General features: G+C 39.5%; 2 protein-coding genes across 6 annotated transcripts in view; one reads left to right on the top strand and one right to left on the bottom strand.

Annotated features, from left to right (window-relative positions):
- The window catches only part of st14 (ST14 transmembrane serine protease matriptase), a 66,877-nt gene extending 7,804 nt beyond the window's left edge, over positions 1–59,073 (bottom strand). Inside the window, exons 1-16 of one of the 3 annotated variants that reach the window (XR_008398189.1) lie at positions 58,774–59,073; positions 41,283–41,436; positions 39,649–39,821; positions 29,375–29,445; positions 27,381–27,550; positions 24,901–24,936; positions 22,141–22,372; positions 20,100–20,239; positions 18,581–18,684; positions 15,083–15,192; positions 13,911–14,041; positions 13,573–13,677; positions 11,542–11,649; positions 8,149–8,262; positions 3,788–3,907; positions 3,104–3,284 (exon numbers count right to left, since the gene is read on the bottom strand). Coding sequence is in view for 2 of the 3 variants with exons in the window: in XM_017491289.3 (XP_017346778.1) it covers positions 3,104–3,284; positions 3,788–3,907; positions 8,149–8,262; positions 11,542–11,649; positions 13,573–13,677; positions 13,911–14,041; positions 15,083–15,192; positions 18,581–18,684; positions 20,100–20,239; positions 22,141–22,372; positions 24,901–24,936; positions 27,381–27,550; positions 29,375–29,445; positions 39,649–39,821; positions 41,283–41,436; positions 58,774–58,797 (1,973 nt within the window). In the remaining variant the exon portion in view is untranslated. The remainder of the gene's footprint in view (positions 1–3,103; positions 3,285–3,787; positions 3,908–8,148; positions 8,263–11,541; positions 11,650–13,572; positions 13,678–13,910; positions 14,042–15,082; positions 15,193–18,580; positions 18,685–20,099; positions 20,240–22,140; positions 22,373–24,900; positions 24,937–27,380; positions 27,551–29,374; positions 29,446–39,648; positions 39,822–41,282; positions 41,437–58,773) is intronic. The other 2 variants (XM_017491289.3, XM_017491290.3) reach the window with 2 other exon arrangements.
- A 3,873-nt stretch (positions 59,074–62,946) lies between these two features.
- Positions 62,947–130,451, top strand: aplp1 (amyloid beta (A4) precursor-like protein 1). Of its 3 annotated transcripts, none has more exons than XM_047161481.2 (17): positions 62,948–63,253; positions 105,146–105,331; positions 112,013–112,142; positions 113,994–114,103; positions 116,496–116,692; positions 117,889–118,166; positions 120,179–120,306; positions 120,407–120,481; positions 121,642–121,800; positions 122,503–122,631; positions 124,172–124,271; positions 124,419–124,586; positions 125,503–125,526; positions 125,605–125,672; positions 125,934–125,999; positions 126,688–126,831; positions 127,134–130,451. In XM_047161481.2, the coding sequence occupies exons 1-17, from the start codon at positions 63,188–63,190 to the stop codon at positions 127,230–127,232; spliced, it is 2,127 nt and encodes a 708-aa protein (XP_047017437.1). In that variant the 5' UTR covers positions 62,948–63,187; the 3' UTR covers positions 127,233–130,451. The 3 variants fall into 3 exon arrangements, with proteins under 3 accessions (XP_053543229.1, XP_047017437.1, XP_017346784.1); XM_017491295.2 differs by having other exon boundaries at positions 113,991–114,103; XM_053687254.1 differs by lacking the exon at positions 122,503–122,631 and having other exon boundaries at positions 62,947–63,253; positions 113,991–114,103.
- The last annotated feature ends 13,728 nt before the right edge of the window (positions 130,452–144,179 follow it).

The following is a 144,179-nucleotide window of genomic DNA, read 5'->3' as shown; positions in this document are numbered from 1 at the left end:
GTACATTTCACATGAAATTCAAGACTGGAATCAGCAAATGCTAATGTTTAGGGGTGGGCGATATGACTACGATCTTATTTCACAATAATGAAACGTTTTCTCAGGTAGATCTACCAGTAATCAAGTAAGAAATACTACAGAAACTGAATAAAGCAATTAAATGTAAAATAAAACAGACTTCACTGTATGACATATACAGCGATTCTTATTAAATTTACTGAAGTTATTCAGTCAAAGGAGTGAGCGAGTGATTTGATCTTTGTTTTTTGCTGTTTGATGAACATTAATGAAACACAGCAGAAGATTGATTAGACTGCTGTGACTTTAAAACCTAATGCACAGATCCATTATGCTGTATCGACACCCCCCCCCCCCCCGATTTTTTCCTGTTTACATTCACTTAAGACAAAACCAACCGTGTTTGCATGAATACTCGGCCAGACCTGCATTTTGACATGATGTGTGTGTATTTATTTGACCGTCCAAGCCGCAGTGAGACATTCATTAATTTCTTGTTATCTTAATTTTATGCTGACATCCCACCCTGCAAAAACTCATTTGAACACACAGGCATACATTTTATATATAAACACACTCATTTTTAGGCATTCTGTTGGTAGTCTCAATGCTAATAGCTAAATGCTAAATGTGACATTAAAATGTGTTATATTATATTATATTCGACTTGTTTAGTTTTTTTTTTTTTTTTAATATTCTATTACAACTTTAAGCAAGTCTACAGGGAGTTTGGCCTCATCATGCAGGACATCAATAGAGTAGCTCCTTAGCAGCTGGGCAGCTAAATGGTATGCACTGCTTTACACTGTGTCTCATTCACCCATTCACACACACACACACCAATGGTAGCAGAGCTGCATGCAAGGTGCTGTCTTGCCCAAGGACACTTCAGCATGTTGAGTCACGTGGGCCGGGAATCGAACCGCCAACCCTACGATTAGTGGACAACCCGCTCAACCAACTGAGCCACAGCCGCCCACAGTTTAGGCAGCTAGTTTAAATAACCTTAGCTATGAACAAATGACGCCTGTTGAACTCAGCGCAACATGTCTTTTACAGTCACGGGCAATCGAAAAGTCGCTGTTGAAAACTTGCAAAACTGTCATTATTTTTGACTCCTATTAAGCAGGGTACACTTTAGTGTAGTCTGGGGTGAAGTGCGTTTTGTATTTCCTTTTTTTTTTTTTTGGGACAGTCTGCCATGACGCTGCATAACAGTGATACTGAACTATACCAGTACACTGAACTGATGGATGAACTGAAAACGGGGAGAGAGAGAGAGAGAGAGAGAGAGAGAGAAGTCCATTTTAAAGTCCGCCCACAGAGATAACTGATACTGTAGGTCTAGCTAGCAGAAAGAGAGACCAATCAGGATACGCTCTCAGTTTAGCCACTCGCTCGATGCCCCTACTATTAGAAATTTTCTGGTCTCTCGCTTGCTCTAAAAAAAAAAAAAAAAAGATTTCCAGGACGTTGTATATAATTTGCGGCCGCCAGTGAGCCGCTACCAGTATATGGGAGACTCCGGGAACTTCCAGGAGAGGTGGGATGTCTGTTTATGTTGTTATTGTTATATACTCTGGGATCGAGAACCCCAACTCTACTAAGAGCTCTTCAAAATCCAAATCTAAATGTTTTCTTGGGCTAATTTGAAACTTTTGCTGCTAAAATCCCTTGAGTCCTTTTTTTTCCAGGAGATTGTAGCATGGCATTTTTTCTCTCCAAGGCCCATGAAGGAACAAAGTGAAACACTTTAGTGCATTTCACACTTTAGCACACCGCTTCACACTGTCACACTTTAGCGCATTGTTTTCCCCATCCTGGTTTTTTGAGTCCCCTTACACCGCATATTTCTGTATTTCTCTGCTCTAAAACTCACGTGACACTGCGTGGTAATGAGCTGAAAAGCAGCACAACGACAGTGAAGGAAATCTGAAGTCCTGGGCAAAAACAGCTTTAGTGCTCCACCTGCTGGAGAGGCTTCTGAAGTACAAGCTGCACGATGATTTCAGTATGGGATGATTTGCAGCATTCTTACTCACAGGGACTTAAAGAGTGTTGAGATAGGGGGTGCTGTTCCAATTTGATACGGACAGCTACAGGAAGCCAGTGGAGGGAGGTGAAGAGGGGTGTGACATGGGTCGTTTTGGGCTGGGTGAAGACAAGGCGTGCTGCTGCATTCTGAATCATCTGAAGGGGTTTGATGGAGCTGGCTGGGAGACCCAGGAGTAGTGCGTTACAGTAGTCCAGTTCTGATACAAGATCCTGGACTAGTAGACTTGTAAGTTGACACCACATAGTCTAAGCCAGTTAATTAACAGTCTAAAATTCACTGGTATTTAACAAAGAAAAACCTAGAACTATGAATACGCTGATGCTGTGAGGAAATGTTTATTTAACATTTTACGTGGAAGGAGTCTCCAGTTTCAGCACTTTTTAACACCATAAAAACATAATGGTCAAGTTTTCCTCCACGGGAAAGATCTACCCTTGAGATCAATCTTTCTGCAGGTTTCATCTCCAACCAAAATCTAACACACGTTTTAGTTGATAACTTCTCGAGGCTTCTAATTAGACGGTTAGGTGGACATGATTTCGGTTGGAGCGAAAGTCTTCAGGAAGGTAGATCTCCAGGAACAGGGTTGGTGACCATTGTGTTACATGTTGCAGCTTCTCTGTAAGGTGGATTATTTGTCTTATTAGTGTCTTAGAAATTCAAGAGAGGAAATGACTATTTATTGCCGTTTTAAGATTGACCTGTTAAAGGAACCTGTTAGAATGGATAAAAGGCACAATGTTTCATTCTTTAATAAATCCAAAAAAAAAGAAAAGGAATTGCGCTGTTATTAGAAAATGATCCTCGGGGCACTTTGAGAAACTCTCTATCGAACTTTCCCATAACAGGATGCACCCAAGTATGTTATACCATACGGTACAGTAAAGGTATGAACATTTCTGCACTCAAGCAAAGATTAGATTTTTTTTAATAGACATAAACCTCCATCATATCAGACACCACATGTTTTGTTTAACCGACCGCCTTTGGGCATAGACTCTGAAATATAGATTTTTCTTTTCGACTTACGAAGGATCTCCAGTCATAAAGCAATGAGCGGCACTGAGCAGCCATTTTTCGGAGATAATGGAGGCGCCACAGACGTGCCCACTGGTTCCGTAGTGTAGGCTGACCTGCCATGGCCATTCACCCACATCAGCATTCTGCCCCCCAACAATCCGGTTGTGTTTGTATGGTCGCACCCCACAACCTGAAACAAACAATCAAACAAAAATAAACAAACAAACAACAAATATTATATATATATATATATATATATATATATATATATATATATATATATATATATATATATATATAAAATAATGAGCTCATTCTTTGCCCCACTCTTTCAGTACTGTTGCTGTTGTTGTAGCTGTTATTTCCTTTAAACTATGTACAAGGACTTGCTAATTGGCTAGCACAACTAGCTGGCTTGTTGGCAACAAATAACGTTAATTAGCTACCAGAATAAACTGTAGTCAGGTCATCTGTGAAAATACTCCATTGTTGTCCAACCTCTAGAATAAGTGGTTATAATATTCAATACGTGTTTTAACAGCTCAATACTAGGGCTAAATGCACTAAAGCACCTGAATCAAACCATCAGCTCATTACTGATCAGTGTGAGGTCAGTGTGAAAATTAGAGCGGAAGACATCATTAAAAAATGATGCTGAGGCTAACAGGGAAGCAGTGATGGACACTGACTCACCACAGCCCTGCTCATCAGAACCATCTGAGCAGTCGCTGACTTTATCACACTCAGCGTTGAGCTTGTTCACACACTGGCCGTCTGCACAATGGAAGGTGAAATCTGTGCAAATTCCAGCAGCTGGAGGAGGAAAAAAAAAAAAAAAAGAGAGAGAGAGAGGTGATGATAAATGTGGAGGAAGAAAATAAAATCTACCTCCAGTATACTGCAATTCCTTGCTTTCGTTTTCCCTTGTCCTTCGTTTCAGTCTTCCTTCCTTTCCTTCCTTCATTTCTGCCTTTTCATTCCTTCATACCCATCTTTCTGCTTTCACTCCTTCCTTTCTACCATGCGTTCCTTGCTTCTTTCTTTTCTTCCTTTCTGTCCTTTTCATTCCTTCATTTCTTCCTTCCTACCAATCTTTCTGCCTTTCATTCCCATCCTTCCTTCATTTCTACCATGCCTTCCTTGCTTCTTTCCTTTCTACCATGCCTTCCTTGTTTCTTTCTTTTCCTTCCTTCCTTTCTGTCCTTTTCATTCCTTCATTTCTTCCTTCCTACCCATCTTTCTGCCTTTCATTCCCATCCTTCCTTCATTTCTACCATGCCTTCCTTGCTTCTTTCCTTTCTACCATGCCTTCCTTGCTTCTTTCCTTTCTACCATGCCTTCCTTGTTTCTTTCCTTTCTACCATGCCTTCCTTGTTTCTTTCCTTTCTACCATGCCTTCCTTGTTTCTTTCTTTTCTACCATGCCTTCCTTGCTTCTTTCCTTTCTACCATGCCTTCCTTGTTTCTTTCTTTTCCTTCCTTCCTTTCTGTCCTTTTCATTCCTTCATTTCTTCGTTCCTACCCATCTTTCTGCCTTCCTTCCTTCCTCCATTTCTGCCCTTCCTACCTTTCTACCATGCCTTCCTCACTCCCTCCTTTTCTTACCTTCCTGTCGGTCCTTTTCATTCCTTTCCTTCCTACCTTTTAACTCCTTCATTTCTACCTTTTCTTCCTTCCAACCCATCTTTCTGCTTTTCCTTCCTTCCTTCCTTTCTTCCCTTCCTTTCCAAAAATCTCGAGTTCTCCCTTCCTTCTGACCATGTCTTCGAATATTTCTTTTGCCATTTAAATAACCCAATCAAGTACTATCAAACCTTACCCAACAGGACTGAGGAAAAACAGAGCGGCGATTCAAATATCTACTTTTAATACTTTTTAATTCAATTTTAATGGTCAAAGCAGAAGTGACATCATTTCCTGTTTGCTGGTACAGATTTTAGAAACCCTGTGCTAATTATCCATCAGATACAGGCAACTTAAAACATTGTAAAGAGCCACATTTGTCCCAAAGACCACCTGTTAAAATAAAACGCTGGCTTCTCTTTAACAGCACAGCCAGAGACACGTGATCCATCGGAACTGCTGATTATATATATATATATATATATATATATATATATATATATATATATATATATATATATATATATATATATATATATGACACAAACTGAAGGATGATTCGATGTGATGATTCAACTCCGTAAACACCAAGCAAGTCATAAACTTTTACCACTTGTCTGTTCGTTCTGTACATAACTGAGTCAAAACTGGCAGCAGGTGTACGCCTACCAGCAGCTCATGAGATCATTCTGAAATGAGCAACATACAGCCATCTGGACACTAGTGCGTCCTGTTTGTGCTTTAAAATGAATAGCAGCCGTTAAAAATTTTTTTTTTTAAATAAATAAATAACTAAACTTATTCAGAACAAAGCAGATGCATCAAAAACATTCATCCACCCAAAATGGCTCGACGATTCATATGAAAATGAGTGACTCGGTTATGCTGTGGGAGAATTTTACTGGCGTGTTCTGAGGTCCAAAGTTGGCATGGTTTAATGTGGATGAATATGATGTGAATCACAGGATATGGCCTTCACAATCACCACGTCTCAACGACTCAACCCAACAGAACTTCTACGGGGGATTTTGGAACGATGTGTTAAGCCGGGTGCACACGGTGCGATTGTTAATAGTGTGTGTGTGTTGAATTTTAATAGTGTGCGTTTTGATTTTGAATAGTGAGTGTGTGTGTGGATTTTTAATAGTGTGTTGATTTTGAAGTGTGTGTTGATTTTGAAGTGTGTGTGTGTTGATTTTTCACAGTGTGTATTGATTCTGAATAGTGTGTGTGTATTGATTTTGAATAGTGTGTGTATGGATTTTGAATAGTGTGTGTGTTGATTCTGAATAGTGTGTGTGTGGATTTTGAATAGTGTGTGTATGGATTTTGAATAGTGTGTGTGTGTGGATTCTGAATAGTGTGTGTGTGGATTTTGAATAGTGTGTGTATGGATTTTGAATAGTGTGTGTGTGTGGATTCTGAATAGTGTGCGTGTGGATTCTGAATAGTGTGCGTGTGGATTTTGAATAGTGTGTGTATGGATTTTGAATAGTGTGTGTGTGGATTTTGAATAGTGTGTGTGTATTGATTTTGAATAGTGTGTGTGTATTGATTTTGAATAGTGTGCGTGTATTGATTTTGAATAGTGTGCGTGTATTGATTTTGAATAGTGTGCGTGTATTGATTTTGAATAGTGTGTGTGTTGATTCTGAATAGTGTGTGTGGATTTTGAATAGTGTGTGTATGGATTTTGAATAGTGTGTGTGTTGATTCTGAATAGTGTGTGTGTGGATTTTGAATAGTGTGTGTATGGATTTTGAATAGTGTGTGTGTGTGGATTCTGAATAGTGTGCGTGTGGATTTTGAATAGTGTGTGTATGGATTCTGAATAGTGTGTGTGTGGATTTTGAATAGTGTGTGTGTATTGATTTTGAATAGTGTGCGTGTATTGATTTTGAATAGTGTGTGTGTGGATTTTGAATAGTGTGTGTATGGATTCTGAATAGTGTGTGTGTGGATTTTGAATAGTGTGTGTATTGATTTTGAATAGTGTGCGTGTGGATTTTGAATAGTGTGTGTATGGATTCTGAATAGTGTGCGTGTATTGATTTTGAATAGTGTGTGTATGGATTTTGAATAGTGTGTGTGTTGATTCTGAATAGTGTGTGTGTGGATTTTGAATAGTGTGTGTATGGATTTTGAATAGTGTGTGTGTGGATTCTGAATAGTGTGTGTGTGGATTTTGAATAGTGTGCGTGTATTGATTCTGAATAGTGTGCGTGTATTGATTTTGAATAGTGTGCGTGTATTGATTCTGAATAGTGTGTGTGTGGATTTTGAATAGTGTGTGTGTATTGATTCTGAATAGTGTGCGTGTGGATTTTGAATAGTGTGTGTATGGATTCTGAATAGTGTGCGTGTATTGATTTTGAATAGTGTGTGTATGGATTTTGAATAGTGTGTGTGTGTGGATTCTGAATAGTGTGCGTGTATTGATTTTGAATAGTGTGCGTGTATTGATTTTGAATAGTGTGTGTATGGATTCTGAATAGTGTGCGTGTATTGATTTTGAATAGTGTGTGTATGGATTCTGAATAGTGTGTGTATGGATTCTGAATAGTGTGTGTGTATTGATTTTGAATAGTGTGTGTGTGGATTTTGAATAGAGTGTGTATTGATTCTGAATAGTGTGTGTGTATTGATTTTGAATAGTGTGTGTGTATTGATTTTGAATAGTGTGCGTGTATTGATTTTGAATAGAGTGTGTCTTGATTTTGAATAGTGTGTGTGTGGATTTTGAATAGAGTGTGTATTGATTCTGAATAGTGTGCGTGTATTGATTTTGAATAGTGTGTGTGTGGATTTTGAATAGTGTGTGTGTGGATTTTGAATAGTCCTTTGTGACTGTTGCTTATCAGACTGTACGAACTCAATCCCCACTGTAAGCCATGTCACACTGTAGGATCTCAGTTGTTATTGATATCGGACTGTACGACGGTCAAGACGTGAAAAACGGACGCACACGAGAAGACTCGCACGGAGTAGGACTCCGTCTCAAATCTTCTGATTCTGCCAGAATTTAATCGGAGGAACAATTTGATCGTGATGGCCATTAATCGGTTATCGGGGAACACGTCGAACTAGCGATCAATGACGACAGATTTTGCTCTAGGATTATAGGAATCTTTTAGGATTCTCAAAATTAATACAGTGTTATACAGTCATACAGTGTTAATGCACGTATCTATGAGTACATCAGGGCGTCGAAAACAGACCCTTGTTGGAAAACTGAAGTCTTCATGCCATCAAGTCTGTCCTGTCTTCAGCAAAGATGATGGAAAACAGAACTTTGCAGAACTTCTCCTACTGTGAAACGTGTTCTGAGCACTCTAGGTGCACTGAAGTGAATATTCTGATAGTCATGTTGAAGCATTGAAAAGCATCGCAATGATGTTAAATAAACAGATGGGTGTGTGGAAATTCACTTACACTCTTTACAGGAGGCCTCATCGCTGCCATCTGCACAGTCTTTCTTCCCGTTACACATTACAGTCTGAGGCAAACAAGTGCCATCTCCACAACGGAACTGACTCCTCCCACAGGCTACAGAGAGAGAGAGAGGGATAGATAGGGAGACAGAGATAGATAGATGGATAGATATGGATAGCGAGAGATTGAGAGATAGATTGGGCAAGACAGAGAGAGATAGATAGATAGATAAGGAGGGAGAGAGAGCGATAGTGAGAGAGATAGATAGATAGAGGGATAGATAGGGAGACAGAGATAGATAGATGGATAGATATGGATAGCGAGAGATTGAGAGATAGATTGGGCAAGACAGAGAGAGATAGATAGATAGATAAGGAGGGAGAGAGAGCGATAGTGAGAGAGATAGATAGATAGAGAGAGAGAGAGAGAGATTGATAGGGAGAGACAGAGAAGGAGTGAGAGAGAGAGAGAGAGAGAGAGAGATTGATAGGGAGAGAGAGAAGGAGTGAGAGAGAGAGAGAGATAGATAGATAGATAGATAGAGATAAGGAGGGAGGGACAGAGATAGCGAGAGAGATAGATAGGGAGAGAGAGAGATAGATAGATAGATAGATAGATAGAGGGATAGATAGGGAGACAGAGATAGATAGATGGATAGATATGGAGAGCGAGAGATAGAGAGATAGATTGGGCAAGAGAGAGAGAGATAGATAGATAGATAGATAGATAAGGAGGGAGAGAGAGCGATAGTGAGAGAGAGAGAGATAGATAGATAGATAGATAGATAGATAGATAGATAGATAGAGAGAGAGATAGAGAGAGATTGATAGGGAGAGAGAGAGGAGTGAGAGAGAGATAGATAGATAGATAGATAGGGAGAGAGAGACAGAGAGAGATAAGGAGTGAGAGAGAGAGAGAGAGAGATAGATAGATAGATAGGGAGAGAGAGAGAGAGAGATAAGGAGTGAGAGAGAGATAGAGCGAGAGAGATAGATAGATAGGGAGAGAGAGACAGAGAGAAATAGGGAGAGAGAGAGATAAGAAGTGAGAGAGATAGATAGATAGATAGATAGAGAGAGCGAGCGATAGGGAGTGAGAGAGATAAGGAGTGAGAGAGAGATAGGGCGAGAGAGATAGATAGATAGGGAGAGAGAGACAGAGAGAAATAAGGAGTGAGAGAGATGAGAGATAGATAGATAGATAGATAGATAGATAGATAGATAGATAGATAGATAGGGAGAGAGAGAAATAAGAAGTGAGATAGATAGATAGATAGATAGAGAGAGAGCGATAGGGAGTGAGAGAGAGAAAGATAGATAGATAGATTGATAGGGAGAGAGAGAGAGAGAGAGAGAGATAAGGAGTGAGAGAGAGAGATGAGAGATAGATAGATAGATAGATAGATAGATAGATAGATAGGGAGAGAGAGAGATAAGGAGTGAGAGAGAGATAGGGCGAGAGAGATAGATAGATAGGGAGAGAGAGACAGAGAGAAATAAGGAGTGAGAGAGATGAGAGATAGATAGATAGATAGATAGATAGATAGATAGATAGATAGATAGGGAGAGAGAGAAATAAGAAGTGAGATAGATAGATAGATAGATAGAGAGAGAGCGATAGGGAGTGAGAGAGAGAAAGATAGATAGATAGATTGATAGGGAGAGAGAGAGAGAGAGAGAGAGAGATAAGGAGTGAGAGAGAGAGATGAGAGATAGATAGATAGATAGATAGATAGATAGATAGATAGATAGGGAGAGAGAGAGATAAGAAGTGAGAGAGAGAGATAGATAGATAGAGAGAGAGCGATAGGGAGTGAGAGAGAGAAAGATAGATAGATAGATAGATTGATAGGGAGAGAGAGAGAGAGAGAGATAAGGAGTGAGAGAGAGAGATAGATAGATAGATAGATAGATTGATAGGGAGAGAGAGAGAGAGAGATAAGGAGTGAGAGAGAGATGAGATAGATAGATAGATAGGGAGAGAGAGAGAGATAGGGAGTGAGAGAGAGAGAGAGAGAGATAGATAGATAGATAGATAGATAGATAGGGAGAGAGAGAGAGAGAGAGAGAGAGAGAGAGAGGGAGAGAGAGAGAGATAAGGAGTGAGAGAGAGATGAGATAGATAGATAGAGAGAGAGAGAGAGAGAGAGAGAGAGAGAGAGAGAGAGAGATTGTTTAAATAGTTAATCATCCATCGATGGTAACCACTGTGGATCCAGAGCCGTGGTAACAGTAAGTATAAGGTGGGAGAATTTGCCATGGAAGGGACACCAGTCCATCTCAGAGCACCACACAGACACACCTAGGGCTCATTTAGCGTAGTTAGACAATCTACCTGTTAGACAATTGGAGGAAACTGGAGAACCTGGAGGAAACCTGTGCGAACACATTTTTTAACCTATAATGTTTTTTTCAAATAAATGATCAATACAATATGCACATCTACTGTATATCGATTATATACCACGGTCATCAACAAAAGGCATATTGTAAGCTGACGTTCAACTCATTCCTTCTGCACTGTATCCTGACTTCCTAGGAATTCAGGATACAGAGCGCGATCCTCAGAGGTTGCAGAATTTGAAATCTTGGATGGGTCCATCTCAGAGAACGCAAGTTCACAATTCTGCTTCCTGAGTTCCAATTACACGCTTTGATACTGTTATGTACCCCAAAACAGCAATAATCAAATAATCAGTCCCTCCACGATTTCACGATCACAGAAATGAACACAAAACCGGGCATACTCCGCAATATTCGGAGGAGTTTGCAATTATTTATTTATTTTTTAAATTTATTCACCGTGGATTTTCCTCAGATTTGGACCAAGACGCGTCATGTGACGTCATGACGATGCATATTCAGTCCAAGCCCTCTTTGAGTCACATGCATAGACCACGAATAACACTAAAAGGTCTCATTTACCAGCAAACATCACTATGAAAAACCGTGAAAAACTATTTCTTGCAATAGCAATTTCGTCAATTCAAGTAGTTTTCTGCAAAATAAATAAAATGAATAAATAAATAAAATCACAAATTTTTGAAAAAAGCCACAACAAAATCAAGCACAGGAGTTGCTCTGAAATCCTGTATGGACTGAATAATGTTTACATTTGCATCTCCCATGTTTTTTTTTTTTTAAATGGACCGAATCGTGCAGAACAGTTAGCAGAGTTAAAACTGCTGCCCGAGGAATGTATGGAAGACGGGCTATGGGGAAAGGGCTCAATACCACTAACTGGATCCAGTCAGAGGATTGCGACAGTTATCAAGGTCAATAATGGGCATACTGGTTACAGGACAATACTTCCATCCTGTTCAGAAAGGAAATGAAATATGGAATACAATAGTAGTTGAATATTTTTTGATGAGGTGAAAAAGAAAATACTCACCGCAGTCTCGTTCATCACTGTTGTCTCCGCAGTCGTTCACTTGGTCACACAGCCAGTACTTAGGTTTACACATGCCATTGTCACATATAAAATGGTCTTCCTCACATTCTATTGGGGGGGAGGGGGGGGACACAGACGTATCAACTCAGATTCTTAATACAGAAAGACATTGAGTGAACACGTCACCTTGAAATAAATGTCACTATTTCTCAGCCTAGAGACCAGAATGTTGAAATGTTTGCACTATCAGTGTGCTAAAATACTTCTATTAGACATCCTAAACTACAGCACACTACGACATTAGTGTAGACAAAAACAGTCTTTATACCCGTTTCGACGGTTACCCAAGTTAGCAGAATTTTTATACTGTTTATGCCTGTTCCATGGCAGTTTCCTTTATTTCTACTTTATCTACCTTCTTTCCTGCCTTTTCCTTCCTCCCCTCCTTCATTCCTGCTTTTCCTTCATTTCTTCCTTCCTGCCTTTTCCTTCCCTCCTTCCTTCCTGCCTTTTCCTTCGTTCCTGCTTTCTCCTTCCTCCCCACCTTCCTTCCTGCTTTTCCTTCCTTCCCTCCTGCCTTTCCTTCCTTCCTTCTTGCCTTTTCATTCCTTCCTTTCTGCCTTTCTTACCTTCCAGCATGTCATGCCTTTCCTTCCCTCCCTCTTTCCTTCCTTCTTTCCTGCCTTTCCTTCCTTTCCTCATTCTTTCCTTCCCTCCTTCTTGCCTTTCCTTCCTTCCCTCATTCTTTCCTTCCCTCATTCTTTCCTGCCTTTTCCTTCCCTCCCTCCTTACTTCCTACTTTTCCTTCCCTCCTTACTTCCTACTTTTCCTTCCCTCCTCCCTTCCTGCCTTTCCTTCCTTCCTTCCTTCCTTCCTTCCTTTCCTTCCTTCCTTCCTGCCTTTCCTTCCTTCCTTCCCTCATTCTTTCCTTCCTTCCCTCATTCTTTCCTTCCCTCATTCTTTCCTGCCTTTTCCTTCCTTCCCTCCTCCCTTCCTGCCTTTCCTTCCCTCCTGCCTTCCTGCCTTTCCTTCCCTCCTGCCTTTCCTTCCTTCCTTTCCTTCCCTCTTGCCTTTTCATTCCTTCCTTTCTGCCTTTCTTACCTTCCAGCATTTTGTGCCTTTCCTTCCCTCCTTCTTTCCTGCCTTTTCCTTCCTTCCCTCCTTTTCCTTCGTTCCTGCTTTCTCCTTCCTCCCCGCTTTTCCTTCCTTCCTTCCTTCCTGCCTTTTCCTTCCTTCCCTCTTCCCTTCCTGCCTTTTCCTTCCTTCCCTCTTCCCTTCCTGCCTTTCCTTCCCTCCTGCCTTTCCTTCCTTCCTGCCTTTCTTACCTTCCAGCATTTCATGCCTTTCCTTCCCTCCTTCTTTCCTGCCTTTCCTTCCTTCCCTCATTCTTTCCTGCCTTTTCCTTCCCTCAATTCTATTCAAACACGTCTGTGCTGCTGTCCACCAAGAAATAAAGTGTGGACAGTACACTTTAGACTGGGTTTTTTTTTTTCCTCTTTCAGCCGAAAACCGAAGGTGCCATTTTTAATCCATTTTTGACTGAAAATGTCCGGTGGCACCTGTAATAAATATAGCTACCCGATATATATTGAACTATACTTGTCCAATGTTAGCCGAGCCGAACATTCTCCATTTAGCATGACAGAAAGCAAGGGTACAGTGTCGATGCATCCTTCCAGTGGCAAAATCAAAAGCGTTGGTCAAAATATTACTAAATCGAGATGGGGGAAAGGGACAGGGCTTTCAGTGCGTCAAGTAATATCGGAGAGTTCAAAACACCTGCATAATTCTCAACCATTCCAGATTCATTTGTTGCTTGGCTCATCTGCCTTTTAAATGAGGAGGAATAAAGAAGTCTGCTATTCCCAAGATGCGTACACTGCGAAATCCGTAAACATCGGCAGGTCTGCTATCGCTTTAATACTGCCACATGCATAACTGATCACATCTGAACGTTGACAAAAACAAATGCGTTCGTGTGATTCTGAGAACCGGGACCGAGTGTTGCTGCTCCGTTCGTCTAGCACTTACGGCACTTTTTCTCGTCGCTCATGTCTCCACAGTCGTTCCAGCCATCACACTGCAGCTCTTTGGAAATGCAGTATCCTGTAGCGCAGGTGAACTTACCCGGACAAGCTTCACACCGAGAGACAGACAGACACACAGACAAAGAGCACACAAAGGAACATGGACATTAAATGAAACCATTCAGCATTTCTAACACATAAGCAGAACCAACCACTTAAAATCTTCAACTGTTCACTCATAAAGGTTTGTGCACCTGCTGAATGTAATATAGAAATAATAATAATAATAATAATAATAATAATAATAATAATACTAGAGCAGGATTATCTAGAGCGGCTTACGGTTCTGTGGGTCGTATGCATTGTATTGGGCGCTGAAGCCTTTATCCGTGTACGAGCTGTCCGAATGGAAGCTTACCAGCATGGCATTGGTGTTGCTGTTCAGAGTCAGTGTGGATCTTTCGCCACAGTACCTTACAGACAAGCAGAAAGGAACACCACCTTCTTTATTAGGATTTGCAGTAGGCAAATTTAGCTGTATGGACACGCGTACACTATTACACACGTACACATGGACATAAATAATAATAGAAAAAATAATAATAAATGACAACCCATCGCACCAAAGCCACCACATATTATGGCCTTCAAAACATGTTTAGGGCGACTTCAACAACTCAGCTCACACTGACCCCGTCTGTTCGGTGTTACGATTATCCAGTCAACAGGAACGCATATTTATTGGACTCGGGGAATTGTGGTTGAAAAATATCAACTAAATTCCATCCATCTTCAACCACTTACTCCTTTCCAGGGTGACGGGGGGAAGCCAGTGGAGGGAGATGAAGAGGGGTGTTCAACAGTATAACAGTTTTAATTTAAATCAGTGCTAGCGCTTGCTGCGCATCTTAAATTGAAGTGCACACTTTTTGCATTGGAATGTGCACTTTTATCTTAAATTTGACGAATATTTCAGTTCGAATTTTAATTTGGCAGCCCTAGAGCAGACGAGAGGACAGAAGCAGTGCGAATGGCTAAAATGTTGGCGACATTCATTCTTATGTAAACCAACACGCACGTGAACACATTGGGCGATATCGAGGTCTGCGAAAATGAATGCGGTCGTGTCCATATATCGTACGATAAGCAGATAACAAACACTTATACTCGAGTAGAAATATTCCCAAAACTATCTTAACTTAAGCACAGTGAGGGAATAGATGTACATCATTACAATGCTGTTGGTATTGGACTGAAAATTAGGACGAGCCGATAAATAGTTCACCGATGTTGGAATAAAACGTGGTTGAAAATCTCAGCTGTCACTGTAGATATATTCTAAAAAAAAACAAAAAAAAAAAACACGTTTTTCAAAATGGAGTCTGTCTGCCTATAACATACACCATTACATCTCTACTGTAAGAAACCATAAAAAATTTCATGTAAAATAAAATGGCATGTTTAACAGAAAGGGTTGTGTATCATAATGAAAAGACATGACGTGTAAATCTTACTTTGTGCCGTTGATCTGCACATAGTCTTTGTTGCAGACGCGGATGTTCACGCCCGGTTCCTTCAGACGGAACATGGTGAACTTCACACGGATTTTCATGCCTTCAGGGACCTGAGCACATCACAAGCACAGCGTCAGCACTGAAGGTGTAGTAAAGGACAGATTCAACCTCTTTTCTGTGCTACAGCTTAACTGAATCTTTAAAAGAAGAATTGAACAATAAAACAAAACAAAACAAAACAAAAAAACAACTATATCCAATACCTCAAATGTACTGAAGCAAATGCGGCTAACGAGTAAGGTACGCTTGTAGCTACTAGTTTAGCACTGTATTTATTTATTTATGGTTCTTTTAATGCCATGCCAGCATCAGTGACTACTTTCATGGCAAGATCAAGGTAAGTAAAGCAGGGCATCCCAGCAATCCTTACAACATTGCAACAATACAATCTTAAACCATTTCAGCAGCATCCATATGAAGTCCTTCACTTTAATATTCAATAAAAACGCCAGGATTATTCCTGGTGAGACATTTTGGAAGACGTCTAAATACGTATTTTCTGAGAAAAAAAGCGTTGTCTAGTATTGTTAAGAGCAGGACCGTCCATTAGTTCATGTTTAACGTGTTATTCTTGTTTTACAGGAATCACATGTTGGAGGTTCTTCACCGTTCAGTAGGAAAGCATGTGTAAGTCCTGAGTGTCCAATACAGCATCTTGTGTATATGGTCTGATCGTGTCTGGATTCAAAGGGGAAATGAAGTTAGCACTGTATCTAATCAAAAAGAAATCTTCTGGCTCAGTAACTCCAATTAGTAATAAACCGATTTTTATAAGTAGTAGAATATACAGTGAGGGGAAAAAAGTATTTGATCCCCTGCTGATTTTGTACGTTTGCCCACTGACAAAGAAATGATCAGTCTATAATTTTAATGGTAGATTTATTTGAACAGTGAGAGACAGAATAACAAGAAAATCCAGAAAAACGCACGTCAAAAATGTTATAAATTGATTTGCATTTTAATGAGGGAAATAAGTATTTGACCCCTCTGCAAAACATGACTTAGTACTTGGTGGCAAAACCCTTGTTGGCAATCACAGAGGTCAGACATTTCTTGTAGTTGGCCACCGGGTTTGCACACATCTCAGGAGGGATTTTGTCCCACTCCTCTTTGCAGATCTTCTCCAAGTCATTAAGGTTTCGAGCCTGACGTTTGGCAACTCGAACCTTCGGCTCCCTCCACAGATTTTCTATGGGATTTAGGTCTGGAGACTGGCTAGGCCACTCCAGGACCTTAATGAGCTTCTTCTTGAGCCACTCCTTTGTTGCCTTGGCTGTGTGTTTTCGGTCATTGTCATGCTGGAATACCCATGATGGCCCCGTCCATCGTCCCTTTGATGCGGTGAAGTTGTCCTGTCCCCTTAGCAGAAAAACAACCCCAAAGCATAATGTTTCCACCTCCATGTTTGACGGTGAGGATGGTGTTCCAGGGGTCATAGGCAGCATTCCTCCTCCTCCAAACACGGTGAGTTGAGTTGATGCCAAAGAGTTCCATTTTGGTCTCATCTGACCACAACACTTTCACCCAGTTGTCCTCTGAATCATTCAGATGTTCAGTGGCAAACTTCAGACGGGCATGTATATGTGCTTTCTTGAGCAGCGGACCTTGCGCGCGCTGCAGGATTTCAGTCCTTCACGGCGTAGTGTGTTACCAGTTGTTTTCTTGGTGACTATGGTCCCAGCTGTCTTGAGATCATTGACAAGATCCTCCCGTGTAGTTCTGGGCTGATTCCTCACTGTTCTCATGATCATTGCAACTCCACGAGGTCAGGTCTTGCATGGAGCCCCAGGCCGAGGGAGATCGACAGTTCTTTTGTGCTTCTTCCATTTGCGAATAACCGCACCAACTGTTGTCACCTTCTCACCAAGCTGCTTGGCAATGGTCTTGTAGCCCATTCCAGACTTGTGTAGGTCTACAATCTTGTCCCTGACATCCTTGGAGAGCTCTTTGGTCTTGGCCATGGTGGAGAGTTTGGAATCTGATTGATTGATTGCTTCTGTTGACAGGTGTCTTTTATACAAACTGAGATTAGGAGCACTCCCTTTAAGAGTGTGCTCCTAATCTCAGCTCGTTACCTGTATAAAAGACACCTGGGAGCCAGAAATCTTTCAGATTGAGAGGGGGTCAAATACTTATTTCCCCTCACTAAAATGCAAATCAATTTATAACATTTTTGACATGCGTTTTTCTGGATTTTCTTGTTGTTATTCTGTCTCTCACTGTTCAAATAAATCTACCATTAAAATTATAGAACGATCATTTCTTTGTCAGTGGGCAAACGTACAAAATCAGCAGGGGATCAAATACTTTTTCCCCCCTCACTGTATCTATATTTAAAAAAAAAAAAAATTAAAAAGCTTCAAGATAACTTTTACTGTTAGTTATTAACAGTGTGATGTTGTTTAATCTCAGTTTTCTAGATAACAGTGTGCCATAGAGTATCTGATCGAGATAGTGAACATGGTTGAGATGAATTTATACTGATGATTTGTATGTAATTGGCCTGCATGGTCTGCAATGATCTGCAAAGGTAAAGCGCTTTTATCCAAAGCTCATGCGGCTTAAGCGGCTCAATCCCCGACATTATTGACTATGACTGGATTATTCAAAACACTAGAACTATTCTTTCTAGATTTTTCTTATTAGAAAAAAACAAACAAAAAAAAACAACATTGTTAGTGCATTGTTAATATACTGGGTTTATTTTTTCCCCGCATTTACATTACATTTATTCATTTAGCAGACACTTTTAACCAAAGTGACTTACAAATGAGGAAATGGTAAATGGTCTGCACTTATATAGCGCTTTACACTGGCTCTCATTCACCCGTTCACCAATGGTAGCAGAGCTGCCATGCAAGGCGCTAACTTGCCATGAGGAGCAACTTGGGGTTAAGTGTTTTGCCCGAGGACACTTTGGGATGTGGAGTCACGTGGGCCGGGAATCGAAGTGCCAACCCTATGATTAGTGGACAACCCGCTCTACCACCTGAACCACAGACCGTGTATGTATCGTATGTATGACGCTAAACTAGAAGTCCTTTATTTCTAGCACCATTAGCCTCATCAGTGCAAAGTGCAAAACTAATTACACTTTGAACTATAATCCAGTCTTGGCTGATTGATTACAATTGGAGTAAAGGGCCAAATGTGTAAATTACAATAGTTTGTCCAACTACTCTCCAATTACACAATTTCATAGCAGCACGTTCGCTCATATATTTTGTTTTGAATATGGTGTTAGTAATTTCTTGAGTAATACTACAAAATCACATCTACTTACGTTTAAAGTAACCCAGGTGGATGTGTTCGCATAAATCTTTCACTCGTCAGACGAAACGGAAAACGATTTCAGACACCGACACCTCAGCCGAGTGTAAAGTCAAATAAAGTGAGATGCAGACGCAGAGGCTATGATAGAACAGTAAGTATAGTTACACTGATGTTCCAGTTGCAGTCCACCATGGGGGGGTAGAAGCTCGGGTAGTGTGGGGTGGTGAAGTTTCCGGACAGGTTGGTCAGAAGGCCTCCACATGTCTGAGCTACAGAAAGAGACAGCGATGAAGGACAGACAGAACAAAATCATACCAAATTAGCTTAAAGCTACAGTAGTGCAGAGATAAGAGACCTCAACTCGCTCTACAGAACATGCGATATGGATTTTACACAACAGTTTTATAAATAAGAAATTGATATAGAGTAGCTGATATTTAGGACACAGCATGGCCAAATATGGAAAAATGGAAATAAATCCCAAGGAAGAGTCACTCACTGATAGCCCGTCAGCTAGCTAGCTCACGATGATTTGTACACTTCCATTAAAGGTGCATTTGGTGAAATTGGCTTCCCTGCTTCCTTTTCATCTGACAAGCTTTTATAGTTAAAGTCAGAAGTTATATTGATAAATAATGTATTGTTTAGCTTGTCTGCTGTAGATGTCTACTGTAGTAACGGTTTCAGTGGGACTGTTGCTGGGAGAGTGGGGGGTGCGCAGTGGCTTAGCGGTTAGCACGTTAGCCTCGCATCTCCAGGGTTGTGGGCTTGAATCCCCCGTGTGCGTGAAGTTGGCATGTTCTCTCTGTGCTTTGGGGGTTTCCTAAGCATACTCCAGTTTCCTCCCCCAGTCAGTTGTAAGCTGATTGGCATTTCCAAATTGTCTGTTGAGTGTGAACGTGTGTGCGATTGTGCCCTGCGATGGGACGCGTTGGCACCCATTTACATTTACGGCAACATATACAGAGCAACTTACATCTCATTTATACAACTGAGCATATGAGGGTTAAGGGTCTTGCTCAATGGCCCAGCAGTGGCAATGCTAGGATTTGAACTCAAGACCTTCCGATCAGAAGTCCGACGTCTTAACCATTGACCCCATAATATCCTAATAATATCCTAATAATAATATCCCATTGACCCCATCCAGAGTTCCCTGGGATAGATCCAGGCTCCACCGCGACCAAGGATAATGGATGGGTGGATAAGCATTCTTGGAACTCCGCTCGTCCAATCAAATTAGTGAACCGGAACTAACTGTTGTACAGTAATAATTATGATATTTTTTTCCCCTTTTTGTCTTTATTACCCCTTTCTCACATTTAAATGTGTCTGAAATCTTGGGGAATTGTTAACATTTGACAATCTATTAGTAGCAAACTTGCGAAGCATTGTAGAAAGTATAGCGTTCGATATAAGTAACGCACAAACAGTACAGGGGGGGGGGGGGGGGGGGGATAAATCAGTCCCACATGACCAGTTATGAAATGGAGTGATGCAGCTGACTCAGAGGTAGAATGCCTGCATTGTCAGCATAGTGTGTGAATTCTGACTCGGTCAGTTCCTCCGAGTGGTTTATCCAGTGCTTCCCAGGGCATTTTCATCTACTTTTCATCATCCTGTAAATGTTTTAGAAAGAAAATGAGGACATGGAGCATAATGTGTGGTGATGTATTAATAATACCTGTAATGGTGGGGATGGCGCGGTAATGGGCTTCAAATCCTGGTCTCTGAATCATACTATCAGTGATGAGGTTGATGAGCATAAAGTTGCCAGAGGAGATCACTTCCAGGGGGTTAGTCGGGGGGCGCTGACCACAATTCCTGTCAGTGCCGAAAGAGTAGAGAATTTGGTGCCTGAACTGGAACTTCAATGTAACTAAAAAAGTAAATGGTCTATATATCATGATATCTGATACATACATACACACACACGGTTATCCTATTGACTGAAAACACTCGACTCCAATTTGATCTTCAACTGCTAATCTAAGAAGCCCATATTCTTTTGTCACTCACAGATATGTAATATTGGATCATTTTCTTCAATAGATAAACGACCAAGTATAATCATTTTTATTTAATTTTGTCTAATTGTCTACTTTTAGGACTTTTAGGAAAAATCTGATGATGCTTTAGGTCATATTTATGTAGACAAAGAAAAAGGGTTCAAAAACTCTCAAGCACCACTGTGCGTGTACATTGTATTAATATTAATATTTATTATATACAATAATTTTCGATAGATAGACAGTATACGCAAGCACACACAAACGAACACGCAGTGGTGCTTGAAAGTTTGTGAACCCCTTGGAATTTTCAATATGAATATATAATTTAATTACAATCTGAACGGAAGCAGCCGATTCGATGTCAAAATATTGCACTTCATTTTAAAATTGTAAAATTAAACTAAAAAGTGCTACAGATTTTTCAGTGATTTAAAAAAAAAATGAATAAAATACATTCATGTTTTTTAGTAAACAACAGAAATTAATGTAAATAATATAAATCATGAAAACCTTTTAAAAAAAAAAAAAAAAAAAAAAAAAAAAAAAAAAAAAAAAAAAAAAGAACACTAGTGTATTGCTGCTAGTCGGAGACAAACCTATACATCATTACATTTTGTCTATCGTAGAAATGTCTTCGAGACTTGTGATATGAATTTTTGGTCATATCGTTCACGCATGCTGTAAATCTTCATACATTTGCTTTGAGCAACAGTGTTGAGCAAAATAATCTCATTTTCAACTAAAATGATTTTGTAAAGTAGCAGGGAAATCTATACGATCATTTACTTACCATTTCTCCAGTACATTTCCATTACATTTGTGTTATTATAATAAAATGACAATATTACAGCACTTTAAACTGAAAAAAAATGACACGACCTTGATTGATGAGGTACTTAAATCAAGTACATAAAGAATTTGGCATGTGTTTATAATGTGGTGACTCAAACCTAGCTGCTGCATCATCATATACACTTACTCTTTCTTACTTTTACTGTCTGCTGAATGAATAAATTCCTGTTATCATTGACATTAGAGCAGCTATAAACCGTTGCTCCCACACAAGCTCTTAATTCGCTTGAAGAGAAGTTTTCAGTGTCAGAAAACTTGAGGTTACAGCATTAACAAAGTGCTGACACTGGAGACTGCTTCCAAAAGGTTAAAGAAAACATCTTACAGAAAATATCATCGCCTAAACGATTCAACATTTTGAATCTGCTTATTTAGATTTAGTCTTCGCGTTACTATGGAAACTACACATATAATGTACATATTAGAGTGCATTAATAGAAATGCATGATTTGCTCATCAGCCACTTTCAGATCTAATATTAAAATAAATAAATAAATAAATAAATAAATAAACAAACAAACACCTTCTGACCAAACAGATTCAATAATTCAGTGTCGTGTGCTACATTTTTTATAAGGACCTTCCGTACATTTAAAATGCAGCTCGGCTGTTTTACAAAAAACTGCAAAGAACAGGCTATAGGCCAACATGTATATCGTGAATTTACAAAAGTAAAATAAAAAACCTCTGCGATCAGGAATTCGGTGACATATCCAGCTAAGCCTTTAAGAGCAACGACAAATCAATAAGACGACTCTGAATACTAAGTAAAATGGACAGGGAATTTAGTCATGCTACAAAAACGGGCCATTCTGTTTGTATACTTGGCTGCAAAACTCATGCTGAGGAATGTCTACTCACTGCGTGATGGCGTGAGATGTATCGGTGCTGAGAGAGTCGAAGATAAACACGTAGTCGCTGGAGCATGAGTCCTGAATGTAGAAAACAGGGAACTTGACCAGGATGGCTTTGTCTTTAGGAGCGCGGATTTGCCACTGGCAGCGTGTCTGGACTGGATACTTGTCTGGGTAACCAGGAGACTGGAACTTCTGGATGCTGGACGTAGCCTCCAGACGGACGAAACATTCCGCTGCTGGAGAGAAAGACATTTCTCACTCTGAGTAACGGCACGCTAAGAGGACATCACCATGGCGTTCACTGAAAAACACTAACCCTGGATAGAAATGTACACTCTGGCAGAGTTTAACTGCAGTCAGACTTTGTATATTCAGTACACACAGATGATCTTGAAGGCAGTGATCGCTCAGCAGGTCAAGTTAAATGACAAACACCCTAAACTGTGTTTTTATTATTAAATCCTTTCGTTTGAAATAATCTGAGTGCACAGATTTGGTGACGGTATGAAAATACAGCAGTTTTGCCTTTTTTATTTAAGAAACAGGAGCCAATATACTCATTGGGAAAGTTTGAGGTAATATTAAACGTGAAACAGGTCGGTGTTGTTGCCTCATAAAATGTAAGAGCCAATCAGGTTTCATTATGCAAATTTCAGACAGTTTCAATTTGCATAATCATGAAATTTGGATTGTGGGCGCAAAGTGGCTTAGTGGTTAGCATGTTTGCCTCACACCTCTGGGGTAGGGGCTCGACATCCACCTCCACCCCATGTGTGGGGGGAATGTCCTCCCTTTGCTTTGGGGTTTCCTCCGGGTACTCCACGTACTCCGGTCACCAAACAACAAAGGGTGTGCCTATCAGAGAGAACAATAAATCCTGTTCCTTAGTCCGAACGAGAGCAAAATTGACGCTTTTGTTTCGTTTGCGATTTAGCTTGCTTTGTTTTCTCACTACACATAATTAAACAAACCAAAAATGCAAAAAAATTAAAAAATTTATGGCTGATTCCTTGGTCAACAATACAACAACAGAAAATTGTAAACACACCATTGTTAATGGTGTGTAGAAATCGTAAAAATCACCTGAGCACAGAGAACCTGGAGATGCACTTAATATGTCACTAAATGGAGAGAAGCAGTGAGATATATCACTATATCTGCCAGAGCCATATCTCCCTGTTTCTCTCACCTGGTTTCCCATTGAAGCTAAGCAGGGTTGAGCCTGGTACCAGTACCTGGATGGCAGACCTCCAGGGGAATACTAAGGAAGCGGTATTAGTGAGGCCAGCAGGGGGTGCTGCTGGAAGTGATATTAGTGAGGCCAGCAGGGGGAGCTGCTGGAAGTGATATTAGTGAGGCCAGCAGGGGGTGCTGCTGGAAGTGATATTAGTGAGGCCAGCAGGGGGTGCTGCTGGAAGTGATATTAGTGAGGCCAGCAGGGGGTGCTGCTGGAAATGATATTAGTGAGGCCAGCAGGGGGTGCTGCTGGAAGTGATATTAGTGAGGCCAGCAGGGGGTGCTGCTGGAAGTGATATTAGTGAGGCCAGCAGGGGGTGCTGCTGGAAGTGATATTAGTGAGGCCAGCAGGGGGTGCTGCTGGAAGTGATATTAGTGAGGCCAGCAGGGGGTGCTCACCCTGTGGTCTGTGTGGGCCCTAATACCCCAGTATAGTGACTGGGACACTAAGCTGTAAAAACAGCACTGTCTTTCGGATGACTCATTAAACCGAGGTCCTGACTCTCTGTGGTCATTAAAAATCCCAGCACACTTATCGTAAATTGTAGGGGGATAACACAGGTGTCCTGGAGAAATTCCCCCATTGTGGGGATCTATCATGGTCCCCTAATAATCTCCATCCCTGAACCGGCTACATCACTCTCCTCTCCACCTGTCGCTAGTGTGTGGTAGGTGTTCTGGCGCACTGTGGCTGGCGTCGCATCATCCAGGTGGACGCTACACACAGGTGGTGGTTGAAGAGATTCCCCCACCCCGTATAATGTAAAGCGCTTTGAGTGCCTAGAAATGCGCTATATAAATCTAAGGAAAAAAACAGATACAAAAATTTCCATTTAAAACATTTTGTGTACTGTTCAGTTTCTCCGTTTGTTAATCTTCTCTTTTTATCAGTCCGATTCTCCAGAACACACCGAATTTTTACAGCACCAGCTCTGTCATTTAACTCAGTTTGCGATTTTTTCGCAGCTCACATCTGCAGAAAAACGTCAACAACAACCCAAAGCACAAAGCATTTTTGCTTCATTTCCTGTTTTGGGGTCGATTCAGGTTAGAATCGCTTTCCAACTGCAAACGTACTGCTTTTGCGGTGGAACCGTATCTCACGCGGATGTTCTCGGACCGGACGTTTTGCTCCACACCCGAGTGTGACTGGTTCGGTTCATTCGTACACAACAATGATGAAAAATGCACCAAGGTTTGACGAAGAAGGACTTCACACTACGTATGTGAAAGCACCATAAAACTCGTAACCATCCACAGAATCCTTGAAGGAATTCTGTGTTGAAGAGTGTAGGTGTGTCTGGAACTTAGATTGGGCCTCCATGTCCTTCGTGCAGGTAAAAGGTCACGCATGCAGGAGTAAGCGCTGGGGCTGAACGTGTGCATCGTGTTTTACGTGTTCATGCAGGAAAACGCTAAAAGAATGGAAAAGGGCAGCCATTTTTCAGTGACTGGCAGGAGAGAAGCTGCCAAGCCAGGTGGAAAATTGCAGAGCAGCAGTGACTGAAATAGGACACGCTTTACTCACGGGCTCTCGGGTTCCTGGCCATCCGGGGGTCTGTAACTGCACAGTGAGAGAGAGAGAGAGAGAGAGAGAGAGAGAGAGAGAGAGAGAGAGAGAGAGAGAGAGAGAGATGCATAAGTGGAGCTCTGCACTCATTCTGTCCAATTTCCCAACATTTCCTATACGCCTGTCCAAAATCTTTTAATATCTCATCTCACCTTAGTGCACACACACACACACACATACACACACACACCCTGGTTGGCATTGACAGTAACAAACATCTCCCACAGCAAATATAATGTAAGCAGTTCAGGTCCCTGAGACACTGCATTGTGGCTTTCTAAAAATGACTCAAAATGGAGACATACTGAAAGTACAAGAAACAGGAAACGACATATTTCATGGACTGTTAACGACATTAAGCGTAATTATAAATGTGATAAATAGTACAATGTGCCTTTTATTTATTTATTTATTTTTGAAACGCTGTGGTATAAGAGGAATAAAACACTTTGGGATTGGCTGTTATTGGAAAAGAATCGAATTCAAGGTGGGAACAGTAATTCCTCTTCGCTTCAGTTTGCATCGCATCACCTCAACGTTGATGGGTTTTTCCAATAACAGGATGCCTCATCCCATTTCATTCCTTTCATACGCTGCATTTTCTACCTTCTACGCTCTGCATAACCGATCGGCAACAAACGGAGCTGCTAGCCACACCCACACGTACTAGTTCCTAATGGGTCCAGTTTTGGACAGCTTCCCAAGCCCTTACAACTGGAACCATTTGGTACTGAATTGTGGAATACGGCAGAAAAGAAAAGAAAAATAATACAACAATCCTGCTTGTTAGTGTATTACGAGCAGGAAAAAAAAAAGCCCTTATTAACACTCAAACACAATTAGCACCACAATCATATTAATCACTTCACACCACAAGGGTAAATCTTCACGGCGCCAGATGATAGCAGTCTCACAAATAGCAGTGCAGTTCTACTGTGTGAAATGATATGCTGATGAAACATTTTTTCACTTCACCTCACTAAAGATTGGGGGGGGGGGGGGGGGGGGGGGGGGGGGGGGGGGTTATTGAAACCCTGGCGTTCCGGCACAGGGAAATGAAAGTACATTCTGACCTTTTCATTCCCCAGATTGATGGTCGTTTGTAAATTGCAGAAGTCGACAGCTCAATCATGCGTTCATCATCTTCTCATTATCCACACCGTACTGTATTTACGCTGATGTGCATGTCCCTGCACTTTTAAAGGCCAGAGTCTGACCTCTTTACGCTATTTTTATTCCGTTTAGTAACAACAATATTAAACATGAACTTTATTTCAATAGCTACTTTCATTTCCGATACGGGGTGCTCGACATCAATTTAGTGCTTTAGACGGATGCTTAGTGATCGAATTCCGGGACAGTTCAGGACATTTCAAGCGCTAAGTCTTTTACAAGATTTTTCATTCAGTGATTACGGACTCGATATTACTGGCGTTTCCCCTTCAGGCAGGATTGCATTTGCATCCCCCCCCATCACAAATCATTTCAGACTTCAGTCCACAGTGGAAGCTGACAGATGATGGTCAACGGTGTTAAAAGAAAATGCTGACCTCACTAAGACGTATAATCGTTGCAGCGCTACAACAAAAGACCTGGTACATTCGCTATTAAAAAAAAAAAAAAAACACTTTATGGAGGATCTTTTTTTATTCCTATGCCGCAGTGATGTGCAGTTGCTGCTGGTTTAATGAGTCAGAACCTTGTCTTGGATAATTCTCTGAACTGTACAAAGCAACTTCAAATATGATCGTGAGATGAGCCAAAGTAAGGTGTAGTGTTCGTTAACCTACTTATCACTGTCGATTAAAAAAATGGTTCCCTTCTTTAAATTCATCCTTGAGGTTTTGCAAAGCTGTGTATACAAGAGCTTTATATATATATATATATATATATATATATATATATATATATATATATATATATATATATATATATATATATATATATATATATATATATAGTATGGAATAAAATATTGTTTCATAATGCTGTTATAGGAAAATCCACAGAAGGGGATGATAGAAGTCCAAATAATGGATTGAACAAAATCCTGTTACATATTTAGTGTCTTTCTTTAATTCACAAGATGTTTTAAGCACTTCAACAACAAAAAGAGCTTCTTAAATTCCAAAAGCTAATTCCGTGCACCTTGTGTAAAGCCTGATAAAAGAACTGATTAGATGCAAAAGCCTGCAATAAAACATTCATAAAACTAAAAAAAAAAAAATTTAAATAAAAAACATGCATTTAAGACCAATAAAAGCCTTAGCCAAAAAAGCAATGTAAATACAGTTTTAATCTGTATTTAAAAAGAGTATGTGTGTATTGGGCTGTACATTCTGTTGTGACTGTAAAATGTGAGCTATAATAAAGGCTCAGTAAAATATTCAGGGAGCGCCATAGTCATGTACGTGCGTGCGTGTGTGTGTGTGTGTTACTCGAGGCAGTGATGTCGGTGATGGTGAAGGTCTGCATGCTGCGTTTGCCCTCCTGACGGACTCCTCGGCGAAGGGTTTCCAGCACGCGATCCGCTGTCAGCTTGGGCAGCAGCTCCATGTCCGCTGGAGGAACATCGAAACGTATCCAGTGGTATGCGGTCACACCATCCCTACACACATGTGGAGAGACTTTTAGCGGTGTCAGAATCACGACTACACACCGATTCATTTCTTCCGTATATTTGGCAGTTTTCTAGTCACAGTAGACTGTATTCCGAGTAGAAGTTCAAAATGTATCATTTTTAGAATACATATTTATGTATTTAATAGTAGCCGCGAATTTCCTTCCATGTTTTTTGCTACTTGGTCTATGTTGACATATTGATGGTGATGAACTTAATACTGCTCCTCACTCACGCCCATATCACACAAGAAAAATCGAATCAAGGTCAGAATCATGCATTAACTGAGACATGCCTCTGTTTTCAAACTCCACCCATAGCACTTTCGGAATAGCGCTTAAAGTTGCTATAGTGGATTTTTTTTTTTTTTTTTAATTCCTTACTTGTACAAATAACCTGGAAGATATGTAGAACATGATATATATATAAAAAAAACAATACTGGATTACGTCGTGGCCTTAGCAAAAGTGTATTAAGTCGACAACCTGTTTGGAAAATGGACTTCCTGTCCGGAATGCTTGCTTGTGTTTGGATGTGCCTACTATCAGTCATTTTCTTTAGAGATATAGAGACTATACAGGCCACTATAGATCCTGGGGGAGGAGTTTAGTGCACATGGACAGGAATCATTTAAACGAAGAACCCACCTAACCATCACAGACGTAATCATTAATTTTACCTAATGCAGTCTATAGTTATGTCTGATTTCTGAATATCGAAGTGCACAATATCAGAATTAAAGCCTCACTGTGTGTACCTCAACTCATATACAGCTTTAGATCAGTAACCATAACGCTAATCAGTAACCATAACGCTAGCACATGCACTCTACAGCCAAAAGTATGTGGACACCTAACCCACACACCTATATGTGGGTTAAACTGTTACAAAGACATTCTAGACACTTCTGTGCCTCTAATGTTCTGGCATGCTGAAGTAGTAAAATTTCCAAACGTATCAAATGTATGCCACAAATCCCCACAGCCACGCTTTACAATCCGGTTTAAAGCCTTGCCTGACGAGTGCTCAACAAGGACACGGATGTGATTACTCGGGTGTCCACATACTTTTGGTCATCCACATTGTAGGTAGGCGGTAAAATGCTTTAGGATGTGCTGGTATAGGGAAAGGAACACATGGGATGGTGGTCTGTTATCACCCTGAAGTGGATTCATTTCCTATAACAGGACATGAGGTGTTTTATTCCTCTTATACCGCAGCAGTTACAGTTTTTGATCGATTAATGAACAGCAGCTCATGATTTTTTTTAACCATGCATTAAATAAACAATTATGTAAGTCACTCTAGATAAAGGTGACTGCGAAATGCCATAAATGTAAATGTGTTTATATAAACTTCATGCTTATACGAAATTAATCACCACCTCATTACCAATCATCTTTGAGAATTCAACAGTGCTGGGGTATAATAATTAATACATGTTGCAATCTGTGCACTACTCCGACATCGTAGCATTGTAAAGCTCTTTGCAAACTTTATACGTGATGGAAACTCTGATAAACCACATAAACCCAAATACTGCTCTGATTGGATCCACTATTTTTTTCCCCCAGAATATCTAACTTGATGCCAATGTGCATGGCTCAGATCCTCTACTGACGGCAGAAAAAGAAAGCTGCATAAGTCTAAGATTAAGATTCCATAGACATATCAGCACCAATAACGTATCTGTAATTGTTGTACAGTAAAACTGCATTGATGAATACACATCAGGGTTTAGCACTGATCACCTCGTGAGTTATATCAGGAGTCAGGGGCTTTTGGGAAGCTCTGCTCACACGCCGGTCTTACCTGAAGGCAGAGATGACAGACTGATTGTAGTACTTGAAGAGAAAAGCGTCATTGGAGATTGTCTTATTCAGCTGAAAGGGGGGGGGGGGGGGGGGGGGAAGAGAGAGAAAAAAAAAAAGACAGTATCGATTTTGGGAGTGATATGAATAATTGTATCAAACACGATAGCGACACCGGTGGTTAAAATTCATAAACCTTGATATGAGCCATTTTATTCACGTTTTCCGATTCAATGTAGGATGCTAGTAAAACCCAGTCCTAAATGAAATCAGGGACACACACACACACACACACACACACACACACACACACACACACACACACACACACACACACACACAGAGCAATGAAATCAAAATGGTTTTGCTGACATTGCCAGTTTTTCCCCCCGGCTGTATAATGCGATCTGAGCGTGGGTTTGAAGTGATGGCTCGCTCCAAGCAATAAAGTGAATAAAATGCTGGACTATAAGTCTCAGACTGGGGTTTATATGGAAATACATAATTTGGTCGTATGTGACCTATAGAGCGCGCTGTACGATTGAAAAGAGATTGCACACATTTCAGGCAACATGCCTCAAGGGAACAGAGGACGCACTGTGGATGGAGCTAAAAACACATAAAACACTTAAAGAAAGGACACAAACACCGTCACGGTAATGAGTAAAGATGTCTTAGCTATGTGTTCGTATAAAACTCTAATCATGAGAACTGCTTAAGCTTTTTATCAAGCCTTGCGCTATGATTGCTAATGTTTTTTTATGCTAATATTGTATTAAAACTCAGTTCAGGAGATTTATAGTTATATTTGATCTCCCCCCGCCCCCGCCCCCGCAAATCAGTGCTCTAAAAGGTTTCTTTACTTCTATTCAACTTTGGCTGTGTTGGTGAGGTCTTCCAGTCTGCTTCTACTTGCTTAGAAATCTTTTCCTTTCTTTAGGAGATTATTTATTTATTTGATTTTACGAGCCAGTTGTAGCTGAACGTCGTTTTCACTCCATAAATCCAGATGGCATTCAATCTTACCTCAGATCATTCACTGTGAAATCGGAAACATCCAGACTAGGTCCAAAAAAAAATAATAAAAAAAAATAATGCTCAGATAGAGCAGATCACTTCCACACATGGTGAAATTGGACATGTTCTACTACATATATTAGTAGTTCTGATAAACTACAGACCTTATTAGGAACACAATACCAATCCTGGGCAGGCCCTCCATTTAGTTTCAAAACTCAATTCTTCATGGCATGGTTTCCACAAGATGTTTGAAACATTCCTTTTAGATTGTGGTCCATGCTGACATGAGAGCATCACACGATTCCTGCAGATTTTTTTAGCTGCACGTCCATGCTGTGAATCTCCTGTTCTACTGCATCCCAAAGGTGCTCCATTGGATTAAGTTCTAATGACTGAGAAGGCCACTGACGAACATTGAACTCATTGTCATGTTTATGAAACCAGTTTGAGATGACTTGTGCTTTGTGACATGGTGGATGGTCATGCTGGAAGTGGCCATTAGAAGATGGGTGAATTGTGGCCATGAAAGGATGCACATGGTCAGCAACAATACTCATAATAGGCTCTGGCATTCGAGCGATGATTGATTGGTATTAACTGGATCAGAGAGTGCCGAGAAAAAACATTCCCCACGCCATTACACCACCACCAGCAACCTGGACTGTTGACACAAAGCAGGTTGGGTCCATGGATTCATGCTGACGGCACCGAATTCTGACCCTACTATCTGTGCGCCTCAGCAGAAATTGAGATTCATCAGAGTAGGTTACGTTTTTGCAGTCTTCAACCGTTCAGTTTTGCTGAGCCTGTGCCCACTGCAGCCTCAGCATTCTGTTCTCGGCTGACAGAAGTGGAACCGGACATGGTCTTTTGATGTTGTAGCCAATCTGCCTCAAGGTTGGACATGCTGTGCATTCCGAGATGCTTTTCCGCTCACCACAATTGTACAGAGTGGTTATCGGAGTTACTGTATCCTTTCTGTGAGCTCGAGCCTGTCTGGCCGTTCTCCGTTAACCTCTCTCATCAACAAGGCGTTTCCCTCTGCAGAACTGCAGCTCACTGGATCTTATTTTCTTTATTGCACCATTCTGAATAAACTCTAAAGACTGCTGCGCATGAAAGTCCCAGGAGATCAGCAGTTATAGAAATACTCAAACCAGCCAGTCTGGCACCAACAATCACGCCAAAATCACAGAGATCACATTTTTTCCCCCGTTCTGAAGGTTGATGTGAACATTACTCGACGCTGCTGGCCCGCATCTGCATGAGATCATGCATTTCACTGCTGCCACACGATTGGTTGATTAGATAGTTGCATGAACGTATAGGTGTACCGGTGTTCCTAATAAAGTGCTCAGTGAGTGTATGTCCATTTCGTTATGGCACATACAGTACCATATCTATCCACAAACTTGATCATAGTTTGAAAATCACTTTGAGGAAATCAGCACCAAGCCCCTGAATGAAAATACATACGTTAAATAACGATGTAGATTCCTTTTAAGTTGCAGATAAGGCTCAATAAAGAAATGTTGTAGGCTTAGCACTTTAGCATTACTCCTAATCCCTAATTTATGATATTTACCATGTAGGTTCTGTAAGCTCTGAAAATCAAGGCTCAGCTCTAAGAAAATGAAGATGCAAGTCCAAGCGCTCACCTCCACGTCCCCCACACTACCCCAATGCTTCACCACTCTACTGCATTAACCTCATTTAGAACCAGAGGGGGGAAAAAAACCCTGATGCTGATGGATTTCAAGACCCGGTTTAAATTTTACATAAGCCATCAGATCTCCACTGACAGGTTTAATGCAATCCTACTTATAGTTTTCCCCCCAAATACATGTCAGAACACATCAGATTACAGCGCAGCCTGCTTGAAGCCCGGCCTTTTTAAGATGAAAGAGTCCATGTTAAAGAGAGCAAACTGCGGCAGCACAAAAGCCGCATGCGATAAGAGCATGATCAGCTAGCCATAAATCTTTAACAGTGAATCTGGAGACATTATTGGGAAGACATGCAGTAATGTTAAAATGAGTGATGTGTGTTGAATTCTGCTGAGCTAACATCAAACTTAGATTCTTTAACTAAAATACGCTAGTGACCTATAACTATCATCACTCTTAAATAAAGCCACTGAAAAGAAAACGTCAACCACACTGCTGCGGTCAGCGACATGACAAAAGTACATCTCTCTGAAAAATCTTCTAAACAGTCAGATAAACCACCACTGTGCAGTGTTCAGTATGCAAGGAATTAAAGACTTGGGGCCATGCTGTTATCGGAAAGTAATCAATAGAGCACGTTTACATGGACAGCGGTAATCTAATTACTAACCTTATTCTGAATAAGACAATGTTGTGATTAAGGTGTTTACATGAGGCGCTTTTAGAATATTCATTTCATGTTCCCGTTTTACATGTTATAGAACACAGATCGATTAATGGCACACGTGATTACGTCACCGCGCCACACCGTCCGAAGTTCCCTCCAGGATTTCACGTATCGACATACGGCTGGTCTTCGTTATGGTAGCGTATACAGTTTTGGGTGTTTTTATTTTTCATTTTACGAAAGCTTCAAGTGCGGTTAATTATTTGTCGTGCTGTACGTGCAAATAGACGACTGCTTGAAGCCGTGGGCTGCGTCCCAAACCGCGTACTTACCTACTACATAGCAGAGATGCATGTATTTTCCCTGCTATATAGTAGGTAAGTATGTGCTTTCGGACGCAGCTGTGCTCTCATTTGCCGTCAAACGCTCACCCACTGCCGTGTGTGTACGTGTCCTGTCGCAAAATGCGGTGAAAACTTTGAACTTCCAACCTCAATCCGGACCACAGAATCTGTCTCCATCTTCAAAAAACAGCTAAAGACCCACCTCTTCCGTGAGCACGTAACTAACCGCTAAAACACCAACCCCACATTATTAATGTAAAAAAATAAACACTTACACATCGACTCTGCACACTTTGCTTCTCTAGAACTTAATTAAAAGATCTTGTACGGTAGCACTACTTTTTTAAAAATTGTTCTCCGCTTGGTATTTCGCTTTGCTTGTATTTCCTCATTTGTAAGTCGCTTTGGATAAAAGCGTCCGCTAAATGAATAAATATAAATGCTTTTCTAAAATCGTTTATTTCGAGCGTCCGCCACATAAATTCCTGTCTAAGATGTTAACATATAGTATTAAAACGAGTGCATTTGGTTAGCATTTCAGCGCAAAATTGAATCAACACCTTCTGATCGATCAGAATCAACAATTCAACAGCACATGTAAGAAGAAAAAGTAAAAAAAAAAATGTATACACTTGAAAATGTTCAAGGCTGATCACGTAGACGGTCATTTTCCTGCAGTTTTTGTGCTCCAGAAAGTGAAGAGCGTAATTAGAGTTTCTTTTCTGTGGGGTTTGCTCACTGGCACGCGGTGCATCAGCGCTGCTTCGGCGCTGCTTCGAGGCTTCATAAAAACTGGGAATATATTTCGAGCGAATAATAATTAACTAACAAAGTTAAAATATGACACGCTGATGCGTGTGCATAAACTACAATGGAGAAGCCATGAAACAAAAAGACAGAAAAAAAAAATTGTTAGTTATGTGCCATCGCAAAAATGAATAAATAATTCCAGTAATGAAACAAAATGATGCCGGCTAGCGACAGCGAGCTAACCTTACATTAGCTAATCTGAAAGGATTTCTGAGAAGAATTTAAGATACCTTAATACAGGTTCATAATTTTCCACATCTAAGCTGCACACGCCGGCTAACGTGACCCAACCTTACTGGAATTTTGTGAAGACTTCTATAAGCCATATTTATAAAAATGTCCATAAACTAAACTGCTAACACTAGCTAGAAGGATAACATTAAGCTAATCTGAAATGATGTCGAAGAAAAATCGAAGCTATATTAATACATCATCTTAATGTTCACTGCTGAACTACATAAACCAGCTACCGTGAGCTAACCCGACAGGAATTAAGCCATATTCATAAATGTTTAGCATTTTCATTGCTATCACTAGCTATCTGGCTACCATGGGCCACGCTGACAGGATTTGTGACGAGATGTGAAAGTCATAAATGTTCAGAATCTTCACTGCTATCACAAGCTAGAGATATGTTATCTCTCTAGAACAGCGAGCCGTACTGAGGATAAAAAGGAATTTTAGAAGAAAATTTAGAAGTCTGATATCAGCACGTGCCTACATGAAAACCAGGTAAACTAGAGGAGTCTTAGAATAGAGCAATTTAACATTTAATTCATAATCCAGAATGTGCAACCGAATGATAGCAGCCTCTATAACTGGGGTCATTAAATCCAGTGCTGAAGGACCACAGTCCAGCACAGTTTGATCATTTATTTCCCTGCTCAAAGGCACCTGCTTCACCTCAGCAGCTAATTACTGGGTTTAGTGAGTGTGTTAGGAGGAGTGCTCTCCTTGACTCTAGCCCTTCAGGACTAGGACCGTGATGTCATCCAATCAAAAAAAAAAAAAACTACAACTTACACTGAAATTCCAGGTACTAAAATATGCTTGATTGTAAAATGGCCATATAAAATCGTCCAAAACGCAACTTCTGAAGCCTTTAAAAGGTGAACCGTTAGACTCCGAGTAGAGAAATCCCTTGCGCCTTCCTAACACGGCCCTGCCTTCCCATGAGAATTCAAACCACAGACACTTCAACAGCACTTCAAGATTTTTAAGCAATCGCAGATGGCTGTGAAAATGGAACATCAGCATAATGGAGTCCATTATGGAGCCTGTTCATGTTGCACATCCATCTGTGTGTGTCAGCTAGTAGATCACAGAGGAATAATAAAAAAATAAAAAATAAAAATAAAATAATAATAATAAAAAAACAGATACGCACGATACCTGTTGCATACACACTTTCCTTTTCAACACTGAAGATGCTGACATGTTAAAACGGCTGACAAATTACTCTTAAGTCAGCATGGGCTGAGAGAACCTCAAGTGCACTTCGCGGAATTCAGCTAAACAGAAAGCTTTAGAAACAAACAAAAAAATATATATATAAAAATAAATAAATAAATAAATAAATAAAAACACAGCGTCTCTGATAAATCTTACTGTGTTTTCTGTTCCCTTGTTAACACTTTCTTTGTTCCTGTGTTAACACCTTGAACTCTCCGGAACCAGGTACAGACAGATAAAGCCCCTCACCATCTGTGCATTCCTTTATCTCCACGGATACCATTTGCGTGCATTTACATACCTTCCCTAATAACACTTACTCATATCCCTATGGCTTCCTCAAAACCATATACAGCAGGGGAAATAAGAATTGACCACGTCAACATTTTTTTCAGTAAATATATTTCCAATGAGGCTATTCACATGAAATTTTCTCCACACATCAGTATTAACTCAAGAAATCCATCCATCCATCCATCCATCCATCCATCTTCTACCGCTTACTCCTTCTCAGGTCACGGGGAACCTGGAGCCTATCCCAGGGAGCATCGGGCACAAGGCGGGGTACACCCTGGACAGGGTGCCAATCCATCGCAGGGCACAATCACACACACACACTCACACACCCATTCATACACTACGGAGACTTTAGACACGCCAATCAGCCTACCATGCATGTCTTTGGACTGGGGGAGGAAACCGGAGTACCCGGAGGAAACCCCCGCAGCACGGGGAGAACATGCAAACTCCGCACACACATGGCCCCGGTGGGACTCGAACCCCGGACCCTGGAGGTGTGAGGCGAACATGCTAACTAATGCAAGAAATCCGCACATATAAAGAATTCGCAATATTAAAGTCCATAAATAAAGTGCAAATATGCCATTCCGCCTAGCCAATAAATAGTTAGCCCATTGTCTCTGTTGTGTGTCAAGCATGATATATACACTCTGCTTTTCTGTGAATAAATGAGAGATCTCCCAAGCGCTCGGTGAGGGAAGTGTGTAGCGGGGCCGAGGGTGGGGTCTTCTTGTGTAATTTCGCGTTCTCTCTTCTTAAGAATGGTAACTTGAAGATTCTCCATTCACAAATCCTAACCATGTCTCCTTACCGTTCCTCTGACTAGAGGAAATATTCACACTGAGAGGAAATAATTACTAAGAGCAGTGATAATTACTGCTATTTTAGAGATCATTTGTGCTGGGAAAGGTGGCTAATTTAGGTGATCAGCTAACAATGCGCATGTAATTTAGCACTGTCAGAATGAATTCTAAATGCTATTTGGAAATCATTAGGGGTCAGTACAGGTCCTGTCACTAGGTCAGTGTTTCTCATGCAGTTCCTCTGTTCCAGTATTCAGTGTTCTTGATTAAATACACTGCATTAAGCTACAGCTAGACATCTCACCGTGATTTTATTTTTTTTTAGCTTCATGCTTCCTACAAAACCTCCAGAAAGTGGTTTATATTCTTAACTGCCATTTTTTTTTTTCAACAAATAGTTGCCACTGTTTGTTCTGAAAATTTAAGCACATTTAATGAGTTGCAATTTCACAGACTTTTTATGTTGATCCGGAGCAGTCTAAGAAAATACAGACCTTAGAAATACGTATCTGTATTTAAAATCATCATTCTTAATCTTAATAATAATAATAATAATAATAATAATAATAATAAATTATAGATCTTTAGTTTTGACAGTAATATGTCTTGCATACTATATTCAGTTGAGTTTACAAAACAGCTGCATGCAAGTAACACAGTCATATTATTAATACAGTAACATCAATATCAAACCTCAAACTTTCCACAAAAAAAAAAAAAAAAAAAAAAAAAAAAAAAAAAACACACATATCCTTATGATTCCAAGGTCTTAGAATATCAGCAACCAGAGAACATTATTGCTGGGGAACTAATAAAAATAAATAAAAAAATAAATTCAAATGGTTTACAAATGTATTAAATTATTGAGCTCTTAATGGTAAAACTACAACAGAACATCAGTAAGGTTTGCAAACTATACAACTACGTATACAAAGAAAACTTTGAAGAAACTTTTTTTTTTTAATCTATCACAGTGTACTGCTAATGTTCAGTCTGTCTACAGCAGTAAAAAAATATATATATATAAATATATTATATATATAAATATATTTTATATATATATATGTATATATATATATATATGGCTAATTAATAATGAATTTTTCACCAAATTCCGTGGGGTTCACCTGTCAGAGAACCTCATCCGGTCCCTCTACACCAGCTCCAAAGCCAACAAAACCCAGCAGCATCTCTACCTTCTGCAAAGGCTGAGAAAAGCCCATCTCCCACCCGCCATCCTCACCACATCCTACAGAGGGACAATCGAGAGCATCCTGAGCAGATGCATCACTGCCTGGTTTGGAAATTGCACCGTTTCGGATCGCAAGACCCTGCAGTGTATGGTGAGGACACCTGAGAAGACCATCAGGGTCTCTTTCTTTGCTCAGTCACAGACATTTACACCACATGCTGCATCTGGAAAGCCACCAGTATTGTGGAGGACCTCAGGAACCCCTCACACAAACTCTTCACCCTCCTGCTGTCTGGAAAAAGGTACCGAAGCATACGGCCCATCACGGCCAGACTGTGCAACAGCTTCTTCCCACAAGTCATCAGACTCCTCAATACCCAGAGACTGGACTGACACCAACCCATACACACACACACACACACACACACACACACAGTAAGGATGTCTACAAAATACTGTATTGACCACCAGCATTTTTGCTGCCATGTAGTATGTAATGTTTACATTTGCAGCATGTATTATTATATTGTAATATCTTTTTGCACCGGCGCTGCACTACTTCCCTAAATGGTAAATGGCGCACTTATATAGCGCATTCATCCAAAGTGCTTTACACTGGTTCTCACTCACCCACATACTCACACACCAATGGTGGCTGAGCTGCTATGCAAGGCGCTAACTTGCCATCTGGAGCAACTTGGGGTTCAGTGTCTTGCCCAAGGACATGTGGAGTCACGTGGGCCGGGAATCGAACCGTCAACCCTACGATTAGTGGACAACCCGCCAACCCACAGACGCCCACATATATAGTCGCCTGTATATGTGCCTATTGTCCTATTTTAGTCATTACTGTACTGTCTTGCAGTGTTTCAATACGTGCTCTTTACAGTATGCAGTCCTATGTTGAATGCTTAATGTCACATACTGAATGTTTAAGGAGTGTGTGAGCTTTCTTCTTCAAAATTTTGTCTTTAAATGCTTTTATCTGAATAGGAGTTGTCTCACTCCGAGTACATCTGAAAACTCTCCAAACTGTCAGGATTGGAAAATCAGAACAAGCTGGTCTTTAAAATAATCTTTGCCCAGTGTTTATACGTGTTCGCCTTGAGACGTGAACCCCTTTCTCATCGTGTACCTTTCACTCAGTTCAGGCAAAAGAGCAGAAGAGTAGTAACTCCACCTATGAGCTCATTATAGAACGCAAAGTATGGTTCGCAGTGATGTGAAACATCAGCATTGTACATACTGCTAAACTGTCATGGCAGATAGTCAACTTGTCATTTTCTCTCAATTCAAACAAATGAAAACATTGCTATTTAATTCAGTCTCCTGACTATAAGAAAGGACGTTTTTGTCATAGGTATTATAACTATTTTATTTTATTAATAATGTATAATTAGTATTTTTTCCACCAGTAGTATTTTAGTAGCACAATTAATAATAATAATAATAATAATAATAATAATAATAATATTCTACCCATTTCTATGTATATGGGTCAAAGACATGTCTTCTTTTTTTTTTTTGCTTCCAAAGGATGTTCATGTTACAGAAAAGTATTAATATGCATAAATATATTACCCTTTTCATCTTTAATCCATATGGCTTGTGACCCAGAATAAAGTATGTAATAAAAAAAAAAAAGAAGGGATGCCACAAATCCTAAGTAATAACTGTAGCGCCCTCTGCTGGAATTAAATAGATGCTGACACACAGATTGCAGGTTTACCTCATAAATAAAACCAAAGCCTTGAGAATAGCATTATAGTTAGTTGCTCCTTTATCTGGTGACTATCATATAGGGCACTAACCCACCTCACCCATCCCCACCCCCAGGTAAACCGTCAATCAATAGAAAGACACCACTGTAGGACCACCACTGACGATATTATTTGAATTTTGGACCATTCTGTATTTCTGTATAATGAGGTTTTACTGGGTTTATTTCACTCTCAGGGCTTCAGCATGTACTTGAGGGTTCATCGCTGTCAAGCACTGGAGTGATATCACAGAAACTCACAATGTTCTGAAGTGCATCGGCTGTCTCTCGGAACTCCGTACTGCTGGGGTCCTCGTATTCACGCTTGTACGGGGCATCTATCAGAGTCATCTCTCCGCTGAAGACTCGCGTTCCCATATCTTTCTGGGCTCCCATATTAGCCATCATTTTCTGCTGGAGCTTGCTGGGTTTGACTGGAGGAAGAGAAGAAGCAGTTTCCTGTAAATGGGGTGAATATCGCATTGCGAAAGGAGCCAGTTTTTAACCTGACAAGTACGGAATAAAGTGTGCCATTAGGATAATAAAGAACGACGAGGCCGTATGATACGACCTTAGGTGAAACAGCGTTCCTGTTGCCCTGCGATGTCGATCACGCTTCTATAAGAGTGCAACTTCGAGCATTTTATTCCTCAGCGATTTGCCAACAATTATAGTTTTTATTAAGTAAAGAAAGACAAGTCATACTTTTTAATCTATTTATAATTATATTTAATGTTGTGGAACATCAAGAAAAATTCTGTTATCACGTACGGTATCACGGCTATACAGTTGATTTCTTGATTGACTAAATAAAAATTTTTTAAAAGATTAGGTTAAGTCTTTTCTCACAAAGTTAATATGAAAAAAAAAATGCAGCTTGTTAGAAACGCAGAAAATGTGCTATCATTGGAGACTCGACAATTATACATTGTTAAATGACAACACGTGTTTTAATCTGTTAATAATGCTCTTAGATTACGTGGAACATTTCCCAGTGAATTAGCTGTTAATATAGAAATAAATGCCTTGTAGTTGATATAAACATGTGATTTACAGCTGCACTACTACAGAAAGTACAGAAATGACTATTACAGAAAATGATTCAATGCCCTTTGACCAATTAGAACTGAGCATTCAGCAGTGCTGTTGTATAAGGCTACTTAAACCTTCTGTTCAGTTGATCATTTAGCAATACTGTGTCCAATAAGCTAAAAGTCATGTCTGAGCATTTCTCTCACTCTCTTTCTCTCTATACTTCTCTGTGCACATCAGTCTTATTGAAGGAGGCGTGGCCTCTGTGCCGGTCAGACTTAGTGAAGGTTTGTCACATATGCCTGTCAGTCTTAGTGAAGGAGTGTTCCACATGTCTGTCAGTTTTAGTGAAGGAGATATGTCCAGTAAGACTGACAGGCATGTGGAAGATGTGTCCCACATGCCTGTCAGTCTTAGTGAAGCTGTGTCCCACATGCCTGTCAGTCTTAGTGAAGCTGTGTCCCACATGCCTGTCAGTCTTAGTGAAGGAGATGTGTCCTACATGCCCATCAAGCTTACTGAAGGAGATGTGTCCCACATGCCCATCAGTCTTTGTGAAGCAGATGTGTCCCAGATGCCTGTCAGTCTAAATGAAGGAGATGTGTCCTATATGCCAATCAGTATTCGTGAAGGAGGTGTCGCCCTTGAGCCCGTCAGTCGTAGTAAATGAGCTCTGGCCTGTCAGTCTTTGTGATTGAGACATGGACTTGGTGCCTGTCAGTCTTCGTGAAAGAGGAGTGTATTCTGTGCCTGTCAGTCTTGGTGAAGGAGGCATGGCCTATCACTTTTGCTTGAACATGAAATAATTAGGGTTAGAGGGTTGTAGGACTAAATTAGGCCACAAGATCTAGAAAAAGTCTTACCAGCGAACCACCATATGAGAAAGCCAGCCACAGCCGCCAACGACAGCAGAACCAGCACACTTCCTACTATCAGCCCCGTCTTCTTCTGCTTCGATTTCGATGCCATCTTCTGTTCCTTTGTAATGAAGGTGACATTTTCATTGCCGTTTCGACACTAAAAAGAGAGAGCGAGAGAGTGAGAGAGCGAGAAAGAGAGAGAGAGAGAGAGAGAGAGAGAGAGAGACACAGTCTACAACAAAGTCTAAATATATGTTATTTTCATTATCCAATATTGCATTCCGAGATAAAGAACAAACCCAGACTGTTTACAGTGGAATGCTGTCATGTGGAAACAAGCTGGAACATGGTTAAGATGTTAACCATTTTTCCTGGATCGTAAAACCACATGCACACTTTTCTGATAAGATTCTATCAGCTGTGGAATTTCTCACATTCCAGGTTTCCTGAGATGAGGTCTGTTAGGCCCGTCTTTGTCAGCTGCGGAGTTGAGTCGACGGTGTTGGACCATTTTATTTAAAATAAATAAATAACAACCACCATAAATCATACTGCAGGTCACACTTTCTCTAAGCATTTCAGAGTGTAAAGACACCCACTGCCTCAACCTCTATTTCGGTCTCCCTTTCGCACACACACACACAGTAAACAGATGACTCTACAAAAAGTGTTTTAAACAGCTGGGAGAGAAAATGTGAATAAGGCTAATGCTGTTCTTGAATGCAGTATAAACAATGAAAAATCTGCATGTAGTTAAGCAGAATTTCCGCCCTTTATGGATCATTAATTCATTGTATTGATTATGTCACCAGCCAAGGCTTAAAGAAGCAACGTCTCCAAATATGTTTGGTCTGGTAAGCAGACTGTAAAAAGGGCTCAGTAAAGCAAGGACACCTTCAGGAACGATGGAACGGAGCGTCACAATATATTAGTAACGTCTATAAAGTCAGCAGTAATAAATACGCGTGAGACCATACGCTAGAGCCACGATACGAAACGTATCCTGATACAGGAGATATTGACACGAGACAATATCGACACAATAAAAAAAAATGTATTTTAAAACATTTATTTCTGTAATGACAGCCAATCAAACCACTGCAATATCTATACCAGTGGTTCTCAGACGTTTTCAACGCGAGGCCCCCCCTCATGCAGGGTACCGAGAGTCCTCAAATGTTTACACAGCAACACGGAGACTGAACCACAAGCTTTACTGGCGGTGTCGTCATTCTAAGCAGCCATTGCGCAGTTCAATTCTGTATTTTATAAAACTGTAGCTGCCTACATGCGCAATAGGCGAGCTATCATTAGAGAAATCGGCAACAAATCTCATTTCAAGCGGCGTAGGCCCTACATGGAACACCGGTTTTTTGTGCCTGCCAGTGACTAGCAACCATCTTCCTGTTTACACTTGTATGCGCATGCCCAGTGTGCACGGATGGTCATGTGACATGCGTATTTGGTCGTGTAATATGGATGGAGATCGTATCTGAAACACAGCAGAAACGCAGGTGTGGACGAGGATCGTTTTCGTTTTAAAACAAAAACGCACTAGTGTAAACCGGGCCAGAGAACCGCTGAGCTATACAATGTAATACTGCAATTAGTATTAACATGTTATATGAATCGTTTTCACAGTCATAAATGCATTTCTTGGCAACATTATTAATATGAGAGATTGTTTGGTGGTATAATGTGCCAACACGTCTGTGTCATCACTGCTCTTTCTCCTGTCTGACATCCACGTGAAATACACCAGCATGTCATACTGACCAATTTAATTGTACAGATAAAAAAAAAAAAATAATAATAATAAATTACTGTGTTTATTTCTTCATCCCTCCAAAATGAATTTCTGGTTACGCCACTGCGAGTGCAACACACAACGTGCTTCTGAATAATTGCTAGACATGAGCATGATTTACGTAAAGCACAGCATACAGAGGTTAACGTTAACCCGCATTCAGACCACAGTCAAGCCACCACGGTAGAAACCAGAGTGCACATTCAGTACGTTTACATGGACAACAATAATCCGATATGAACCCGATTAAGACGATATTCTGATTAAGAAACCAGCATGTAAACAGCGATTACTGATGATAATCCGACTAAAGTCATACTCGGCTGCGTCCCAAACCGCGTACTTGCCTACTATATAGTCGGAGAAATGCATGTATGTCGGCTACTATAGAGTAGGAGAACCGATACTTCGGTACCAAGTCGGTACCGACATTCTTAAAACGTGACGGTACTTGTTTTTCTGGAGTAGCGTTCGAACCGATTCTAATGGAGGTACCGACTTGGTACCGAAGTATCGGTTCTCCTACTCTATAGTAGCCGAGATACATGCATTTCTCCGATTTCATGGAGTTGCAATTCTTCCGGACCTGATGGGGGCAGCAAATACACGAAAGTGTTTTAGTCGGTCCACAAGTGGTGAAGAAGAACAACAACTACAAGCAGAAGCTTAGCTCCGCCGCGACTTGTTGAGAGGAAAGGTGGTTTGGAATAAGGAAATACTTCGCATTCGAGGCGGATGACGACAAACATATAATCGATGCTGTGAAGCCGGTGTGCAGACGATGCTGTCGTTCATTTCAAACAAAGCGAGGAAACACCTGGATGCAGTGAAATGATTACATGCAAGTGAATCCTAAATAGTTCGAAAAAGCTGAGCAGTGTGTACTACAGACCGTTTCAATATTACTCCCCCCTCCCCTATTGGACTATTAAGTAACAATACTTTAAGGCAGGTAGGTTCCCACATGCAAACTTCATGCTCTGTATGCTACTATTATTCTTTAGTCTTTTATTGTGTTGCACAATTAAAAATATAAACAAAAACAAAACAGCAAGAATACAGATATAAAGTGCTAGGAGAGGCAGAAACCCATGGGGGCTTATTTAAGGCCTCCACCTAAACAATGTTAAAGACATAGAGAATACTAAACTAACATACAGAAAATAATACAACTACAATGAAAAGATAAACCAATAATAACAATAAATACCACAACAACAACAACAACATCAAATAATAAAAATAAAATAAAAAATTGAAATGTATTGGTTTGGGGTGTGCTGGGATCACAGAAGCCCTACCGCTCGTGCTGCTGGCTAGTGTGTATGAATTTTAAAAGGAAATCTCATGATACATCTCAGAGAAGCAACGTTCTCACCAGTATTCCATATCACAATATCTGACACAACAATATTCTCTTTCGTGAATAGTCATAAAAAAATAAATAAATAAATAGATAAAAAGTTAATATTTGGTGTGGCCAGCATTTGCCTTCAAGCAAATTTCTTAAAAAAAAAAAAGGAAACTGCACGGCAATGTTTTTCAAAACATCACTGAGTACCTGCCACACTTCTTCTGGAGATTTGTCCCCTTCTACCACATCCCAAAGGTGCTCTATTAAAGTTCAGGTCTGGCGAACTGAAGAGATCATTGAAGTATACTGAACACACTGTCACGTTTATGGATCCGGTTTCAAACAACGTGTGCTTTGTGACTGGAAGGAACATTATACGGTGGTTAAACTGTGGCCATAAAAGAATGCACAACATTCCATGTCGAGCCACACACGATTTTATGGAGATACTAGAGATGCTGATCCTTCTGCTCTCCGGACCTGCTTGATCCGTTCAGATGCCCTACCTCTGGATTGCTGGGACTACAGTTGCTTCTAAGGCCAAACAAACAGACTTCATATTAAACCATAATGAACTTTCTTTTACTTTCACACTATCCGGTGTTACCCAGATGAGGACGGGTTCCCTTCTGAGTCTGGTTCCTCTCAAGGTTCCTTCCTCTTAACATCTTGGGGAGTTTTTCCTCACCACAGGCTCGCTCAATAGGGATAAATTTGCACATTTGAAATCTGTATCCTGTGTTTATATGCTTCTGTAAAGCTGCTTTGAGACAATGTCCATTATAAAAAGCGCTATACATATAAAATTGAATTGAATTGAGAATTCCCCACACACACTTACACCACCACCAGCCTGAACCGCTGACAAAAGCCAGGTTGGATCCATGTATTCATGCGGACGATGCCAAATTCTCATCCTACCATTTGCAGGTCACAATACAAATCATTCATCAGACTCATCAGACTCATCAGACCAAGTGATGCTTTTCAAAACTCTGACTGTCTGGTTTCAGCGAGTGTCAATCCCAACTTAATAAATCGTATCAAAACATCTATAAATAGTGCCAAAGAATAATTGGCTGCTTCGTACATAGGCTGTTGATCTGATAGAGGTGCACATTATGTTGGCTCAGAAGGAAAAAATACACACCCATCAACAGACCTTTACAGCATTTTACACACACAGCAATTTATAGTCTTAATCCAGATTATCTCCATGTGAAAGAACGTTAAAAGAACACCACATTGCTGAGATAGCTGCCTGGAGGTCTAGCCTCCAGAAAAAAAACAGCACGAAGAGGTGACTAACTGAAACTGGCAGTCAATCAGTACAGCGGGTGTGGCTGTCAGAAACCAAGCTTGGCACAGGCGGAATTAAGCCAAGCGTATACAATCCTGCTCAACAGGCTTTAGAAAAACAGTCGCAGGGAAATTGACCAAGAGCAAATAAGAGGATTGGTGAACACTTGCATAATATTTTTTTTTTAAGAAGATTATATTAGACTCTCAGGATCAGACTGATCAGTTTTGTAGCCACTGAAGGTGATACTTTTCCAATGTCGTCATAATGATCATGCTCGTCAATCAATTATGGGACTTACAGTTTGATTCACGGTCAGCAGAGGGTGCTAAAACTTTTATACCATCTTATACCAAAATATTTATATTAAAATGATTCATTTGTGTATTAAATAAATAGTTAAAATCAGGACTATTTAATGGTCACTTTGCTTTACATAGGCTAGTGTGTGGCACTGCTTGTTGGTTCTGATTCATCGATTCCATTATCGATTACGTTTCCTTGCTTTTTTTTTTTTTTTGGAAAAATGAACAATTTTTCATTCATGCATTTGTTCTGGTCTTCCATCATTAATTCATTCCTTCCAGCCTCGCTTCATTGATTCATTCCTTCCTCTCTTCACCGAGTCATTTCTTTCTCTGTTTATTGATCAATTCCTTCCTCCCTGAATTGATTCATTTCTTCTCCTCTTCACTGACTCATTACTTCATCCCTTCATTGGTTTATTCCTTCCTCCCTTCATTGATTCCTTCCTTCCTTTCTTCATTGATTCCTTCCTTTTCCCCCCCTTCATTGATTCATTCTTTCTTCCTTCATTGAGTCCCTTCACTGATTCATTCCTTTTACAATACTAATCCTTAACATTCTTAACTGATTCCTTCCTCTCATCATTGGTTCCTTCTTTCCATCACTGACTCCCTTCCTTCCTCCCATAATCGATTCCTGTCTTCCTCCTGTTGCTGAGTCTTTCCTTCTGTCCATCACGGATTCCTTCCTTCCTTGATTCCTTCTTTCCACTCCCCCTATAACACAACACATACCAACCCAGGATAAAGTTGTCTGAGGCAGTTGCTCTATTAATAAAGACATTTTCGACAGGAAGATACTTTTGTGGTTTGCACCAACTGATAGAATGCTGTGTGCTGACATTTCAGTCATGTCCCACTTGAACAAAGTAAGTGTGTAGGTGAGGCCAGCTGCTCAGTCAGCTATGTTAGCAGAAATATCCGTTCAGGAAATGAGAAACAAGTCAAGGGTCACAAATCAGATGCACTTCGATAGCGCCACCATCCTCCATTTCATACCCTGCCAGGTTATTTATGCTTTTTTTTTTTTTTTTTTAAATCACAGTGAGATAAGGCCTGTCTATCAAACTGCTAAATGCCCAAGGAAACGTATGTAGTTAGTGATAGCCAAAAAGAGAATTCGGAGTCATCAATCCACAACATATGCTAATCAAGTGATACCCAAGCTGCAAAATACAACATCGAATAGCAAAATAAACACCAAGCTGTACTCTGGAGCTAAACCCACTGGTTGTTTAATCAGTAAACTAGCATGTCACACTGTAGATACATTACATTGCCAAGAGTTTGTGGACACCTGACATGTGTCACACCTATTTGCGCTCCTTCCCCAAACTGTTACCACAGAGTTGGAAGCACAAAATTGTTCAGTCATGTGAAAAAATAAGTACACCCCATGGAAATTGTCGGCTTTTTTGACATATTTGGACAAGCGAACATTTGATCCTCTGTGAAACGGTGTCTATTAATGAAGCTGATATAGTCGAACAAAACCACAAGGAAAATTGGCTTTTTCCTTCATCATTTATTCAACAGAAAGATCAACAGATGTGATATTCTTCTGTGGAAAAAGTAAGTACACCCTTGGCCTCAGAAGCTAGTATTTCCCCCTTTAGCAGAAATAACTTCTTGTAAGCGTTTTGTATAATTGGCTTGCTGGAATTTTTGACCACTCTTCCATGCAATATTATGTCAGCTGCAAGATGTTTGAGGGTTTTCTTGCATTTACTGCCCGTTTCAAACCCACACACAACATTTCAGTGGGATTCAAATCTGGGCTTTGACTACACCGTTCCATTTCCATAACCAATGGAAAGCAAAGCACCTCCAACCCATAACACTTCCAGCACTATGCTTCACAGTTGGTATGAGGTGCTTCTCCTGAAAAGCTGTCTTTGGTCTGTCCCAAACATGTCTGCTGTTACCGTGACCAAACAAATCTATCTTTGATTCGTCATTCCAGAGGACATTATTCCAAAAGGCCTGGACTGTAGTTTTGCAAAGGATTTTTCCTGGCACGCCTCCCATGCAGCTCAAATTTGTGCAATCTCTTTCTATTTGTAGAAGCATGAGCTTTAACAGCAACAGTTGCAAGACTTACAAGCAGAACCTGTGATGAAATTGTGGGGTTCTTTGAGACTTCATTTGGCATCAAATGATGTCTTGGGCTGAATTTGCTGGGAAGGCCAGTTCTGGACAATTTGGCAGTCATTTGAAATCTGCACCACTTGTAGATGATTTTCCTTAGAGTGGAATGATGTATTTCAAATAATTTGGAGATGTTTTTAAATCCCTTGCCAGACTCATACGCATCCACAACCTTTCTTTCTGAAGGCCTTACAAAACTTTTTAGATCTTGGCATGATGACCCCACACACCTCAATATCAAAGGGAACACCGGACACTAGATGTGAGAGGGGTATAAATAAGACCGGTTCCACCTGCACTCCTTGAGCAGGTTCTAATCACTGACACCCAATCTTCAACACCTGATTCTAATTATAACGATTTGAAGTTGTGATAAATGAAAGGATGTACTTACTTTCTCCATGTGACTGATCTGTTTTTTTGTTAATTTAAATTGTGAAAATGACGTTTAGGTGTCATTTCATAGAGTGCATCACCTTTATTAATATGCACTGTTTCAAAGAGGAGCAAATGTTTGCTTGTCCAAAAAAAACAAAAAATTTTCATGGGGTGTACTTATTTTTTCACATGACTCTATAGGATGTCTATGTATGCTGAACTAAGAGGCCCAAACATGTTCCAGTATGACAGTTTCCCAGTGCACAAAGTGAGGTCAATGAAGACATGAGTTTCCAAGGTTGGAGTGGAAGAGCTCGAGTGTCCTGCACAGAGCCCTGACCTCAAAGCCCCCGAAACACCTTTGAAATGAACTGGAACACTGACTGCACTCCAGATCTCCTTGCCCGACAACAGTTTCTAACCTCGCTAATACTCTTGTGGCTGAATGAGCAGAAATCCTCACAGCCACGCTCCAAAATCTAGTAGAAAGCCTTCAGAGAAGAATGGAGGTTATTATAACAGCAAAATGGTGATTAAAATCTGGAATGGGATATTCATAAAGCATATATGGGTATGTTGGTCAGGTGTCCAGAAATTTTTGGCTATGCAAGGTAGATATTGACTGTAGCCCATCATTTGCTCTGTATAGTGCGTCAGCCTCCCTCTACCTTGTCAACAGAAAGCAACCACCATTGAAGTACTGATGAGCAGATGTTATCCGAGTGCTGTTTGTGCTCAGGACAGCAGTCGCGCGCGCATGCGTGTGCGCGTGTGCGTGCGTGTGTGCGCGTACGTGCGTGTGTGCGCGTGCGTGCGTGAGTGAGTGAGTGAGAGACTTTACATAGTGCAGGTCAATACAGTGTTGTGAAAAAGTAAAATATACAAAAAATATATCTTATACCCAATAGTTTTAGATCTTCAAATGAAATACAACATAAAACAAAGGTGACCTGAGTAAACACACAGTTTACTTTTTTTATTGAAGCAAAAAAAGTTATCCAACACCGGTCACCAATGTGAAAATCTAATTCCCCTCTTATATTCTGGTTGTGCCACCTTTAGCAGCAATAACTGCAACCAAACTCTTCCGATACCAGGAGATCAATCTTTCACTCACTTCCAGGACTAGGACTTACTCCTCTGCTTTGGATCACTGTCTTGCTGCATAATCCAGTTGCGCTCGAGTTTCAACTTAGGGACTGAAGACCGGACATTCTCCTTTAGGATTTTCTGGTAGAGAGCAGAATTCATGTTTCCCTCAATTATTGTAAGTTGTCCAGGCCCTGAAGAAGCAAACCATCCCCACACCATCACACTTCCACCTCCTCCAGGAGCACTTAACTAACCCCTACCTTGCCCCTCCCACCTTTTTATTCAGGTTGCCTTTCCTTTATCTTAGATTTTGTTTTAATATCTGAAACCATTTAGTAGGAGATGTACAAAAACAGAAGAAGAAAAAATAATCAGTAAACAGCACTGTATGCAACAAACCAAAAATCCTCTTATGCTAAATCTGCCAAGTTTCATCACACTAAATTAATGTAATCTCTACTGGAAGGGCTTTGCCAAACGCAGATTAAGGGCATCAAAGAAGTGCTTGTCTCTCTGGACAAATGCTGTGCTTTCACTAACACAACACAGTTTTATATCTTAACACAGTAGGTTGTGAAACATAAGGTATTACAATGCTGGTTCCCAATGGGGTGAACAAACAGGTTTGGCAAATAACACTAGGCAAGTGAAAACATCTTGAATTTAGTCAAATATATCTAGTATTTCCTATCGTGAGATCACAATAAACCTCATATATGATTATTAGAGGAGTAGACCAGGTTTTCATTTCACTGCAAGTTGTATATTCTCTCTCTCACCCACACACACACACACACACATTATTTTATTTTATTTATTTATTTATATAATATTATATTATATTTTTATATATATATATATATATATATATATATATATATATATATATATATATATATATATATATATATATATATATATGCATGCATGTATGAGAGAGAGCGAGAGAGAGATAGATAGACGGAGATGGATAAAGTGTGATAGAGAGACAGATGGAGATGGAGATAGACAGATAGATATTGTGTGATGTTCCTTTTTTTTCTGCACTGGAAGCTCCTGTGGCCAAGACAAATTCCTTGTGTGTGTAAACATACTTGGCAATAAAGCTCATTCTGATTCTGATCACTGTGTATGTGGCAGATAAAAATCTTGAAACCTTTTTAATTCCTGACATTTCTACAAATTCACTGATTTATAATAATCTTGTAATAAAAAAAAAGAATATTAGATAAATATGCCCATAACCAAGATACACATCCACAAAGTCTTAATGATAGGCAGCATCATACACTGCTTAGTGATGATTAGCGCAATATTGATATTGTGTAAGGCTGCGAAATGCAAGTGAAGCCAAAACTTATGCTTTACTGGAGCACTGCGATAAGTCCAGTATACAAATGATGAATTTTCATTCCAACTTTATAATGTCTCCACCACTTAGTGACAGAGGCATACTCAAACACTAACATGCTGTTAGGAAAATGATTAACTATGGGGTGGTAACAGTCAGGAACATATTACAAGACAATTGGCCCCTGGGTATGGACGCATAAAGCACAAGTGCATAATTGTGGCCTCAGCACAATAATGCCTTGTTTTATACAGGTCCCTATGTCCCTCGTCCAATGCATCGTCCAGTCCTCGACACAATTATGTCTTGGTAGCCGAACAGGACAGGCCTGCCAAACACTCTGCTAGGCACTTTATGTTGTCCTGACCCTTTGTAAATGTGCGGCCGTAGAGGTAACTGTCGTTTAAGGGAATGGATGACTTGGAGCAGGTGCAGCGCCAGCATGGGCAGACCTAAAAGGGCAACGATAAATTCCACATAACTTAGGCATGTTCTTTCTCTCTCTTTCTTTGTTTTCCATGATAGCCTGGGCTGGACATATATGGTGTCATTGTCCTCTCCTACAACCGCCTTATGTACGATGCTTTATCACCATTGCATATACACACACACACACATTTATACACACATACATACATACATACATACATACATACACACACACACACACTCTGCCAATGTCAGCATTAAACGAAGAAGTTTTCACTACACTCCGTGTCTGTGTGACTTCTTCCCAAGCTCAGTACTGAGAGAGTGATAGCAGAGTGGGTCCAAGAATTTAATTCTGAAACCGGTATCAGTGAAATCTTAATCTTATGTACCCTAGTAGTAAGTTATTGTATAAAGATAGCGAACAATGCTAGCTTCTAGGGCTGCAACTAACGATTATTTTAGTTGGTCGATTGTTTTTTCGATTAATCGATCAATCTGACTGGGCGGGGCAAACTTTCAGTACTACACAACTGTCCAAAACAGAAAAGAACCCAATACACACACCCCAAAATACTGCTTATTAATTTAGGACTGTAGGGCTTTTTGTGCATCCATAAAAAATAATGCATAAATACTTATATACAACATAAACTAAAATAAATGAATAAAATATTATTATATAATACATATATTATATCTCACTTCCATTACAATAAACGACAGAATTTACACTGCAAGCGCGCAAATACAGCATATAATGACAATAAACTGGAATTAAACTAAACCTTTTAAGCAACTCGCACCAGTTTCCCCTGCCCCTTACACATCTTGGATATAAACATAAGGACATAAGGAGTATCTTGGATATAAACATAAGGACTTCCTTCCTCAGTCACATGACGATTTCACCTGCGTCTGATGGAGACTGAGGTTGTGTTGGGAATAAAATGTAACGCTGACAAAGTAAACTGAAGAAATTCAAGGTCAGTGACTCTGGAGGTCTGCTAATGCTAGCATGCGCATGACGTCATGCGCCGTCGCCTAGGAAGCGGCTTATACTTTCGGTTAGTAGAAGAAAAAAAAAAAAACGCTAATGTTATATTTGAGATGATATTACCTTTCTAAAATCCACACACTAGACGGTAGAGTACACAGTGCATAGTGTAAGTGTATAGTACTTCATTTGGGGCACAACTTTAGTATTTACTCTCCGATGCATGTTTTCTGAACAGAAGTAATGTACCAAGTAAATGTACCATGCGCAGACCAATTAATCGATAATGAGATTCATTGACGACGATTTTCATAAATCGATTATTATCGATTCGTTGTTGCAGCTCTACGATCTTCAGACACAACCGGAACATCCCTCTTGGCCCTCCTGGACTCCCATCCTAGAATGGCTGTAGCATCATGATAGGGTGACTACGCTATAGCTTAACTACTCATCAGCACGGCCTGAGACACTGATTCCAGCAGGAAATCTGGTTCGACTATAAAAACTGGCAGCTTGCCATCATCTCTTTTTTAACACTTCAACAAGCCTGGAGTAAATAGCTTACCACTGTCCTGTGTGATAATGCACTTCTAACCATCCCTACGATGCTCTAAGTTCAAACATGTCCAGTGTCTGAGGTCACCGGGGCCAAGGCCGAGAACCAGTCCATCAGTTTATGATTATGGGTGTAATAATCAGACAGTTTGTATTGAAGAATCATTTTACAAGGCGACATTTGAAATGAATTAAGGCAAACAACCAATCAATCAATTAATTATTATTCCATTATAATTGATAAAAAAAATTCGTCTATTATCGAGTCGTACTTTTAAATTGATGTGTAAATAATTTCATAGGCTAGCAAAGTGATTTGCCCGTAACTCTGGTACTGTTATAGTCCTGCTTAAAATAGCCCTTCTCTCTCATCATCATTCAGAAATGAAATGCAGGCTTACCCTAGATGCTGAACAAACTTGGTCACATTTTGATCAGAGCAGATTCAGTGGTATACCGAAATATCAAATTGCTGCCTTATAAATTGAAATTCCTATCGAAATCGTAGCGGATTCAATGGAAACATCAAATAAATAAATGGGAACTGTATCGTATCATGCGACAGCCTGAGGTTTACGCCCAAAACAGATCCAATGTTATGCTTCCACTTCAAATCTAAGACCATGATAACGTCAAAAATCAGTGAACGGTAATAAAATTCAATTACTCACGCATTCATCTGGGAATATTTTAACTACTGATAGGACGTATGTATTGAACATCTGGTAAAAATATGCATCAGAAATAAAGAGACCCCAAATGACAGAGCAGTGAATTTATTAATCTTACTCCCTTGATCATCTCAGTCGTGTCGGAGTCTTAAATCGCATAGTTTATGTTCAATTTAATATTAAACCCTAAATGTTCAATTTCTTGCCAGTTTATTTATAATAAACATTCTTGTTATATATTTTAAGAATGGCACATTACAAACTTGGAGATCATGTTGACACATCTGTTCATTCCTTCATGCAAATATGGAACAAATGTCGCACAGCTAGTTTCATGTGTATTTAAAATCATGATGCAGAAGCGGTTTTATTACAGTGAGACTATTAACCGTTGTGTTTTCTGACTAGTGGTGGCTCTGGGGTAAAGATTCTGAGGGTTGTGATTTGAACTATTAGAATGGACAGAGCACTACTGTTCGGTCCTTTAAGCCAGAGCGCTTTAAACCTCAGTATGCTTAAACTGCCTGAATTATATTCTCCTTGGAGAACACTTGCACCCCTGCTCATTCATGCAATTATCCAAACAGCCAATCATGTCGCTGCAGTGCAATGCATAAGATCATGCAGATACAAGAGAGGAGTGTCAGACAACGTTCGCATTAAACATCAGGATGCGGGAAATTGTGCCGTCGGTGACTTTGTCTGTGGCATGGTTGTTGCTGATCTCCTCCCAGGAACACTGGGAACAAGGCAGGAATACACCCGGAATGGAACCCCAGTCTGACATTGCTCCTATTCTTACAGTACATGCTAAATCCACTTGAAACTATTTCTGATGAATTTGCCTGCTGAGATCATTTCTTCAAATGGCACAAGAGATGAAATTACAACTCCGAGTGAAATTTATTCAAATTAACCACAGCTTGGAAAAAGCTCAGCACTGTGTGTCATGAATGACAAGCACTTGCACATTTAGGCGGTGTCGTAAAAGGAGTATAAATCGTTTAATTGGACACTAATGTTTAATCTTACGTGTGAATGCACAGTGATTTCTGCCTGCAAAACCACTTTCTTCATTCATTCATGTCAAGTTAAAAAAGGGAGTGCAGTATTTCAGCAGATCAAACTGTTCCATGCCAGTGGAGACAACATGGGTGGTCGGGGGGGGACTATCAAAGGATGTAGTACATAGGTGAGTTAATATGTCCTGATGTCTAATTGGAGTCTGAAAAGAATATTCTGTTGCTACAAGGCTAAAGTAGCTAGCAATTTGTATACTTACTTCAAATAACATTCAGCTGTCAAATCAGTTGTTTTTTGTTGGAAATAACCAATTGTGATAAACAACACTAACAGTCCTGTAGTTCTCCTTTCAAACAATTGGAGGCGGGGCCTAAAGTTTGGAGTGATTCGATACCAGGAGAAAAGTGGTTTGAGGAAGGTCATCACGAAGACAACTGCACTACATCATCATTTATGTTTGTTTGGGAGTTGAATGGGTCACATGACTACATCACATGACTAAACATACGTTATTGTTTTTGAATAATCACCCTTTTCCCAGTCCACACTACAACATGAAAACAGCGTTTTCAAATTTATCCACGCGGGAGAGCTTTGTGAAACGTTTTCAAGGGGACAAAAATGCAGTCTCAGTGTGAATAGAAGGCCAAAACAAACGTATTCTCCAAAACAAATGTGTTTTCAAATGCATCTGTATTAATGTGGACATAGCCAAAGTCACAGATGCTGAACGTCCCCAAAATAGCCAAGTTGTTACTTACAGTTACATTGTAAAATTAGAAGGTTGGCAATTAAATATTTTCAATTCAGCATCACTCACTAATAAAACAAATATGGAAGACACTGTTGCTGAGAAAAGTTGTTTTTAAATCACTCGCCTCCAAACACGCAACGTCATTAATAGTGTGGTAAAAAGCCCTTTATTTTACTTCTCACTATGGCTAAGAATAGCAATCTTATTAAACATCTTAAAGACAGATGCAGGTACACAGCTATTTTGCAGCATTACCCGCAAAGTCTCGCTTCAGCATTACGTAAAGTGCTTATTGTAATATCACTGCAGTCCCCCATCCCTTTCAGAACAGTGGCACAGTGAAATCTTCCCTTATTTGACCTGACAAAGACTTGCCTTTACTGTTAGCAACATTAGCGTCACATCTGGAATGCAAACGTCAAAAACACCAAAGGACGTGGTTCACCAAACATTAGCACAAAGCTACACGTTTTCCCCCAAAAGAAAAGCTCTCCTCTATGCAAACAGCTGAAACGTTCGCCTTGTGAAGTGCACGGTGAAGTGCACGGTTCGAGGTCAAGTTACAACAAGCCCGATGTTTTCAGTGTAGCCAAAGAAACTCAGCATGTTACACAAGATTACGTAGCTTCTCTTTCCATGGACGACACTCATTCTTTCAGTAAAAGGCACAGAGTTATGCGACACCAGTGTATCTAACTGAACAAGGCAAGTCCAACACATTGCACTGAATGGAATCCAAGACAAAATAATACACAAGCTAGACAAGGAGATGATTATAGTCAGATTTTCTGTGGCCCATTTCATCGCTTTAAAGCGCTTTCTTCATTTCTTTAGAACTTTTTAGTGGATTATAGTTATGTTCTCCATAATTCGTAATGCACTATTAATTTCTTATGTATGTAATAATAGGTGCTATGTCATGTGATGATTATTACATTTACGTGGAAAATTCAGGGTGTCCCAAAAGACTACATTTTTCATACTTAGTTTATATTATAATATTAACATATTAGATATATCTGTATATCATTCTCGTGGCTGGATCGGGACGCTATCACAAGGTTTTGATGGACATTTAACAGGAAACGTGGTAAGCTCATCACACATGACACCGTTGCCAAACTTATTAAGAAATTCAAAAAGGCTGAAAGTGTTGCGGACCGACCGAGAAGTGGACGAGAAGTCCACGAACGCCCACTGACGAAGACACAACCGACATGGTGCTATAGATAGAGACTTGAGGGACACCATGTAGGGAATATTACAATAGAATATGGATATTGTGATAAATCAGGCAACAATACACTTTTCTGATATATCACAGAGATACTTTCAGCATCTCTGAAACAATTACAAACAAATTTATTGTCAAAATGTTCACATTTTGCACAGATTCCCCCGCCTCTTTCCCTCTTTTATTTTCTTTCTTTTTGTTACCATTTTATGTGCTATCCTATAGAACCTCTCATCTTGCCATGTTGCAGTGCACTTTGTGCAGTGCAGGTAAAAGCTAACAAACAACACGATCCCAAGCTTGAAAGATTCAGACCAGACGACTAGTACGAAACGTTACGATTGAGGAAGTAGTGGATAAGGGGCGGTGTCAATGCCAACCCTTCCTTCAGACTTTAATCTTATAAAATCCAGTGAATGTCTTCGCATATGTAGCCGCAGTTCTATTGCACCACTCTCAAGCCGTTTCAGCACCGCTCAGCCTAACCGGTTATTTGCAAAACGACTGCTTGTTTTCTCCTCTACAGACTAGTAATTCTGGCTCTACAATGCACACATCCTGTACATCATACTCACACCAACAGACATGCTGAAACAGAAGGATTAATCGATTAACAAACATATTACATCGGTTGTCTTTCTCTGTCGTAGATTTCACTCATGATAACCAATTAATACGCATCAATATACATCAGTTCGTTCACTGTTTTGCTTCCATTATTACTGATTTGCCTTTCAAATACCTCATTAATCAGGTCACAAGGTGTGTCACCTATATTTACACTATACCAAGCCTGTCACAACACAGTATTACACAACATGCTGACTCAGGTATTTATATTTTCTCACCTATTAATGTATTAGCGTTTGCACCTAAACCCATAACAGGCAGGCCACAGCATGTCCAAAATGTTGCATACATAGCAGAAAGAGGAAGCATTCACCTGTTTTAGTATCACTACACATCCAGCCGTTGACGTTTTTTTTTGGTTTTTTTAACAAGCTCGTGTGAGTGATGGTCAAGTATCTACACACTTTTTAGCTATATAGGGTATACGAGACAACCCTGCTGGGGGGGGCAAATCACAGAAATTCTAATGGTTTCCACTACAAACAATCCGCTGTTATCCATAAAAACCATTACGAAGTCTTCATGGTTTCCATTACATAGTAGGATGTATTAAGGACGTAGGTCCTTAATGGTATCCACTAGACATTGCATGCCACCAGTAGAAAGCAACAAAGTACCAGTAGAGACCAACAGGGACCATTACAGTTTCCATTAAAACTAGTACAATTCTCTTTATAAACATTAAAACCATTACAAATTCTATAAGGGCTTCTATTGGTTTTTTTTTCAGCAGGGAAATGACAGTTTTCTTCTTCATCTTTTCTTCGAAAGATGGATGGATAGATAGCTGGATGAATGGATGGATATACTGATGGATGGATGGATGGATGCATGGATAGATAGATTGATAGTTATACTGACATGGGTATAATGTTAGGATATACTTTTAAACCTATTCTTTAATGTCTGTTAGAGGGGTACATGGTGGCTGAGTGGTTAGCATGTTTGCGTTTCCTCACACCTCCGGGGTCGGGTGTTCGAATCCCGACCCCGCCCTGCTTGCACGGAGCTTGCATGCTCTCCCTGTGCTTCAGGGGTTTCCTCCAGGTACCCCAGTTTCCTCCCCCAATCCAAAGACATTCATCGTAGTCTGACTGGCTTCTCTATATAAACTGAAGGTAACTGGGAATCAATTGGGAATCATTTTTGATACAAACAGCAAATAAGTTCAAAAATCATTTGCATTTCATGTAAACATACAAATGTAAATAATAATAATAATAATAATAATAATAATAATAATAATAATAATAATAATAAACATGGGTATTATTCACAGCAAAATAAAACAAATGTGGCCCCTCATTCACATGAATCTAGCTCAGTTTACATTATTGACCTGTTTCCTGAGGGCACGCGCTCCACCCACACTACTGTATGTACATACACAGGGAATAAATGTAGTTCAAGGAAACAAAGACAAACGTCGTCCGGAACTAAATAAACGTATAGGAAGAACTCACATTTTCATACATTGCCGTACTCATGCTGGGGTCCTTTTCAGACACTGTAGACGCCAGAAAGTCTGAATGAATCAGGTGAAGTAAATAACTCCTCGCGCTAATTTCCTCAACCAATAATCCAGCTGGTCCTCTTGAGAGAGAATATTTGTTTAGAAGTACGAGTTTTGTACATAACACGGCACAGGTTTATGCATTGTAGACGTGTTGTTGTTGCGTGGACTTCCAGCAGTTTGAGCACCTCTACGTACTATTCTCACTTTAGTGCGGTAGTATGCGCTTTGAAAGGTGTTCACACGGTTTGCGTCATCATACCGGAAGTGAAACAGGCAGGTAGTCCTGAGACTCTAATTGGGTGTTTCACAAAGATTCTAACTTGGATATAAATTGTGTTTGTGTAGATTTGCATGGTTTCATTTGTTTCTGCAGACTGTAGCCTGTGACTGTCACACTTCTTCTCTTGTTATCTTGATCATTTCCTTTCTTGTGAGCAGGTTTTCTTGATCATTTGCTCTCTTTTTGTAAATTGATGTCTGCATAGCTGGAAAAATAGGTTACGACACTGACACTAATAAACAAGATATTCACTGTGTCCTTATTAAAGCCATACTTAATGTACACTATGGTGTATAATATATATATATATCCATCCATCCATCTTCTATACCGCTTATATATATATATCCATCCATCCATCCATCTTCTATACCGCTATATATATATATCCATCCATCCATCTTCTATATCCTTTTCAGGGTCACGGGGAAACCTGGAGCGTATCCCAGGGAGCATCGTACACCCTGGACAGGGTGCCAGTCCATCACAGGGCACACAATCACATACACATTCACACACTATGGACACTTTGGACATGCCAATCAGCCTACAATGCCTGTCTTTGGACTGGGGGAGGAAACCAGAGTACCAGGAGGAAACCCCCACAGCACGGGGAGAACATGCAAACTCCGCACACACAGGGTCACGGTGGGAATCGACCCTGGAGGTGTGAGGCAAAGGTGCTAACCACTAAGCCACCGTGTGCCCTATATATATATATATATATATATATATATATATATATATATATATATATATATATATATATACTTCATAGTATCCATCTATCCATCTATCCTCTATACTGCTTATCCTTTTCAGGGTCGCAGGGAACCTGGAGCCTATCCCAGGGAGCATCGGGCACAAGGTGGGGTACACCCTGGACAGGGTGCCAATCCATCGCAGGGCTAATATTGACTCCCTAAATTCATTAGTACCTTCTTAGATATGGATGAGGTGTATGCCTTTTATAGACGACGTAAAGAAACGTTTATTCTTAAACAAAGATTTATTTACTGCACCCCTAAGCTGCCATGTTTCCTTATAGGAACAGATCAGATCATTCATTCATGTGTTGATTTAAATAAATAAATATATATATATATATATATATATAACAAATTAACAAATATTAATTTGCTGTAAAGAGATATTTCCCCTCACACCTTAACTGATATTTGTTTGTTTGTTTGTGGTTTCCTTTTTATGTGGGCGATTATTGTGTTTATTATTCCTCTGAGTGTACACTTGTGAAACAAACAAACAAACAAACAAATAAACCTGACACTGAAGCAGTACTTGAAGTAGCCTAATGCATATTTATATGGGTATGGGCTATTAAGAAAGCGTGACTTGCTGTTCATGTTGTCCTTCCTTAATTATGATTCTTTAAGATATCTTTAAGGTTCTTTAATATTGTGTTTGGGGTTTTTTGTTAGATAGCTGAGTTTACCATTTGTATGTATTATTGTCCAACACATGACATGCTACACATTTTATTAATATTTAATGGTGATAAGTAAGACGTATCTTTAATAAACATCCAGTGTGTCCAGGAGGTCCACTTGCAGGACGTTCCAGATGTGCGTGAAGCTCATAGGATACAACTCTTGCCTTTTTATGCTCTCAGAGCAGTTTGATTGGGTTAAGGTCAGGTTCGTGGTCAGGTCAGTACATTTAAGAAAACCGTCTCCTTCCACTTCCAGTGTCTCCTGCACAGACTGAAGGTTTAAACCTTTAGAAACAGAAACAGACCATATGTAAAATGCACAAATCTCATTTATATATCTTGACTGCCCCCATGTGGCTCGTGTTTTTCTGGTCATTGTTCTTCATCCTGCTTAAATTAGATCAAAATGAATTGAAAAGTATAGTACCCGGTGTCTTTGTAATAAGTATATTGTTTCTTTAGCTGTTACTGTTCCATTCCATTCAATGACTAGAAATCATGTCATCATTGAATGGACCAAAAGTAACTGATAAAATGTATTACATAAGCCTGGTTACAAAGTAGTGCCCACTCGCAGCTCCAGCGTACTGGTTTCCATGGGTTTCATGTTCATCCTGGGTCTGAACGGGTTTCCTTCACGTTCTCCTGTTTCCTCCCACCCCCCAAAACAAGTTGGTGGACTGGTTAAGATGAGCAGCCTGTAGGTGTGTGTGAGTGTGTGAATGTGTGTGAGTGCATGGTACCCTGTGCTGGACTGGCATTCCATCCACACACTCATTTTCACATTGCTTTTTATTTTTGGAAGAAGTAAATATGCAATGTCAGAAGAAAGACTCTCTCTCTCTGTCCTCTCTTTCTCTGCCTTTCTCTTTGTTCCATCCTCCGTCTCTCTCTCTCTCTCTCTCTCTCTCTCTCTCTCTCTCTCTCTCTCTCTCTCTCTAGCTTTGTCTCTCTCCCATAGGTGGCTTTCTCATGCAACAAAATGCCTAGCATGAGCAGGATTACTCACCAAGACTAGCATGCAGAAAAAGTGAATAACCTTTATAATTACACATGCCACCACACAGCATAAAATGGTGGTAATACATACACTATATGGCCAAAAGTATGTGGACACCTGACCATGACACCCATATGTCACCGTTTTCTGTTATATCGGCTACCGCTCTTCTGGGAAGGCTGTGGTTATTTGTGCCCATTCAGCCACAAGAGAGTTAATGAGGTCAGGTGCTGATGTTGAATGACAAGGCCTGGGGTGCAGGCAGCATTCCAGTTTACTGCAATTCAAGGTGTTCAGTGGGGTTGAGGTCAGGGCTCTGACCTAAAGACAGGACACTCCAAGTCCAACCTTGGCAAACCAAGGGGCAATTTCATGCTGGAACAGGTTTGGGATAGGCCTCTTAGTGAAGGGAAATCACTAATGCTACAGAATACTAAACAAATCTAGCTGGATTCTAGATCAATTCAATAATGCGCCTCTAACTTTGAGGAAAAGCCCACACATGGCGGTCATGGTCATGCATCCACAAACTTTAGGCGTTTACAGTATGTGTCACACATTTTGAGACATATTCAGAAAAAGGCTATTAGAGGCTAATTTTTTTAGGATGGTTGTATAATTATAAACTGATAACAATTGAACATATTGAAGAAATGTTTTCCACTACACCCATATCCCTGCTGAAAAGAAACAAACAAACAAACAAACAAACAAATAATAGATACCATCATATAAATTCTAATGGTTTCAACTACAAATACTATTACAAACCACAACCTGTTCACCATTAAAACCATTACCATTATTGGTCCTTAATGGTATTCAGACATAATGCCACCAACAGAAGGCAACAAATGACCAGTAGAGACCCACAGAGACTATTACAATTTCCATTAAAACCAATACAATTCCCATTATAACCATTAAAACCATCACCATTATTGGTCCTTAATGGTATTCAGACAATTCCACCAATAGAAGGCAACAAATGGCCACTAGAGACCCACAGAGACCATTACAGTTTCCATTAAAACCAATACAATTCCCATTATAACCATTAAAACCAGTACAGATTCTATGAGGGTTTCCACTGTTTTTTTTGTTTTTTTTCCAACAGGGTTTATTTATTTATTTATTTATGTAAATATAAAATGTCATCATGATAAACCAGCCAGTGAAAGTTTGCTCAAGCGCACAACTCTCTTATTTTGTTTTAGTCAACACACACGGAAACACTCACAGTGGGGTGAATTATAGGCAATCTGGCAACACTGAGAGGAGGAGGAGGGGGAGTGAGAGGAGGAGGAGGAGGGGGAGTGGGAGGAGAAGGGCTGGGAGGGGCGCGCTCACCGTGATTATCGCACCGACAGATCCGGGCTGCGCGCGACATTCGGCGCAGAGAGAGAGAGAGAGAGAGAGAGCGAGCGAGCGAGCGAGCGAGAGAGAGAGAGAGAGAGAGAGAGAGAGAGAGATCTTCCAGCATCACAGTTAACGCAGAGCTACTGCGGGGACAGGAGCAATAGCTTATATATTCTAACACCGGAAGCGAAAAGAAAAGAAAGAAGAGATTATTATATAATACATAGTAATAATAATCAGAATTAAAAAAAAATAGGAGGAGGATCACGAGAATGGGAAATAAAAGAGGGTTCGTGTTAATGACGTTGTTGACGTGGTGCGCGTGGACAGGAGTGCAGGTAAGATGCATGATGTGTTTTCTGTGATCTTGAGTTGTATATGAGGACAAGACTGATGAGTGTGTGTGTGTGTGTATGTATGTATGTATGTGTGTGTGTGTGTGTGTGTGTGAGAGAGAGAGAGAGACAGGAAGAGAGACGAGAGAAAGAAGAGAGACAGGATATCATTTAGGACCTTCTATAAATGCATAGATGTTTTAATTCTATAGGGTGTGGCATGTATGTGTCATCAGTGGGATAGAGTTTTCATAATAATAATAATAATAATAATAATAATAATAATAATATGTAAAACTTATATGCACTGTAGATATTATAGAAACCTTTTAAATGTCTGGTGTATAATAAATCATACATTTCCATTTAGTATAAAAGGATAATCTTCATTTCAGTAAGGTGTGTGTGTGTGTGTGTGAAGGGCTTGGTGCATCTAACAAAATTCATCTGCATCTACCCATATGAGAACCTGACTCACACCCGCAGTGCTGGAAGAAACGCACTGACTGAGATTTTTGGCCTTCGTCTTTCCTGCGTGTCCGAGGATGTGAGATTTTGGCCCTTGGCTCTGTTTGTTATTGCACCAGTGATTGATGCTCTGCAGCTCCTGACACACACACACACACACACACACACACACACACACACACACACAGACAGACAGACAGACAGCTGATGTTCAAGGCCTCAGCATGGACTCGGAGCAATTCGTTTGATTTCGTGCCAAGCTGAGAACAGGGTGATAAAATAAAACGAGAAAATGAGAAAATGCGCATGCATGAAGCAGTACAGTGCTTTTCAGTTTAAGACCAGGAGCCTCCACAGACGTCCCATTTTAATGGGTTCATGTTGTACTTCCTCTCACATAGCTTCACGACTTGTGAATTAGGTGTTGAGGTGAATTGGGTGTTTTGGAGCAGGTGTTTTAGAAGATCTGCAGTGCGTGGGACGGGAGAACAGAGATACAGGACGAGCTGAGAGGTGCTGGTGCGTCAGCAGGACTTAAAGGAACAGTTTAACTCCCCTCCCCCCAAAACAAAAAAAAATGAACCCCCTCTAAATGTATATAATGTTTGGTGAGTGGCATTTGCTTATTTACATTCAGACTAGAGTCAAATGTAGCTAAGAACAGATGTTAAAGATTTTGTTTTATCCTATAAAAATGAAGTCAACTTTCTGTTAAGGGGCAGCCATTTTGAATTCCCAGAATGATTATGTTTTCTTTTTGCATATTGCAGTTTGATACCCTGTGACTCCGCCTCCTGATGTTTGAAGGTTGAATTCGATCAAAACAATTGTGATAATGATGTTCCACGTTGAACTTCAATGTGCAAACATGTACTTCCCGCACTATTTTAAATACTACGGGTTAATTTTAAACGTAAAATAGGAACACAAAGCAAAACATGATTTTGTCACACATTTAATGGAAACATCTGGGGCGAGGTAGATTCATTGCTCATTAGCTGGATTAGACTCGTAGGTCGAGTGCAGCTCAGTCGAAATGAAGTCAGATAGATGGGTTTTGTAACTCATTTTTAATGTTGGACTTTATGATTTCTACAACATGGAGTACACCAAGACATTAAAACATCCAGAATTTCATACATAAGGACAGAAATATTAGACTCGTAGGAGATTATTACCCAATTTCTGATAATGTTTGGAGCAATTTGTCCTTAAGTCTTCTGGGTACGTTTACATTTTAGCAAATGCTACTCGTTACAGGAATGCTCTGTGAAATCTGTTTCTGAGACGAATGATACAATAATATATTGACCAAATTAGCACTCAGAACCCAAACAAGACCATAAATGAATAAACTGCCAAGTTCAACAGTTTCCAACCTATTCTTATAACCTTAATTATCTCAGCTCGCTTCTTTTACTTAGCTTGTATTACTAGCACAGTAGCCATGATTAGCTCAACAGGTTTTGTTTAGTTTCCACCACAGCCTTATTAGCTTGAGTTAGCGTTCGTTAGCTCAGCTTTCTCAGTAATTTTCCAAATGACAGAACTGAAAATGAAAGAATATTGAGAAAATTGGCACTCAGAATTCCCGGCAACATTGAATGAATTGAATGAATAAATCGCTAAGTTAAACAATTTCCAACTTATTTTTTATAACTGTCATTGAACTCAGCTCGCTTCTTTTACTTAGCTTGTGTTGCTAGCATCGTAACCATGATTAGCTCAGCACGTTTCGTTTAGTTTGCACCACAGCTTTATTAGGTTGAGCTCGCTCCGTGAGTTAGTGTCGGTTCGCTGAGCTTCCTCAGTAATTATCCAAATGTAAGCTTTCCTTAAAGTATGTGCTGAAAACAATCCAAATCTTATCATTGATCTCATTCATCAATAGTGGATATAGCTATCGGTATTATCTCTAACAGATAACGCATTACATTCAATAATTCAGCATCATTACAACTGCTCACCTTATCTTTACTAGTGCAGGTGATATTATCAAAATGTCCAATTATCCTGTATATTAAACCAACACCAACAGCTGTGTGCACTGAATAACTGGCATGTAATCAATGGCCTGAAGACATTTTACATACTGCCATCCCAAGGTGACAGCATTGTACATTTACAGCTGCGAGAAGTCGTCAAACGGAGATAGACAGTAACGAGAGTGAACATGAGACAGACTCGGCCCTGACTCCCGCTGGGTGATGGCATTAAGCTTGGCCTCTAGCACCTGGTGTCTGTACGGCTGATCCGTCAGTGAAGCGATTATAGGAGTGGCAGTTTAATGATGAGGGCGAGGGTGGCGATACTGGTGCTGGGTCTTCAGCCGGGAGATAAGGTTAAAACCCTGCCGTTCCTCTGCAGTATGGCGCTGGTGTACGGTTAGTTGAGTGTATCAGCAGTGGAGAAAGACGCACCAGTGGAGACTTCTTTTGGAGGTTTCTGAACACCAGTGAGAAGATGAAAAGAGAACAACGACCAGCACTAAGAATGTCTTTCTGAAGATTCATTTAATGCTGAAAATGTACTTTTTAGGAGTAGATGAAGATTACTGACTGTACAGTCGCTTTAAAAGCTGATGCTGTGAGGGAATTAGAATAAGAGAAGATTTCAGTAAGTCACCTTGTCGTGTTTGCATGATCTCTGTCTGCATAATCAGAATCAAGCTCAAATCCTGTTTCCAGATGTCAATTGAAACTTAAGGGTGCACAGGCAAAGTGTTATGTTCAATTTGAATAGGATTACTGGAATTATTCATTTATTTTAATATATATCTTTTTTTCAAAACCAGATCAGGCTGGTTGCATTAGCCATAAACCTGCTGTTAGTGTAGTAGAATAATTCCCTCGTTGTAAGAGTATTAATGGATTACTGTCACAGGGAGGAACTCAAGTGTACCGTGGATTCTCCCTGAGTTTATCATCCAGATTATGCAAACTGTACAGAATAGGTCTGTAATGCATTGTAGAAAAAGAAGAAGAAAAAAAAAAACAGCCTCCCATAATTTCCTTGCTCCATGTAATTTTCTCAGTGCTTTGTGTCATTTCTAAGCATGCGTTACGTCACTCTGTCACGACGGGCATTCATATGTGCCTTCATCTTTTGTATCTTGCAGTATAATGGTGGAATTATTACAGTAAAGAAGAAAAGGATAGGCTTTATGAACTCTTTATAATGCTTGTTGTTGGCATTTATTAATGAATTAATCTATATCCAAGTATCTAATCTTGTAAAGGTTGGCAGAAACCATTAAAGAATACACCTAAACAGGGTCTTGTGTATGTAATGGGAAAACCGTACATTTACGTTTATGTTTCCAACATTTAGTAGACGCTGTTAGCTATAATCAGTCCATATAGGATTTCGCAGAGGTTTATTTTGCGATTCTTGCGTCCGAAAATGATTGATTGTGCTGTGGCTTTTTGCAAAATGTGCAATGCTTTGTTTGTTTGTTCGTTTGTTTTTTTTTGTTTGTTTTTTTGAAGAAAATCCAAATTAAAAATTGGCGAAATCGCAATTGCAAGATATTGTTTCGCAGTGATGTTTGTTGGACCTTTTAGCTGTACTTATGTTCGATGCACGTGACTCGAAGAGAGCTTTTGGTGCGGCACATGATGCGCCTTGGCCTAAATCTGTGATAATTTAGAAAAAATTGCAAATAGGGAAATCCTGGAGGGACTGTATAATGGCTTCGTGCACCAAACCGTCCCTCCAGCAGTTCTCTATTTTGTGATCACAGAAATTAAGGCAAAATCAGGCAAACATCACTGCCAAAGACTGTGCAAAATAATTTCTTGTTTCACATGAAAGTGGAGGCAAACTGTTTTGCACATCATCCAGCACTGTCATAGAATATAAAAGAAAATCTGGTGAGTCACTTTTCCTCCACGAAGCATAGAAAAATGTGTGCTGTGCCTCAAATGCCAAGGCAAATCACCGTGACTGAAGCGATTGCATGCATTGTTCGCATGCTGTAAAATTGATGAAAATTGTGTTCTGTTAACTTGCAAAAAAAAGAGTACAGATTAATATAAATCTAGATAAAACAAACAATGGGCACTTTCAAATTAAAACACTGTTTTTACATTTTATGTTCATGGAATTTCACTCATTTTTATTTGGTGCTAAATTTGAGTTGAATATGTTCAGTATTCTATTTTCATATATTAGAGAGCCCAGTGGTTCTTGAGGTCTGAAACGTAATAAAAATGTGTACTGAATGTTGTCTGTGGTGTACTTTTTAATCATAGAAAGCGATTACTTATGCGTCTTCACTGGTAATAGTTTGAAAGAACACTCCTGTGCTTGTAAGTTTGCCAATACGAGTGCCAGGTAAAAATAATAATAATAAGATTGCGAGAATAACGTTGCAATGTTTTGAGAATGAAGTCAAAATTCGCAGATTCAAGATTCACTCATCTATTTCTCAATAAATAAACACACAAAAATGACAATGTGTATTAAAATATATATTCAGCTGGACTTTGTTTTCCATCCACTCCAGAGCAAGAAAATACACATTTTTCATTTTTGTCTGTTTATTTCTTGAGGAATAGACGAGCGAATCTCGAATCTGTTTATGTCCAATATAAAATCAAGTTTACCGTGGTGTAATTTTGATTTTATTCTCAAAATATTACGACTTCATTCTCGTAATTTTGACTTTATTCTCAAAATATTACGAGTTTTCCCGTAATTTTGACTTTATTCTCAAAATATTACGACTTCATTCTCATAATTTTGCCTTTATTCTCGTAATTTTGACTTTATTCTCGAAACATTACAACTTAAATTTTTACTTTATTCTCAAAATATTACGACTTCATTCTCGTAATTTTGACTTTATTCTTGTAATTTTGACTTTATTCTCAAAATATTACGACTTCATTCTCATAATTTTGCCTTTATTCTCAAAATAATGACTTTTTTCTCATAATTTTGACTTCATTCTCATAATTTTGACTTTATTCTCAAAATATTACGAATTTATTCTCGTAATTTTGACTTTATTCTCTCTTTTTTTTTTTTTTTTTTTTTTTTTTTTACGTGGCACTTCTTTGCCAATTCTAGTGGTTTTCTGCAAAATAAAGCATACAAAACTGTGGTAGTGTGCACTGTTAAACTGACTCCTGATCTCTCTTCTCTTATCTGCGTATCTATGCTAAAGCTTCTTATTTGGAGAACGATGCTCTCACACTCATTAGTTGTCTGGTAAAGGAGCAAAATTTCAATGACCGTGAATCTATTTTGTGATTAAATGTTCTTCCAAATGCAATTTTGTCTTTAGCTGGAGAGACATGGTTACACTGATATTTAAATTACGGGCAGAATTTCCACTTAAAAAAAAAAAAAAAAATTAACAAGAAGTAACCCATGAGTACATAATGGCTGGTTTATGTTAAACTCATTAAATAATAGACGTATTTACATTTACCTACTTCATTTATTATAGCAACATGGACAATATATCAATATGTAGAAGCAACATAAGGCCATAATCAGTTGTTGTTTTTTTTTAGAGTGTATGAACCATTAAACTAGAACGTCATGTATGAACCATTACACTAGAACATCCATTCTGACAAACTGGAACTTAACAAATGAGTGGGTGAGTTTTGTTGACCTACAGTACACTATTTGTTCTCTCTCGGCAAAGGCTGCATTCATTCATTAGTTGAGCAGGATTCATTAGCGAAACAAGCATTTGTCCTGTAACTCGGAGGACTTGGCAGGGTTTAAAAGAGCAGTGTGTGGAAATTTACTGAAGCACACGGAAAGAAGAGGGTAACAAGAAAACAATGGCCATATATACAGTCAAGGAAAAGTGTGATATTAGATGGAGGTTTAAACAACCATAGCTGATGCTGTTGATGACAAAAGTCCAGTCTTTTTTAGAGCATGTCCATGAGTCATGTGAATCGTTTTCACCACCTTCTAATCCCCAGTCTGTATTACAATCTGTAAAATGAATCAGGATTGTCACAATACCAGAATTTTGACTCCAATGCCGATAACAAGAGTAGTAATCACCATTCTCCATACCAAAACTACTCTTTGGGGTGGGCGGGGCGGGGCGGGGGGGGGGGGGGGGGGGGGGGGCTTGTGGTCCTTCCATTTTCTGAATATAAAATGTTTATTGGAATGAACACTGGAAAATCAGATTGCAATTTTTAAACGAAAACCAAATCAATTTACTTTACTTGCTAAATAGGCTAAAGCAAGTCAAATGATTGTTTAGCACAGATGTAATGCTAGCCTGACTGGATGAACTTGAAGTTGAGTGGTGGAAGTTGAGTTCTGAGGAAGGGAAATAACGAGTGAGAAGAAGGTTCATAATTTGAGGTTAAGCTGTACACCCGTTGCTCTGTTTAAAACATCAATGTTTTACCGTTGAAAACGAACGATTTCCATGCTAGCTAAGTTACTGCCTTCTTGCTGCTCAGTGTTACTCACCGAACCATTTTTGTACGAGTCATTTGATTCGCTTATTCAGAATACCGATTCAGTTCCTCAGGCTATATACAGTATTGAAGTATCGAATGTTAGAGAATCGAACCACATTGTAGTTTGAACAAACTTTCGATGCCCTGTGCAACTCTAAAATGAATAGAGCCTAGATGGTGAACTAGGAAGGCCTTTATATATATCAAATCCAGTTTGCTGTTATTTACTTCCAACATGCAATTCAGTGACCTTGTCAGCTGAAAAAGCTTAATCGACACACCGAGCACTAAGCAGAGAAACAATCAGCAAATCCCAGGCTTTACAGGAACGCTTGCTCAGGTCTAGACACTGGGGCTGGAAAGATGTATTGAAGTAAAGCCTTGGTAATCAGCACTAGGAAGAAATGTGGCTGAAGGGTTAAATTGCTAAATTGTCCTGCGTGTGCAATACTTTCTCAGCAGTTTGCTGTCCCTGGCAGCTGTAGCTGGAGGGCAGAGTATTTGTTGAAACAGATAGGAGTGCAGGAGCCCCACCAGATCTCCTCTTTCTCATTTAATTAATTTCTGAGCTGAGGGATAATCAAGTTTTCGCTAATGTTTTTCAGTGTACTATGCCGTGCCGTGCGCATGGGCCATGGGGCATGAAACACGCCGACTCGGCTCATTGTCTCTCCTCCCTTCTCTCTCATGTTCCTACTCCTGCATTCTCAGGCAATCATGGAGAATCAAGGGTGCTCATCATGACCGAGCTCATTTGTGTACGTTTAGGAAAAAGAAGCGATGCCTGCACTAATTAACTCAGGTTTTTGTTGCAGTTCTCTTGATCTTACACTTTTTGTCCCAGTGGTACAGCAGTTACTGAATAATTCATCATAGTTACTGGATAATATACTTTAACAACAATAACAAAGAAACCAAAGACTAACAATTGCCATAAGGATCAAAACCTGACTCGTGACATTGATGTATCCGTATGCATGTACATGTCATTATGCTACTTTTAAATCCACATACATATCAGTTATTATTCTTTCTTAATATTCTTACAATTATGTCAATGTAACACTTTTATTAATCCCTCATGGGGGAAGTTTATTCAGCTTCGACTTAAGTCTAAAAGTTGCGTCCATATTTACTTACTTCCGCCCTTCATTATTCGCCAGATTATAAAATAGCACTTGATCCAGCACTGAATGAAATGGCAAGATACCTAATTGAGGTCATGAAATTGTAATGTGTGTGTTGAGATGTAGGCTGTGTTATCATGCTTTTAATCCACTAGTTTGCAGGATAAGCTGAGCAAGCTCACTCATCTTCTATGTTTATAGCTCAGTTTAAGTGTAGTTCATGAATTTATCCACTAAAAAAAAAAGGATTCCTTGAGATAAACAATGTCTCAGATAATTTTTTTGTCTCCTCTGACATCCTCTGTAAAAAAAAAATAAAAAATTTATACATAAGTAAATTAATTAATCAGTTAAAACCTTTTCATGGACAATACTATTGATTAATTTATTGTGCCATATTTGTGTATCTGATATAGGCTTCAAATCCTATTATATAGTTTTTTGAGCGCATTTACAGCCCAAAACAAACATTTTAGCATGACGTATTGTGCTTACATCTGTTAGGCAGTGGTGCTGGAATCAGTACTGCTCCCCACTTGAGCTGATGTCATGCGAGAAATATAGTCTTAGGTTTAAGTACAAAATCACGAGACACACCTCTGTTTTACTCAAACTTCATCCCATATGTCCAACTCTCACATACCGTAACCTGTAAACAGGTCTTGTAGTTACGAATGTCTGACTAGCAGTGAACACAATTTCAGTACTAAGCCCTCACTATTCATGCTTAACTCAACTCTGAATACCGGTAATGAGGATATGTGAAAAATCCTCCACTCCCAGTATTTGAGATCTTTGATACATGAGCTAATCCATCAAATAAGGCGTAGTTGTAATTGTTTATCGTATTTATGTATTTATTCAACAATGGAAAAACTAGCAAAAGATAGCAGCCAAATGAGTCTTTCTGCCCAACTGATGATGATGAATAAAAGGTTAAGAAACACAAGGATGCTCATCATGACCGAGCTCATTTGTGTACGTTTAGGAAAAAGAAGCGATGCCTGCACTAATTAACTCAGGTTTTTGTTGCAGTTCTCTTGATCTTGCACTTTTTGTCCCACTGATACTGCAGTTACTGAATAATTCATCGTAGTTACTGGATAATATACTTTAACAACAATAAAAGAGACCAAAGACCAACAATTGCCATATGGATTTAAAGCTGACTCGTGACATTAATGTATCCGTATGCATGTACATGATGGGATGTATGACAGACTTTTTGTAGATATGTAAAATAAATCTGTGCACATGCTTAGCTCTGACTTTGGAAGACTGAAGCTCTGTGTGGTTATTTTGAATTCAGAACGAGGGATTTACCAGTCAAATGTGAGGGCTTGTAAGCGTCCAGGCTGACAGCAGGCTCCTGCTCCGGGCGGGGCGTGTCTTCATTCATCTTTCCTGTACATACAGTGTTTATCAGTTGCAGGCAGTTTTTGGTGGGGCGAGGCGCTGTACACAATGCATAGTTCAGTCCTGCACACCGGGCCGGATTAAACTTAATTGGCAGCTGTACCTGCTCTGGGTTTGTGAAGCCGTGGGGGTGAAACCGAAGAGCCTATCAAAGGTTTCCCTCTTCCCTGTAGGAAGCCTCAATCAGACAGCTTTTGGAAGATCTGCAATGTGTAGATAAGATTTCATGGAACAGAAGCTGACAGAGACGTGCTTGAGACAGGGGGCAAGAGAGCATGGCCAATCTTTTGAAAGAAGTCATAGAAATAATACAAATTGACGTTAGATTTGGTGCAAAGATTGTAAGAACAGCTATGACTACTAAGCCTGGTGCTAATCCTAATCTTGATCTTTAGGATTTTCCTACAAATCAGATAGAGATTCTGGGAGTTTACTTGAAAGATGGAGCCCAGAAGAGATGTGAGCAAGAAAATGAAGGGTGGAAAGAGAGAAGCACGAGCAGGAGCATTAGAGAAATCCTAAACCCAAAGGCCTGGGGCAGGGGACGTGGCCCATTTCATCACTGTCAGAGATCACCGTACATTCACGGGGGGGAGGGGGGGGGTGCTGCTGGGATATAACAGGCCTAAGGGAAGAAATGTCTGGAGATGTGCTGTCTGTACAGCACACATTGATTACTCAGCGATAGCATTACACTCGGCACTCATGACAGAGGAGTGGAACATTTACATGTCAGTACATATTAGATAGGCCTTCTATAATAGATGTTTAACAGATGATTTGGAATAGAGTATGTGGCAAGAATCCTAATGGACCGCTACTTTATCTGTTTATCATTTTTTTTCATCGAAGTCGACCTGCATTCCTTTTTATTTTTACACAGCTGCCAAAATCAGTACAGCGTTCATTGTGCACTAGCGTTATTATTTCTGCTTCTGGAATACAGCAGTATACACGCATGACACGTGTTATTTGTAAGAACAATAGAGTCCAATTACTCATAGGCTTGTAATATGCTAAGGCTGTCAAAAGGAATTTCTTATGATTTTCGTACCATGTTTTTTTTCACAGCTTGGTCCTGCTGTCGCAAATTCGAAATGTTTCCGTTTGAAGCTCCTATCCCATGACACACCGTGATTGTGATTTCGACTTCATTTGAATGAGCAAATCCATGTGAAGACAGTGTTGTTTAATTTCATTTAATTATTCATAAACCCACTTTTAACAGTAACAGTTGCTGTTTGATTCTGCTCGGCTGTTTGATGAGCTGCCTTTTCATAGATTTTTATAAGAATCCTGGGCCAAGAAATTTAAACTCAAGCTAAATATCAATGGAAAAAAAGTTACTTTTACTGAGCAAAGAAGTAAAAATGAAATAATAACTTTAAACTGTAATGTTTCATTTTTGATTTGTTTGCTTAGGAAAGCAACACGGTTTCATTTTACATGGTTAATGCAACATACAAAGGACAATTGGACAATGATCAATTTTTTTATTATTAAAGAATAACACAATGCACTTTTTATCCATTTATAGTTACATTTAATGCTGTGAAACATGTTCGATCCTGTCATGATGTTATAGCAGCTATAAACAGTTGTTTCTTGACTATAAGTTAATACGACAAAAAATGTAGCTTGTTACTGAGAAACCATCCTTAAACGGAACCCCGACTATGAAGACTTGTATGGCTTATTAGATTAACGCTGACATCCGCTATATAAATTTGATCTACAAAAACACTCTAGATGTCAGTTAAAAAAAATCCTTTCGCTCGTAGGCCGCCATTACCGTTTACGTCGCAATGTATTCTGGGTAGTGCCGTCAAATGGTTGCGAGGGTCTTGATTCTCCAGCGACCCTACAGCGATATAAACATGTCGTTCGTTCAGCTGAGCGTAATATAAGCAAGGAGGCTAACTTAGAAGACATTACTTCTATCAAAATGTACATCAAAATGAAGATGAGCAGAGAGGTGAGGAGGCGAGAGTGGGGCAAAATCTATGGTGTCTGTGCAGCCACTGCACGTCTATGCCAACCGAGGACGAGAGTGTTTGTTGTAAAAAGCTCCACCCTTTTTCAGCAGCTGTTCAAGGTAAGTATATGGATTAAACTATCGTTTTATGATAAAACGTATTCTAATATCAATCATTTTAGAGATTATCAGCCATTGCCGTCGTATTCTTTATCCTGTTTATCCTGTCGTCGCCATGTTTTGAGCAAATCTATGCTATCTACACAGCGATATTCCTTTGGAAATTTAAGATTCTTGTGATTCGATTGATATAAACCATTTCAAGATACAATTACAACAGCAGCTACAATCAACGTCTTTGTCGGACCACCAACATACAAACAAGCATTTACGAAACGGAGGCAACTTACCTATAAGGCTCATAGTAGTCCACTGATCCATAACATAACTGATTCATAACAAAACCTTTCTTGTTACACTGACAAAGGACCAAACAATCCAATTATGTAAAAAATATTCAGTGCACCTTTCAAAAGAGACCAAAACCAAACATGTACTCCATGGTTCAAGAATAGCTTTAATTTTACTTTGGGTATGCCTTGGATAGGTGTTCTGGGCTAATTTTACAGGAGCTTTTACATTAAGAGAATCTACAGAAAAGTGCACTGACAAGATGTTTACTGGTTTGATTGTATTTACACGTATCCCCTGCATCACTAGCATACTAGAACTAGGAAACTAGAAAACTACAGCCAGAACTATCACAGTGTGGCATTCTTTTCGTGCTGCAGGGGCTAGTAGCCTATATTTTTGAGTGCTGAAGTTCAACTATTTTACGTCATAGACCCAGGCTGCATTGCGCATGTCACGTAATGGTGGCCTCCGTAGGTTAAAATATATATTAAATATTAAGGATTTTTAAAATAAAGAAAATATTACTATGCGTGTTAAGGCCTACAAGTCTTCATAGATGGTTCCTTTTAAACCAGACTTTAGTTCTTACTTTTCACTGTTACAGAGTGCTAACCCTGGAGACTCCTTCTATAAGTGTTAACTTCACCATATCAGCAATTAGACATTTTCCTTTGGTGTCCACCATGCAAGTCCCTGTCCGAGAGCTGCTACAATAGAAACAACAGTGCATTAGAGGTGCATTTCAAAAAAATATATCGTGGAAAAGTTCACTTTTTCCGTAATTTAATTCAAAAAGTGGAACTTTCATATATATTCTCGATTCATTACACATAAAGTGAAATATTCCAAGCCTTTTTTTGGTTTTTGTTTTAATCTTGATGGTTACGGCTTATAGCTCATGGAAATCAAAAAGGGAAATCAAATATCCAGTATTCCAAAATATTAGAATAAAGAATTTCGGGACCTGTTGTAAAGTGAAATCCTCAGTCTTAAGTTAATAACAGTATGTATTTAACCTGTGAGATATGAAAACAATTAGAGCTGCTGCTGATTAGTGCTACACCGAGCACACTCATATGGGTCAGTCTAATTTGAATATGAGAAATCTTTGGCTTTTATTCCCCCCTCCAGTTTCAAGTTGGTTATGCATTACACATATAACTATGCAAATTAAGTTTGGTTATTTGCATTTTATTTGGTTATCACCCGACAAAGTATATCCCGAATAAAGGGCAGCGGTTGCAGGTGGAACAAAACAATGGCCAGTTTGCAGTACTTTTGGTTTTTAGATCAGATAACATAAATAAATTTTACTCGTTGCGTCCTCTACTTTGTTTATTCAACTGGAAAACAAAATCTTTCCAGATTATTGAGGAATGTCGAGGTCAGTAATCATGATCCGGTGAACTGCTCCACCTACAGGTACCTCGATGCTGCCATTCCAGACACTGGTCTGTCTCCTTGGACCTACCAATTATTACTATTCTGGTGCTCTTCCTCTAGCTTTTCTATGGCTCTCCTGTGCCTTTCTGTTGTTTTTTTTTTAATTCTCAGAACAATACAGCTTTCCGGTTCTTCCCTCAGGTCAATTGCTTCAGTCTCTCGTTTCATGTGTCTCTGTATGCAGTTCTGTTGTATGCAAATTTTCTCCAGTCAGTGTCAAATCCACAGGCAAGAAACTGCAATGGTATGTTCAGTAGACTTCAGCGAGCAGTCTAATTGTTTCAACCAAATATCAAAACAAACAGTCTGCCTAGATTCCACTACATGTCACTTTATTCGTGATTATTTAATTAATATTCTTGGTTGCCAATAGAAGTACAGCTCTCAGCATGAACTCAGTCAGTCACATGAAGTAAACTACTAACTAAGGTGTCTTTGTACCTGATGTATTTAATTGACTTGCATGTAAATTTCCCACAAATCCCCCAGTGGCTCCCTTGGTGGTGTGTTAACCATTAGAAATTCACAGCTTCACAAAGCCCAGGATTGCTGTTGAGTATGTGAGAGCTGAGACTTGATATCAAGTAGGGGTTTTAAATTCTTTTACAAATTAGCCAAATTGAACTTATTTGACAGATTTGAAATTCAAAAGCATTGGGATGTTAAGACTGTTATTTTTGTACTGCTGCAGACAGAACAAACATTAGCAGTAGTATGGCACTATAATTTCATATAGCATGGTTAACACGTTTGCCTCGCACACGTGGGGTTGGGGGTGGAATCCTGTTTCGGGGGTTTTCTTTGGGTATTCCGGTTTCTTCCCCCAGTCCAACAAAATGCGTTGTAGGCTTATTGGCATTTCCAAATTGTCTGTAGGGTGTAAATGGGTGTGTAGATGTGTGCGATCTTGCCCTGCAGTCTAACCTTTGTCCAGGTTGTCCCTCGCTTAGTGCTCCAAGTTCCCTGGGATAGACTCCAAACATGCAAACATAGATTTCTTGCCTCAGAATATGCCAATATTATGAAATTACAAACTTTGTTTTCATAGTAGCTGTGAAATTCAACCAGACAACCCCAAATAACGAACAGCTGGCCAGCAAGAGACGCAATGTCATTACCGGATATGGTTCTGGATTTCTGGGACTGGTGATGAGGTCCTGCAGAGTATCCTAGGTAGCCAGGTGTTAGGAAGAAAATGAGGTAGCTCTGCCTGCAGCACACAGATCCCGAACTGATCTTCCTCTCCTCCTTCTGCTGTCAGTAAGGCTCCCTTCATCAGCATCTGAAGCACTGTGTGGCATAGTTATGGGTGTGACTCACACAGACAGAATGCTTAAAAAAGACGACAGGCTGCTGCATCTCCATTAATTATGTAAGGCCTTAGAAAAGGCCAGAGCCTCTCTTGTCAGATCAACTTGGGTATTCTTGTCATGCACTCCCCTCCTGCAGCATTCCTCTTTCAGTCCCCCTCTTTTTTGCCAGCATCTCCTGTTCTACCACCCTCTAACAACCCCCACGCCTTTTGCCAGTATCACTTTTCCAACCCATCATGTTATCTTTCTCGCCAGCATCTCTTGCAAACCCACTGCTTCTTTCCAACATCTCATTTCAACCTCCCTTGAGTTTTTCAGCATCATCTTTCCGGACCCCCTCCTTCTTGACAGTGCCCCCATTTCAACCCACCAGTCTTCTCCTCTTCTAACCCTTCTTTCTTTCTTTCTTTCTTTCTCTCTTTCTTTATTAACTCTATCTTTTAATCCCTTGGTTTGTTGTCAGTATTCTTTTTTTCAATCACCATCCTTTTTGAGCAACCTTCATTCATGTACCGTTGTTCTTTCCAGCACGCCTCGTGTAAACCCTCTACTTGCATCAGCATTTTTCCCTTTCCCCTCTCTCTCTTGTTCCAGCATCTCTTTGTCAGCCACCCTTATTCTAACCATGTGCTTTTCAACCCTCTCCATTTTGCCAGCATCGCTGCTTCAACGTACTTCATTCCTTTCAACATCTCGCTTTCATCTTGATTCCACTTGATCTTTCCACCAGCTCTATTTTTCTGTTTTTCTGTATTTTTCTCTGAGATGCTCTGTATCCAGCATCTCTGTCAATCACCCATGACATTTTCAACATCACCCCCTTCTTCCTGCCAGTATCCCTTTTAACCCCTTCTATTCCTCTTTACCACATCCCTCTTTCAGTCACTCCTTTTTTCCAGCTACACTCTATCAACCACCTTGTTTCCAATGCAGCTATTTCAACCATCCTTAATCTTCCCAATATCCCTCTTTTAATTATCTCCAGTCTTCCCAATATCCCTCTTTTAACTACCTCCAGTCTTCCCAATATCCCTCTTATAACTACCTCCAATCTTCCCAATATCCCTCTTTTATCTATGTCCAATATTCCCAATATCCCTCTTTTAACTACCTCCAATCTTCCCAATATAACTCTTGTAACTACTTCCAATATTCCCAATATCCCTCTTTTAACTATGTCCAATCTTCCCAATATCCCTCTTGTAACTACCTCCAGTCTTCCCAGTATCCCTCTTTTAACTACCTCCAGTCTTCCCAATATCCCTCTTGTAACTACCTCCAGTCTTCCCAATATCCCTCTTTTAACTTCCTCCAGTCTTCCCAATATCCCTCTTTTACCTACCTCCAATCTTCCCAATATCCCTCTTGTAACTACCTCCAATCTTCCCAATATCCCTCTTGTAACTACCTCCAATCTTCCCAATATCCCTCTTTTAACCATGTTTTACCTTCCCCACACCCCTCTCCTTTCTAACTTCCATTCTTGCTAGCACCCTTTGTTCTACCAACCGTATAGGAAACCTTATTTTTAACTTCGTTCTTTCCAGAATCTTTTTATCCACCACCCTTGTTTCCAACATTCCTCTTTCAAACATCCTCAATCTTTGCAACATCCCTCATTCAACCGCCCTCAATCTTTTTACCATCTCGCGTTCAACTACCTCCAATCTTCCCAACATCCCTCTTTCAATCATGTTTCATTTTTCCATACCCATTTTTAGACCATGCTCTTCTTTCTACAATGCAATCTTGCCAGCATCCCTTTTTCCATCAGCCCTTCTTTCTTTCCAACATCTCCTTTCCTAATATGCTTCTTTTTCCACCCTCACTTTTTCATCCTTCTTGCCAGTATTCTTCATACATCGATCTCTTTCTCCTCTCCTTCATTCCAGCATCTGTCATTGAACCCCCTCCTTCTCCTCTGCATCGTTCCATCACCTTTCTTTGACAGCTGCTCCTCCTATTTGCTCTTCACATACCCTTCTTTCTCCCCCACCTCTCCAGCCTTTGTGTGGGGTTTGTCTTCCTCAGACTCTCTGTGACTTCATTCTTCCATTTTTCATGCCCTTGCTTTGTTTCCTTATGAAATATAAATAGTTCAAACTGTCTGTCTCCTGCCTTTCTGACAGTCATATCAGTCTGTCTCTCGCACAGAACTTCAGTCATTATAGCCTGACATCGCCACTATTATTATAATTGCTTCTGGTTATTTCATACTGAATGCACCTTTCCTTACATTCCGCTGTTTTTTTTTCTACATTTTTGCCTCTCAGTTCATTCATTGTTCATTCTTCCTCTCGTTTCATGCTTCTCTATACATGTCTGTTCTAGACGCCAATTTTGCCTCATCAATGTCCGTGCCACTGGCAGGAAGATGCAATGATACATTCAATAGACTCTAATTGTTCCCAGCAAGCATCCATACCAACAAACAAGCACATTGATCACAAATGTTTTCCTACTTCTTATTCTTCATTGTCAGTTCAGGATAAAACATTGATTGCGTTCACGCTTTCAAAGCATGTGCTTCTTCTCTGCTTGGTAATGTTTTTTTGAATGCTCAGTATGGTGCTATGCATTATAATCTGCCTGAGAATCACTACCCTGCCCAAAGCAACAGAAATATTGAAAACTAATGTTGAACGTCCTGGTTCTTGTAGTGCATCCCACTGTCCAGTTTGTTCTTTTCAATCTAAACATTATCAATTATTGTTTATTTTGAACAGGTTCACAAGGTTACATACTAGAATACCTTGTATATCAGGTTATATTTGCACTTGAATTCATAGAGGCAAACCGTGTGCTTTTTGTGGAAGCCCAGGGTTGGTTTTGCATTCATTTCTCTTGCGGTTAAAAAAAAAGGAGCTGTTGTTTACTCTCGTTGTGATATTGTTGCGTTCAGAGTTCAAAGATTCTTGTTAAATTATTTATTTACAATATTTTCAGCAATGCACAAAGCTGTCAGATAATGTTTTTCAGGATTTATCAAGAAGCGCATGAGGCGGTTTGCGGTGATGTTTTTGGGTGCTGTTTAAATGTTTGCTTGTGAATTGTAGATTTGCTGGTGAGTCAGAAGTCATTGCTTATCCTGATTGAGGTTCTGGGGGAACTTTAAAATGGAAAAGATTTTGAAAACAATATCCATTACGTGACCGAGCGAGGATGCCACAGTGCCATTAGCTGCATATTGATCAGAACACAGCCCAAGCTGCAGATCTTGAATTGCAGCCATTCACTAAATCCATTTGGCGCATTTAAAGTTAAATTAAAAATTGCTGTACTATGTACTAAAACATCATTTTTAGATGGTTGACTGACCTTGGATGGCTGATTCAGCTTTTGTGGCTAGGTATTAAGATCCAAATTGTTAACACCTTTCAAAATGTAATTTTTTAGTGATCTTTAGTGATAGTCTCAATGGCTTGAACCTCTCTTGGTAGAATTTAAAAATGATGAAAGAATGACATAGGGGCATCTCAGGGTACTCTGGTTCCCTTGCCCATTCCAAAGACATGCATTGTAGACTGATTGGCGTATCCAAATTGTCCATAGTGTGTGAATATGTGTGCGATTGTGCCCTGCGATGGGCTAACTCACTGTCCAGGGTGTCCACCACTTCGTGCCCCAAGTTCCCTGGGATAGGCTCTAGGCTTCCCGGTGACCACAGAAAATGGATAGATGGATAGAAAATTGTGTGATAGCTGGAAACTTTTACCTACAGAAAATGTGTTGCTAGCCAGCTAGCTGACTTAGCTAATGGTAGTCATGAAGAAAATCTTGGAGTTTGGATCTTGTTATGTATATGTAAACGGCTGAGAATGTAATGACTACATTCTCATCGATACAGAAATTCTTCGTGTCTACCTTTTGCCAATTGAACTCATTTACTAGCAGTTATCTCTGTGTATGTAATATGTTTACAGTTGTTTATTAACCTGTTGACCATAAATTACTGCCAAATTTAGTCACTTTTTTTACAGTACCAGATCATTTACCAAAATTCTTACATACACATAGCTAGCTGTCTAGTTTGTTGCTAGTAAACTAGCTCAAACATCATTGATTCAATGCAGTCATTTAGTGCAGGTTCATCCAGTGGTAGAAGTGGTTGAATCAATGCAGGTTAGTTGAGCAAGTTGTTGTGTCTATGTGGTTTGAGTTACAGATTAGAAAATCTAGTAAAATCCCAGCAATGCCAAACTGCTATGGTTGTGTCCTTGAGCATGACCCTTAACCTTCAGTTTTATCCTGCATCAACTGTAAGTTGCTTTATGTGTGTGTGTGTGTATATATATATATATATATATATATATATATATATATATATATATATATATATATATATATGTATATGTATGTGTGTGTTTATTGTAATTTTTTTACAGTAAAATTTACAGTATTTTTTTTTTTTTTTACAGTGTACACAATTCCAATTTTTGGACTTCAGATAGTTCAGAACAGAGTTAGTTGAGTATACAGTGTGTTGCCTTTTTGCATTAGATAATAGGATTGCATACCCATGTAGTGAGTAGACAGAGCGGGGTTGGTTTGGCAGAAGGACATTTACATATTTGTAATTTGCATATTCATGCATAATGATAAACCCTTGTATATGCATTTTTTATTGCATAAATCTGTGATAGGCCATTTTCCTTGGCTATTTCCTAGACTTTAGAAATATATTTAGCAATTTACTGTTCAACGTAGATGATTTTATTAGTTTAATAACAAACATTTACATGTACTTTAACGGACATTTATTCATTTTTCCGGCTATTTTTTGTAAAAATTTACAAAAATTGGACATTAAAACGCTTCAATTAGCATGTACAATGATTCAACCTCATTAGGAGTCAAAATATTTCTTAATTGAAACTAATGACTGTTGATATGTCTTGCGTTTGAAGCTCCGCTGATTTTAAACGTGCCGTATTAGAATAATCACTAAAGCACTAAAATATCATTAGAGCGTTTATTATTTACAATCTCATAGTGAAAATGTTTTTGTTAAAACAGCGTGACTCATGACTTCGGTACTATAAATCACGCCTCGGATGCAGTCGGTGGTTTAATATGCAAATAAACCCATGTGCGCACTCGACTAACCACAAACACACACACTGGATGTAAAATAGGATGAAAAAAAAAAAGCTCATGGAAAAAGAAGAAAGAGTGTGTGTGAGAGAGAGAGAGTGCTAGAAAATGAAAGAGAGAGCAAGAGAGAGATGGCTCATTTGGAATCCTACAGGGAACCGGTTGCTACGGCAACAGGGAAGGTAGCCATCTCCAGAGGGAGGCGTTGCTACAGCAACTGGCCTCTGTAGCCAAATGATGCTGCTGTAGAGTGATGTTAGTTGGACGGGGGTGAAAGGGCATAAAATGTGTGCATAAATACTTAAAGTGAAAGAGCGGAGGGGAAGGAGACAAGCGGAGACAGGGAGAAACCGCGAGAGGAGGCTGACTGGGCACGTGTGCACGTGTGTCCTCACGCCTGACGTGACGCCGACGGACGCTAATTAGCCGTGCTGGAGGTGTGAGGGAACAAAGCAAGGTGTGTCACACAAGACAAGAAGAGGCACTTGCTCACACCCCCAAACAAATATATACATGTACACACCCACACAGACATCGGAACAATGCCTTTTATTCATTGTTTTCTTTGCCGATATATTTAATTTTTGACATTCTTGTTTTTTTTTGTTTGTTTTTTTTTTCCTGATTGTTGGCATTTTTTGAACATGAGACGTATAACCCAGTGGAGAATCCCCTGGCCACAAATTTATCTTAAACCTGTAATCTGATATACCAAGCTTAATCCAGTGGCATGTAAGTTTTCGAAGTGCCTTGAGAGTCAGATTTTATTTTCAGCCTTAAATTAATTCTATGAGAACTATTTAACTTTGAGCTCACACTAGCGAGTGACAAGTTATTGTTTCAGGTTTGTTTCTTGGACACTGCTGTTAACGCATACTGACAGGAGTGAGCTTTCCTGCATCGTTTTAAGTTCTGCTGAGAAATGACAGTACCCAACATGTATATTGTATATTCTACTGAATAATTTACATATGACCACGTTACATTTGTTTACAATATATAATGTGAATAGCGTAAACACCCAGGAAGCATTGGTTTTCACTCTCAATCACCAAATTTCTCACTCTCTTACCAACATATATTTTTTAAATTATTTTCACTATAATTAAATAGTAATAGCTATATAATACTCAACATTTTTAAAGGCTTGATATTGTAGTAAACAATGAGACTTCTTTCTTCTGTTTTCCATTTTTGCCCCCAGAAATGGATTACCCAGTACTTTCTACTGTGTAATTTAATAATAATCTTATCATTTTACATTGTTTAAAATGTACTAAATGCAGGTAAGGTCAAAAGATGTGAGTGTAATTAAATTGGGGTATTTCTGACCAACGTAGCATAGTTTTAAAGCAATTTAGAGTCCTTTAAACTGAAATTAGATTAGTTATAATATGTCACAGGGTGGTAAAGGGGGTTGCAATGCCACTTCACAGCTCCAGGGTTCCCAGTCTGATCCTGGGTTTGGGCTACTGTCTAGTTTCAAATGTTTTCCCCATGTCACAGGGTTTCCTCTGTGTTCTCTGGTTTCCTCCCACTTCCCAAAAGCTACGTTGAATTGCCCCTAGGTGGGAATGTGTGTGCATTGAACATACTGAACATCCATCCATGCATTTTCCATAACGCTTGTCCTACATAGGGTTGTGTGGAGCCTAGAGCCTATCCCAGGGAACTTGAGGCACAAGGCAAGGAACACCCTGGACAGGGTGCCAACCCATCACAGAGCACAACTGCACACACATTCATACACTACGAACAATTTGGAAATGCAAATCAGCGTACAACGCATGTGTTTGGACTGGGGGAGGAAATTGGAGTCCCTTGAGGAAACCTCCGTGCACACGGGGCAGAGGCGGGCTTCAAATCCCCACCATTTTTATAATGTGCCTTCATCCAAAGGTAGATATTAAACCTGTTCCAATATAAAAATGCATCACGTGTGCATTGGGCCGACAAACAAGTAGAAACGTGACTAGGAATGGGGGTTACATGGTGTATCACTACATTTTTAAGAGAACATGTGAAACGTCTCAAGAGGAAATGAAGCTGTCACTTTGACGCACACTAAAAACAAGTCAGAGACGGGAACAGGGGTTCTGAGTGCAGCGAGAAAACAAGAAACAACCATGGAGATACGAGATGCAGACGGATGCCATCTTGCAAAGTCTCTAAAGGAAACTGAAGCCAATGGAGCAGAAACGTGCACTGTGCACGGGCGAGCTGTGCAGCTGCGACTAGACTGATTAACTACTGCATATCGAAACACTCGGATAAAGGGAAATAATTTGATGGGCGTTTAGCTCTTTTATCAAATAACATACCATAAAATCCATATCCTAAATGCATAAATTCCATCTGACACACCTGCTTGTTTAGCATGACGGAAAAGACAAAATAGAAAAGAAAAGAAAGTGGAAGGGAAAATGCTTAGAAATGAATTTAATCTTCTCAAATCCAATCTCATGCAATGCACTAATCTGTAATAGCATGGAAGGAACAGGAAGCGAATCCACTCCAGGATTAGCGATTTGACAACGCCGGGAGTGAGCCAAACCACGCATATGGGCTCAGGGGCGATGAGGGACAGTGATTTGTGACGCTCGTATAAAAATTAAAAGGACTGGAGGGAATTGCAGTCGAGCTGTGATGCCAGCGCTGCTGTGTCCACTCGGCCAAAAAAAAAATTGCTAAATTGGCTAACAGAATATTAAAGCTAGCAGGGTGTGAAATCCACTAGCTAAGGTGGTCATGCTAACATGACTGGCTCATGTCTGGTTATTGTTAGACGTGTTCTAATTCTTCTGCAAAGCCTCAGGGCTAAGAGCAGTTAGCATTGAAAGTTAGTGTGATTAGCATGGAAGGGGGCTAAATATATCTGGGGATACTGCAGGTTAGCATGAATTAAAATAAAAGTTTTTTCAAAAAAACTTAATATTATATTAGTTTTCATTTCTGTCATTTCCATTACACTACTGACTGTATATATATCTTTTGTATAAACACTTTTAATACCTATTTCTACTCAAATGATCTTATACTACAACAGCATTGATAACTTCTCAAATCTGATTGGTCAAAAGGTGTTGAGTAATTTTCTTTAACAACAGCTCTGGTTATATAAATGTGCTTGTTATGTACGTTTTCATGTGTGTAATTGTTGATATGGTGACCTTTTCTGTGAGGGAATGTTAGCATTTTTGTGAGGAGTCTCCAGTTTCAGTGTGTTGTAACGGTCAGAATTAAAGCTGCAACTTTTTTAACCAGTTTTCTGACAAGAGAGTGTTTGCCTTTTCTTGTTAACATGACAAATTGCTTGAGTGAAGATGAGGGAGATGATGAGGGAGATGATGAGGTAACAACCGTTTATAGTTGCTATAGCATAAGAGAGGACTTGTTTTGCGGATGCTCCATAACATTAAATGTACATGAAAATGGATAAAATGTCAGACATTAGATGTAATAAGTCAGAAAATGTCATCGCTGGCGAATTGTTTTGTAACACATGACACCACTTTGTGTATTTTTTTATCCCATTGTAGATATTCTGTAAAACCCTGCTGGACGTCATTCATTCTGAATGAGAGCAGGAGATATCAGCTGACAGTAGATGAAGCTACCGTTAGCGGCGTGAAATGGGTGGGGCAAGTGACATGATAAATTTGAGCAGTGTTTAACTTTATGTAAATGAGAAGTGAAGTAATTTGGCAACTATAAATAGGTGTAAGGGACTGCTGTGATCTGTTTATTTTCCCCTGACGTTGAAACATTAACGACACTATTTCAGGACATCAAGCCTTTAAGCATGTAAAATTGGTGGCAAAATTGTGAAAAACAAATAGTATTAGTCCGTACAGGAGTCGCGGAAGTTTTTTGTGATCGTTGCGGCCAAAAACGCTTGATTTTGCTGCGGCTTTTTTCAAAACTTGAGTTTTTTTGTGTTTTTTTTTGCGGAAAACTACTTGATGATTGGTGCACTTGCGTTCGTACAAAATAGTTTGTACACGGTCTTGCGCAGTGATGTTTGTTGGTAAACCTTTTAGCTAAAGATCACCATGAGTATTTTTTTTAACAAAAACAAAAAAAACAAAACATGTAAAAAAATTTACATTTTGAAAGGTGTTAACAAATTGGATCTTCCGAGGCCATCCAAGGTCAGTTAACCATCTAAAAATGATGTTTTAGTACAACGTACAGCAACTTTAATGGGTTTCTCAAACGTTCTGGTCGGTCTAATGAAAATGCTACAAATATATTTAGTGAACGGCTGCGATTCGAGATCCGCATGTCCGACGCACATGAGTGCGCGTTGGCTGAACGCGCGTCACATGGCGCATCTTACCTCAGATGTGCGGAAGATCTGTGGTAATTTTGAAAAATTCCAAGCTCCTGCGAATTTTGCGGAGTTTTCTTGATTGTGCGTTCATTTCTGTGATCGCAAAATCGCTGAATCCTGGAGGGACTGTAGTGTACAGATGCTAGAATACAGTGGGAACACATCTGATATGTGATTGAATGGGTGGTTTTATATACAGGCTTATGTGGATATCGCACTAGCCTGGCGCTAGCAGTGTAACCATGGCAACTAAAGATAGGAAGGCCAACAAGCAAAGATTTGAGGCGGCGTGAGTGCAGAGTAAGACCTGATTCAGTACAAAGTTCTCCACTAGTCACTAAGCCATACGAATTCGGTGATTTGAGAAGACGTACAGTGTGCACTCGTTTAAAGTGGGTCCTTTAAAAACATTGTCAGAGGGATTATACTGTAGGTACAGGATTACAGTGAGTCAAAGACTAGGTAAAAACACAATGAACACGCAATAAAAGCCCTCAAGGCACCTGGTGTATGCAGATAGCATATCCACCCAAAGCTTACATAAAGACAGGACGCTAATCTCACTTAGCAGTGTTTACCCACTGGCAGTATTGGTTCTATCAGAGTTCACTTAGACCTGTGATGGATTTCTACACTCAGCAAACATAAGCTATACAAGCACACCTGGCAAAGCAGTTGAAGAACCCTGCTAATGGTTCTCTGGAGGGTTAATGGTTCTAGCTTTTATGTAAAAACCTTTTACTGCCCGAGGGTGCTAGATGAAACTCTGTTGTTTAGACTTCACAGGATGAATATGCATGATTTAGTGTATGACCACCAGGATAACTGGCTATTACCTTGTGTGCAATAACTCATGAAGGCTGCATGAGTGCAGTGACTGGTGCTTCACTGATGTTCAATGAGCAAATGTGTTTGTGTTGCCATAATTGTACTCAACATGATTCGCATGGAGAACATGGCTGTCTGTTGAAAACAATGGGCTTCTTTTGTTCCCCTCACTGACGTTGAAAATGCAGCTACTGTGGTGACTCATCTACAGTAATCAGACTCATCTTTGTGGTTATCGTCAGCCTATGTTTAGCCATTCCCTTTCATCGGCTGATAAAAAAGCTTGTTTACTTGACATGCTTATCAATATTTCATAGGCTGCATCAAGCTCTCTACCGTTCGCTCGTGAAAACAGTATGAACACAATCGCAAGTTTGCGTCGTCTTTGGCTCGATGGGGTTTTTTTTTTTTTTTTTTTTTCGAGCCGCGAATCAGCAAGCAGCTGGACCTAAGCCAAAAGAGTAAACTGAGAAATGGCACTCGGTGAAGGTTTTGCAAAGAAAACGCAAGGTTTTGCCAAGAAAGGACAAGCTAAGATTTGCCTAATCCCAAATGGAATGGAAGAAAATGGCACGGCTTATCAGCTAAAAGAGCTAACACTACTGATTTACAATGCCCTTCACTATCAATGTAAAATATCACTGGGAATATACTGCAAATATATTTTTCTCATATGAATCCATAGGGGTGCCAATAATTGTTGCACATATATATTTAACAAAGATTTATTTTAATTTTTTTGGGGATAAACCTGTGTTGTGTTTGCAATTGTTTGATATCCATGAGAGCTGAGTATTTTTGTGAACAAAAGATCAAAAGGTTAAACAATAACGACAACTTTTCACAGCATTCTTTGGTGTGAAGGGTGCCAATATTATTGGAGGGCACTGTATTAGTGATATGATTAATGATTAATAAGATTCTATTTAAGGTGGCACTATTTATGGACAACGTCTACAGATTTCCATTAGTGATCATCAATCAAAAAAAAAAAAACAAAAAAACAACAATAATAACTTGGCAAGAATTTTAAATAGATATATATATATATCGTTATGTTATTTGTGGAAAGATGATGGAGAAGAGCTCCAAGCTGCTTGTCCATGTGAGTGGAGAAATGTGGGAGACATAGAAAGGTCAGAAAATATCATATACATAATCAGGAGCAGCAGGCATTATCAAGCCCACTTCATTTATGACGAACTTCAGTGAGTCACAGCATCACACTATCCTAGTGAGAGAGGGAGGGGGAGGGGGAGGGAGCGGGGGAGGGGGGGAAGGGTTAGGTACTGTAATGTAGAGCTTCAGGGATCTAAGCATCTTTCTTAATGTTGGTTTGATCACATGGTTTTAACCAAACTGCAGCTAAATTTTCCATATAGATTCATTTATCTGTAGAATGTATGAATAAGTTTGGCAGCAGTGTCATGCCTGATGTTCTTGCCAAGTCAGTCGCAGCTTCCCGATCCTGCCATGAGAATGATTTCGATTTGTTTTTTCTTTTGTCAAAGGAATTCTTAAGGTGTTCTGGGGAGAAAAAAAAAAAACAAGAACGAAAATGAAAAAAAGAAGAAGAATGTTTTGAAGACATTTTGCTTAAAAGCCTTCATTTCCCCTATGCTATGTATGGAGACTTTTGGGACACGGTGTCCTGAATGTGTTTCTGGACAGGAGGTGAAATTCCTTCCTTTAGCACTTTATATCAGTGACAGCTTTTCTGATAGCACTGTGCTTTGGAAACGTTTGAAATTCAGAGGTATGCATAACTATTCACCTGTCCCGAACATTTCCACTTTATGTACTGTCACAACCTGAAAGTGAAGTGAAGTTACACAAAACAGCCCATAGTATTGAAGTGACGGCAGCAAAGTTCTGGAACAATATCAATCAGGGTTTGGTTATCAAACAAATATATTCCTAAGTTTTGAACATCCCACTGAGCATCGTTAAATCTATTATTAATCTACAGTACTTTGGATGAGGAGAAGTCTATGATCGGTATGTTAAACGCTTGTGTTTTCTGTAAAAACCGCATTTCAATCTGACAGCTTTAGTATTCATATGCATTTGAATATCAATTAGAAAATGATCTCACACTGCTTTCAAGCGGCATAAATTTCATAAGGTGAAATTTATGTCTTCTTTTTTTTTAAGAGGAGAGAAAATCAGTACGTTGTTGTATTCCCACTTAATTGTTAAACTTAAATGTTTCAGATGTATTTACTCCTGATGTTTAGCTTAACTTTACATCTCCTAAGTGACGGCACGTTAAAATCACCATCTTCCACAGGCTGAATCCCGAATTGTCATAGTCACTGTACTGCGTGCTCGCTACATAAGGTCTAAAATAATGGCTTTGTGTATCCTTCATAGTTCATTATACTGTATATCCAATATTTCTCTCATTTGAGATTCAGCTACGGAAAAAGAGACGTACGTTACATTGTCGCATATTTAACTTGTTTTTATATTTATTTACAAAAAAAAAAAACCTAGTCTACGTGCATGGCGTGCATTATTCAGAGCCGTATATTACAACAGTCGAGTTTACATTTACATTTACATTTATTCATTTAGCGGACGCTTTTATCCAAAAGCGATTTACAAATGAGGGAATACAAGCAAAGCGATATCAAGCAGAGAACAATACAAGTAGTGCTACCGTACAAGATTTCATTAATTGAGTTCCAGAAGAACCAAAGTGCACAGAGTCGAGGTGTAAGTGCCAGAGTAAGTTTTTTTTTTTTTTTTTTTTTTTTACATTAATAATATGAGGTTGGTGTTTTAGGGGTTAGTTACGTGCTCACGGAAGAAGTGGGTCTTTAGCTGTTTTTTGAAAATAGTGAGAGATTCTGTGGCCTGGATTGAGGTTGGAAGTTCATTGCACCACCGAGGGACGGTTAGTGTGAAGGTTCTGGAAAGGGCCCTTGAGCCACGATGAGTAGGCTCTACTAAGCATCGGTCGTTAATCGAGTTTAGCGAGTACATTTTGATGGTCGTACATTAGGCAACAAAAAACTAGACATTTAAATGGATTTTCCGGCTTCACATATGTGAATATTAAACGACACTACTTGAGGTTCATATTCTTTCCATTCAGTGGAGTTTCAGCCTCCCAGGCTCTATGATAGATTACCGAAACGCTGTTTGTATTTTCCTCACACAGAATTCTTTATTATCTACATCTTTCTATACACTCTTTGGGTTTGTCACCCAGGCTTTGCAGTACTTGTTGTCCAATCTGTAGCGCTTGATTTGACATTCTGCTCTAGCGGAAAGACCTCTGAAGCAGACAGAGTGTGTAATCAAGCAGCAAGGATACAAACCATGTCTCAATCTGAATGGAAGTAATTGAATTTCCAAAATGAAAAAGCCCCTTTGTGCATCTATAGAAAGAAATAGAGGCTCGCTGATGCCGTCCTTGATGTAGTCGCAATTATGTCTATAAAAAGGAAGCAGATTACATTTATGCAGGACAAGTGACACAGCCCATAATGAATGCTTAGGACTGAGCAATGGATGGTAATTTGCGAAAAGAAGGTGGAAGAGTGTACGGTCAAATGCCTAGTCATACGTCTTCACATAATGGACATTCAATGAAAAAAAAAAAAAGTAAATAAAGTAAATAAAAGTGCTGTGTCCCATCCCCCCCTCCCCCCAGGTATATATTTAATGTTTGTAAGGAAGCTGTACTTGTATATGGATCTGTATTAGCAAGTGTGTTGAACTTGACAGAATGAACAAAGGTGCTGATCTTTGACTCATTTATTTGAGTGAAAACAAGACAAGCACATATCTCGTCCATCTGTTCCAGCAACAATACAGCATGAGTTAGAATAGTGCGTCACGCCATGTGGACACATCAGAGTGTAAGAGTGCAGGAGAGCAATCCCAGTGCAGAGGAAGAATGCACTTGCTAGAAAGGGTGATGTGAAAATAGTTACGTGGGAAAATCCTGCTTCTCACCATATCCACATCGTGATGCGCTGCGAGTGGGCGCAGGGGAGTCTACATGGACTTTTCAGTCACGACCCTGCAACGCACACATACAAAGATGATAGATATACACAGAAAAAGATACGCAGATATCTCTCTCTCTTTCTCTCTCTCTCTCACACGCACACTTAAGTGAGCCTGTCCACATCGTAATCTCAGATTCCTGTTATTGGATGACACGGGTGGAACCCGATGTGATCTTCTACTGCTGAAGCTCATCTGCCTCAAGGTTCAACATGCTATCAAAACACCAGTTGAGAGAATATCTTTTAGAAGAACGATGTTCATCACTCCTGTACAGTTATAGAGAATTGAAGCCAGTGCACATTGAAAGTCCACTCATGGCAGCTCATGGTGGCCCAGTACCTTACCAAGACATGTAATGTTGGGTTTTTTCCCCCTTTAATTTGGCACTCTTCTCTACATTAACTGGATATCCCTAATTTGTCCATCTGGGGATTAATAAAGTGTTATCTTATCTTATACATTAGGGCTGGGCGATATGACAAAAATATCATATCACGATATTTGAGAACATTGCTACAATACACGATGCGTATCACGATATTTAATTTAGCAATTCAGTAAACTGTCTGCAAAACAGTAGTAAAATAGACCAAAAAACCCCCCATTAAACTAAGTTTGACGATGCTTTTCTTTCATGCCTACAAAGACAAAGAAGATTAAGGTTTTTTTTGTTTGTTTGTTTTTTTTTTTTAAATTACGTCAAATCAACATCTTCCATTCAGTACCATTTCATTTGTTGTTATTATTAAAAACGTAAAAAAAAAAAAATCATACCAACGATATCGCTGAAAAGTGTAATCATTTATCACAATATCGATATTATATCGATATATCGCCCAGCCCTAATATACGTGTACATACATGTTGAAATTTCTTGCACATACAGCCATAGATCATATTTCTTTATGGGTGTATTTGTAACTACCCATGACATATTGTATGGGTATGAGCTACATGTCAGTAGAATTCATTTCTAAACACACACTCAGAGCCTCTTAGCAGCACACATAACCACATTTCTTGGGCGGGGGGGAAAAAAAAACACTCATGGCAACGAGGGTCATAAGTAAACCAATACTTTTACCCATAAATACAGTGCAATAGTATACACATGTTGCATACTATATAGGGTATAGCCAAGCGGCTAGCAGCAACATTAGCAACTGAAACCACTGTCTGTTTTTCTTCAGGAGAAATGGCTGGATGTGCGTTCATCAAATAAGGCATGTTTTTTTGGATCAATACATTTTCACTATTCTTGGAACAACATTTTCTCTGACCAGTCACTGCTATCTGATGTTCTAAGGAATGCACAGCTAGTTAGCTCAACACATGAAAAAAAAAAAGATTCACTCCAAAACCTGCCATTTTTCAGAGAAAAAGTCTTTTCGGTTTCTTTGACAGTCTGTTCAACAGTATTTTAAGGCAAGTGTGATGATTAAGCATGCAGTGTGCAAACTTGATCTGAGTAATTTACGTTTTAGTGTGATAAATTAATGTTATCGTTCCAGTGCAAATCCAAAGACTAGGACTAGCACTAGCAAAAATTGTCAAATGCTAGCGTTTGCACAGGAAGAAGCCAAAATAACGGTCAAAGCAAGTATTGTTTGGTGAGAAGACCTCAGCATTCACCATTTTATATTAATAATCCTTAACGATGACTAGTTTTCATGAGCAGCACTCCTGACTATAAAATAAAGTCCAACAGGTGCTGTTGTGTGTGAGGTGGAGACTCTGTCCCAAATCAACCCATGTGGAGATCATCTGCCATCTGCTGCCCCATCCACCCAGCTGGCTCGGCTAATGCACTATGATAATGTGTTCTGAGAGCAGGCGGCTGGGCTGTCGCTCCAGGAACCCCTTGTAAAGCTTCTTCACCTCAGCTTAGGTTACCACCCGAAATTAGTGATATGGAAAGCGTCACATCCAAGGGCCAGTGGCTCACCCATGGGTTTAGTGACCGCACTTTAAGTTAGCACTAATTACAGTGCACAATTAGCATGTGGTGTGTAATAGACGATCGGTACTAAGAGGACTCGTCGCTTTGCCCCAACCCGAGTTCCGAGCTTTTTTTTTATCGGGTTCTGCCGCAGCTCGGCTCTTCTAATCAAGGCCCGGCAGGCAAACTAAGCTGAGTGCTGAATAATTAATTAATGTGATTACAATGATGAATGCGCCAATCTTTGCAGCACTAGTAGCAGTTGGGGATGGGGAGAATGAGAGGGAGGAAATGAGGAGTGCAGATGGGGGAAGGTGGGGATTAACAGAGAAAAAAAAATGGAAAGAGAGAAGAGAAGACAAGGGAGTATAGAGAGAGTGAGTGAGGGAGAGATAGTAGGGAGGCTAAGGGGTTAAGAGAACTGGGCAGCCACCCACTATCAGGCCATCTGTGCTGTAAAATCACAGCACATTCAGGCACATTTATGCGTGTGTGTGTGTGTGTGTGTGTGTGTGTGTGTGTGTGTGTGTGTATAACGTACATACGTTATATTTTTTTTTCTCATATGCAGTAGCTGTAAGATGAGTAATGTGTGGAACTGATGGCCCTTGTATTACTGAACAGGCTGAACATAATGTATGAGACCTTAGTGCCATGGAGCTGGCTGCAGAAGATAAAAATAGCTGAACTCACCCAGATTCTGACAGCCAGAATGGTCGAAACTCTCAAAGGCAGAACCTTTACCCACACACTCATATCTCAACTGTGAAACAGGTCTGATTATTACAACCTACAATTCTTCCAGCCTTGTTTCAGTCATGAAGATGGATTGTGTGACGGCATTGTAATGGGGTCATGAGATGCCCATATGCGCATATGTTCGAGGTGTTTATCCGTGCTGTTATTACGATATGAGCTTCGATAGATGTGTGGTAAAAAAAAAAAAAAAGATCTATTTAAATCAGTCAATATAACAATATAGAGCTGTTTTGAGATACGATGCTAGATGTCATGCAGTAATGTGCAAACATCGTAATAAAATGCTTCTCCATTGACCTGACCTTAGTGCTTAATTCCGATTGGTCCATCCATCCATCCGTCTTCTATACCGCCTATCCTTTTCAGGGTCATGGGGAACCTGGAGCCTATCCCAGGAAGCATCGGGCACAAGGCGGGGTACACCCTGGACAGGGTGCCAATCCTTCGCATGGCACAATCACATACACTCTCACACACCCATTCATACACTACGGACACTTTAGACACGCCAATCAGCCTACCATGCATGTCTTTTGACTGGGGAAGGAAACTGGAGTACCCGGAGGAAACCCCCGCAGCACGGGGAGAACATGCAAACTCCGCACACACATGGCCACGGTGGGAATCGAACCCCCGACCCTGGAGGTGTGAGGCGAACGTGCTATAATTCCGATTATATGGGGCTCAAGGTGCTGATTGATTTTCTATAACAGCAGCTCTTACAGTATTGCTAGCTATAAGGCAAACCAGTTTTATATTAACGCACTCACTGGCTACATTTACATGCACATCAAATTCCATTTAAGGTCTACAGGATATTCGTGATGCAGCCATATTGTGAATACAGTGTTTATATGCGTACAGGCATCGGAATATTCCTGAATATACAGTTGCTGTAAGTATACCTGAGTTGCCATTCCTTAATACCTAGCCTAAAGCTAAGCATCTGTTAGCACCTACAATTCCAAGCAGACTGAGCATGCGTGTATATCTCCTTTCAGTGGATTTTCCAAATAAAGTGTTTACATGCAACAAATTTCCGATTTAAAACAGGCATATTCCAGGGGTGGGAAGCGGAATTTGGGGAATCGGAATATTGCCTTAATCTGAATTGGATCGTGCCGTGTACATGCCTCGGTACTAATTAGAATATTGTCGAATATTCAAATCCGAATATTGATGTGCATGGAAACGTAGTCACTGTAATGCATTAGAGTGTTGTTATATAGTGATATTGTTATTTAACAAAGAAGAGATGTATATTTGTTGATATCATGGAGCTTCCTGAGCTGAGATGTTTATTTAATATTTAAAAGTAAGGAGTCTCCAGTGTCAGGACTTTGTCACAGTCAGTAAGTTTTCCAACACTGGAAAGTTTTCAGGAGAGAGGATTTTGTGCTTTTCATGACTTTATTATTATTATTATTATTATTATTATTATTATTATTATTATTATTCAAGAAAGAAATAAAAGAGGCTGGTGAGGGAACAGTTGTTTAAAGCTGCCGTAATGTTCTAACAGGTCTTGTGTATATTCCACAACACGATTTATCATTCTTTAATACTAGAACATTTGAATTGTTGACAAATTGCTGTTGCATAAGAGGAATAAGACAGTCCAGGATGTGCTGTATTTGGAAAAAGCTCAACTTTCTCAGTGCTAGAAATAACTCTGCTTTTCATCTAATGACATCACACCACTGCATTCCTTGATTATTTTTCACATAATAGCGTGCCCGCAAGTGTTTTAACCCTTACTTAATAAATATCATACCTTAAATAGGCTTCAACTGTATTCAACGTCAGTTGTACATCACCTTCACTGACCGAATCGGTGTACATATACATACTAGCGGGTTGGTTTGCATTATTCACTAAGCAACAAGGACGAACAGAAGTGCTGATGTACACAATCGCAGCAAGGCATTGAGAAGTGTTTTACAGTTTAACATGTTTAGAATAACAAATGGTCCATGAGATCATCTCAAGAAGAAAGTTGTGTCCAAATGAAGAGGAGTGCATGTGAAGAAAACGTAGACCTGCACCCCCCCCCACACACCCCCACACACACACACACACACAAGCACTGTGTATTTACTGCAGGGCATCCTGATTGATTAAAATGGGCTGGATTAGTTAAAAGATTTGTGACACTTGACAGAATAACGTCAGCCCTCATCGCCACACTAGCTTAGTCGGCAGGGATTCGCGATTACGTCAACGCTAAGAATGAGGTCATCCTGCTACAAAGAGGGTGAGTTCAAGAGCTGAATGCTTAATGAAGCAGAACTCGACACACGGCCAGGCGGTGACAGTAACACACTGGTCGTGGTACTGTGCTCATTCGAAGCATTTACCATTTCGACAGGCTCAGTTTGAATGTACGTCTGAATCTCAGTGTGTGTTGTAGTTCAGCAAGTTTTGTAAGTGTGATAGAGAGAAATAATGATCGTACTATTTCTAGCACTATTTGATTAATGGCATGCCTTCATTACTGATGAAGCTGAACCGCAGTATTTCAGCCTTGCTAGCTTTCCTTCCTTAATTATCCTTTACTCGTTTATTTATTTATTTATTTAATTATTTTTGAATAATAACATGACGGCATAAAAGTTGAGCTCAACAGTTAATGTGTGCATGATTGTAATTGTTAATGTGTGTGTGTGTTTTTTTAATAACATAAAGGTATAAAAGTTCTACCTATATTCCTCAACAGCTTGAATGCTTGTAATTGTTTTGTTTTTGCGGTGTCATTTTTACACGGCTCATATTATGAGAGATCGTAGTACTTCTAGTAGTTCATTTGCACAAACAGTTCACCATATGGACATTGAGAACGTGCTCAAATCCCCATAGCAACTATAATAAAAACATTTGTCCCTATAACTGCCGCTTATTTTTAGATTAATACTGTACATTTAGCTTGATATCATATTAGTCTTATTGTCATTGGTCGGGAAGAAATATCTCACTTTGATATTGTCTTATTTTGCATGTAGTACACCAGAGACGTGTGTGTGATGTTGAGTGCAGTAACACCAATGTATTTGTATACACAAATGTCAGGTGGGTGGCTGTTTCGGGGCGAAGTTCCCATCAGCATTGATATATTTTTCAGTGTTCTAGCTTCTCATGTATTAATGCACCTTGAGTTTACTGGAGTTTGAAAAGCCAGAATATGACAAAAACAGGAAAAAAAAAAATCAACAACAACAACAAAAAAAATGGCCATACCAATGATTATGTGAATATCACGGAATAATTTTTCTTAACTGGCAGTTTCTTGGTATTACGGATACTAGGAAATCCATTTTATTATCAACTAAGACTGCTGTTTCCCTTCTGGTGAGTTTGATATGAAGTTTAAAATATTTGAGCTGACAAACTTCTGCCTCCTAATGGACTGAATGTGCTTGTCTTCCAACAAGTATTGGTGGTGATGTTTTCCAGCATATTGGCGTGTGTGTGTGTGTATGTGTGTTTCATTATCACTCTTCTTTTTCGTGCAGTAGTTGGTAAGGACACAACAAGTTCTAGCTGTCAAATTAAGCAACTCCTCTTGGGAACACAACAGGACAAGGGTGGGTGGACAGATTGCTGAGCATCTCACTCAGTCCTCTCTCTCTCTCTCTCTCTCTCTCTCACTCTCTCTCTCTCTCTCTCTCTCTCTCTCTCTCGACAGTCTGTGTAAGGAATAACAGATAACGATGTCCAAACATGCAGGGACGGCTCAAAAGCCTACACTCCACTCGTTAATTTTAGAAGCAATTATGTAACAGAACAGGTTGGGGGGGGGGGATCTTTTTTGCTATATAGATTAAAGCATTAGAAATTATTAAAAATTCCAGACCATATGTCGATGACATCTAATTAGTAGTTATCTTTGAGATAATGTCTATTGTAAAAAGCGCTATACAAATAAAATTGAATTGAATCTCTTTTTCAACATTATTATTTACATCCCCTTGCCATTTCCATCTTGGGGAAACATTGTTATTGTTCTAATGGGTTTTTTTTTTTTTTTTTTTTAGCATCAGTAGTCTTCAGGAGCAAAACATAGCCAAGACGTGCTAGCAGGGGTCATTCCTATGTTCCCAGGGTCCTATGTTCCCCAGGTCAATATTCTGTTAACACATTAAGTGAACTTATCAAAACCTTTTATGTAGTCCGGACTCATTTTCCCAGAGCCCTATTAACTTAATAACCTTTTAACTTTAAACACCAAAGACACATTTTAAATGAATAACAGCATGCATTAGTTTAAAATCCATCCTTCATCCACACTTGAAGGTTGTAAACTTGGAAAATGAACTAGGTTGCACATGCTGAACCCTCATTTGTTCTGCTCTAAAAGTAGCTGTTAGTCTACACTCATATAGTTCTGGATTACTGACCGGTAAGTCGGGAGTTCAATCCTCGGCGCTGCCAAGCTGCCACTGTTCGGCCCTTGAGCAAGGCCCTTAACCTTCTCTGCTCCAGGTGCGCTTTATCATGGCTGACCCCATTTTCCTGGCATGCTGGGGTATGCGAAGAAAAGAATTTCACTGTGCTGTAATGTATAGGTGACTAATAGCAATAATGATAATCATTATCATTATGTGCCATATACATCTGGTAGCATATTACTAGCAAAAATGATTGATGAAGCTATTTTTGAATATAAAAACTGGAGCTATATAACACTTATAGCTTTAAAATTAGTTTTTACATAACTGACTACATCAGCTGTACATGAAAGCTGACGGAACTTCTTTCTGCTGGTTAGCACATTAGCTAGCGAAACTAGCAAACCAGATAATTAGCATGCTAAATGAATTGAATGCAAAATAGTCATCAATCTATCAGGAGATATCAATAATTGATGGAGTAGACTGTACAAATTGCCACAGAAATTGCTGAAAAAAAGAGAAAAATTCACTCATCCACATTATTCACCACTGCAGTTTGGCAGTTCAGTCTGTGTTACACACTTGCTAAATAAGTCAGGATTTGTTTATATACGAATTATCTCACTGAGCCAAATGATGTTATTTGAGGGAAGTTTGTGAGTTAAGCATCCAGTTTGTATAAAGGTAAAATGACAGCTACGTGTTCTGTGTTCATTTGAGTTTGAGAAACACTGCAAGTGTAATTAGCTGCTTATTTGATTCTAAATGCCTACATGGTCATAATGATTAAGCTGTAAATGAAGCTGGTTAATAACATTATGATTGCTAATAACATTTAAACTGCTGATGCTCTGGCTTGTTCAAATGTCGCAGAGTCGGTGGGCTTGATTTTCAATACAGGGAACCATCCTGATTTTAATGCTAATTAATTAAATGCACATAGACGGGTTGAATGCAAGCCAGACAATTAGCCATCTTTGTGTTCCTAAATGTGACCGACGACAATACATTTGATTGCAGGTACCGCAAATAGTGGTAAATGAAAGAAATCCGGAATAAAACACAATGGGGAGTGCCGTTATGGGAAAATAACCAACGACTGGGCTGTATTCTGAGGTCGAAAGTGAAACACAGTTACTATTACCGCCCTTCTGATAACAGCACATCCTGAAGGGTTTTATTCCTCTTATACCACAGTGATTTGCCAACACCAACAACATGGTGTACGTTTGTGTTCAGTTACGTTTCGTTCCTCCTTTTTTTCTCCACAAAAATATGCAACTTGAAGATCTGAAACTGGAAAGGTGTCCTGAAGTTGTTACTATAGCAACGATTAGATGTGCACCATCTAATACACCTTCCTACCAATCAGAGACAAGCATTCAGCAGAGCTGTGGAATAAAAGTAAAAAGAATGATGTACTCTGTTTCATAGGTCCATGCATTTGTCCTTGACTGATGTAATCTGAGCCTTGATTTGAAACAGACATAATGTGTGTGTGTGTGTGTGTGTGTGTGTGTGTGTGTGTGTGTGTGTTTACCGTTGCATGTGTGTGTGCTAGCGATCATTACGGCAGACCCCAGGGCTCCTGATGTAGCGATCAATAACAGGAACACTGTCATAAAGCGGCAGGTCTAAGTATTGAAGCACTCGGGGCGCGTGTGTGTGTGTGTGTGTGTGTGTGTGTGTGTGTGTGTGCACGTGTTTGAGGAGGGGTGCTCTGGATCAGAGGGTGAACAAAGGAGCAAGTTATCTTCTCAGATATCCGGAAGTCAGTTGTGCAACATTGACTTTCCTCCTGCATAAAAAAGAAAAGGAGGGGAAAAAGAAGCCATCCATTTAGCCATTAGCTGAGCAACCAGATACGCTTGATTAGCCTGAGTAGCATGCCGTTATCTTGGCTCTCCAGAGATCATAGAAGCACATTATCCAAAACAAACCAATCCTTATGCATTCAAGGCCTTTGGGTTATTAACATATTAGCTCCATTGACATGGTGCACCACAGATGATTTTTCTGTGCAGCTGGGTGTTTGAATTTCTTCAAAATGGGCTTTTACTAGTGATCCGGATTTCAGCGTGTGCGTATATACATTTACATATATATATAAAAACCTTCTATGAAGCTTGCATAAAATGCATCAATAATTACGACTGTGCTCTTAATAGTTTGGCTTTTGCATTAGGACAATACATTATAGGCATTTATAACTAATAATGTGTCATCAGTATTTATAATCGTAGAATTATTTATATAATATTTATAGTTAATAGGCGTATAGTTCATTTAATTTGTTTCAAATTATAGTGTTTATTAGCGCTTTATGTTAAATGTGTGGTAACTTGGGAAAACCCTTCACATTTTCTACTATATATAAAAAAATTTAAAATAAATAAACGGCTTTCCTTAACTGAAGTATGTTAGTCTTTTGCATCTATTAAGTAAAAGTCTGCTTACCCACAGAAGTGATTTTTATTTTATTTTACAAAACTGAAAGAAGCCCTGTCTCCCTTAACATTTATAATTTTTTTTTTTTTTTTAATGATTATGTTTTCAATGGGAAATGAGTTCTCAGTTTGATTATCCTCATCATCCACATCAGTCTGTGTCTCATCATCTGAGCTAAAAGCCACTCGTGGAATTTAAACTTCGAATTGAAATCTTTGTCATCTCTTCACTCGGCTGATCTCCGTGCACACTAACATCTAGCGGCTAGATTTAGTGATTTGTGGGCCCTAGGCAAAATATAGGAATGGGGCCCTATTCAGTTGTGCACATTTACCTCGATTATTCTTGGGCTTCCTTTCTCTGTTGTTATGCTTGGTGCTGCACAGCATTGTCCCTAGTTGCTGCTGAAATAACAGTGATATGAATCATGTCAGTGTTTTAACATCAATATTTCATTAAGGATTAAAAATATATCTAGTTTGCATTTGTAAGGGGCCCTTGGCTTCTGGGAGCCCAAGCCAAGGGCTCCTTAAAAATGCAAATTATATATATTTATATATTATACATGCCTACCTTTGCCTGGTGCTAAGTCTGCCCCTTCTAGCATCGTTTGCAAGCAAATAAAAACTAAATAAAAACATGAACACTCATATATTGAATATAAATATGTAATCAGGACCATGAGTAAAAGCCTTCTCTGGTTGACATTTGCGGATGTAATTCACTTTGCTCTGAGTGTATCAGTGGTCAGTCATGATTCAGCTCTAATAATCAGACTATGTTTTACATGAGCTCTGCAAAGTAGAGAGTAAAGAGCTATGTTAGGGCATGCCTTTAATTTACAGATGGAAAATAAGCTTAATACCTTTAGAGAATTCCTAGCTGGATCATTTTGTTCCTTCAGACAGCAGTGCATCATGGGAAACGATCCAATACAAATACCAAGTCAGCAGATTAGGAAAGAGTTGTCTTGAAGGGGAATTGTGGATTTTTACCTGTTATTTTTTTCAATCTGAACTGCACAGATTTGGTTTACTGAGATGCTTACTCTTACACGAGCACGCACGCGCACACACACACGCACACACACACGCACACACACACATGTTTATGATAATTTCATGGAGATGCAACATTTCCATCTCCACGTTTAATCTAGCGGGCCTAATGGTGCTATCCTCCCTTATTCTTAGCTCCCTGCTAATGTGTTTTCTCCTATGGGCCTCATCTACTTCACTATATATTTACACCCTGTGCATAATATATTTATTTTTCTCATACATTTTAATTAGAACTTCATACATTTTCACCCAGGCCAGCAGAGACAAGACTTTCCCTTTGATCACTTTCTCATTCATCCATTTTTTTCATCCCTTCCCCCCCCAGGAGCATCTCCTTTTTGATTGGTGGCTTGAATGCGATGTGTCTTCACTGTCAATCCCTCTGCCTTGAATTAAAGATTAAAGTGTTGTGGCTTGTCACTCCCAATCGTCTTGTTAGCTTTTTGCCTTCAATAAGGATTACACTAAACTCATTCAACACTGTGACTTCTAATGTTGCCCCGCAAAAACTAGCAAAATACAGTTAAACAGCCAAATCCAACTAACTAATCAACCCAGATAACCTGCCAAATCCAACTAACCAATCAACCCCAGACAGCCAACCAAGTGCAATTAAACAGCTGAATTCAACATAGTAGTCAACCCTAGACAACCTGTCAAATCCAACTAATCAACCCCAGATAGCCAAGTCCAGCTAAACAGCCGAATCAAAATAACTAGTCATCCTGAGATAACCGGTCAACTCCAGATAACCAGGTAAACCCATATAACCAATCAGCACCAGATAACATGCCAAATCCAGATATCCAAACCATCTAATCAATCAACACCAGCATGTCAAATCCAGGTACCCAGCCAATCCCAACCAACCAGTCAACCCCATATAACCAGCAATATCCAACTAACCAATGAACTCCAGATACTCTGATATTATCAAATTTAAATAACCAGGTAAAACCATCTAACCAAACAACCCCGCATAACCTGCCAAACCCACATAATCAAGTAAACACACCTAACCAATCAAGTCCAGCCATTGAACCCCAACTTCCTAATCAAACTCAAATAGCCAGTAGAATCCAGCTCATCTCTCCGCATTAAAAACACAGCCAAACCTAGCTGCTCAATCAGCCTCACCTTACCAGTTCATCAAACACCACCTCGCAAATAAAACCCAACAAAACATTCAGACCGAACAAATCAATCCAGCTCAGCTAATCAATCAGCCGCACATCTTTGGTTTCTACTGCTCCTTTTCTCTGATCCCTTCTGTGATGTTTAAGTACCTAAGTGGCTTAACAGTCGATGAGCTTGTATTAACACCTGACTGTAGCTCTGGATTACTGCTCACTCCAGCTGTATGATGGTCCCATGGGCCCTCACCCAGGAACGAGAAACGCATCCCAGATCGATACCAACATGTTACAGCCAAGATGGGGGTAGAGTCTGAGAAAGAGAAGGACCTTAAAAAGGATAAGGAAGGGACAAATGAGAAAATCTAGTAAAGACAAAATGGAGGAGGTGGTAGTAGGGAGAAGGGAAAAATAGAACAATGGACTCTATCAAATGATTACATTTAGAGGAACCAGTGAGAAGCACAAAAGATGGCTGTATTTTTTTTAGGTTAAGAACCAGAATTAAATGAAGACACTAGGTGTAAGTATCACATTCAGTATTGGATGATTTCCTCAGCTAATCTCTGAATCTCTTACTGCCACCATAAAACCATTTTGGATGTTTTGGTAAATTATCTCAGCTTAATAATCAGTCCATTCTGCAATAATTCTTTGAGGACTTAAGCTGTATCTTGGAAGGTGGGTATGTGTGGATCAGAGATATCAGGAGGAAGTAGGCAATGATTAAGGAATGAACGTAGAACAAGAGGAAATTGACCAATTTAAGGAAGCCTTGCTGAGTGATTAGCACTGGTTAGCACTGGTTAGCACAGTGATTAGCAACGGAAATTCCCCCTGGAATACATGTTCACTTAGGTGTATTGAATGAGGGAAAACAGGGAAGGGGTGCACTAAGACCAGAAATGAAAAGCAGTGGATTAATCCATGTTTGGATTTTTAAGGTATTGCCTTGTTCTCAAGTGGTTGTGAATATTTGTTGGTCTGTGGCACAAGGTTTAAAGGATGAAACTAGTTAAGTACAACATACTGTATTACTATTAGGACTGCACCCTTCCTTCCTGTCTCACTCTTTAATTTGTCTTGCTTTCGTTTTATTGCTAATGTATATCTATTATAAGAATGGCTGGATTGGCAAAATTTGATTACATATATGCATGTGCATCCTCTTTAGATTAAACTTCTCTGCTGAAATGGCATCTTATCTATTTACATTTGCTGCACATACTCGCATCCAAACACTCAGACACTCATAATGATAATTGTATCTATGTCTCTCTCTGTCAGGGTCTGGCTATGACCGAGGTGAATGGACCAGTGGGAGGCCCCCTAGTGGTGGAGCCTCAGATTGCAATGTTTTGTGGCCGTCAGCTTCTGCACTTGAACACTGCGACAGGTCAATGGGAGCCAGACCCACAGGGTCGTCAGGGCTGCTTCACCCAGCCCAGCAAGATCCTGTCCTACTGTCAAGAGGTACAGTACTGCACACTATCTTTAATCATCATTGGCTTCTTTGATATAATATCATGTATTATTTTCCTTGTTACGCCACTACTTTCATGTGGTGAGGATGTTTATCCACACAATTGCTAAGATGTGTTTCATAGACAAAATATTCCCAAGTATTTAGTCAAAGCTTTATATGCAAAAAGGTTACAAATAATCAAAACAAACGAACCATTCTCATCCCACCTAACTAATCAGGTCAGGTTCATCAGCTCAGCTAACCAGACAAACTACATCTAATCAAACAAACCCTATTGAAAAATGTTAGTCACAAATTGCTGTAGTCCATCTATCAATCAAAAACTGCAGATAGTCAATTCGAACCCAACTACAATGACAAGTCAAATGACAATCACTTGATTAAAGCCAGCTAACCAACCAAACCCACGTAATCTGTCAAAATCAGATTGGCTATTAAACCCAGATATCCAATCATAACAGTCTCCATGCAGTGTTTTTTCTCATTGCACTTATGTTGAAGTATGGATACTCAAGTCAGTCAAAGCCTTACAAATAATAAAGACCCAACTAATCAATTAACTTCAGTTATTCACTTAAATTTCTCCCAAACAATCAAACCCCAGCTAGTCAAGCTAACCTAAGCTAACCAGTCAAACCTGGCAAAGGTGTACATTTTTTAGGTGCTAGTTGGTGTTGTTAGTTGGTGAAATGCCAAGTAATCTATCAAACCTAGTTATCCAGTCAAACCATGAATACCCTAGTGTGTTAAACCCCAGACCAAACCACTCAAACCCTTTCTAACCAGTCAAATCCCAGCTACAACCTAGCTAATCAGTGAAATTGCAGTTTATAAGTAAAAATTCAGGTCAGTAAGCCCAGCTAACATTTTGTTGCACAAAATTGCTGCAAACCAGTGTGCTATTAAAACCTGGTCACATGATGAACACGCAGTATTATTATGCTGAGAACATAATACATGGTCTTGCATTGCAGACTGCCTCATTTATTCATCGTTTCGCGCTAGTGCAAATAAGCGATGGTGAATTAGATGTGCAATAAAATGATGATGATTTTCACCATCAGTCAGCCAGAGAGGTTTATTTTCAGCATGGCCCTCAGGGGGTGGAATATTGCGTAGCCACAGTAGTTTCTCTCTCTTAATAAGATTTGGGTTCTGCCCTGATCTCACATAGTGGAAAGAATGATGCTTGGTGGTTGTTTTTTTCTGCCTTACATCTCTGTGGAGTGTGCACATTGCAAAACACTATCTGGTGCATTGTTGCAATGTCATTTGTACAGAATGAGAAGAATATTGGTATTACATTTGTGTTTAAGCATGTGTTTATTATGAAAGACCAAAGACTTGAGAAAATGTAGGATTCCTCTATGGCAGTAGAAGCAAGCTAGCAGGATAATTTGATAACAGTTGTAGAAGTATTGTTAATTTGTACTCCATTGTGTGTTAATTTCACATTCTAAAAAAATTTAATATACGAAGGGCAACTTTCTGTTATTATACTGTATGCCCGGGTTATGTAACAGAAGTGCACCCAATATTAAAGAATAACATTAAAGAATATTAATATTAAAGGCATGGGTGTTAAATCCTAACTGCTGCAGCCACATTAGCCTGTGGACCCCTGATATGAATCATATACATTTTATACAGTATGCGTTCATGTATTAATATTTAATACACGTTTAAAATCTATTCATTTTACAACATACTTTACACATTTCAATGACTTGTTTTAGACCGTTTTATTTTATTATTTTATATACTAATCTGCGATTATTATTTAATTTAAGTGTAAATTAAACCATTTGAGTTCGAAAACATGACATATAGTTGCAATCAAAATGATTCAACCCCCATTGCAAATCGGATTTATTGTCAAAATGTACAGACTTTCAGCTGTTTGCAATGAACAAATCAAACAAAAGATGAATGCTGCAAGTGGTTTCCCCAAATTCAACTGAAAGTGCAATTTATAATGATTTCTCCAGTTTCAAAATTATTCACCCCCTTCATGGCAGGCATCTTTACTACTTAATAGAGCACCCTTTTGCTGTTGTGACCTGCTGCAAACGAGATGCATAGCCAGACACCAGCTTCCTGTGGAAACTTGGCCCATTCCTCATGAGCAATGGCCTCCAGTTCAATAACATTCTTGGGGTTGTGCACTGCATCTGCCTTCTTCAAATCCCACTAGAGTTTTTCTATGGGGTTCAAGTTAGGTGACTTTGATGGCCCTGTAGAATCTTCCAGGACTTCTTCTGCAACCAAGCCTTGGTGGAATTTGAGATATGCTTGGGATCATTGTCCTGTTGGAAGATTTAATGATGCCCAAGCTTCAGCTTCCTCACAGACACATAAAGGAGACGGCACCTTCAAAGCAGCCCCAGAGCATCACCGGGCCACCACCATGCTTGATTGTGGACAGCGTTCTTCTTCCTCCAGACATACCGCTGATCCATTGCGCCGAAAAGTTCCGGTTTTGATTCATCACTCCACAGAACAGAATTCCAAAACTTATGTGGCTTTTTTATATGATTTTGAGTCGAATTTTCTTGTGCTTATGGATCAGCACTGGTGTACATCTTGGAGTTCTAGCATGGAAACCTTCTGCGTTTAGTGTGTGCCTTACTGTCTACTAGGGCAGTGGTGGCTCAGTGGTTAAAGGCCCTGGGCTACTTATCAGAAGGTCAGGAGTTCAAGCCCCAGCACGTCCAAGCTACCATCGTTGGCCCCTTGGGCAAGGCCCTTAACCCTCAATTGCTCAGTTGTATAAATGATATAAATGTAAGTCGCTCTTGATAAGGGCGTCTGCCAAATGCAATAAATATAATGTAAATGTACTGTGTCACTGAAACCTCAATGCCTGTTGCCACCAAGTCTGCCTCAGTGCCTGTTGCTGCAGGTCTTTTGCAGTCATTCATGAGTTTTTCACAACCTGCCTTCTCAGAAATCTGGTTGCAGCCATTTATGGCTTCCTTTTTCTACCCTGTCCAGGTATTTCAGGTATTTTCTGACCCTAGCCAATTCAGATATTTCATGTGTTCCAGGTCAAGCACACCTTGTGCAGCTAATGAAGCCCTTGATTAGTTGCATCAGGTGTGCTTGAGACAACACCTGTTTTGCATATTTGTGCTGTTGTGAGGGATTCTGTTCAAGGGGGTGAAATAATTGTAAAACTGGAAGAATTATTATAAGTTCAGTTGAATTTGGGGAAATCACGTGAAGCATTCATTGTGTTGAACTATTTAAATTGCTTTTGTTTGATTTGTTCATTGCAAACAGCTGAAAATCTGTAAATTTTGACAGTAAACCTGATTTGCAATGGGGGTTGAATAATTTTGAATAATACATTTTAGTGCAGTACAGGAACACGTCCTCTTGAGCATTCCTTCACTGAAGCACTGCTTCTCCAGCTACTGTTACACAGCCAAGCTCAAATACTTAACCAAACAATGCTAATATGCTAATGTCTGATGCTGGCCAGGTCTGGTGCTGGCACACTAACCCAAACTGTACACACACAGTTGGCATAAGCACTCATCCCACTGAGACCTATCACATTATAGACTTAATGAAGTGATGAAGCCAAAGAATATGTCATTTCCTTGCTGGACGCTGTAGCAGGCTGCACACCAGCTGAGGGCTTTTTCAAAGCCAGACTGTGTATTCGGAAGAATAATCCTCACCATATGCCTTCACACTGAGGGAATTTCTCATGGCTCTCTTTTGTATTCTTAATATAAATAGAGCTTATAATAAGGTCAATCTAGTTTCATCTCAGCGGAGCATGCTATACTGTTGTATTTCTTTTTTGACAAAGAAAATAAGCAGAAGCTGGTGTAGGAATGACGTTTTTACCTGCTATCATATAAGTGATAACAGGAACTAACTTGTCTCACTGACTTTCCACAACTTTAAATGTAACTAGATACAGTTCAAGTGTAATGCGTTGTTTAATATGTTACAAATTGTAATTGTTGGAACATTGCTGTAGTATAAGATTAATAAAACACTTTTTATTATGTCTTGTTATAGGAAAATTGTCAAGGCTTCTCGCCAGGCCACATATAATCACCCTATCACTAATCATTTTCTTATAACAGCATGTCTTATTGTGATCTTTGAGATTTCAAAGCAAAGACTCAAGCAACTTTGAACTAAGAGTTCCAAGGATGCCACATTGTGAGGTGCTTCAGTTACGAAAAATGGAAAATTCTTTCATTTTTCAAAGGGGAACAGTCTCAAACAGCAGAACATTGTATGTCAAACATGGAAAAATGGCATCAGCAACATGGACAAGTAGTCAACGGTCATTGACAAAGTTAGATGGACACTTTGTAGGGTAGCTGGTAAATTAACCATTCTTAACAAAAAAAATATATACCAAACCTCACAATCCTGCAATTTATAACTGGGGTGTCATTTGGAATTTGGGGCTTGTGGTATGCGCAAGGATGCATATTTTGGTGAAAGGAGCATAAATCCTGGACCCCCTGGCAAAGAGGGAATGTAATATGAGTCAACTTTCACCATATTACTTGTATTTGGTATGGGTAGCCATCATGTGGAAATAATTAGATCCAGTGATTGCTTTGCATGATCATATTTTACAGGACCAGGTGTAGTGTATGGTGCAAACACCCCTTCCTGGTGATGTTCCAATGTTCAATGGATTCCTCAATAACCAAATGTGAACCTTTCAAGCATTGAACCTTTATTTTTAAAAAAATGTTCTAGAGTGCATAAGTAGATATCCACCTTCTTCATCACTTAAGGAACTGGAAGATTATATAACATCCCAACACAAACCATTCAAAGGTGTATGGGCAAAGAGTGTCCCTACTCCTTATCAGGTCCTGATATAAATAGGTTGTCTTAGTGGTTAGCACGTTTGCCTCACACCGCCAGGGTCGGGGGTTCGATTCCCACCGTGGCCCTGTATGTGCGAAGTTTGTATTTTCTCCCCGTGCTGTGGAGGTTTCTTCCGGGTACTCCGGTTTCCTCCCCCAGTCCAAAGACATGCATGGTAGGCTGATTGGCGTGTCTAAAGTGTCTGTAGTGTGTGAATGTCTATGTGATAGTGTCCTGCAATGGATTGGCACCCTGTCCAGGGTGTACCCCGCCTTGTGCCCGATGCTCCCTGGGATAGGCTCCAGGTTTCCCCCCCGTAACCATGAAGGAAAGGGCAAGCGGTATAGAAGATGGATGGATGGATGGATAAATAGATTGTTATGGATTTCCATGATTTTGTCCACCTCCTAGCTATATACAGTATAGCAGAATTATAGACATCATGAGGAAATACACTAATGTATTTCGTGAAGAAGCAAGTTCTTCTCCACCAGACCATGATTTCTGCTTTTTTTCCCCCCAGTATCTCAATCGATAGTATATTGAAGTAATACTGGTTATAATAATGAAACATTGCATATTACACCACAAGAGTGCTTAGACTGTATTCTGAAAGCTATACTAGTAGAGGGTGTATGTAAAGTATCTCTAATGAAGGTAAAACATATCCTGCTGGCTGAAGCATGTAAAAGTGCATGGTTGTGAGTGCAACAGTGCAATGTAAGCTTAAGGTGCGTATTCCCAACTGAGCTGAGAGCAAGTGCTTATCACTCCACATTAATGAAGGAAAGAGCTAAAACAAGAACGAGATGCACATTTTATCTGCAAAACACGTTGTGACTACCTCGGCTACTCCATAGGCAATAGGATAACAAAACTGCAATAATATTACACTGCACACTTTGTTCAGATGGGTTGGATTTAATTTGTGTATGGCAATAATTCAGATGAATGACCTATTTTTGTGGTATTCATGACCAGTCAGTTACTTATTTTGAGATTTTGAGCAGGAACCATTAGTTGGGATTGCAGTTTCAATTGATTGTAATTAGACTGTCATTTTGGTCGTACAGACTTTTCTTAGAAATTTAGCAATAACCCTGAGGAAAATGTTAATACATATTCCCAACAAGACAGTCTTGTTTATAGTTTTGCATTTATATTATCTACAGTGTATAAAAGATTTAACAGCTATGATAGCTTAGCTTTACTTATCACCTAGGATATTCTCGGCATTCACGTGTCCTAACTGTTTAGCATAATAATAGTAGATTGGATAATAATTTAGATGAAATAAGAAACAATTAGTTTTATTGATTTATTTTTAAATCTGGTACCGAATGTTTTCCTTATACTTTGTTAACAATATCATGATAGCATATTATGTAATATGAAACTGTATTCAAATATAATAACATGATATTTTCACTGTATGTTCAAGCTCTACTACTCCAACCGATGAGCTTTAAAAATAGCCATACCGCAAAAGAGCAGACTTAACACAGGATTAATATGCTTCCATGGCAAATGCTACACCTTCCGGCGAGGTTATTACTAGGATTTAATGGTGTAATATAAGGTACTTGAATCTAAGTTTAAATTCATGACTGGATATTAAGATAATAGAAAGGGTTAGGACTGCACTAAATATTTAAAAGACGGACAATATTTCACTGCACATGAAGTGGAAGCACACCATCAAGAGGAAAACCATTTGGACTCTTCATGGCTCCCAGTCTTTTTTCGCTTCCTCTCTCAGTTTTGTTGTTATATCAGTCCTGGACCTGACTCCCATCCCTGTGTGTGTTGTTTTTTAGATGTACCCAGGTTTGCAGATTTCCCATGTTGAAGAAGCTTCCACTCCTGTTACCATCCCAGCATGGTGTAAGAAGGGATGGGGTCATTGCCAGACTCGACCTTTTATCGTCGTCCCTTACCGCTGTTTGGGTAAGTCCCAAATCAGGCACTACTACCTTGAGCACTCCATCCCAAGCCACACCCCCCATAATTAATACACCACCTTTAGGTAATTCGACCTACAGGCACTCTGCATATAATAGCCTCAAACTGTTGCCCTTTAACCACTAAATCTCTATTCAGTCCACCCCAGTTAGTTCATCTGAAGACATTACAGCCCTACTCAGTTGACCCTAGTAACTCAGCTCAATCTAATGCAAACTTTGTGCACTCTAACTTGTAGTAACTCAAACCCTAGTCACTTTAACTCATAGCCGTTCCAACCCTAGTCATTCAACACCCACCCAGTCTAATGCAGAGCCATTCTACACCAATCCGCTCCATCACAAGTCACTCCACATCTAACCACTTTATATTCCACTTCACACTATAGGCCTTCCAAACCTTGTCACGTTAACCCTGCTACTCATAATCAGTCCAACCTGAGTAAGCTTTTGCCACTCCAATGTGCAGACACTCTACCCATAGCCTTTCCAATCCAAGTCCTACCAGCCATAGCCATTCTACACCTATTCACTCCAAGTAAAATCACTTGATACTTGATATCAAGCCTCTCCAAACCTAGCCACTCCACCCCTAATCACTCTATGCATAGCTACAGTCATTTCAACCCATAGACAATGCTCCATCCATAGTCACTCCAGTCCCAGCCAGTCTGTAGCCACTTCACATCTAGCAACTCCAACCCTAATCAGTCCATCACCAGCCACTACAATACTCCAATACCAGCGACTCCAGCCCACAGACACTCCACATATAGTCACTGAATCCTAGTCATTATACTGCTAGCTGCCCCAACCCATAGCCACTCCAACTTGTAGCCACTTCATACCTCGCTGTTTCAATCCCTGATTATGCCAACCATAGGCAGCACAACTCATACCAGCATTTGTTTGCTTTAAGACTAGTTATTAAACTCCAACCCATAGGCAAGTCACCTCTAGCTACTATATTCCCTCTTCTACCTGTACGCCCTCCACACCTAGCCCTATTAAATGCGCTCCTAGCCACTCCACCTCTTGTCTAGTCAACTTGTAGGCAGGCCACACCTAGCTGCTCTACCCATGGTCAACCTAGCTCTAGGCATCTTTAGTTGTACCAACTTGTAGGCACTCTTCACATCTAATCCTAGTCACTTCACCCTTAGCCACTCCAATCTGTAGCCATAATCACACCTTTTTGCTCCAACCAGAGCTACTCCAGTCACCCATAATTACTCTACCACTAGGTGGTCCAGTGCTCCTTAGACCAGCCCTATCCATTTCATCATCACACATTCTCCCACTGCCACTCAGTCATTAAAGAAGTAACAGTGTAGGCTGCATTGCATGTACCGTTTTGCATATTTTATGTAAAATTCCATATGCAGTTTTAAGGGTTGAGCCCTTATCCCCTAGAGGAAATGAAGATCGCAATACAAAAACAGATTGGAAGATTGCGGTGCAAAGCTGTTAATTATGATGAATGAGCAGAATTTGCACCCACAGCTGTTTCACTGTAGTTGGCCTTGTCCTTGATTTCTGCACAACACACATAATAATTTATGTTATAAGTGTGCTGCATCAGCCCAAATGGGCACTGCTACAGTGACTCTGCCATTTCTGAGTTTTTCACTCTACCATTATCTGACATGGACTGAAATTGAAATTTCTTTTTTTTGACAATCATTCCACCTGCCAACTGCTATTTTGCTTTACGCTCTTCCCCAGAAATACTGACACCTTCCATTTTTCTAACCGTTTATGTCTGTGCATTTCTGCTGTCACTTTCATTTTGCCATCCACTTCACAACCTCTAACTCTTGCTCTGTCTCGACAGTAGGTGAGTACGTGAGTGAGGCTCTTCTGGTTCCAGACCGCTGTCGTTTTCTGCACCAGGAGCAGATGGACACCTGTGAGAGCTATGTCTACTGGCATAACATCGCTAAAGAGGTGGGAGCAGTTGTGTTAAAAGCAGTTTATTCTGCAAAGACTTACCTGTTTATTACCTACTGTGCATGTGCAATCGAAAGAATTTGCTTGGCTGAACTCTATCCCATCTGTCAATGGAAAGGGACCACCGTGGCATGGCTACTGACCAGATATTACTTGGTTGGTGTACCATCATCAGAAATTAAATCACACAAATGGTCCTGATATACTGCACATAGAACCAATACATACATTGCTTACGTGATAAAATGCTATACAAGGTAGCTGTAACTAATGAACTGGAAACAGGCCTGATTTTCAACGATCCCAAATTTAAAAAAGTGCTAATTTGCATCTATAACTTGGTAAGTTGTCTGAGTAGTTAGTGTGTGATTTCCAAAGTATAACTGCATGGACTATGTTACATGTAAGTAGAGAAATTGTTATCAATACTCATAGACCTCAAAGAGACGCTCCGAAGAGTGAAACTGAAGCTTGCCACAGGTGCGCACAATTTCTAGCCAAGTATAATGGCACTTAGACATTGAGATTCATCGAAATCTGTTCAAAGTATGATATGAATGTAAAATAAGATTGTAGGCATGAGAGTGTATTTTGTAATAAAGCAATTTTGCAAATGAAAACCTTCTGACAGGTTCTGAGAATGTTTTTGGCAAACTTTCTGTGAATTTCTAAATGTGAATATTTTATAGAGTTATTTTATATAGTTCGTTTAATTCAAAAAAATAAAAAATAAACAAAAAAGTTGATAAATCAATTTCTGTAAGCCAAATACACTTAACTATAACAAAATAATTTTAAATGACAAAGTTTGAGTTACATTTTTGTTATATTTTGTGTATTTGGCTGAAAGAAATTGATTTATCAACTTCAAAATTTTGTAGTAGTTACTTTCCTCAAATTTTTTGGAGTTAAATGAACTATTCAGTTTTACAGTGCATATTAAAGAAATTATATATAAAAAAAAAAAAACAGCAGTCGCAGTCCCTAAAACAGAAATTATTGACCTTTCACAGAGCTTGAGAAAGTGATATAAACATACCACAGTTTTTAGGGAGACCATAAATAATGAGGACATCCATAATTCAGAAATGGAAGAGCCACTGACACAAGAGCAATAGTAAGAGAACAGCAGGAGACATGAAAGAGTGGACCAAAGTCCATATATAAAGCTGGTTAACGACGTTACATTATAACATGACATTAACCAGATAAGCAGAGCCTTGTGGACACCAGAGGACTTCATCCACTAGAGATCTGCACAGTCTGTTACTTAAACTGGATGTGCATTAAAATATCAACACTTAAATTCTGTATAAAAAAGTTCGGGCTGTGTATTTAGTTGTGACACTTTTATATGGAAAATCAGTTTAAGGGCAAGAGAATGGAATGTTGATTTAATGTCATGACATTTACTTTGGCATCTTCTGGAACATTCTGTTATCCTTAATCAGTCATTTCCTCTTTCTCCCTGATCTCACTCCCACTCTCTAGTATTCATTTCTCTGGCCCATATTTCTGATTTTTTTTTTTATTATATGCACTGGGATTTTAAGGGGCCAGACTTTAGGAAAAACTTAAATGACCTCTAATGCAGACTTCGAGCCATGTAAGGTCCCTTTGAAACATCCCAAGTTGAAAAAAATATCTATTTTGTGGCAAAATACATTATTTTATACGATTAAATGTAAAGAGTGGCCCTCATTTCAAATAAATATGTGGTGTTGTGTATAAAATTTATTTAACAAAATGCATGACTGTCCAAAAGGTCTTGTCTGAAAGCTGTGGCCCTGCTGTTTATACTACAGCTAACTTCCATCTTGAAAATCGACCAGTGCATAAATAAAAATACAAAACCTTTGCAGAGGGCTGGTCCAGCAAAAATATTTTTTATTGCTAAACTCTGAGGATTTTTTTCCAGGTTCTACACCAAATAATTCCTAAATTATTAAGAAATTTGAAAGAAATTATGTCCTGGCATGAGGCGCTTACAGACTTTAAAGGGTTAAAATCATTTTCATGAAAAAAATATTAACGTGACTTGAAAGGTGATCTGTTTGCAAATGGTTTCGTCAGTCATCAAACCTAATTCCTCTGTGAAAATGCTTTCATGTTAATGATTGTCATGTTTGCACTAAAAATAACACATGCACAAAGGTATTAATTAGTAATTCCTATAGAACTTGAGAACTCTTAATAGCTAAGATTAAACCAGTACTTTGTACCTTGGAAGAGTAACAACTGCCCCACGTCTTCATTTTAATTTATGTGTTTTGATAAATTGCAATAGATGACTTTTAACTACAGAATACAGCTTGCATCAGTCTGAAACTTTAGTAAATGTAGTACCATATTTAAATATGTGACCCCTGTATTCTTTCACTCTCTCTAGGCGTGCACAGCAGACAGTTTGGAGCTCCATAGTTACGGGATGCTGTTACAATGTGGCGACCGTTTCCGGGGTGTAGAGTATGTCTGCTGTCCAGGAAGAGGTGGAGCTAGTGGGCGTGGTGAATATGAGGGCGGGGACAGTGCCCAGGGAGCGACTCCGCCTTTAGTATCGCTGGCTGGTGAGAAAGAGGCCACAAGGTAAGAGCCACCTCCCTCCATATATATATATATATGCAGTATGCAGTATGCTTGCTAAAATACCAAAATACTTTAAAAAGGAAAAGGAAGTGAGCATTGAACTTTAACATTAACTTTAATACGTACACATACAGTACTGTAGGATCCAAATGATTTCACCCAGTACCAAGATTCTGTTATTATTTACTCATAACAGGAAGAACTAGCAGTGTGGTACAGTATGTGGTAAGAAAATATATGCCATGTATGAACAGGACAATAAAAAATAGATAATGCATAATAAAGTGTATATAAGATAGCTATTAGAAAACTGAGGGATAGCTGGAGGCTAAAAGAAAAAACACCACGGCGTAAACCAGATTGATTTTCAGATCTCCAGACACTTCAGTGGCCATTATCTTAGTTAGAGCATGACCATTTGCTAGTGTTTAGGAAATGGAGACGTTGTGGGGTTTTTTTGCTTACACAAATGCCGATGCGATAACAAAGACAATAACAGAGTTTCAATAGTTCGAGCATAAATTGTTACTTAAGTTTGTTGCCATGGTTGCACTTTATCAAGACTTTAGAGCAAATTAAAAAAGACTATGTCCCATGTCTATATCACAGTGAATAATAAGTGTTTGTATTAATGTCTCATACTGTAAAGTTAATATTGATTGCATGATTTTTAACCACCGTGCCGTCAAATTCTTGATTCTGATTGGTAAGAAGGTTGATTAATTTTCTTTTATTTAAAAAAAAAAGGCTAGTGAGGGAACAACTGTTTGTAGTAGTTGAGGACATCCCACAACATTAAACTTAACTATTAACATATTAACAGAATATACGATTTGTTTAAATAATCTAATTAGATTTTAATATCTAATTAGATAATTATCTAATTAGATAATTGCTGGATTATAATAGGAATAAAACACTCCAAGATGTGTTGTTATAGGTAAATAATAAACTTTTGGGGTGGTAAATCATCGCATTCACAGCATTCCCACATCATTTTTATATTACATCCCTTTAATATATCACAGATTTGGGATATTTCCTCCCAATTGCTTTTGTTCAATATAGTTTCACTACAGAATAATCATGAACCTTTCTTGTTTGCTGTCTAGAATGACATGATCTACAACAGGTTTATGATCAGCATAGAAATGAATATGATTAGTTTACTTTTAGAACAATATTTTTCTCTGCAGCGTGAAGGTGACCCCTTCCACCCCCAGCCCCTCCCTTGAAACAGACATAGAGGAGGACGACATGGAGGAGGAAGAGGAAGCCGTGGATGAGGAAGACATTGAAGAAGACGAGGATGATGAAGAAGACGAAGAGGCAGCACCCACGACAGTGAAGGATCCGGAGGAGTACGAGTACTCCATCGACAATCAGGCTTCTGATTATCTGGAGAACTTCTACTATGAGAAGAACTCTCAGGGTGCTAAGACCCCGACACAACAAACTCAACCACGGGGGGATGGTGAGTGGCTCTTACATCACTGATAATCATTGTTATACTAGAAACCTCATGGTATCTTTATGAATGCTTTAAAGGCGTATACGTGCGTGTCATAAAGTGCCTTTAAAAGATTTTGAAGAGGCTTTGGCTTCTAATTCTAATCGTATTTTAGAATTTGTAAGGTTTCTCATTGCAGTCATTTTGAAATGCTGTGAATCTGTCATGAATCTGTGCTCCGTAAACGTGAGAGAAGTGGTGGGCTTCGCTTCATTGAATGTGTTCCGCTTTGTCAGTTAATCCACATCTGGTCATATTAGAAAACTCGGAATGCTAATTTGTCTAGACAAAAGTTTTAACTTTACTCCGTCAGCTTCCGACTGCTGATTGCTGTTCCTACCCACTGTAAGATTGGGCCATCCAAGTGTGTGAAGTGTGTATTTATAGACATGTTAAGTGTACACCAGGGGCCACAGTGGCTTAGTGGATAGCATGTTTGCCTCGCAACATAGAGGTTAGGGGTTCCAATCCCATCTCCGCCCTGCATGTGCAGATCACGTGCAAAGACCAACTTATAATAACTGGAAGCCTTTCATTTGCCCTTTTAAACCTCTGAAAATAATTTCAAACCAGCCTGTATTACCTATTATTTCACATTTTCATGCTAGACCAATTACTTTTAGAATTCATCTCAAACCCATAGCGTAGTGACCGCTCGATATTCCTCACATTCCACTGTACACCTGCATGGGCTTGCACTTTATGAGACTGAAACGCTGTTTAAAACGGAAGTCCATCCACGGAGACTCATTTCCTAAACGCTAACCAAACGTCTTCTTACAGGACAGAAGAACAGTTATGCATTTTTATATGTTAAATGATATCCCATTTTGACTCCGATTGGTATTAGACTTTCTATATGTGGAGCATCCACTATGCAAGTCCCAACGAACGAGTTGTTACTATGGAAACGGAAAGACATTGGAACGAATAGACTAATACAAACCTGTGACTTGCCTTGCAGTTGGAGTCAGAACCAGAGTCCGAGCTATTGTTATAGAAAACGACTCAACACCTTCTAATCGGACAGATTTGAGAGTTCATCAGTGCTGTGCATCCTTTTTAGTGTGCTAAATAAAGTATTGTCGGTCACCAGCACTCAATACTCAATATCCTCAATCCGCACAAAATGTAAATAATGAAAAATGTGAGTTTTATGTGCGATTATGTGAGTTTTATGGGATTGATAGAATCACTAGTACACGTTTCGACGTCATGTTACATGGAGCTAATTTCAGGTGCTGTACATTTTAGGAGAACTTCATTAGATCATACTTACCAATGGAGACTGGCTGTGGGCTATGAGGGGTGTCCCATATTCTACTGTTCATAACACACACACACACACACGCACACGTGCACACACACCAGAGTGTATACTGGATAGTGCAAATGCAGTGCCTCCATCTCAGCTTCATCTCTAATTTAATAATGCTGAGTAGTCTGACATTATATCTGTATTGATTCTCTTTCTCCTAGCCTCCACTTTCACTCTTTCAGTCTTCACTCTCGGGTTCTTTGTCCCTCTTTACATTATCAGACACGATACCTTTCACCGGGACAGAATTGTATATGGCATGTTCATTAGTAAGGTAAAATTATGAACTACACCCACATAATCAGAGCCGATTACTGCACAAATTAGGAGAGGACAAATGAACCGAATCATAAGGACACTTTATTAATTGATGAACACAAAAACGCAAATTGAAAGCATGCAAAAAGTTCACAAGCATTATGATTTAATGCCCTCAAGTGAGTATTTCATGCCCACATTACATTAGGCACTCATTTTGTCGCACATATGATCTGCTTTATCAGTCCACATGTTCTATTTTCCAGTAGTGGTTCATTAAAAGGAGTAGTCTGGACACTATTGTAATTAGCCACATTAAGTCAACTCTGAATCATAATTGATTGATTAATTGACCGATAGATTGATCCGGCTCTTCTCTCCTGCTCTTTCCCGACGGCAGTGCCCACAGTGCGTCCTACAGATGGAGTGGATGTGTATTTCGAAATGCCCAGTGATGACAGCGAACACGCCAACTTCCTCCGTGCCAAGATGGATCTGGAGGAGCGACGGATGAAACGCATCAATGAGGTGAAGCATGTGAAAAAGGCATTTTGTAGTTTAGGTTAAGGTTCTTTTAATAAGAGTGTCGATTTGTATGACTCCAAGATGTTTGTGTGTGCTGTATCAGATTATGAAGGAGTGGGCCGAGGCTGATAACCAGTCCAAGAACCTCCCGAAATCAGATCGCCAGGCACTGAACGAGGTAGGCCAAGCATGAATATGACCACATATTAAACTGTTTAAATTAGACCAGAGTAGAGATGAGAACATGCTGGAAGAAAATGAAATGTGGACTATTCATCAACCTAATCTAAGCAAGAAACTGTGGGTGGGTTAGTGGTTAGCACGTTTGCTTCGCACCTCCAGGGTTGGGGGTTCGATTCTTGCCTCCACCCTGTGTGCACAGAGTTTGCATGTTCTTCCCCTGGGGGATTGTGCCCTATGATGGATTGGCACCCAGGGTGTTCCCCATCTTGTGCCCCGAGTCCCCTGGGGTAGGCTCCAGGCTTCCCACGACCCTGTGTAGGATAAGTGGTTAATACTATTTACTGTTAATACATAGGTGCATGTTACAATAGGTATGTACTATATAGTAGGTGTACATTTACGAACTGGGCTACACTAGTAAATCATGGGTATCATGCTCCCTCATACACTCCTTGGCAAAAAAATTGGGCCAAGCCCAGTATGGCAAAATATTACATTTTTAATGGTCAACAAATCATTGGTTAGGAAATTAGCACAAATTAAATAAATGCACTTCTGAGGCCTCCTGTGCCACCATTTTCTCATTTAATTGTGCTGCGGTGAATTGTTTTGGGGAAAAGCTAGAAACAGAGAAAGTCACTTCTGTAGTCTTCTTGTACGCAAAGGTAAATTCATGATAATGATTCAAACTAACACATGTCTGGGTGTACAAAATTAAAACAATGTAAAAATAAAATAAAAATCATACGCCGGTCGCATTTTTAAGTTTAACCCAACGTTTAAAGAACCGTTAGTACTGTAACATACTGTTACTTTATCTATTTGTTTAATTCTCGCTAATTTCCTGATTTGTTGTGACCATTAAAAATGTAATATTTTGCATACATGTTTAGCTGCTATATAACATTGTATGAGCAGCAGTTTCAAAAAAGATGGCCTTTATCCTCCTCAGTAGGTAGTTGTCATGTAAGATGGGGAGAACCAGGAAGTAGGTGTAGAGTGGCACTGAGTAAGCTGTAAAAACTGTCTTTTTTTTTTTTAAATCTGTAAATCTATTGCTATAATGTCATGACTGATCTATCTTTACAGTGACAGAGCCAAAAGACTGCCCATAAACTCACATGATCTCCTTCTCTCTGTGTGTCTGTCTCTCAGCATTTCCAGGCCGTGTTACAAACTCTGGAGGAGCAAGTAGCAGGTGAGAGGCAGAGGCTGGTGGAGACTCATCTGGCCCGCGTTGTAGCCACTCTGAACAATAACCGCCGTCTGGCGCTGGAGAGCTACCTGAGCGCTGTGCAGAGCGACCCACCACAGGTGACACACACACACGCACAATAAATTCACCACACCTACACACTTTATACTTTATACACTTAGCACTTTTCAAACCATAGATATACAGTGGCTTGCATAAGTTTTCACCCCCTTGAACTTTAACAACTTTTGTCCTGTCACTGAAGTGGATTTAAATTGGATCTATACAAAATAGCTTATGCTTAGTCTATAGCCTATAAGTCCAATCAGGTAACCAGAACTAATGTAGGGGTCTCACAGCAACGGGGTTAAATACTTATGCAATTGCAACCTTTACATTTGTAAAAAAAAAAAATGTAAAAAAATGTTGAATCATTTTGCAAATTATATACATTTTCTTTCGCCCACTTTAATATTATGGGCTGTTTTGTGTAGATTCATGTCATAAAATCCCTATTAAGTGCATCTCGGTGCATTTCAGGTTGGAACACTACACAATGTGGAAGTTCAAAGGGGGTGAATACTTATGCAAGCCACTGTAGACTTGTATAACCAATAACTTTAGACATCATAACCTTAATAATTTACTTAGATTTTGATCAAATGTCTTAATCCTATGTATGGTTATACTGATATCATATTTGCTAACATGACGTCTCATAACCATCGCATACTAATCTCTAACTTTCTCTCTGTCTCTCTCTCACACACACACACACACACACACACACACACACACACACAAACGTGTCCCACACATAGCCAGAGCGAGTGCTGCAGGCTCTGAAGCGTTACTTGGCTGCCGAGCAGAAGGATCGGAGACACACACTGCGTCACTACCAGCACATCGAGTCTGTAGACCCTCAGAAGGCCGAGCAGATGAAGTTCCAGGTGCTCACTGTTTACGAGTTTATGCCAGTCTGTCGCCTTTAAGTCCAGCTACACTCCAGTCTCTTCTACCCACTTATTAGAAATCTAATAAGTAAGCGATACAACTCGACAGCCAGCTTTAGTACTAAAAAAAAAAACCCCATAAAATAGCAACAAGGTTTTTAACTAAGATCTAATAGAAATGTACAGTTAGTTCATTTCCTGTGTTCTGGTCTTTAACTTATCTCAGCCCTTCTGCTATTTATACAATACACCACTCCCACAGTTTTCTCAGTTTGTTCACACTGGAAGTGTTTATACACAGAGTAATTCAAGAACAAGATATTTGAACACAGGAACCAGACAAGCTGCGAGTAACCTAAATGAAACACTCGCTTAGAAATCATAAAAATAACACAACATCATAATAGAAATAGCAGTTCTCCCTAAACATTTGTAATCTATGGATTTTGTTATTTGAATGAGCTTTTAACGGGGCTTTACATGACGACTGGGCTATTTCCTACTCTACTCACACAATAACCCTGTAGATCCAGCGGCATCACATGAGCAAGGTTACCTTCCTGTTATTATACCACAACGCTGCTGAATTCTTCAATCTGTTTCGTCAGAAGGTCGATGAACGTTCTATAACAGCAGCTCAGACAGATGTGCCAGCTATATCTCAAATCCCATGTTTATATTAATGCACTCGTTCTAATATGTTATCGTTTCAATAGAAACTAGTCATACACAGGGATGGACGTTCTATGCAATTAAAAACAAGCTATTTAACAAGGAAATACATATAATAAGCACGGTGAAGCTTTCTCTAAGGAGATGTTTATTAAACCGTTATGGAAGGAGTCTCCAGTGTCGGCGCTGTGTAACTTAAGTTTTCAGGACGGATTTTGCGTTTTCTGGTGTCTTGGTAACGTAACAAGCTGCACTTATTGACTTATTAAAGTATAGCCGTGAGAGAAACTAAAAAAGAGGCTCGTGAGTGAACGGGCATTTCTATCTGCTGTAAGATGAGCGAGAACAGGAACTTGTTTCGTGAACGTTCCACAACGGGAAAATGTAACTAGAAATGGATAGAAAGTACAATGTGATGTTCTTTTACTTAAGAGTAAATAAATGTTAGTGTTATCAAATCGCTGTGGTGTACGAGGAATAAAACATCTCAGGACGTGCTGTTATGGGAAATGTTGTTGATTATTTTCCTATAACAGCACTCCCTGTCATGCTTCATTCCTTATATGGTCAGCAGGTCTAATTTTAAGGGGGGCATCACTTCTCATTTCCTAAAGTTTGTAAAAATGTGAAAAAGTATTAAATAAAATCAAAAGTACAGAAGCAAATCTCAAGCTAGATGCAGTACATTATGATCTGTCATGCTTCAGTAGATAAAGTGCTGGTAAACTTGTTTACTTTCAAAATGGGAAGCCACCTTGCTAAAACTCCATAACCTGTTAATATTTGGAAACTAGACCATGTGCATCAACGTTGCAGATAAGCAAGGTTGAATGTCTGCTCATTAAGTGTGTTTTTGTGATTCCAGGTGTACACTCACCTTCATGTGATCGAGGAGAGGATGAACCAGAGTTTAGCTCTGCTCTATAAGGTTCCCACACTAGCCGAAGAGCTCCACGATGAGATCCGTACGACCTGACACTCCGTCTCTTTAAACTTCTCTTAATAATAAAACCTCTCAGAAACTCCTAAACGAGTCATATAACTGTATTGTAAGTTAAGCATGAATATAAAATGCATTTTGTGTCCTCGCACCTTTGTCTGTCTGTATACAGAGGAGTTGGTGCGGACGGAGAGAGGTGACATCAGCGAGCTCATGACCACATCGTTCTCCGAGACCCGCACCACGGAGGAGTTGCTTCCTGCCGAGAGTGAGGAAGAGAAGGAGGACGAAGAGGAGGAGGAGAGAGCTTTCCAGAACCGTCCATACCCACCTCGCATAGGTAGTCGTGGGTTGTGCTTTACAACTTAATACATGAAGAAAGAAAGCGCTATCTCTGATTGTTGTATTTACTATGCCAAACTTTTCTACAAGTCTAACTTTTTATATTATAGTGATTTAACAGTGTCATTTCTGCTCAAGCTTTTTTTTTTTTTCTTTTCTTTTCTTTTTTTTTTATTTAAAATAAGAAACCAAATAAGCCAAAAAATGAACACCTTCATTATGTAATCTTTATTTAATCCATGGGCACAAATAATTCCACAAGAAATGCAAACTAATATTATCAAAATGATCAAAACAATTTACATTATTACAAGCGTTAACTTACTTTGTTACTTTGTTTACATCATGGATCATATATTACCACGCTGTAAAACCGGATAAGTTCATTTAACTAAAAGAATTTGAGGAAATAAAAATACAATTTGATTTATTTAAAGTTGATAAATCAATTTGTTTATGCCAAATACACTCAAATAGAATGAAAATTTAACTCAAACTTTTAATTTTAAATATTTTTTTTGTTGTATTTAAGTGTATCTGGCTTAAACAAATTGATTTACCAACTTAAAAATGTTTGAGGTAATTAGTTTCCTCACATTTTTTGAGTTAAATGAACTTATCCGGTTTTACAGTGCATTAACCTTTATGGTTTGTTAATGCTAATTAACGCAGGAAATGATGTCAATGTGGATAAGTTTAATGCATTGTACAGACTGACTAGTGTTTAAATGATACGGTCATGTCTGAGCATACAAGCTGAAAACACCTGAAAGGAACTATTAAACTTGCAAATTTTAATTGTGTGTAAATTTTAAGTAGCGAATTTCTCCCGATTCGTTTAGCCTATAAATAAACAGTCATTAGTGTCCCAAAGCTTATTGCTTATTGCTTTCTCTCTCCTTCATACCATCGAGATCCTGAGCCAAGCAGCAAGAAAGGTAAGATATCTGTCTATGTGCTCTGCCTCCATATTTAGTCTGCCTTCTTCTCCAGCTAATTTCATTCTCTCCCCACAGTGTCTGCTGTAGACGAGTACGATTACAGCACGTCTGAAAGAGCTCCCACCTACGAATATGAGGAGAAGGTGACACACATAACTGTAATATAACACCTCTGGAAAAGCCTTAGTGGGCAGTTTAGTCTTGCAGTGTATTTATGGCATGTGGTGATGTTTTTACTGCTGGATGTAACTGCTGGGTTAAAGTCAGCGACAAGTTCTTAGTCATAGTCAAATTAGATCAATCATCTTAATATGTGCAAAATGGGATTTAGGAAAGAGGGATTCATTAGAATGATGATTATCAGTGTTTTATTGAGCACTGAGGGGTTTTTTTGTGGTCTACAGTTTAACACCTCGGTGGAGCTGAAGCCGGTGGTCTACAAGTCTCCAGGAATCCAGCGTGATGAGCTGGTTAGTGCTTTACTAAGTATTACATGATATAAGTATTGATTATTATATAAGCATTATGATAGAAATATCATAATCACAATAATTAGAACAAGAAGATCACCACTCGTAAATAGATAAATGTTGAATACACGTGTTATGGGGAGCTGCATGAAGCTAACCTAATCAACCATTTATCCCTCCATCTGTCCTTCTGTCATCCATCCATCTATCCATCCAATAATTTGTCCATCCATTCATCCATACAACCATTTGGCCATCCATCCGTCCGTTCATCCATACCGCTGACTGACAATCCATCCATCCATCCATTCATCCACGAACCCTTACATACATACCTCTGTATATTTATCCTTTCGTCCATTCATCAATTCATCCAACCATTCATCCATCCATCCATACAATCATTTGTCCATCCCTCAATCCTTTCATCGATCCATCCATTCTTCCTTCCTTCCTTCCATCCATTTATTCATCCATCCAATAATTTGTCCATCGATGCATCCATCAATCCATCCATTCATCGATCCAACCATTGATTGGCAATCCATTCATCCATCCATCCATCCGTACATACATGCATCTGTATATTTATCCATTCGTACATTCATCAATTCATCCAACCATTCATCCATCCATACAATCATTTGTCCATTAATCCCCTTCCTTGTGTTTCTCTTTCATTCTTCAGCAACCAGATGTTCTTGAGACATTTAACCGTGGGGCCATGGTGGGACTTCTGGTGGTTGCTGTAGCAATTGCCATGGTGATGGTGATCAGTTTGCTCCTGGTGCGTCGTAAGCCATATGGCACCATCAGCCATGGAATTGTGGAAGTAAGTGTCTCTCTACATGTATCGAATTTAAGATTAAAGCCGAGGTATGTAACTTCTGGGGATTTAGGAATTCGAGAGTGTTGATTCGCTTTCACTCAGACTGAATTTCCGGCTACAAGGCAAATCACAGGTTTATATTAATGCACTTGTTCTAATATGTTACAGCTTACACAAGGAGAGGTGTAATTGCTGATATGCTGAAGTTGTTTAGAATCTCAAACAGGCTTGCATGTGTTCTGCCACTATACGATATACAATTCTTTATCAAAATGCACAACACTCTGTCCTTATTCTCTCTGCAGGTGGACCCCATGCTGAGCCCAGAGGAAAGGCAGCTCAGTAAGATGCAGAACCACGGCTATGAAAACCCCACCTACAAATTCTTTGAGCAAATGAACTAAAGCTAAAAAAAAAATCACACCCCTTTTTTCACTCACTTCCTGTTTACCAACAGGGGTTTCCATAGCAACCCCCTGTCCCCTCCCCAACACTGTATGTACGTTTCCATGACCAATGATCAAACACAAACTCAAACATGGCAGGCAAATACAGAGTTTGCACTCGAATGTTACTCAAATGCTCTCAGAAATAAATTAAAGAGAGACGAGGAGTAGATTTATACATTTGGTCTCTCGAAAAAATGATTCCTTTTTGTTTAGGGAGATGCTGAAACCATAGCATGTCACGCAATCATATATCTAAAGCAGAGCTAGAATAGTTTCTGCTACTGCTCTGGTTTCAGCATTGCGTTCAGTTTTTTTTTTGTTTGTTTTTTTAAGTGGAATATGTGGAAAAAAAGGGGGGAAAAAACCCTCATCGAACACTTTTTATTGACTTCCATTCTAAACATTTATTTTTTTGTGAAACTGTGATGTGGGTGAAGTCATACTTTATATTTCAGCATGTAAATATACGAGGGAGAAAATCACTGTAGCTCTTATACCATTCGACCCCTGGTCTGTTAAAAATGTAGAAATAACACTCGTTTTCTAAGATCTGTTGGTTAATTCACGGGGGGAAAAGAGACTAGTGATCCCTCTCAGACATCTCTCACTTCACCACATCATGAATACTATTTCATTCATGTGAAAAGGAATCGAATCACAGAATCAAATCATCGTTCCAAATATAACACCAACTTAATCAATTAGTGCTTATTTTTAATGACTATTATTCATTGTACTGCTTCTTAGGGAGAAAAAAAATAAATAAAATAATCAGTGATCTGCAGTCCACTAACTTAAAGAAGAGCATGCTGAATTTGGTGTATTATGCTATAAACGTACTTGTGTTGTTCCTGTTTTTATGCTTTTTGAAACTAAAAATGTCACCGTTAGACAAAAAATGCGTGTATAACTGAAAAGGTATCTACAATAGACGTTTCTGTTGTTAATTTGTATCGATGCGCTATGTGGAATGTCGAACTTTAAAAAAGACGACTTTGTGCTGCTCACACCGAGAGAGTAAAAAAAAAAATAATAAAATAAAAAAAAATCCTAACATGGCTGAATGAAAACGGACTGTTGTATAAACCAGCACAAGACAACGACACCGTAACTTGACTGAATGTATATTTAGGTAGACATCGACTTCATAGGCTTTTGATTGATTTATTTTCTCCCCGACACACAGGCTACGTGGTCTGCTACCGCTCGTCGTAAGTAGTTAAGTTGGACTCTGTTTTCCTACACCGTTGTTAACGGATCGTTTGGTTTGATTAGTAAAAAATAAAAAACGACAATTTTACGCTAGAGAAGAGGGAGACGTTTGGTGTCGATGCTTGTCGTTGGAGAGATCAGGGTCGTGTAGCCCTGATCTTCTGACGTGACGGTAACGATCTGTTTGATAACCGAGGTTTACGTTGCGTTCCGATTCCAGCACGACGGCGAGAAACGGTGTCTGCGACGAAAATCACCTCGGAATCGCGTTCGGAAAGTGAAAAATCGGCGCCGATTTTCCCGTTTCCTCAGCCGTGACCTTGGCCTAACTTACAATCCGCGTCATTGATCTTTCCCCTGAAATGCGAATGAAAAACCGTTTGTACGATAACCTTTCTCCATTAGCACTTTTAAATCAACCGATTAAACAGCTCCACGACAGGAAGTTGCTCAATAAATAGGTCCCGTTTATTTGATTTTTTTAATTTTTAATTTTTTAAAAACTTTTTCCTGATTTTGTTTGCACTTTTGACACTAGTGGAGCAAGTTAATGGTTTCTCTAAGGATTGATTGACAGGTTGGGTTTTGAATATTCGAATATCAGGCGTTTTACATAGAGAGCATCACTTTGTCTATGCTGTGGCTGCATTATGATATGTAGAAAGTAGCCTGAGTTTTCTGTATAGACTGTACAGTACATTTAGGAGATGGAAATAGTACGACACTTTTATCTGTTAAATGCAGTGAAATCATAGACGAGAATCCACCTGCTGTTTAGCCCCAAAGAGTTCACATGTCCGTAACACTGCATTTGAAGGATGCAACTCGAGGCATAATGCACATTTATAAGGCAAACATAAACACATTTGCATAATAAATCTCATTCATGGGTTTGATCATGTCAAGTCACCGTGTGACATCCATCTACGTTATGTGAACCTCATAGTGGAAACTGGTCAGATCTGTCCACTTCGAACTGTCTGCATAATGATGAATGTTCAAACATCGCCTGGGTAGAACTGTCTTATGAATGTGTTTCGATGTCCTGGTTTTAAGATCCTTTAGCTAAAGCGTAAATTTTTTACCAGCATTTAGCGGAGTTAGAACAGTGTATTCTGTAGTGATTAAACTGAAATTTGTATAGTTCTTCTCATGACTATTCCTGCTTCTCCCAACCCAATGGAAATGTAAACATTGTAACGGAGATTTGAATTGCTGCATTATTGCCTTTTTTTTCAATGCTGTGTTTTCTGGATGTAATTATATGTATTTTTTATTTATAAGTCATTCTCAGTTGGAGTTCGGGTCATGCTTCTTTGCTCACAAAACAAAGGAATAAATGAATATCAATTCAATCAAATAAGAATTGGTGCTTTTTGCCCTGGATTTCATATGTACCACACGGATGTGGTTGCTGTAAATTTAAATGAACATGTTACCTGGGCTATGAAACCAAGCACAAGTGCATTCAAATTGTTTCATTGTCGTGTACTCATGAGAACGGTTCACCAAGTCTTCAAGCTATTAAAAACATTTCCGTCGCCATGTTTTTCCCCTAAAAATGTGTTTTGTCGAAAATGTGTTGAATGTCGAATTGGCCTCGGTTTGAATCACTGAACCGATCTGGTGAAAACATTACAGAGAACATTACATGTAGGAATGTGTTGGTAATATATTGATTTTTAAACCGTTGGTGAACTAGCGCTTTGAAGGTGAATTTTAAAGGCTTTCCAAGCGCTTCAGTTGTGATTCAATCCCGAACAATAAGCTGTGTTCAAATATTTTTTCGAATTTTTCGCCAAAGACATGTTCCTGGGTGTGATTGAAAGGTTCACTGATTTGCTGTATTTTGAAATGGTACTAATTGGGATATATTGTACAAGCAATCTATCTGAGAACTGGTTTGGCTGATTGTACTTACATTAAAATGTTAATAAAATTACAAATGACCCACAAAATCTACTGGGAGATTGATGTCACTTTGTTGGACACCAACTATGATTTATATAGCACATTTTGTAGCCCATTAAAACACAGTATTCACATGAAGCCAGGGGCAGATAGACATGGCGATAATCTTGGTTGTAATAGTTGAGGGGTGTCAGAACTTTCAGACACAGTAGTCAGTGCAGAAAGGGCTGACTGAATAAGATCAACACTAGAATGTAACTAAGTATACTCATGCAAGAATTAAGAATAGGAACAGGAAGAAACCATGAAAACAACAGAAACTAATGCCATGAACAAAATATTTAGCCCTCTCAACCACTACTATGTGCTAATGACAAAGGTAAAGGCAAAATGCATTTCCCTTTATACTGCAGTACTGTTGAATTCTTGATTCTGATTGGTCAGGTGGTGCTGATTCATTGTCTATAACAGCAGCTCTGACAGTAGTGCCAGCTGTAATTCAAATCAGAAGTTGATTATGCCTCAGTCCCGTCTGAAGAGAAGTAGCCGCATAGCATGGTGCTGCCACCAGCATGTTTCACCATTTGGGTGATATGCTGTCTTGATTTTGTGCTAAACATATCTTTTAGAATTATGACCAAAAAGTCCTACCTCAGTCGAATTAGACTATAACACATTTTGCCAAATGTTTTGGGGTGATTTAACCGGGCTTGGATGTTTGGTTTTTGTCATCAGAAAGGGCTTCCATCTAACCACTCAACCTCATAGCCCAGACATGAAGAATACATGGAGAAGAGAAAAGGAGTGATCATACTTGCCAGAAATGAGAACTTATTAATATCATTAATATCCTGGGTTTGTGCAGTCTTGGTGCAGAACATAAGTATGATTAATTTAAACAAGCTGTAAAATGTGAAATAGGACACACAGCCGCCTTAACATCCCTCTCTTTGGTACTTTACTGGCATAACAGTAATAGGATTGTATGAGCCAAAAGCCTGATTCTCCTGTTAGCACAGAACAGGAAGAACATGAGAACATGAAGCTACTGTGGGCAGAGATATACCGAAAGCTGACACATAAAGTTTGGATCTAGAGTTTCTGGTCTTTATTCCAATATTCAAGACTCATATTCCTGTTCTTGGCTGACAGGAGTGGAACCTGATGTGGTCTTCCGCTCTTGTAGCTCATCCACCTAATGATTTGATGCTTTTCTGCTCACCACTGTTGTAAAGAGTGGTTATTTGAGTTACTGTAGCCTATCTATCAGCTCAAATCAGACTGGTTACTGGATTCATGAACTAGACATGAATGACAATGTAATCAGCAAGGCTTCGCAGTTATACTTAGTGTCTATGTGCTTTATATACTCTAACAACAGAAAGTGACTGTAGAAACTGAGGGTGAGGCTGCCCTCTGGTGGCAGGGTGATGAATTATCCCTGCTAGACATGTCACATTCAAGAACGCACATTCAAGAACAGAAAGTTTCAGTAGCCAGGATCCCTTTAACTTAAAACAAACAAAAAAGAATTCCAGGGACCCGCTGAGTTCAGATTTATTTCATGAACATTCTTTAAATGTGTACAATAATGTGTTGTCAAAGCTTTTTATTCCTAAACTTTCCACCAACAGATCACATTAGGTGCAAGTTGTTATTATTTATAGTCTACTTGTTTTATTGAGGTTTGGTTTGGATTAAAACCATTCAGTTCAAGTAACTAATGAAACAAGCAAATAACTATCCATCCATCCATCTGTCTTCTATACTGCTTATCCTTTTCAGGGTAACGGGGAACCTGGAGCCTGTCCCAGGGAGCATGGAGCACAAGGCGGGGTACACCCTGGACAGGGTGCCAGTCCATCTCAGGGCACAATTACATACACTCACACACCCATTCATACACTACGGACACTTTAGACACGCCAATCAGCCTACCATGCATGTCTTTGGACTGGGGGAGGAAACTGGAGTACCCGGAGGAAACCCCCGCAGCACGGGGAGAACATGCAAACTCCACACACACAGGGCCACGGTGGGAATCGAACCCCAGACCCTGGAGGTGTGAGGCGAACGCGCTAACCACTACGTTTTTTTTTTTTTTTAAACTTAACTTAAAAGAATCATAGACCCTATAGATATGCTTCATGAATCCCTGAATGTCCCAGGTCCCCACTTTGAGAATCACTGCAATAACTGGTAGAACATCCTTTAGCAACAAACCACCAGCAAATATGGGATCAAACTTGCACAACAGTGAGGAGGAATTTTAGACCTTTCCTCTCTACAAAACTGATTCAGTTTAGCAATATTTCTGGGATTACTTGCAGCCTTCTTCAAGTCATGCCACAGCATCAACTGGATTGAGGTCTGGATTCTGACTCTGTCATTCCAAATCAAAGGGTTTTTTTCCCCCATTTAAATCATTCTGGTGTTTACTAATTTGTTTGGGTCATTGTCTTGTTACACCAATAATTCCCCCCAAAAATTCCCCCACTGGCCCTTCTCTATCATGGCCCCCTAATTATCCCCATCTCTGATTTAACTACATCACTCTCTCCTCTCCACTAATAGCTGGTGTGTGGTGGGAGTTCTGGCGCACTATGACTGCCTTCGCATTATCCAGGTGGATGCTACACACTAGTGGTGGTTGGTGAGATCCTCCCCCATACTATATAAAGCGCTTTGAGTTTCTAGAAAGAAAAGCGCTATATAAATGTAAGGTATTATTATTATTATTATTATTATTATTATTATTATCCAACCTCTATTACATGTCTCGTGACAGATCACTACCCTGACAGCTCCAGATTATTACACACCATCAAAAAGCGTTAAGCTAAATCTTAAAAAAAAAAAAAATTATAAACACTGTGAACTTCAATATTACTATGCTGTGACTGCACACCCCGGGAAGCCACATATTGGTACGGTCCAGCCTGATTCTACCAATGCTGGAAATTCCCAGACTAAAGACAGTTAAATGGAAACACTTTCATGTGTTCCATCACAGACCAAACAGATTCAGCATCATCCCTGATCTTCCAGCAGGGGGCGGCATGACTTCACTGTGTATTGCACATGGTATAGAGACAGAAAGCACTGCAGGTCCATAGGAGACCCTTTCAGTTTTTTCCTGTACTAGAGACCTCGTTGTGGGATTACCTCCTGGGAGACATACCGCACAGAGGCAATCTGAAAAATTAAACAAAATCGCACTAAAACTGTGTCTAACTCTGATAACAATTTTAGACTGAAAATGCTACTCTGTAAATCTAATCGTATCAGTCATATTAAGTCATATAAAATTTTGTACACTAACATTCCAGCAATAAAAAGGAAACACAAATTTCTACAATGAAAATATAACACTGGAATTGAATATCTCAATGCTATCTGCAAATGCTTATGTATTAATTAGTACTAACATTTTTGGGAACAGTGATTTACATTGTGCATTAGTGAACTCGAAGCTGATGAACATTAGTGTACAACACTGTGCATATATATATATATATATATATATATATATATATATGGCAGTTTCACAACTGTAAGAAACACGTATTTTGTATGTACGTTGTTTTTAAATTATACAATGGGCGCACGGTGGCTTAGTGGTTAGCACTCTCGCCTCACACCTCCAGGGTCGGGGGTTCGATTCCCACCGTGGCCCTGTGTATGTGGAGTTTGCATGTTCTCCCCGTGCTGTGGGGGTTTCCTCCGGGTACTCCGGTTTCCTCCCCCAGTACAAAGACATGCATGGTAGGCAGATTGGCGTGTCTAAAGTGTCCATAGTGTATGAATGGGTGTGTGAGTGTATGTTATTGTGCCCTGCGATGGACCGGCACCCTGTCCAGGGTGTACCCCGCCTTGTGCCCGATGCTCCCTGGGATAGGCTCCAGGTTCCCCGTGACCCTGAAAAGGAGTAAGTGGTAGAAGATGAATGGGTGGATGGATGGTTAATAGGGGTTAATAATGACCATTGTCATGCTTAAAATGCTGCAGTGTAAAACTTGTATGAAACCTTTGCTCAGCTTGGCTCCATCTGTAACTTTAAAAAAGAGCAATTCGAACACATTAGTTTAGCTTACATGGTATCCCAGGCATTGGCATAACCAAGGGGTGGTCAGAGGTTTCAGTAATAAAGGAACCCAGACTACAACATCTCTGGGAAATTTGACAATTCATTTCATCATTGTCCAAATATAGATAGCAAACTCAGCAATTTTGCTGCGCTGTAGATTGCCACGCCAATAAAGTCATTGGGTCTCCGGTAAACAAAAACGTGCACTCATCGACCACTTTATTAGGAACACGTACATCTGTTCACATCTAAGGTTAAAATGGGGGAAAATATGAGCGGAGTGACTTTGACTGTGGCGTGCATGTTGGTGCCAGATGGGCTGGATTAAATACTTTAGAAATGGCTGATCTCCTGGGATTTTCACAAACGACAGTCTCTAGCATTTACACAGAATAGTGTGGGAAAACAACAACAACACCACTAAGCAAAAATATCTTGTTGAAGAGAGAGGTCAGAGAAAAGCAGTTAGCAGAAAAGCATCTCAGAATGCACAACACATCAAACCATTAGGTGGATGGGCTACAGCAGCAGAAGACCACATCCGAGGCTACAAGGGGTACAGGCTCACCCAAACTGAATTTGGGTTGAATATTTGAAAAAAGACCAGAAAATCTAGATCCAGTCTTCAAGCGTCCAGTTTCGGTGCACACTGGAGCCTGTTCTTTGCTAACAAGAGCCTCAGGCTTTTGGCACATACAGTCCTATTAGTGTTATGCCAGTAAAGTACCCAAGAGAGGGATGTTAAGGCAGCTGTGTGTCCTATTTCACATTTAACCGCTTGTTTAAATGACTCATACTTATGTTCTGCACCAAGACTCCACCAGATCATAGTATAATGCTTACAATACTAAACGTGTTCCAGAATTCTAATTACTGGACATCAATATTTATTCATAATTTATTCAATAACTAGAAACTCATGCTGCCGTCTCACAATTCACATTTGATAAGCTGAAAGTTGGTAAAACTATATTGACACCACTTGACACATTACAGACTATTACAGTTTTTAGGTCAGAGGCAGGATTGATCACTACTGCCAGGTTGTGCTAGGAAAGTAGAACGTTTTTAATCCTAACCAAGTGTCCCAAAGACAATATCTGATTTCTTTACAGCTTTAAATCTTGGATAATTCTGTTCCTTATTTGGTTAAATGATGTACCAGATGGAGAGCATACAAATAATAACACTACCAGTGGTTTAATAAGAGTAGACTTTTGAAAATTAGACATATTAATATTTGTAAATTACGTAATTTTGTGTTACACCATCACAGCTAGACGTTTATTTATTTTTAAAAAATCAAATATCATATCAAAGAACCTCAGAGACAGTTTTTCTCCATGTCTGCACACGTTCCTTTTAGATTCTCTGGTTTCCTCCTAAAAATCATATGGGTAGGTGTACTGGCTAAAGTAGAGTCCATTCCTTGATATCAAAGTCAGCTTTAATAAATCCACTGTCCTTAGAAGCACATGACAAGATGTCTTCTTGTGATAGATTTTTTTTTTTCTTTGCCTCATTCTGCTTTTCTTATTTGAGGTACCGATCTTGGTTCTTGTTTTATTACATGATAATAAATGTAAAGACAATCACCAACACTTGGACCTGTAACACTTCATTGTCTGCTCACTGAAGCCTTAGTTGAAGCGATGGTGATGCTCTGTACCAAGTTTTTCAGGACCAAAGATGCTTCTGACGCGTTCATGCTTCTCAAGTTTCATAGGTTGACAAAGAGAAAGAGAGAGAGGAGAAAGGAGATAGAGACAGAGAGGGAGAGAGAGAAAGGAGAGAGAGAGAAAGAGAGAGGAGAGAGAAAGACAGAGAGAGAGAGAGGGAGAGAGAGAGGGAGAGAGAGAGAGACCGAGAGAGAGAGAGAGAGAGAGAGAGAGAGAGAGAGAGAGAGAGAGAGAGAGAGAGAGAAACCACACTCCACTCATAACGACTAGAGGTAAATTAGCACACTTTTTCAGTGTGTATGGAGAATTATTTGGTTTGGACTCTGACAGATCAATGGATGTGATTTATTTTGGAGAAATATTACATAACTATCTCATTGTTAGTGAACGTTGTCTTTAATAAATCAGCAGGTAAAAATCCATATTCAGTATTCAGAGCATTCTTAATTTACTAGAGAAGCATGCTCATCAAAACAACTCATCTAGTTTCTCGCTCTGTTTCTCTCTCTCAGTGTTGTCCTGGGCAAGAATAGAACAGAGGGCACAGGAACGCCCCAACAGGCAAGAAAGAAATAGGACAGGTTCATAAAAAAAAAAAAAAAAAAATACAAAGTAAGAAAATATAATAAACAAGCCACTGATTGCAAGAGAACCTTTGGGGCAACTCTGAAAGGGTGTCTTTGTTTGTGGGTTGTAGGAACTGAATTGTCCACCCACTGGCAATAGGACAGAAAACAGGGACACTGCCACATCCTGGATATGGTTCATTTTCATAAACGAGCGAATACCTCAGTCCTAATTTCCTCCATACATGATGGTGAACCATCTGCTCCGGTGGCCTCTCCTGAAGCACCATTAGTACTGTGTTTTGCCACTATGCTAGACTGTCCCACCATAATGATGTCACTGGGTCTAACATGGCCACACCATTTTACAAGGTCTGGCTATGTCCATGATTGTGGGTAAGAGCAGGATTACGTAAAGGCATAACAATTTCTCTGACAAAATTTCTGACAAAAAAAAAAAGATGTGTTTTTTCATTTCTATTTTTAAAACAAGAATCAAATACCCATTCATGTTTTTTTTTTTTTGGGGGGTGTTGGGGAGGGGTTGCTGACATGAAAATAGAATGAACAAAAAGTACACAGAATCTGAAGTGTATCCTGAATGTTATGCCTGCTGAGGTTCCTGTTAAGGCAATTGTAGTGTACTGATTGACCAGCAGATGGCAACAGCGTATAAATGATCTATCAGACAACCGTATAGACAATTTATTTTAAAGGTTTGTATAATACAAACTAATAAATATGATCTTTGAGCTTTTTCTTTTGGTTTTTTTTTTTGTGTGTTTCTTTTTCCCCACATATTGTGCAACTTCACACTGTATTGTATACATAATCCAGAGTCAATGCATCAAAATTAAATGTAATGGACGTGCTGATGGACATGTGGTTCTGTTGATTGGTGTGGAACGAAAAGCCCTGCAGAGTGTCAGTTAAAATAAGAAGATGGCCAATATTTATGGTCCAAGACCAGTATGCTGATTTTAGCACATAAGGTTTGTACCATGCTGACCTGGGAGCTCAAGTATAGCAACCTGACTAAGGATATTTCTTCCCTGCTGTCTCAAATCCTGCCTCGATAACAAAGGAAATAACACCCACACCACTGCAGTTTAAATATGTAAAGCTGGGTATTTTGCATACTGTAACGGAACGGTCCAAAATGTTATAAATACGTGCACATAGTAGTGTGTCGGTTCCTTAACCTGGTAGTTATGTTTTTGTTTTTGTTTTTTTCAAAAAGACATTTGATTTTTTTTTTCTTCTTCTCAGAATTCTTGAAATGCTTCCACTATGCATGTTGGCAAACACATCAATCATATCAAAAACTCTGTGCCTTTTGTGATCCTGGGCTTTCAGCCCAGTTTTGCACAAAGACTCATGGCTGGTGACCCCAAAAAGAGCAGATGGCCACCACATTAATGGTCTACCAAGGCAGATCTGGAGCCCACATCCTGTGAACTGGCTAGAGATAATGACGTTGCTATTTTTCACAGTTTATTAGACTAGAAACTAAAGTTTCTGCTCTCAAATGCTCAGCTCCACATACAATACTGTTTGCTGGTAGGTTGTATTGACTCTTTGAACAGAAGATGCTCAAAGAGATGCTAAACTCTCTGTACTGTACACTGTACTGCGCTAAGATCAAAATGCTCACTTCATGCCTGTTTGAGGCTACTGAAGCAGAAGATTGTTCCATCTGCACTAACGAGGGCAAAATTGAGACACTGAGGTGAGAGCTGACAGTTTTAGCTATACAGATTTATTACACCTGACATGATGGTGCAGTGGTAGAAAGATTTGTAGTACATTTCTGACAAATAGTGTTCGAAATGTCAGTTTGGTTATTTATTACTGAATTCGTTACATCAGACCTGTCATACTGTACATTTTTCAGAACCTGCATGCAACTTGGCACATCACGTCATTCATCTATTCATTCATTATCGATAACTTTATCCTGGTCAGGATCACGGTGCGTCTTGGGAAGGTGAGGTGGGAATACACCCTGGATCCATGCACACAAACAATCACATACTAATTCACACCTACGGCATATTTTTGGCAAATGGGACCAACACCAAACTTCCAGAATGTCTTAAAAGTACCAAATCCAATGTCAAATTCCTGTGAAATAGGTTTGGTACCATTTACATTTATGGCAGTTGGTAGATACCCCTATCCAGAATGACATACATTCTATCTCATTTACACAACTGAGCAGTTGAGGGTTAAAGGCAGTGGCAACTTGGCAGTGCTGAGCTTTGACCTCACAACCTTCCGATCAGTACTCCATCATCTCAACCGTCTTTGTCTGCATTTTTATTCGCTTTTACCCTTCAAAGGTTCAAAAAGGTGCTACCACCACCATGCTTCACTGCCTGGATAGTGTTCTCAGGGTGATGAGCAATGTTGGGTTTCCGCCAACTGTAGAGCTTTGTTCCAAAGGCAAAAAGTTAAACTTTTGATCCCATCAGACAAAAGAACGTTTTTGCCTCATGTTTGTTGAACTGTCCAGCATGTTTTTGACAAACACCGAAAGGGATATATATGGCGTGCCAGTCTTTACTGTTTTATACAAACATCTTAAAATAAATGCATTTGGCCAAAGTACTAGTACTAATTAAGTTCTAATGAAGATGATAATTTAATCAAGTGCCTAAGAAACAAGAACTAGCACCATTACTATATATCTTCATTCAAATTTCATAAATGATACCTACGTCTGGCAGCAGAGGGAGACAGAGATAACCAGCCAGCTAACCTTTTTACTATCATTGCCAGTTGGTTTCTTGTGTCTGTTAATGCAACTTTTCTCTGATTATGATATTGACAGAATGCAGTGATAATTTATTCCAATACTTAAAAAGCAATAGGGCTTCCAATGATTGCTTATAATACTTTCATAACACAATATTTTAGTTAAAAAAAAAAAAAGTTTGAAACACAGTTTCACATTATCTCCAAAAATAGTCAAACAAAGCTAATATAGATAATATACATACCGTAAGCAAGGCAAATTTAGCATCAACCAAAAATATTTAGCCAAACTATCTCTTTAATTTAGCGTAAAGAGCTTACATTCCAACTAAAATGTATGTAAAATAGTGGTTTGTAAAGTGCATTTATTTCCAAATGCTTTGCAATTTAAAAAAACAACAACAAAAAAAACAAAAACAAAAACATTCGACTTTTCCTTAGCTTACAGCCAAAATCAAAACCCCACAGCATTTATAGTGACCTGAACACAGAAAAAGATCCAATAACGAATAATAAAAGGAGTCATCATTAGGAAGCGAATGAAATCTAGCGTTTATATCCAAGAAAGGTACCACATTTATTTCTGCCACCTAAACAAACAAACAAACAGACAAATAAATGAATGCCTGCAATTGTATTGTTCATAATAAAGACTTCAGTTGAATGTACGTTCATTAAGTGGCAGCTTGTGAAACATGCTGCTATCCATGGTCCTGAAGCTCTCTGGGATTTTATTGGATAGAACTAAAAGATCCTAAATGTTTCATTTTTGTTACTGAGATTCAGCTTATGGTTAAATTTAGCTACAGTGTAACATTAATTAGTTGCAGTAATAATTATGTGGAAGAGGTCCTCAGAATGTAAGACATAAGTGTGTGTGTGTGTGTCTGTGTGTGTGTCTAAGATCCATGTGCATTATTTTACCTCCCTCCCCGTGACGTCACGGTCCTGTCTGCGTATCCCGTGCTCCTCGCAGCTTAAGACCGCTCGCACGCGCGGAGAGATACTGACTATCCGCTACTGACGACTTTTCTGTTTCTGTCTGTCGGACTTCAGGTCGTTTATTACTAGTCCTGTGAAGAACCTACGAGAGAGAGAGAGAGAGAGAGAGAGAGAGAGAGAGAGAGAGAGAGAGAGAGAGAGAGAGAGAGAGAGAAATAGAGAGCGAGAGACAGAGAGAGATAAAATCGGAACATTTTTTTTTTTTTTTTCCTGAGCGAGTTTTCTTTTCTTGTCGCTTTGAGAAGACGAGAATGAAGACGCCGACGATCTTGGCGCGTGCGATCGGCCTGGCGCTCGTGCTGTCGGCTGCAGTCGTCTCCAGAAAAGGTAAGCTGAAGGACGACTCACCTCTGCGCGCGCGGGGGAGAAAGAGAGAGAGAGGGAGAGGGAGAGAAGGACAGGAGGGATGAGAAGAGGACAGGAGAGCTCCAGACACATGGGCTGCGTCCCAAATCCAGTCTGATCGCATGAAAAACTCGCACCAGTTTACAGGACTGTAGGTGAAGAGGATTTTGTTGAACTCGTAAGAAAAGGTGCAAAGGCAAAACCCTGCTCGAACCCTCAGCTTAACCGTCACAACTTTTCATACCATTTGAGTCGAAGAGCATTGCATAGTACTTCTACTCTATTACTATTGTGTCCAAAACTGTAGTATCACATAAAAGCAAAAAAAAAAAGAAAAAGAAAAGAAAAGCTGAATAAATGTTCAAAAATCCATCCATCCTTCTCTACTGCTTATCCTACACAGGGTCACAGGGAGCCTGGAGTCTGTCCCAGGGAACTCTGGACACAAGGCAGGGGACTGGATAGGGGACAGCTCATCACAGGGCACAACCACACACACACACACACACACACACACACACACACACACACACACACACACACACACACACACACACACACACACACATTCACACACTATGGACAGTTTGGAAATGCCAGTCAGCCACATGTCTTTGGACTGGGGAGGAAACCGGAGTAGCCAGAGGAAACCCCTAGGGCACTGGGAGAACATGCAAACTCCATGCACATAGGGTGGAGACGGGATTCGAACCCCCAACCCTGGAGGTGCGAGACAAACATGCTAACTAACTTGGCACTAAGCCACCGTTCCCCATAAATAAATAAATAAATAAATAAATAAAGATTAAAAAAGTGTGATTCGCACTTTATTCACACAGATTCACATCTTAACACTTTTATCAGAATGAATTGACCGCTATCTTGACCCAGGAAGTTCAGAAAGATAGACGGAGAGAAAAAATGACAGAGAGAAATGCTGCGTTTCTGTTTGTTGTACTGCCTTGACGTTGACTTTAACTCGGAATACACACACTGGGGAAGTTTCTCCTGAGATACGTGTTTCATTTTGTTGTTATTGTTATGTTGTGGTCATCCCTGTTAAATCTCTTCTTCATACCTGTCGACGTCTTGAAGATGATATTTTACCACTTAGCAGTTGAAATCAAAACGTGACTATTTTTTTTTTCTTCTTCTTCATTGTCAGTTCCTGTTCCTGGTTACATTGTGCTTGATTGATCAGGATCGCTATATAGAACACATATTTGAACCAAAAACATCATTCCATGTGACAGATCATGAGTAAATCCTCCATGCCTCACTGCAGACTAGGACTGTGAGCATTGTGTGTTTTATCGTCCATTTTTTTTTTTTTTTTTTTTTTTTTTCACAGTCCAGTCAAATCTTGAGGGATAAAATCAAAGTCTAGCAATATATTATTTTTATCTCATGTCTCCTGATGGAAAATCACTTGTAGGCGTTTCAAGTAGTAGACTCAAGTAAAAAAATAAATGAAATCAAACTCTACTACTTCACCCGAAGGCTGTGATATGAATTCAAGAGAACATGCCAGACCAAAAGAAGCACAGTGTTTATGATCAACATACATCATCGAGTTATTGTTGAGACTTAGAGACAAGTGTGTGACCACATGTCACATTTAAGAAAAATAAATAAAAACCTTATCCTTCCGTCAGTTAGCAAGCGCTTATTTTAAGTTGCTTTGTTTATGCATTTGAGACGTTGAGTATAATTTTCTACTGAATACTGATTTTCTTTGGAACGCCACATGACATTTGGACATAATTCACCCTTATGTTTCTATACTCAATCACATTTGCCTTGCATCTCCAGGGTTAGGGGTTCGAATCCCGCCTCCGCCCTGCGTATGTTCTCCCAGTGCTTCGGGGGTTTCCTCCTGGTACTCCGGTTTCCTCCGCCAGTCCAAACGCATATATTGTAGGCTGATTGCCGTTTCCAAATTGTCCATAGTATGTGAACGTGTACGTGTAGGTTTGCACCCCATCCAGGGTTTAAATGGTAAATGGCGCACGTATGGCGCTTTTATCCAAAGCGCTTTACACTGTGTATCATTCACCCATTCACACACACACACACTCACACACCAGTGGTAGCAGAGCTGCCATGAAAGGTGCTAACTTGCCATTGGGAGCAACTTGGGGTTCAGTGTCTCGCCCAAGGACACTTCGGTATGTGGAGTCATGTGGGCCGGGAATCGAACCACATTAGTGGACAACCTGCTCTACCACCTGATCCACAGCCGCTCCACGCAGTTGTCCCCTGCATTGTGACCCGAGCTCCCGGGGTAGACTCCAGGCTCCCCGTGACCCCGTATAGGATAAGCGTTACAGAGAATCCATGCATGGAGATGACTTCTGAAGTGGTTGGTGAACTTGAAGGAAATGGTGGATGTGCAATAAATAACTAACTAAATAAATAAATAAGTAAATAAATAAAAGCTTGCAGTGTGCTGGTCATCAAAAATTCAAATCTTAAAAGCTGTAGAAGAAAGCGCAAAGTGTGTCAATGGAGTATGCGTGAAAACGTGTTCGTCTGTCGAGGATTTCTAGCACTCTGTGCGTTCAGTTAAACGGAGAAAAGTCTTATTGAGATTGGAATGAAATATAAAGTGTTTTACTTACAGTATGTTGATCAAATTACCTTTACACGACACTTTAGCTGTGTGAAGCAGTCTGGGATTATGACGCCTTGAAACGCTTGGTGAACTACAGTGATGTCAGTGAGTGAGTCTCATCCTCATCCTCCGCTATGAGGTCAATCAAGAGATTAATGGGATTTGATTTGATATTTTTGCAAATTGCATCTGTACTTTTGAAGGTGAGTGTCAGAGGTCTGTGCTAATGAGGCTGACACAGCTGGAATACGATGCGGCTCAGAACGTCTGCGAGAAATAGAAATACATCATGAGATTATGGGATGAGAATAATCATGCATTTTATTGTTATTGTTCTTTCTAAAATGTTGAGAAGAATGCCACAAGTTTACTCCTTCTCAACACACACACACCCAGTACTCACACACACTTAAAACAAGTGCAAAGCTGTGTCGAACTTGTGCATTTGAAAGTGTATTTTTTGGTGAAAGAGAGATTCACGAACCAATTAAAAATGTGGAAAGAATGCTTCCTCGTGTCTAATTGATTCTCAGGGGCAATGTTTTTTTTTTTTTTTTTTTTTTTGGGTAACACTCCACAAAAACACAGAGGAGAGGAGGAGAAATAGGGCAGAATGAAACAACAGAGCATGCAGCTAAAAGCAGGGAGAGAAAAAAAAAAAAAAAAGATATGGATTAGGAAACGAAATGAGTTCATGGTGAATGAGACGCATGTGCTAAACTCTTTAAA

Source organism: Ictalurus punctatus, chromosome 17, assembly GCF_001660625.3.
Source record: "Ictalurus punctatus breed USDA103 chromosome 17, Coco_2.0, whole genome shotgun sequence".
NCBI classification, from domain to species: Eukaryota; Metazoa; Chordata; class Actinopteri; order Siluriformes; family Ictaluridae; genus Ictalurus; species Ictalurus punctatus.
The sequence above is the reverse complement of the archived record's forward strand: the minus strand, read 5'-3'. Positions and strand labels throughout refer to the sequence as shown.

What these genes read in the sequence shown, in the direction of transcription:
- aplp1 (XM_017491295.2), top strand. Translation starts at nt 63,188, where the DNA reads ATGGGAAATAAAAGAGGGTTCGTGTTAATGACGTTGTTGACGTGGTGC. An exon ending in ATCGCCAGGCACTGAACGAG is followed by an intron (nt 120,482 to 121,641) that starts GTAGGCCAAGCA and finishes TCTGTCTCTCAG; the next exon opens with CATTTCCAGGCCGTGTTACA. An exon ending in TGAGCCAAGCAGCAAGAAAG is followed by an intron (nt 125,527 to 125,604) that starts GTAAGATATCTG and finishes CTCTCCCCACAG; the next exon opens with TGTCTGCTGTAGACGAGTAC.